The sequence below is a fragment of the Anabrus simplex genome, chromosome 13, assembly GCF_040414725.1.
Source record: "Anabrus simplex isolate iqAnaSimp1 chromosome 13, ASM4041472v1, whole genome shotgun sequence".
Taxonomy (NCBI): Eukaryota; Metazoa; Arthropoda; class Insecta; order Orthoptera; family Tettigoniidae; genus Anabrus; species Anabrus simplex.
This window is the reverse complement of record NC_090277.1, coordinates 69,432,918-69,554,813: the sequence shown is the minus strand read 5'-3', so window position 1 is coordinate 69,554,813 and position 121,896 is coordinate 69,432,918. Positions and strand designations below refer to the sequence as shown.

Sequence of the window (121,896 nt, the reverse complement as noted above, 5' to 3'; positions counted from 1 at the left end):
AAAATCAACTACAATGCACTTTATTAGCTGCCTGTGTGGGACAGTGCTAGTGTGACGGCCTCCAGGTTGATTTTCCAACTCGATTTGAAACACCATGTCGACATGTAGAATCTCTCTGGTGATACGTTTCGCGTTTACCCAACAAAATTCGTAAGAATTCAGCCACAGACGGCCAAAAGATATTGAGTTTACTCTGCCATCTAGCGGGCATGATGTAGAACACAACACCACGGTAGCTGAGGCCACACGAGTATTATTATTCTTAGTCTTTCTTTGTTCGTAATGCCCATTCAAACAGCGATGTCGTTCGTGATATTCATTTCTTGGAGGTCCGCCTTAGCTTCTTCTAGTCAGTTTATCTTGACCTTCTTTGAGTTGATTACTTAAACAATCTTTTGGTGAGTCTGTCGCTATCCATATCGCCATAGGATCTCAGGCGTACGGCATCAGTGAACCTGTCAGAGGTCCGCTGTTGTAATCCACATGCCATTTTCTCTCCTGGGACCATACATGTAGTGAATACACGTTAGTCTGTAGGATTCATAGAGTTTAGTGGCTCTTTCTATGTTGGCCCTAATGTATTATTATTATTATTATTATTATTATTATTATTATTATTATTATTATTATTATTATTATTTAGGACCGCGTAGCATTACGGTCAGCACTATTAGATTCCGTCTTCGGACGCCTAGGTTCGATTCCCGGTACTGAAAGAAATTTAAGAACGTCAAGAGGGCTGGTATGTGGTTAAAATTGCACACTCAGATCATCTCCAATCTGATAAAAGCTGCACCACCTCGGGATGAGGACACGAGAGGCAAGTTCCTCCATAACTAAGTGAACATTGCTAGGAACACAATTTGAATTACACGATTCTTTCTTGAAGTAGCAAGTAGAACGCGACGCAGAGAGATGTTCCACCACCTGGGTGATTGTTGCGTTCCAAAGGGCAGTTTATTTTCATTTTATGGCTAAATGATTACATGCCGAACAAGTTCTCATGACTAACAAAGGAGAATTTTTGGAGTAAAAGAGAATTCGCACGGTGTGGAAGGCCGGGCCCGGGAAATTAAGAGTAAATAATGCCACTAAGAATATTTCGCAGGACGTGGAGGCAGCAATTCAGAAAGGAGTGAGACAAGGCTGCAGTTTGTCCCCTCTCATTTTCAATGTTTATGGAGAAGAGGCGGTAAACGAAATCCAAGGAGAAAAAATCAAAACTCTGAGATTTCCCGATGATATTGATATTCTGAGTCTGCACAAGATCTGGAGAAACTGTTGAATGGTATGGATAGAGTCTTGGGGAAATTGGAATGGCGTATGGCTTTTATTGCCGGGAGTGCGAGGACAAGTTGGGCTCGCCAGATGCAAGTCACGCCCGTAGGTAACCTGCGCGTCGTGATGAGGTTGAAGTGAACGGCACATAGACCCACCCCCCGTGCGAGCGGAATTAAACAATGATGGTTAAAATTCCCGACCCCGCCGGGGATCGAACCAGGGCCCGTGTGAGCGAAGGCCACATGGAGCCGGACAGACCTGGGGAAGCAGTGCGAGTAACGGAATGCAGTCAGGTGATGCAGGACATACTAGGTGTAGAAGTGAAGTAGATGACTATTGTTATAAATAACGATGGCAGAAATAAGGAGGACATGAACGCCTTTCTAGAGAAAATAAGTTTGCTTATTTCGAACACTGATACAGGAATTAGAAAGATGTTGTGACGACTTTCGTCTCGAGTGCGGCATTGTATGGAAGTGAAGCATGGACAATGACCAGCTCAGAAAGAAAGAGAATAGAAGCTTTTGAAATGTGGTGTTACAGAAGAATGCTGAAGGTGAGATTGATAGATCGAATCACGAATGATGAAATACAGATTCAAATAGGTGAGAGGAGATCGATTTGGCGAGCAGAAGAGACACAATGAAATAGGACACATCCTAAGACACACAGGCCTTGTTAACTTTTTCTGAGGAGTAGACCAACGTATGAATATGGCACACAAATTGTAGTAGATGTAGGATGTAGTCCTGTCTAGAAAGCCAAGAATAACGACCGAGAGGATTCGTCGTGCTGACCACACGACACCTCGTAATCTGCAGGCCTCCGGGCTGAGCAGCGGTCGCTTGGTAGGCCAAGGCCCTTCAAGGGCTGTAGTGCCATGGGGTTTGGTTTGGTTTTTGGTAGGATGTAGTAGATATGTGTGGAAATACATAGGTTAGCGCAGGATAGGGTGGCAGGTGACTTGCATCAAACCAATCTATGGACTGATGACTTGTAGAATTCAGTTCTGCAACGAAAGCGAGAACATGCGCAGGATGGAATCTTCCTTTCGCTTTCTGTGAGCCACTCACCAACAGGCTGCTCCGCTAAGCTCAAGCCAAGGTTGCCACCTTCTGCCACGCAAAACAACGGACATTGTTTAAAAGTAACAGACGCTCCTGATTTGAGAACACGATTCTTCCGGAAGCTGACTGTTTACTAGTGGACAACAGAGGGAGCTAAAACTGTAATGAAACGCAAGAACGAGTTGATAGTGGCCACAGAGGATCCAGACCCCCTCACTTTAGTTTTGTTGGGCATTTTATGTACTCCTATTTGAGGATTCTTTACAATGCAAGCTAAGTCACTAGCCTATCAACCTCCCCTATAATTATTGTTGTCTCTAGAATCAAAAATATACTTTATATAAAATAAGAGTGTTGCCTGTTCATTGCTCAGAATGTATAAAGAATGACATTCCTATGTCGGTCGTAGCCATAGAAACAAGGAAATGCACGTTTGAATATTCGGTCATCTCTGTCTGTAGCTGCATCACGAGAAAATGGCTGAGTGAGACGAATACAAATCGGTATGTAAAGTCGGGGAATGAGACACTACAATCTAGGATATACACGCTGAGTGAAATGGTAATTCAGGGCGAATCCTATAATTTAAGCCTCAAATAACTACGTTATTAGAGCTCCTATCGATAAATAATAGTCTACGTAACTAAAGTTATATAGAATTAAGGGGACACTATAGTGAAATTTAATGAATTTCGAGGAAAATATCAAAATTGGATTTAGAACTCTAAAAAATACCCTGATGTGTGTTCTTTCGAAAAATGCTTTTAGTTTTTAAATACCGCCATTTTAAAACCCACAGCGCCTCATTTAAATGACGTTGCGCTAGCATTTAACTGTCCTATGCTCTACTGGACACGCCCCTCCAGTTGCTGCTTTCCCTTTCTTACGTCTCTCTCACTTGGATTTCAAATCCAATCTAAGCATTTAGTAGCAGATGTGGTATTCTGTATGATGTAGTTTTACAAATAATGCCAACATATCAGAGACATGCATCAGATGCACTGCTACAAAGGTGCACAAAAGGAAAGAGCCTTCACAGTGTTCTTTGGAATAAATGTCCAAATGTCCAAAAGAAGTATTTGGTATTGTGAGTTCGATATGGGGTGTAGTCCTTCGGTCCATCAGAGGGAAGCCTGCTGTGGACATCAGTCACCGGCGATACCAAAGGAGCAGGAAAAGGAGCTCAGGTGAAAGTAAAAAGCTAAATAAAAGAGAGGAGAGAAGAAAGAAGTCTGAAGGGCATACTTATTGTGCAGGACAGTTCCAAAGTGAGTGAAATTGCACAGATTTTTATTTTGCCTTTTATGGCTTAGTAAAATCTTCATGATTTCTTTCACGAAAATAATCCCTTATCATGCAATTTTTGTCTGATGTAGGTGAAATTTTACACAGTAGTAGCTAAATAGTTGGTGCATACATGTCAGTGTGCATTTTGCTGTTTAAGGTAATTCAATTTTTTTGTGACCTACAAAATTTTGTGTGTACACATATTTTTTTCAGAAAAATTAAACATTACATTTAAAAAAATTCTACAGGCCAACACATTTCTCAAACAACAAACTGCTGGCATAACTATACAGCACATTTGTGCAAAATTTGGTGCCAAATGGAAAAATATTGTGATGCAAGGGGCTTTTTATAACGATGCTGGTAAAAGGAAAGTAAAAAATTCCTACTCAAAAAGTTGTAGGTATAGATACAATATAGAAATTTTTTTGCATTACTATATCTGAGGAGTTACACCTCAGAACAAAAATATGGAAAAAAAGTCATTGAAAAATATAGAAGTTAGAAATTTCAGTAAGTTTCCAATTATTATTTATATCTTATACATTTTTACCGTACAGGCTGTGATAACAGAACAATTCATGAATTTCCATTGCTGCTGCTATGTCCACAAGCAGATTAGAGCAGATGCAGGATGCAATAGTTACGTAGAAATGAAAAGGTTAGCACATGATAGGGTGGCATGGAGAGTTGCATCAAACCAGTCTATGGACTGATGACTCAAACAACAACAACCATGTCCATATCAACGCCGAACCACGAGAAAATGGGGGAGCAGAATTTAATGAAATTCGGTATGCAAAGTCAGGGAATAAGTCTAGGCTATACATAGTTTTATTGACGCTAGCTGAAATGGTAGCTTAGGGGAAGGCGCCGAATTTTAATTTTAAAATATTTATGTTATGGTCCTATAGGAAAGTAAACTGATACAGAATACAAGTTCCAGTCAGTTATGTCTTATACAGTTTTACCGTACTGACTATTATAACGGAATAATTAATTTAGACTTGTGTCGCTTAGTCCATAAAACGCCGAGCATTGCTAACAAAGAAATATGGTTCAATGGTGTTAACTGGCGATGATTGTAAAGGTCCGTATCGACAAGGAAAAATGTAATGATGATTACAGAAATGAGAAAGGATCGCTTGAAGAATAGGGAGTCATGAAAGAAGGAAGAACTGCCTTTACATTCGATGCCCTCACTAAACTAAATGTGAAGGCGTACAATATGGAAAGCTCATAAAACTGATCAACAATAACATTATATTGACCATCGTTGTGCTGCGATCTCCTATAGATGGGATTACTGTTGCGTCCCAAGAAAAATTGGCGGAAAGAAGCTGGGGGTCTCGTCAACGGCGGGCACTTCAGCTAGTCTATAGAACCTAAAACAAAATATACAGCAAATTACATACAGTTCAGTCAACAGTCTACAGTGAGTTGGATATCGAGCCTTTTTCTTTGTTATTCAGATGATTAAATGGAAATAACGAATAGTAATATCGGATCAACAAATCCTTTACAGCAAGTACGTAATAATAATAATAATAATAATAATAATAATAATAATAATCGAGCTCGATAGCTGCAGTCGCTTAAGTGCAGCCAGTAGGCCTATCCAGTATTCGAGAGATAGTGGGTTCGAACCACACTATCGGCAGCCTTGAAGATGGTTTTCCGTGGTTTCCCATTTTCACACCACGCAAATGCTGGGGATGTACCTTAATTAAGGCCACGGCCGTTTTCTTCCCACTCCTAGCCCTTTCCTGCCTCATCGTCGCCGTAAGACATATCTGTGTCGGTGCGACGTAAAGCAAGTACCAAATAATAATAATAATAATAATAATAATAATAATAATAATAATAATAATAATAATAATAATAATAAACGATTGCTTAGCAGTTTTAACAAATTCGACTCAAAACGCTGACGTCAACAAGTGGACCTACGACAGACGACGGGCACATTTTCGGATCGTCACGTGCAAAGTGGTGGGATGAAGGCCGTGCTCTTCACAGCGAGCTCATGAAACTCGACTGGGTCAATGTAATGAAACTCCCTAGTATACAAATTACCAGATAACAATAATAATCATCACCATCATTTGGTGCTGGGCTCAGTGGCTCAGGCGGTTAAGGCAGGTTCGATCCCGGCTCAATCCGATGATATTTGTTCTCAGATACGTCAGCCCTGTGTCGGTAAAAGAACTCCTGCCGGACAAACTTCCAACACCATCTTGACCACCTCTGAGAAGCACAGGGTATGACATTTGAAACTCAGTCTTATCAACAGCAAGTTATCAATCGGTGTTTTAATTCTGAATCTTTTCGAAAGAGGCTCGGACCTGAAGGCCTATACATTGCCTAAGAAATAACTGTGAAAAGACTTAAAATATCCAAAAAGGACCTAAAATATGGCAAAATGGAAGTAAAAATGCGGTCCAAATTCCTTCATAATTTTAGTTTTAATTGCATACTTAATGAAGGAATATGATGTTTATAAATGCAAAATTCTGCTGCAAAAACATATACGTGAAATAGTTCGTCTTTCAGACATTACATATTTATAGATTAACATAATTAAAAAGGGCAGTTTCGTGTTTGTTAAAAAAATTACTTGCAGTATTTAGAAATAAATATTTTCCAGCTAGAATGAATTCAGTGAACCCGCAATGGACATCCTGGAGAAAGAAAATGAAATAAGTAAAACTGTAATAATCTCTGACTTCACCGCACTAGGGTTAGAGAAACATCACCTCACTTGGCTTTGCAGTGTATCACAAGAGTTATCTCCAGGTTCTTAGGTGTCAAGGATCGTCAGTTTTCAAACAGCACGTTGCGAAACATCGACGGATCTTAAGGGTTCATACTTGTTCCTCTTCAAAAACACTCACATCTATTTTTTTCTTTCGATAATTCACTTCTTGCACATACTTTCACACCCCTGTTGTTTTCAACGACTAGTTTCATTCCTCATTTCATTTCCTCTCTTTTTAGATATGGTTCAAACATATGCACTTACTACAGAAAAGGTGTGCAAGTGGTTCTAATGATGATTCGAATTGGGCAGTAAAATAGAAGGTGAAGTTGAAAAAGACATAAAAACAAGGTTAAAAAGACCAATAAGCCAAAAACGCCCATAAACGAAAAAATACCAATAAAATCTACCCTTTTCTGACCTACAATGACCCAGAATGAACATAAATTATGTTGGGTCTCGTTTTCTGACACTCGAGAAAAAAAAAATGGATTTTCCACAAGTTCCGAGCCCTAGTAATAACCAATCATAAATCGTATGACAGGAATAATACCTCCTCGCTTCAATGACAACATCTATTCTCTCAGCAATCATTGAAATAATTTTACCCTCCCGTGTCATATAATTCGGACCAACAACACGTTTGTATGGAGACTACATCATGTGTCTGCTGTCAATAAGCTACCTCGCTAACAAGCCGCTACTGCATGTCATTTACATTGACCTCGATAAAGCGCTCTTCTCTATAAACCTTAATGCAAACTGTCCCACTGGTATAATAACAAACTATTTTCTTAATTGTCAACAGGGAGACGAACTTCCAGGCGCCATCGTCTGGCGTCCCACAAGGATCAATCCTATCACCTCTGCTATTTTATTTCTTTGTAGTTGACCTCGAAGATGACATACAGATGAACTCCAGTGGTTGTGGTACGATTGGTCAAAAGTCGGGAACTCAACATGAATGTGTTAAAATGTAGATGCGCCTAAATTAACGTGAGCTTACCCACAGCTATGAAATAAACGGCACTCCAGTGAAGGCTGTCACTCAAGTAAACAGAATTTTTCTTTTCATATAGACCAAATAAAATCCCGTGCCATGAGCTCTCTTGTTAGCACTTACTGAAATTCATGAGAAACCCTTTTAAATTGTACTTCTGTTCCTCCTATCATCGACATTTGGTCATTAGTTGTCCTCACGAATAGCAATAGACTAAACATCACCGCGCAGTCTCACTTTCAGTGTAACAGACAAAGTACGAGTCCCCATACTACGAAACAAGTAAAAGTAAGCACTTTCCTCAATTGTGCCGGCAGCTGAAGTGTTAAAGAGCACGGAAAGGCTTCACATTGTGAGTCCTGGATAGCTCTATCAAACTAAAAAAAATATTCGAAAACCACTTCCGGCCAAAATGCAGTTCCGGAAAAACAGCCTAAAACAACCTGTTTCTTTATTCGTTTTCTTTTTGATTCAAATAGTTTCTGCAATGTGTTCCTTGGGTCAATACCCTCGGGAGGTTTTTGATTTTTTGAAAAATATCCCCAACGAATGTAGTTGTAAGGGCTTTGCACTCACATTAGTGACTGTAGAGGTAGAAACAGGCAAACTGCTAATCTAATCGACCGGGTTGTGAAGATAAGAGAGATGAAGGTCGGCTGAGTAGGGGGGTTCGATTTCCACCTCAGCCATCCTCCAAGTGGTTTCTCACTTCTCCTGCAAGCAAATGCCCGCATGGTACCTAACTTAAGGCCACGGCTGCTTCTTTCCTCTTCCTTGTCTATCCCTTCCAATCTTCCCATCCCCCGACAAGACCCCTGTTCAGAATAGCACGTGAGGCCACCTGAACGAGGTACTGGTCCTCCCCGACCCAAAGCCTCACGCTCCAGAACACTGCCCTTGAGGCGGTAGAGGTGGGATGTCTCGCTGACTCCTAGGGGAAAACCAACGCTGGACGGTAAACGGACTAAGAAAGAAAGAAAGTTATTGTGATTTTTAGGAATAAATAAAGAATATATCCTCATACTTTATTATACTTCATTTATCTACAATTCGTAGATCATATTACTAGGATGTTTTCCACATTGAGTTGCTTGCCTGAAGTGCCAGAACTGTGGAAGCACGTCACGGCGATCTGAGACAGTTTAGAACGAGATAAATTCTTTCAAATGTCAGCATCTTGGACCTGAGTAAACATCTAATGTACACACTTCCTAGCCTTAGATGTACACAACCTGCTGCACTGGCCAAGATGCAACATTGCAAGGTCATTCGCTGGAAGGTCTTCCTATTCTTTGTCAGTTCATTATTTCTAAGAGCGTACCGCGGTTTGAAAGTAGAAATTCCTCATATAAAATACAAGTCGAGCCCGGATATTTAGGTATTAATAGGTTCGAATGTAAACTTAATAAAGTGAGTAACAATATACTGCACAACAGTTCTGCTATGAGACTTACATAAACTATAGGGGCACAGACTATAAGAACCCCTGGACATTATGTTAGCTTCTCTGTATTTCTGAAGAGCGGGTTAGCCTACTAAACTGTCGCTGCCTGAACATCCGAGCTCTATTTAATAAGTATGACAAACGTTGAAAATTATATCTCTAAGCGGGAAGGAAAATTCGTAAAATAGAAATATAATTGCTGAATATTATAACACGGCAGTAGAACAGAAGATGCGTACCGGTACGATTAAGGATATTACTTTTTTTTTCTATTTGCTTTACGTCGCACCGACACAGATATGTCTTATGGCGACGATGGGATAGGAAAGACCTAGGAACTGGAAGGAATCGGCCGCGGCCTTAATTAAGGTACAGCCCCGGCATTTGCCTGGTGTGAAAATGGGAAACCACGGAAAACCATCTTCAGGGTTGCCGACAGTGGGGCTCGAACCCACTATCTCCCGATTACTGGATACTGGCCGAAGGATATTACTAAGGCCAGGGAGATATGTATCGCTTATCCGATTTGCGAAGAAGATGAGCTAGGTGCTATAATGGAAACTGTCCCGACATTCGTCTTAGTGCAGAGGAATTGAAAACAAGGGAAAACCATTCATAGGACAGCCGACAGTGGGGACCGTCCGTCTCCTGCGTGTAGAGCTGCAAGGCTTGCTGTTAAGCCGAAACATACCGAGTTCCGTGGGAACAAACACTGTGCATCCGTGTTGACCCTTCTTTCCTTCTACCCTTGACTTCCAATGTTAACACTGGTTCAGTATGAAGGAGAAAGGCTAATGACTTCGTGAATGCGTGAGTTATCTTAGTGAGTAAATTGCTCTCTGTAGTTCGAAGAAGCACGGATAAATCTTTCGGAGTTATCTACACTTGAATTAAATTAATGTGAAGCTACTGACTGACTGAGCAGCTGCTTTACGTCACACCGACACAGACAGGTCTTACGGCGACGATGAAATAGGAAAAGTCTACGAAGGGAAGGAAGCGACCGTGGCCTTAATTAAGGCAACCCCAGCATATGCTTCGTGTGAAAAATGGAAAAACGGAAAACTATCTGCAGGATTACCGATAGTGGGGATCGAACCCACTATCTTCCTAATGCACGTTCACACCTGAGTACCCTTAACCGCACGGCCGACTCGGTCGGTAGGCAGACTTTAATTCCGCAACTTAAAGGAGTGGTGCGGGGCACCTTGAGGGTAACGCCCTCTCTCTGACCGGAAGATATTTCGGGGTTGTGAGAATAAGAGAGATGGGTTGAAAAGAGATTTGAGTTGATTGGTTTGAAAGAATTATCAGTCTATTGGCTGAGGGGGAGAACATATTTTAAAAACTATTTAGAGTTAAGTTGAACGGAGGTGTCGAAATATTGTGCAAGCATTTTGAAGATGTAAGGTGGGAAAGCCTGGGCGTGACTGAGTGGCTGTTATAAGGAAGCAACGAATGGATGTTTATATTTTGGATGGATGAGGGATAACGCGACAGGATACAGTGAGGCCGTCTCTCAGACCATGTATCAGTCATGTAATTTGCGGAGAAGTTGAGGTGAGGGCAGCCGTGGAGTCCCGGCATTCGCCCTAGCGCACAGGAATGGAAAACAACGGAAAACCATTCTTAGCACAGTCGACTGGGGGACCAGCGCTTCTCCGTCTCTCGAATGCAGAGCTGTAAGGGTTAAGCCGAAACATGCCGAACTTGGTGGTATGGATGATTGTGCACGGGTGATGTTATGGCGAATGAATTGGTCAGGACATATTTTTAAATGTATTATTATTATTATTAGGTTCGATTTTTGCCATCTAATGACCACGAAAATTAACCCTGTGGACGCATCCTCACTTCTATAGCTCTTCATCTTTTCAATTTCCTGTTTCCTCCTCTCTTCTGTCCAGATGTTCCCGTCCCCTTCTAACCCGTGAGAGTTGTTCTGTCTTGCATTATATCTTCTGTTATTCCAATCTCTGTCATAGAATGTTTTACTCCTTGCCATTGTTGCTCTTGTACACTCGTTTTGTCAATGCGCTGAGAAAAGATATGTTTGGTAGAAGGCTCTCTCCACAGTTGGTGCCTCTCCGCGACTTGGAATCAGCCATTAATTGATTCATTTAAGAAGACAGTATTTAATTCATAATGGAATGTTCAGTTCACTCATTTATCAGTGAATGCTCTCTCCGCAGTTAGTGACAGCGTGAGAAGAGTGTTATTCATTCACGACCACATGAAATCTTCCATTTAGCAATTGATGTAGTCATCCACTCGTCCAGTTCAGTCATAATGTGTATTGTAATAGTTGTGATACAAACCTAAGCAGGGAAAATACACGCTGTCCTACACCATATGACACTGTTAACGTCTACGACAAAATAAATTATATTTAGTGTAATAACAGTCAGAGGAATGCAATCCAGTTAGTGAACTGCAATAAACGAATGCTCTCTTCCCAGTTTCCGGTGACGTGAACTAGGGGATGGGATTGTGAAAAGGCAGTTGTGGGTTAAGAAAGGTGAAGTTCAATCTAAAGGATGGCAGCAAGATATTTTAGATGCACGACTGTATCGCTATTGACCTATCCGAGGCTTTTGATAGGGTAGATCATGCGAGACTACTGAGGAAAATGAAGCAGACATCGCCCAGAAATGCTAATAATTACCAAAATAAATCATAATTAAATTACCGGTCAATCTGAGTAAAAATTGTGACAGAACTTAAGCAATCAATTGAATCGGTGGCTACATTTCTAAAAACAGTCCTCTCGGTTTAAATTATTGTGTTGATGGGGGTGATAGTGACTCATGGAGAATATATATAATAATATAAGAAATGATCTTCATTACGGTAATCATATTACCGACATTGATAAGAAAAGTTACAGATCGCTTCATATGGTTATGAGGTTGTAGTAGTGATGTAGAGGACAGGGCGTATAGAGTATGGGACCCACACCAGGATTACTTGATACGAGAAGTGGAAAAAATGTCAAAGTAAAGCAGCACGATTTGATCTGCTGATTTCCGACAAAGGAGAGTGTTGCATATTTTGGGCAGGAAAGACTTGCGAATAAAGAGAAGAGATGCTTGACGACGGGGTGTCAGTCGTGAGTTGGCGTGGAATGACGTAAGTAGAAGAATAAGCTTGCCTAGAGCTTTTAAAACCAGGAAATTGTCATAATTATGAATTGGAATTCAAGAGGACAGATTCGGGCAAATATTCATATATCGGAATTAACCGATCAATATTAAAATCCCCGAACGGGCCGGAAATCGAAGCCGGGACCCCTTGAACCAAACCATTTAGCCGGACGAAACTCGTGTCCACATCCCGAGATGGGGCAGCTCTTTTCAGGCAGGTGAGCTGCAACTACATACCACTCTCCTGACAACCTTGAATTTCTGGCAGTACCGGGAATTGAAGGCGGTCCCCCGAGCACGATAGCTGACATCGCTATTGGAACCAAGGGAAATTTTCGATACATACTCTTCTTCCTCAGTTTTCGAAAGTCGACGGATTTTCCTCAATACTGTCCTTTCGTTTTTCTCTACCTCTTCTATTTCTCCCGTTTTCATAGAGAACATGTATTCTGTGGCATACAGACTCACTGGTTTGATTAATGTGTTGCAGTGTTTGATTTTAAATTTTATTATTTTTATTAGTAGTAGCAAATTATCCCAATATTGGAAGACGTTAAGCAAATAACTCAATCAATTCTTCTGTGGGTTCTTCTTCTTGTTCCAATACGCTTTCATTCTTTCCAAGAAGGCTTGTTTACGTCCCGTCCTTCCGACCACTTGGATCTGTACTGTTTTTGTTGTGGTTGCTCCCCAATTGTTTCCTTTGTGTCTAAAGATCTCTTTTTCTAGGATGTGTCTTGAACTTATGTATGCGTTTTTGAGGTCATTTCGAAGTTCGTCAAGCCAGGGTGTTGATTTCTTAAGTGAGGTTACATAATCTATGATCCTTTTTGTTAATTGGTTTTTTGGTAATTAGTGAGATGACCAAAGTATTTCATTCGTCTTTTCCTATTATTATTATTATTATTATTATTATTATTATTATTATTATTATTATTATTATTATTATACGTGAGTAATTGTATGTATGTATGTATGTATGCATGAAGGAGTAAATGGACCTGGATTTTTAGCTACTAACAGATATTCTAGGAGGTAATTCCACAAATCACATAAATACTCCTGCCATCTACCAATCAAACTGTGAACTAGAAGCAACTTGGTTGTGGTAATGCAGGTCGCTGTATTACCTGGGATTGACGAGAGGACCGTCTCATTCGAGTTTCTCTCTTTATCTACCGGAATACGACCACAGTGCCATCTGTTGAGAACCTAAAAAGTACCTATTTAGTTCGTACGACGGCCGACTCGCTCCAGCTTGCTCTGAACCAGACATCAATCAGAAATGCTAATATAGACGAATAGAAATCGTAATGAAGTAAGTTGCCAGTCAAACACTGTGACAGAACTTAAGCAATCAATTGCCTTTCAAATTGCGTCAATAGCCAGTGCGTTTTTCATCATATGTTGGTAGACCTACTAGTGTGTGGCCTCCGAAGAGGAGTTGACACCATGTTGGCGAACTGCGCGTCTATGAGGATGATGACGACACACAGCCCCCGAGGCATGGGAATTAACCGATTAAAGTAAAAATCCCTAACCCGGCCGGAAACCGAACCCGGGACAGCCTGGACCAAAGCCACTCAGCCGGATGAAACTCGTATCCTCAACCCGAGGTGCGGCAGCTCTTTTCAGGCAGGTGAAGTACCGGCAACCAAACCCGGGCCCCCGACGACGGCAGGTATTAACACTAAGCGTGACGCTACGGACGCAGACGAATAATTTATCTATTATAAATGTTGTATCACTTCAATGAAAACAATGTACTAACCAACAAGCCCAGTGTCCTGGGCCTCTGTATTTATTATCTTATTCACTCCTTTACTAATAAGAAAAACGAAATTTTCGAATTACCTTAACTTTTCATCACAATTTTTTTAAATTAAAACATCCATCAAATTCTAAGACTAAAACAATTTTATAAAAAGTAAGTACCTCGTTGACATTCTAAACGATTGCGACTGTTTGAAAGGACGTATAATAAGTCCAGGACCATTTTAAATTGAACAGAACAAATTCCAGAGAAAAGGTAGATCGTATTTGAGAAGAAGTTGACCTGCACAGTAAGAACACTAACGCAAATGATCGAAACAGAATGAAAAAACTATTTTCGTCTCAAATGTGCCTTAAAATCTTCTAAATAAAATAACAGGAAAAAAACAGACATATTTTCCCCATTTTATCCCAATTAATTCTAGTTCACGTCTCGCTCTGTGGTGTAGTGCAACCCCCAGAGACCCGAGTTCTTTTCCCGGCTCTGCGACGAAATTTGAAAACTGATTAAAAAAGAAAGAAAGGAATTGTCGTAGACCGTGTTCATACATTCCGGAATCCAGATCCAATGTCGGATCACAAGCAACTTGTTGCTTTTCCAAATTACACGTGTTGACGGCCAGTGCCGTGTTGTAGAGCGCATGTTCATCCTTCCTTATATTCTGAATGTGTAAAGAAAGCTGTGATGAAAAGCCGGCCGTCAATTTGTAGCATAAGTTACTGTTGAGTATTTTGGTGTTAAGGCCAATACATCTGCATTACGGATTTCTAGGGTTCAGTCTGCAAGCCTCCGTGAGCTAATTAAGCTTTGTGGTACACTGTCAGTTACCATTCATCTGCACTTAGGACTCTCACCCAGGTGACATGCTTCCTAACAGTTCCTTACCTAATTTGTTCTTAAATGGTTTCACGAAGTTGGAAATTTTCCACATCTCCTACTTTCGAATCATTAGAAAAATTGGAACAGGACTGTGTTGGGGTGACGGCCACAAGTTCTCAGTAGAATGCGCAGCGTGTGGTAATATTTTAAGAGCTAGTCCGATTTTATCAAGTCTGTTCCTTGATTACGGTGATAACGCCGAGACATGAAGCAAAATGTTACTGGAACGCCATGACTGCACCCCGGATGTTAATGCAGTAATAAGTTAGAATACAACCTAATTCGGTTATTACGAAGTGTTGACTAACCCGTACTGAGAGTAACGTAATTTGTACGGTTTCTGATGTTTATGCGAATCTCATAGCATAACCGTTAGGCAGGATAGACTACTAACCTATTACTGCCCAAACGTCCTGGCTCTAGTCATGACCAACAATTTGAAACCTGTGTTACTGATCGAGCACACGAGGAAAAGGAAGCATGGTAGTCTATCCCGCACAATCCCCCTGTGGGTGGGGGCGGTAGAATAACACCCACGGTATCCCCTGCCTGTCGTAAGAGGCGACTAAAAGGGGCCTCAGGGGCTCTGAACTTTGGAGCGTGAGTTGGCGACCACGGGGCCCTTAGCTGAGTCCCGGTATTGCTTCCACTTACTTGTGCCAGGCTCCTCACTTTCATCTATCCTATCCGACCTCCCTTGGTCAACTCTTGTTCTTTTCCGACCCCGACGCTATTAGGTTTGCGAGGGCTAGGGTGTCTTTCGTTTTCATGCCCTTCGTGGCCCCTGTCTTCCTTTGGCCGATACCTTCATTTTTCGAAGTGTCGGACCCCTTCCATCTTTCCTCTCTGATTAGTGTTATATAGAGGATGGTTGCCTAGTTGTACTTCCTCAACAATAATCACCACCTCTATCCCGCACAACGGTTATGCTAAACCACGGCCGACTGGATCCCTCGCTGCGCTTCTAGCTAGAGCGACGCATCAAGTCGGCCGTGGCTAAACATTAGGAGTACAGTCGAGTTACGGAAGAACGCGCTAGTAACCAAATTAGTCTGCATTCTAACCCATCACTGCCTGATGAATAAGTTATTTAAAATAGCAGTCTTGGTTGCAAAATATGTGATATTTACAGCCGTCATACTTTCAGCTTCCGAAAACCGTAAAAGTAGTTAGTAAAGCAAATAGCATTGCTGCCCTAAGAGTGGCGCTTCATTTACAAGGCTCAAAAGAGCTTTTACATCTATCGATATCCTTGTATCCTAGAACCTAATGGTACTTGTCATACAGAAGAAGGGCAGGTCTCTCATTTGCCTCACACTTGCAAGTCTGCTGGGGAATTAACCGTACACACGTTTCTTTTGTGCTTCATTTGCAGTACTACATACATTCTTATTTCACTATTAGCTCTGTGCAAATGTGACTTTCATTTAATACGATCAAAATTAACCCAACTTCTCCTTCATGTCTTAACGCCAAACGCTTAAATTTTTGATTTCATAACGCTAGAAGAAAATGCACGTGCTTGTCATAACTCATAATTGTACAACCCTCTACCAAACTGAGTGGCACCGAGTTTGAGACCCGCAAACTTCAGGTGGCAGCAGATGATAGCTCTGGTACTCTACCGACCCCATAAAAAGGTGTGAAGATTTTAAAAACCATTATTATTTCTTCGATATCGGCCATCCATGGACCACGTCAAGTAACTTCATGTCTTTGCCTCCTTTCTTGATTTTCGGTATGATTTGTCAGTTTCCTGAAAAAACATGAAATTCCTATTCTTATTGTGAAATGTAGCTATGTCTAGAATTTCTTCTATCTCAATCCTCATTTCTCGTAAAGCCTTTTTCACTTCGATTAGCCAACTTATTTTTGTTTCGGGAATTTTTCTAGTGGGTAAAACATTCTTTATTCCGTCTTTCTGGATTCATTCGAACTAAGTCACCATTAATAATATCTTCTTTTCCTGAAGGCACCTGATAATTTTTCAGATTATTATTATTATTATTATTATTATTATTATTATTATTATTAGCCTATTATTCAAATTGGTGATGATTTGTTTATTTACTAACTGTATAGTTTTTGAATGATTCCTTAAAGATTTGTATTACCAGTTAGTTATGTGTGAAGTATAGTATACTCCATTCAACGGTAATTTCGCTCATTTTACTTTCAAGCCCTCTCAATGGAGGCTACACGTGGACTTAAGCGGTATCCAGAGCGTCACAATTCATCTCAGTGACACATAAACAATGCATTCGACATTAATATCAGTTATTTTCCATTATTTTTATATGTCAACCCCTCCATAGTATTCTTTTTCAGATGGTAAGTCATATGTGTACCAAGTTTCGTTGAGAGCTATTCTGGAACATCCCACATCCATAATCTCGGTTATTTTTACATCCATTTTCAGCCCTTCTCAACCTCCATTCTGATTGCGGCTGAAGTATGACTTAAACCGCATCCAGTGTCACACTTCAACTCAGCGACCTCGTAAATAAAGGATTGGACATTAATATCGGTCTTTTCCGTTATTTTTATATTTCACTCCCCTCCCCTAGGAGCCTAGGATTGTTTACATTACTTTTTTATATAGTACCAATTTTTTATGAGGGCTATACTGGAAGAAACACACATACGTCCGTAATTCCGGTAATTGTGAACATTTCCTTTTTACCCCTTTTCATTCTCGGAGGCTGAATATGGACTTCAAAGGCAAAGTGAAGTGTCATTATTCCACCTCTAACTCACCCCCGCTCCTTGGGGTATCTTACCCCCATAGTAAGTCATATGTTCGGTTGAGAGGTATCTCGGTCGTTTTTGAAACTTTCTTTACCACCTATTCTCACCCCCTCCCACCACCACCCCCAGGGGTCTTAGATTTGTCGTACCTCGATGCAGTTTGTCTCCTGATAGTGTACCAAGTTTAGCTGAAATCACTCCCGTAGTCCCGAACACTATGGATTTACAGCTTTCAGATATAATTCACCCCCTTCCCTAGGGGTGTGATGCCCCACAGATGACAGCTGTGGTGGGATACACACTTTCTTCACTCCTTCTCAATCCCCTGACGAGTGGGGCTTGTCAGTGACCTCGAGAACTATACATTCGACAATATCTTCGATTATTGTGATATCTCACCCCCTCCAACCCCCACGTGGTTTATGTCCCGATAGCAAGTCAAAAGTGTACGCGTTTGGATGAAATCGCTACAGTGGTTTAGGAGGAGATATGGTACAATCGTATATACTGTACATAGGTACATGCAATATGTATAAAATAAGTTTTATCTGCATATTTCTCAGAATTTAAGGAGAATGGTATTTCCGTATCGTTCGTGTCCAGAGTAACAAAGACATGCACTTTCTATTTTTCCGTCATTTTTGTCTGTTTGTACGGCATCACGACAAAACGGCTGAAGATAATTGAATGAAAATAGGTATTTAAAATCCAGGAATGACGGACAACAATCTAGGCTATAACTAATTGTATTGACGCTGAGTGAAATGGTAGTGTTTTTTTTTTGCTATGGGCTTTACGTCGCACCGACACAGATAGGTCTTATGGCGACGATGGGATAGGAAAGGCCTAGGAGTTGGAAGGAAGCGGCCGTGGCCTTAATTAAGGTACAGCCCCAGCATTTGCCTGGTGTGAAAATGGGAAACCACGGAAAACCATCTTCAGGGCTGCCGATAGTGGAATTCGAACCTACTATCTCCCGGATGCAAGCTCACAGCCGCGCGCCTCTACGCGCACGGCCAACTCGCCCGGTGAAATGGTAGTTTAGGGAAGGTAATTCTCAAATACTTATTAATGGTCTTAGCGATAAATACCACAAAAATAAAGTTATATATAATTAAATTTCCGATCATTTATGTCTGATACATTTTTACCCGCAAAGATAACAGAGATATTTCTGATATCAGCGCCGAGCCACAAGAAAATGGGTGAACAGAATTTAATGAAAATTGGTATGTAAAGTCTGGGAATAAGGAACTAGAGTCTAGGTTATAAATAATTTTTATTCACGCTGGATGAAATGGTAATTTACGGGAAGGCGCCTAAAATGTATTATTTTAAATACCATGTATTACATAACATAACAAATGCTATAGGGAATACAAGTTTTAATTACTGACGGGATAATACATCCACAATAATCGAATAACCTCCATCCGATTATTTAAACAATGGAATTGCAAAAGTCGTAGTGATGGCATAATCGAACACTTTTAATATTCATCGATTATTTCAGCAGAACCACTCGTTCGGTTCGAGCGATTATTTCGAAAGCATTCACTATGCAATCGCCTCATCCATTTGAATGCAGTTTAGAATGAATAATCGAATGGAAAATTCACGAATGGAGTTTCCGACGGATAATCGAAAGATATTCGAAAAATAATGGAACGGAAAAAATATTCACTATCCGATTATATATGTCTTTTGCCGCTTAGTCAATCTAACATGGGAATATTGTTAACTGGCGATGATTGTCTTCAGGTGTAAAGCCACGTGTGAAGACGATTATAAAAACCGTAAAGGAAGGATCGCTTACAAGAGGGACTCCACTGCCTTTAATGTCGCAGAATCGGAAGAAAACTAAATGTTAAGGCCGACAGTATGGAAAACTGATCAACAATAACATTACATTCACCATTGTTGTAATGTGTGCTGCGTCTCGAGTAAAACAGCATCACTGAATATTGGCGGAAAGTAGCTGCCTGTCTTGTCAGCGACGCGTACATAGTTTTGTAAGTTATTTACTTTAACATGAATTTCGATTGTATTTACTTACATTTTTTTTCCGTAGATCGCGCGGAAAGTTTAAGACAAGCAGGATTTGATAAGAGAGCATGATCATCGAAATTACCCATCATCCTTCATCAAGTCCCATTTGTAGGAGTATGGGAAGTAGGCCATGCTCGTCCCACTTAGCATTTCAAAATCAGCGCACTTTAATGAGCCAAGTAAGTAAAATTAGACCTGTGAGCGAGACGACCTCGACTTGCGTGTTGTGTAATGAACTGCGCGATACAGAACAACAAATTAGAGCTTTCAAAAGCCCTTTTCCACCAGCAAGCCGCTAGTGCCGTGGCTAAGGTAGTCGAATTTTGAATTCATGTCATTGTTCTTGGTTTGTAAAGGATCTCCGGTTCACCTGACAAAATTATACAGGGTTCAAGAATAAATAGATATAGATTTAGACTGGCAATGAGCAGCAGAATTCTGAAGCCGGAAGCGTGCGGACGCCGCCATCTTTCGTCACTACACAATACACTACACTGCATTAATGTTAAACAGTAGCCACAACGGGATTATTAAACAGGAGATGATTAAAAGCACACCGAAATATTAACAATAACATTGCTTAATTAGACCTATAAGGTCCTCTTACAAAAAGAATGACCGAATATATCAATTTACCAGTGCTTAAAATAACCAACCTGTTTTAGACCGATCTTTGGTGAAATCTCTTTCCATGATTCACACGTATTTTCAGGTTTGTTTGTTTGTCCACTCCTTGTCCCGTTTCTCTACGGGGTCGGGTATGAGGTGAGATGAATCTGCCGTGGCTATTTTTATAACCGGATGCCCTTCGTGACGCCAACCTCAACAGGGGAGTTAATGAGATGAGATGAAATGAATTACGTGATGTGCCGCTACATAGCCTACGCCTGTCGAATAGCAATGTTCAAGGATTAATGTTTCCATCCGACGGACGAATCACCATCAACACCGTCATATGCCCTCGAGTATTGCGGACATGTTTGGAATTTAATCCTGGCTTTTATCACGCAATGTAGTAATTAGAAATTTATACCACAACCTCTGCTTCCCTGCCGGCCAACATTCCGATGCTGAAATTTTTTCTAACAACGGGACTTGAACCGGCTAACCACGGTGGCAGATCGTTTAGACTTCAACGCCTTAGCGATCGTGGCCACCAGGCGGCCTCTCCAGGTACAGTGATGAAATTACACTAACAAGGCGATAAGCGTGCGTGTCCTTTGACTTTAGGTCTAAGTTTAACTTGAAAAAAAAAAGTTACATACAACTGAGCTGTGACTACATTTGGTGTGCTCCCTTTCATGACCGAGCTTAAACCATTACATGTATTCGCTCCGAAATACATCTCAGTAAGTTTGCACACATGAACATCCTTCGTAGGAACATACAGATTACCTCTATTCTGGAAAGAAATGAATGGATAAGGATTTGCTAATAATAATGTTTAATGTTCTTTATTTTACGGCCCACTAACTACTTTTACGGTTTTCGGAAACGCCCAGGTGCCGGAATTTTCTCCCGCAAGAGATGTAAGTGTCAGTAAATGTACCGACACGAGGCCGACATATTTGAATAGCACGGGACTGAACCAGGATCGAACCTGCAAGATGGGGTCAGAAAGCCAGCGCCTCAACCATCTGAGCCACTCAGTCCGGCTAAGGATTTTTTTTGGTACAACAGCTTTTTTACAAGTATAACATCGTAAAGAATTGGCTAACATCTTTATCACAAATCCTGAAATATATTCAATAATATTCTGTGATAATAAACCTAACACCGTATTTCCATTGATGCGAGCTTACCAATCCTTCCACTCTCATTTTAACAGTAATTTTGAAATCCTTATAATATATCTTTAAAGATTAGAAGAGACCACTGTTATTCAATTACTAACACCAGCAAAACAAAAACTTAACTTGTGACCAAATGTTGTAGTAACATTATTATTATTATTATTATTATTATTATTATTATTATTACGCTCTATGCCGCACTCCATCATAAGGGGGCTAATGCCAACAAATATACACCGGAAGGAAGTGAATTAAGGTATCTTTAATCGTAAATTTAATTGCATTAATAAGTAGGTAACAAGTGCACATGAGCACAAGTACGCCACTTATCGGCGTATTGAAATTCCTATTCCTTCCTTATTCTTTCTTCTTGAATAGGAAAACCCACACCCAAACACTACACGGGTACTCATCACTCTGCCACACAGTAGTTTTGTAGTTTTCCGAAAAATTAGTGTGAAATGTACATACAAACGACATAAAACAAAACTATACGTAACATATTAACACGCATGTTTATAGTAAATCTGTAGTGATGAAAGATGGCGGCAGCCGCAAGTTTCCTGCTTCACTGACACTAATGCTACGAGATACGGTGCTGCCTGTCTAGTTACTATATGTCTGTGAGTAGGCGAAACGTCCGGGACGCATTTCTCACACGTAGAAGAAGAAATGACCTAGCTGTCAGGCTTCTTTAAACAAGAAGAAGAGATGGGTCCACACATTAAAATTCTACATCGTCTCTTACACGACATGTTCCTACAGTACTACAAGTGCTTAAGGGACACTTAATATCTGCAGATATTGACATACCGGAATTATTTACTTCAAATTAAATTGGATCAAAATTAAGTATAGCGAAAGAATATGGTAATAAAAAGTAATTCTCAAATTTTATCACTGTATCTTGAACTGTTCCATAGATATTAATTATTTTCTGATAATTTACAGAAAATTAAACAAATATTGAAAATGTAATTTGCACTAATTACTGAAGGTAGCACAATTCTTAGTTAATTATCCAGCACCTTATTTTGCTATTAACGAACCTAGTTATCATTTTTGAGATTGGGCCATTCACCATTCACAAATGAAACCATTACTACCTATAAACCACAGGAAAGTAACTTGTCAAGTTTTATGTTTGATCTAGAAAATATCCTAAATAGTAGTTCAGGGCATACTTCAATAATATTTGGAGATAAAAATATAGACTTGCTTTCAACCTCCAGAAACAGAACTTTGTATGACAATTTAATAACAACTTACGGCTAATATAACATGTAATAACAAATACCCAACTACAGTAACGAAAACAACCTCCACATTAATTGATCACATACTTGTCACAAACAAATGTCATGTATTCAATATAACAAATAACTTAAGTGATCACTACCTACTGGTATGTGAAATTTCTAGTGAAAAATCAGTTCCAGAAGTACCAATAATCAAAGATAGTGGTAAGCAATTTGTAAATTACAACAAATTAAATCAGTATATCCTTAAAAAAAAAAAAAAGAACTGTGAGGAAATGGACATAAACACTTATTATAACAAATTTAATGAGTATATTAGCATGGGAATTGAAACCAGCTTTATTCCAATAAAAACAAAGAACCCCAAAGACATTCCCCTAAAACCTTGGGTTACCCAAGAATTACTAACACTTATTCACACCAAAGACTCACTATTTTCAAAAACTAAAGTAAAATACCTCTCTACAGAAGTAATTGAAGAATACAAAAGGATCAGTAATAACATAACCAAATTAAAAAGAGAGTTACAAAAACAGTATTATGAACACAGATTACAGAATTGCAAAAACCAAAAAGAAACATGGTATGTAGTCAATGAAGTGTTAAACAGGAAGCTTGCACATAAACATGAAATCAGCCATCTGGTGGTAAATGATGTCAGCATTGCAAACACAGAGGTCATATGCAATAATCTAAATGAACTATACGTTAACATAGCTGAAAATATAAGAAGAGGTCTTCCTGAAGATGGCAGCACAACAGCTGAAAGTCAAACTAATAGTATTTTCATGTCTCCAACTGATGAATGTCAAGTGCTTAAAATTATCACTTCTCTAAAAAATAAAAATAATTTAACAGAAGATAAAATAACCAATGTCATGTTAAAAACCTGTGTTGAAAGTTTAGTGCCATATATTGTGGAAATTATTTACCTTCAATTCTCAGTGGAGAAATAACCCAATTACTCAAATGTGCCAGAATTGTACCTATCTTTAAATCAGGAGATAATACAGATCTATCCAATTACAATATTATCTGCAATTGGAAAACTCATAGAAATGGTAGTAAAAATTAGATTGGTAAATTTTCTGTGTAAAACTAATTACTTTTCCAATATAATCAATATGGGTTTCTCCCAAATAGAGGAACTGATAATGCTGTATTTGATACAGTAATAGATGTTCAAAAGACCTTAGATGAAAATAAATTAGCAGCAGGGCTACTCACAGATCTTAAAAAAAGCATTTGACCTGGTTGACCACAAAATACTTCTGAACAAGTTAAAAATAGCAGGAATAGCGCACAAATGGTTCCAAAATTATTTATCAAACCGAACACAATATGTGATGATTAATGATACTAAAAGTTCTAAGCAGCAAACAAAAACGGGAGTACCGCAGGGCTTAGTACTAGGTCCTATTCTATTTTTGATTTATATTAATGACATACAATCTTTAACACTAAAGGGAAAATGTAAATTATTTGCCGATGATATCTTAATAACTTATAAAGGACTAAGTGAAACGCAAATTATGGAAGATATAAATTGTGACTTGAACAAGTTATCGGACTGGGCTTTATCTAAAAAATTATCATAAATGTGACTAAAACAAAATACTTAATCTTTCATAAAACAGCTCGTAAGATCACAGCGGCTAACACTGTTACCCTGAAGGACCAAGTAATAGAGCGAGTCAACTCAGCTAGGTATCTAGTTATAATATTAGATGCAACACTTTCCTGGAAAGCCATATTGATTATGTAATCAGCAAAATTACCCCTTTGATAGGAATAATGTACAGATTAAGATACAGTAATTTCTCTCATCAACAACTGAAGTGTATATATTATGCAATGATCCACCCACATCTAACATACACAAGCTTTATTTGGGGAAGATGTAGGAAAGATTATATTAATAATTTGGAAATCCTACAAAAACAGAGCCATCAAAATCATGTATGGATTCCCCTTCCTCAAACCATCACATGAAGTTTTTTCAGAGTCAAATATTCTGCTATTCCATAAACAAATTGCGTTTTCATCATCAGTCTTTATGTATAGGCTAAGCTAGACAGGAAATTAACTCACTCTACTGTTAACTTCTCCCATTTTAGTGAAATTCATAGATATGAAACTAGAGGATGGTTAAGGATATATCCCTCTCGCTCTAATTCAGTAAAGTATGGAGTGAAAGGCATAGAATCATCAATATTTAGGGAATATAATGTGTTGCCTCCTGTTATAAAGAACTCTAAATCAGTTATATCTTGATATAATATTATTCTTATACAGATATCTTAATATAATCTCTATATAACCTGCTTTAATTAATACAATAATATATTGTCCATATTTAATATATTACAGCCATGCAGTATCTGAATATACTTCTGAAAAACTATGATGCTAAAAAATGTATATCTTAGTTATCCAAAAATGTACTTGTCACTTTACAGAAAAAGCTATTGTATATGAAATGAAATTATTATGTCACTGTAAGGAAAGTATGTACTGTATTGTCCCTATCACGAGCCAGAGGCTCATGGGATCTTTTGTCACCAATAAATAATAATAATAATAATAATAATAATAATAATAATAATAATAATAATAATAATAATAATAATAATAATAATAATAATAATAATAATAATAATAATAATAATAATAATTTTTGTCCTTTACCAGCTCCAATTTGCAATAAATTGCTTCAAAATTGAGCACATAAAAATTATTTCCAAGCAATTTGACGAAGAAATTTTGAAAGTAATCACTATATATATAGACAGCTCTCTAAAGGACATACAAGCTTATTTTCAGACCACCATCAACAAATTCGATGTGCGTGCTAGGTTTTTGGTACCTGAAAATATGAAACAAAGATAATGGCATTTTTTGTAAGCATGCATAAATTCCTGCAAATATTGTGATACTAACTTGATGTTTTCTTGTATGTATATAAATGAAATGAGCAAAGAAGTGGAATCAGAGATAAGGCTTTTTGTGGATGATGTTATTCTGTATATAGTTACAAGATTGCGAGCAACTGCAAAATGACCTCAATAATGTTGTGAGATGGACAGTATGATGACAAACGGGGTTAAAAAACAGGTTGTGAGTATCACAAATAGGAAAAGTCCACTCAGTTTTTATTACTGCGTTGATGGTGTGATAGTTCCTTTTGGGGATCATTGTAAGTACTCAGGTATTATTAATATAAGGAAACATCTTCATTCGGGTAATCTTATAAATTATGATTGTATATAAAGGGTACAGATCACTGCACATGGTTATGAGGGTATTTAGGGGTTGTAGTCAGGATGTTAAGGAGAGGGTATATAAGTCTCTGGTAAGACCCCAACTAGAGTATGATTCCAGTGTACAGGACCCTCACCAGGATTACTTGATTCGAGAATTGAAAAAAATTCAAAGAAACGCAGCTTGATTTTTTCTGGATGATATCCAACAAAAGAGTAGCATTACAAAAATATTCCAAAGTTTGGGCTGGGAAGAATTGGGAGAAAGCAGACAAGCTGTTCAACTAAGTGGTATGATAAGGATGTTGATTCCCATAGGGAACCTGAAATATTTGTTCCGAAAGAGTAAATTTATAACACCAATAAGTGGTATGTTCCAAGCTGTCAGCAGAGAGAAGGACATTTGGCGTGGAAGGACATTTGTAGATGAATAAGTTTGAGTGGTGTCTTTAAAATTAGGAAAGATCACAATATGAAGATAAAGTTGGGATTCAAGAGGACAAATTGGGGCAAATATTTGTTGATACGAAGATGAGTTAGGGATCAGAATACCAAGGCAGATGTTCAATAAATTTCCAATTTCTTTGCAATCACTGAAGAAAAGGCTAGGAAAAGAACAGATAGGGAACCTGTCACCTGGGCGACTACCCTACATGAAGATCAGTAGTGATCGACTGATTGATATTTTAGGTGGTCAAAGAATGTGGTTATATTAAGCACTTTTCAAATGTTTACCACTGTATCCTGAACTGTTCCATAGATATTAATTATTTTATGGAAATTTATATGAAAATTCATATGCTGAAAATGTAAGTTTTTGAGACTGGGCCATTCGCCATACAGAAATAAATTTTGTCTACTAGTTTCAATTTGAAAAAAAAAAAAAAAACCTTCAAATTTGAAAGTACCGTATAAAAATTATTATTTACATCTATACCAATGAAGAAATTGAAAACTTAATCACTGTCTCTGAAGGACATACAAGCTTATTTTCAGACCCCCATAACAAATGTGATTTGCATGTCTGGTTTCTTGTACCTGAAAGTGTAAAACAGAGATACCGATAATGGCTTTCAGCATGCATAACTTGATATTTGATGTGGTCAAAGAATGTGGTAATATGAAGCACTATATCACTGTATTTTGAACTGTTCCATAGATATTACGGTATTTTCTGATATTTTATATGAAAATTCATCAAATATTGAAAATGTGAGGTTTAATAAATCGATGAAGGTAGCACAATTCTTAGCTGTTTACCCAGCACTTTATTTCCCTATTAATGAACCTAGTTATCATTTTTGAGATTGGGTGATTCACCATACAGAAATAATTTTTGTCTTTTACCAGCTTCAATTTGCAAGAAATCACTTCCATTTTTTAATTTTTAAAATATATTTGCTTTACGTCGCTTTGACACAGATAGGTCCTATGGCGACGATGGGACAGGAAAGGCCTAGGAGTGGGAAGGAAGCGGCCGTTGCCTTGATTATGGTACAGCCCCAGCATTTGCCTGGTGTGAAAATGGGAAACCACGGAAAACCATCTTCAGGGCCGACAGTGGGGCTTGAACCCACTATCTCCCGAATGCTGGCCGCACTTAAGTGATGAGGAAATTGTAAAAGTAATCACTATTAGCTCTCTAAAGGACACACAAGCTTATTTTCAGACCATCAACAAATTCGATGTGCATGCTGGGTTTTTTGTCCCTGAAAACGTGAAACAGAAAAAATGGCATTTTTTTGCAAGCATGCATAAATTCCAGTAAATATTGAGATACTAACTTGAAATTTTACATGGTCAAAGATTTTGGTTATACAAATCATCATCAATGTCCCACTCCAGTCGCCTGGGTGTTGTTAACAAGCCTCCTCCACTCCTTTCTGTCCTTCCACTTTTCCTGCTCCATTACTACTGCCACATCCAACCCAGCTTCTCTAATATCCTTCAAAATCTGATCCATTCACCTTCTTCTTGGTATTCCAACTGGTCTCTTTCCCTTAACTTCTTCTTCCAATTCCCTTCTTGCTACCCGTTCCTTTCCCATTCTTTTTACATGTCCGAACCATCTCAGTCTTGCTTTCTGTACATTCTGTACTAACGGTTCTATATTTAGCTCTTCTCTGATTTTAATATTTTGAATTCTATCTCTTCTTGTCTTTTAAACTGATGTTCTTAAAAGTTTCATTTCTACTGCTTGGATCTTACTATCTTGTCTCTTATTAGTTACCAGCGTTTCTAGTCCGTATGGTATGAAATACTCTTTAAATAATGTTAATTTTGTTCTCCTGGGTACTTTGTCATCCTCTCTGACTTGATGATGAAATGTTGTACCTTTACTTAGTCTGTTACCAATATCAAGGTTGATTTCATTACTTCCATTAATAATGCTACCCAGATATGTAGACTGTTCTACATTCTCTAACCGTTCTCCGTCTATCTTCACTTGGCTTCTCTTTTCTTCTTTTTTCCACAGTGCATGACTACAGTTTTCCTTTTTACTAATTACCATTCCAAACTCCTTCAGATTTTCATTCCAAATGTCCAGTCTCCTTTGTACTTCCTTTTTTTCCTTTTCCCAAATCAGCACATCATCTGGAAGTACCAAAGCATTCACTTCATCACTACTGATACTCTATTTTATACATTTTATGATTTCATTCATCAATATAATACACACACTTCCTTGCTTGAGACCTTTTCTTGTATAAAATGTTTCAGAGTCACCACTCCCCACTTGTACACTGCTTTTACTCTCATGATATAACATTTTTACCTTGTTAATTAATGATTTTGGTACATTCCTTTTCAATAAGCATTCCCATACATGTTTTCTCTTAACTGTATCATAAGCTTTTTCCAAATCCAAAAATACGAATATGATTTCCTTGTTCCTTTCCAGATGTTTTTCCATTTTCGTTCGCACTGTAAATATCAAGTCTATTGTTGGTCTATTCGGTCTAAAGCCATATTGTTCTTCCTCTAACTGTGTTTCTATTATATCCCTCAGTCTTTTGTCTATGACCTCCTCCATTATTTTTAGCCCATGTGATAATGGGGTTATCCTTCTATAATTTTCACATTTCTTCCTATTTCCTTTTTTGAACAATGCTTCCTTGTTGCCAATCTTCAGGTATCCTTTTATCCTTCCATACGGCCAGTAGCGTAGCCAGGATCGGCCAATGGGGGGGGTTACAGTTACAAAATTAAGATATAACATAATGAAAGTGCTTGTGCTTGTGCGTGTGCGTGTCTGGTACGCGCATGCATGACTGTCATAAGGATACTGATACAAGAGTTAATTACTGTATGTGATATTCAGATTGCAATACACTACAAAATTCTTACTTTAAAATACAGAACAAGAACAATATGATCGAGGTCAGCAGTTTTATCTCAAACGGTATGTTCAGTTTACAATCTAAAATCTAATTTTCGAGGCTTCCTAGAAAATAAATTTAACACATCTGTTGGTTTTACAACTATGTCTCTGTGAATGTTCAAGGGAGCCAACCCGTTGAGTCGACTTTCACTTGTGGTATTTCTGAGGTAGGTTTTAAGGCGTCTTAATGTTGAAAATGATCTCTCACTGGCTGCAGTGGTGACAGGTAGGGTGGCAAACACTCTCAACAGGCAGTAGATTGCAGGGAGTTTATCTTGATCACATAAAAGAAGTTTATTGTTTACTGTCAGTTTCTATTTATTTTCTTTTTGTGAAAGTTCAATGGGGGGGGGGTTCTAACCCCCAGTAACCCCCCCCTGGCTACGCCCCTGCATACGGCATTGATGGCTTGGTATACCCACTGAAGCCTAATGCTTCCTGCTGCCTTAATCATATCAGCATTGAATTTGTCTTTTCCACTTGCTTTACCTTTGGTCATTCTTTTCACTGCCCTTTTAAGTTCCAACCATGTTATCAGGTTCTCTTCCTTTTCTCCATCTATTATTATTTTCCAATTTCTTATCTCCTTCTTCCTCCGAGCAGTCATCCATTTTTTTTTTTTTTTTAAATCAAAATACTTTGCTATCACCTTTTGAAGACCCTTTTCTACATGTACTATGATCAATTTTTTCTCTCTAATACCTTGATTTTTTCTTGATTTATTCCTTGCAATTTTATTACTCTATATAATAGTTTCTGATTTCCTCAACTATCTTGCTCAATTTAGTTGGTAAACTCTCCCCAACATTTCTCCTTTTCTTTCTTGATACTTCTCTTCACTTGTAGTTTTAAACTTTCGTTTTCCACATGTAACCTTTCTATCTTATTCTCATCCCTCTGATACTTTTTTTGACTTTCTTTATCCATTTCTTTCTTCACCTTAATCCTTTCTTTAATTTCTTTTTTTATTTTGTCTGTCCACCACCGTGTCTTCTTTCCCTTAACCTTTGCTTTTGTTTTCCTGCATACCTCAATTGCTGCTTCCACAAATGTCTGTCTTAAATTGTCCTACTCTTCTTCTCCACTTCATATTTCCATGTTAGGCAAATTCCTTTTTATCCAATCTTGGAATGCCATTCTTTTATCCTCCTCCTCCAATTCCCAAATTCTGATCTTTGGTTTCTTCTTCAGTACAATTTTAGGGATTTTTACTTGTTTTAATTCCGCAATTAATAATCTATGATCACCTTCCATACTTTCACTGCGGATTATCTTTGTATTCATGATGTATTTTCCCCATTTTCGGTCTGTTGTTATAAAATCGATTAGTGTTCCATACTGTCCATCCCAACTATATCGGCTGATCTTATGGCTATTCCTCTTCATAAACCATGTGTTCTTTATTATTTCTGATACAAAGTCCAACAGTTTCTCTCCAGCTTCATTTCTATTGCCATACCCACGTGGGCCCAAAACATTCTCATATCCCATTCTACCAGTTCCCTCATGGGCATTCAGATCTCCCATTATCATGATCCCATCTCCAACAATATGTGTTTCCAGTTCATTGAGGTAATCTTCTTTTCCTTCCACGCTACATCCTGTCTCCGGAGCATACACCTCTACTATCTTCAGTAGTTCCTTGTTTACATGTATGTCCATTATTATAATTCTTTCATTTACATACTCAACTTCAGCTATTGGTTCAACATTCTGATATACTATAAATTCCACTCCATTTCTTTTCTCTTTACTGTTACCCATCCAGTACAAGGTGTACCCCTTTCTTTGTTTCTTCATTCCTTTCCATTTTACTTCACTTAATCCCAAGATGTCACCGAGCTCGATAGCTGCAGTCACTTAAGTGTGGCCAGTATCCAGTAATAGGGAGATAGTGGGTTCGAACCCCAATGTCGGCAACCCTGAAGATGGTTTTCCGTGGTTTCCCATTTTCACACCAGGAAAATGCTGGGGCTGTTCCTTTACTTAAAGCCACGGCCGCTTCCTTCCCACTCCTAGCTCTCTCGTATCCCAATGTCGCCATAAGACCTATCTGTGTAGTGCAACGTAAAGCAACTTCAAAAAAAAAAATCCTGCAGCTCAACACTCAGCCATTTTCACACCAGGCTGTACCTTATTTAAGGCCACAGCTGCTTCCTTCCCACTCCTAGCCCTTTCCTGTCCAATCATCGCCATATGGCCTATCTATGTCGGTGCAACGTAAAGCAAAAAAAAAGAAAGAAAGAAACTAACTCAGAATGTAGAGTTTTTGTCTCTCAATTAGGTCAATCAATTCATTTTCCTTCCCATTAATTGTTAAAAAAATTTGTTGTTCCAAATTGGGGTTTCTTTTTCTCACTGATCTAACACTTGCACAGACATCAGCATTACCATCATACTGTGCAACTATAACCAGAGGTTGTGGGTGTCTGGTTGGCCGTTTTTGTTCTGTACTTAACATCTCTTCAACACGTACTAAATGTATGTAACACGACCTAATAGGTTGAAAGTCGGTTGTGATTACAATGCGGTTGTGAAATTTCAATATTCATTGACTTGGCCCTCAACACACTCTACAGAGTGATGGCAGTAGTGCCAGACCTTTCCAACAGAACAAAGATGGCCTAGAGCACCATAGCTCAATTGGTAGAGCAACCAACGCAAAATCGGGAGGTTGTGGGTTCGGATACCACTGGTGTCCGGTAGGCCATTTTGTTCTGTGCTTAATATCTCTTCAACACGTACTAAATGTACGTAACACTACCCAATAGGTTGAAAGTCAGTTTCAATTCCATTTCCATTTTTAAACTTCCATCCGTGGCTTGTATTACGGTTGAGAGCAAGTACAAATGTACTCATCTGCTGACCTGCTAAGCCTAATGCATACGAGGATTTTCTTTCGGGGTTTACTCCCTTAGCCTTCACCATTCCGAAGGTCTCCTTCTCTGCCTAAGATGCTGTTAAGGTCTTCACCCGTAACCCTGGGCATGGGTTCCACGTTATACTCCGTGAGACTGGGTCCTCACCTGAACTTAGCTCTCCTTCACACCAGCCTACTGATGTGGAGGATACCCACCCCCGCAACGTGGATGCGCCAGACAAGACAACCACTATATCACTATATCTTGAACTGTTCCATAGAAATATTTTCTAATATTTTTTATATGAAAATTAATCAAATATTGAAAATGTAATTCACACTAAATTGATGAAGCTAGCACAATTCTTATTATCCAGCAACTTATTTCCCTATTAATGAATCTAGTTATCATTTTTGAGACTGGGCCATTCATCATATAGAAACAATTTTCTGCCTTTACCAGTTTCAATTTGCAAGAAACTGATTCAAATTGGAGCATTTAAAAGTTATTTACAATGAAACCAATGAAGAAATTGTAAAATTATAACTAACAGGGCACATGCTAGTTTACAGAGCACCACCAACAAATTTGTTGGGCATGCTAGGTTTTTAGTGCCTGAAAATATAAAACAGCCCTTCTATTTATCTCAAAAGAGTGTCTTTGGGATTTAGTTTCATCTTTCACCTGAGGACTTGAGTATTTCTCATTTGGACAGAACGATCACCACTTATACAGAAGACCTTGTAATATGATTTGTGACGTCACAGTGCTAAGGCCGAGAACAGGCTATGGGCGCACGCCATGCCATTTGTGACTTAAACACTTTGACCAGATTATTTCAGTTCAGATTTACAGTTAGCTATCTCGCATACATTCAATTGGTTAAATCTTTATTTTTAGCGAGAAATTATCATACCAAAACATGTAAGATGTATTACTGATCATTTATAATGTAAGGATTATTCAGCAAAACCAACCAATGTTTAAATAAGGAAATTTTACACATGTAAGTACCCGGCTATCCCTATACTTTGTTTGGTTTTTTTTTTTTTTTGCTATGGGCTTTACGTCGCACCGACACAGATAGGTCTTATGGCGACGATGGGACAGGAAAGGCCTAGGAGTTGGAAGGAAGCGGCCGTGGCCTTAATTAAGGTACAGCCCCAGCATTTGCCTGGTGTGAAAATGGGAAACCACGGAAAACCATCTTCAGGGCTGCCGATAGTGGGATTCGAACCTACTATCTCCCGGATGCAAGCTCACAGCCGCGCGCCTCTACACGCACGGCCAACTCGCCCGGTACTTTGTTTGGTAGTTTACAAAATATTCACACTCATTTCAAGAGAAAAGTGAAATAACTAGTAACCCACAGATACTGATGAATTCATAGGCTAAGATATTTTACAAAGCAATTTCTAAACAAGAACAGCAGCATTGTAAAACACACCAACTATAAGAATGGCATGCACAATCAATGACTCCACATATTTGCCTTAATAACAAAATACAGTACATGACACAAAAGCTTACCACTAAAACAAGAACAACTTAACACACATCAACTAAAAACTGGCATGCACACTCAATCATACTATAATTACCTTTTCAATGAATGAAATCCAGTACATGGCATACTCATCAATGTAGGCCTAGAAGTTTAAAATACCAATTACTGACAGTTACGTAGAGCATTTACAGAAACATATAAGATAATTTAATGTACAAACTAATTGTCTGCTTTTAAGTTTATTCATAGTTCTTACACTAAAAGCAGTCTGTACTCTATTTACACTAAACATTACAATTCAATGCATTAGTATTCTTCCTTTATGCTTGAGAGAGTTTTAGATTTAGCATCATCATTGAAGTCCTTTACAAAATTATTAATCAATATATTGCTAGCTGTATGAACAATGTTCCGTTGAATGAGATCTGTTATGACTCGGGCACTTGTGGCCCATAAAAATGTCAGAGAACAAACATTTCACAGTTACTTGTAACAACACATTCAACTGACTGGAATGATATAAAAACTGTTTTAAAATCCACCTGTAACAATTTATTGATAATTATGAAAGAGTATGATGTACACAGTATCACATCACTGTGCGGATGACACAATCCTCCCCTGTCATTTGCATTTATTAAGCTTGAATGGGCAGCAGCACTATTACCTGTTTCAACTTCACAGTAATCACAGCTGTAACATTTCATTCTATCATAAGAACAGTATCCACTGATACAGGCTAATGTAACAGAGGGCAGTATTCTTCTTCAAACCCATCCACATCATTTTCATCTGCTGTATATTCCACAAATACACCAACATTACACTCCTTGTCTTCTGCACAATCAGCAATAGCAGCATTTAGTTCCATAACAGACTGAAGTCACAATTTATTTTCAACTTCATATATTTGCCGGAGAGATATATTGTGCTGACTACCTGCAAGTTGATATAGATGTTGATTCCCATAGGGAACCTGAAATATTTGTCCCGAATGAGTAACTTTATAATACCAATATAAATGGTCCGTTATTGGACATTATAAATTTTCCAGCTAACTCATTCCTGGTTGCTGGCGTTTCACCCCCTTGTGCTAAGTTGGGCTCATCACTTGGTACTTAGCACACCCACCAAGACGCATGGCTAGTGCATACCGTGGAGACCACTGCGTAGGCTACTTGGAGCAACCGGCAGTGCCAGTGCACTATGAGAAACTTTGTGTCATTACCAAAAATTGATGCCTGCCTGGCCATCAGATGGTACAGATGTTGATTCCCTTAGGGAACCTGAAATATTTGGTAATGAGACAAAGTTTCTCATAGTGCACTGGCACTGCCGGTGGCTCCAAGTAGCCTACGCAGTGGCCTACACAGTATGCACCAGCCATGCGTCTTGGTGGGTTTGCTAAGTACCAACTGATGAGCCCAACTTAGCACACGGGGGGCGAAACGCTGACAACCAGGAATGAGTTCGCTGGAAAATTTATAATGTCCAATAACGGACCATTTATATTAGTATTACCTGCAAGTTGTCGATATTTACCAAACCGAGCTTCTAAGTCTGCACTCTGTCTGCACCTTTCCAGGCAAGAAAAAGCTGTGACCTTTATCAATGAGAAAATAATTTGCCATTTCTGATAAACCGTTCATAGAGAGAGTTAATGCAGTGTGTGTCTCATTACTGAGCCTTCCATAACAATTACTAGACATCCACCTATCTAACCAATGCACTAACTTCTCCAAATACTCAACATGATCCCGATATCCTCCATCGTTACCTTGTTGATGATGATGATGATAATAATAATAATAATAATAATAATAATAATAATAATAATAATAATATGTTTTATTTATCCTGGCAAAGTTAAGGATGTACTCCCTTTCTTACACTTAACCAGTCTTAACCTAGAACACTTAATAATAACTAATGATGACAATAATATGATAAAAAAATGAAATGGCGTATGGCTTTTAGTGCTGGGAGTGTCCGAGGACATGTTCGGCTCGCCAGATGCAGGTCTTTCGATTTGACACCCGTAGGTGACCTGCGCGTCGTGATGAGGATGAAAATGATGATGAAGACGACACATACACCCAGCCCCAGTGCCAGTGAAATTAACCAATGATGGTTAAAATTCCCGACCCTGCCGGGAATCGAACCCGGGACCTCTGTGACCAAAGGCCAGCGCGCTAACCATTTACCCATGGAGCCGGACAATAATATGATAATATGAACAATAATAACAGTAATAGCATTATCAAAAGTAACCACACTTAAAAAAGATCATATCATCTATATAATATAAATCGTACGTAGAGTACATTAAGAATATAATTATGAATAATGAGTACTATAACTACTACTTAAGAAAAAGTTTAGAAAATATATACATTTCTACAGTACACCAAAATATCGCCTTTAATTGTAGTATTGCCAATTTTAACCCACATATGTAACTCATGTCTTTCAGAAGGCTACTTCCCAACTCTTTGGATGGATGCTTTAATTTTTTCCAGTATAAAAAAACTCTCTAGCAAATTCTCGGCGTGTCTGTATACTTTCTTCACTTTCGAAAGTCTTAGAAAAACTCAGGCATGAACAACTGCTCCAGTATTTGACGCACCATTCATTACTTTATCACTTCCAATCTGGATTTAAAAAAGGACATAGTACATCTACTGCTCTTCTAAAAATTATGGATGATGTAAGAAAAGCAATAGATGAATGTAAAGTGACTGTGCTCATTCTCCTAGACTTCAGCAGTGCTTTTAACACTATCAGTACGGACATATTAATAGCGAAATTGCATTCCTTCCATCTTAGCCACGCTGCTCTCAATTTTTTCACTTCCTACCTCCATAACCGACGACAGTGTGTTGTCGTGAATGAAAAGAGAACAGAGTGGAAGTACGAAGTTAATGGTGTGCCACAAGGTTCTATACTCTGCCTCCTGTTATTTATTTTATATTTGAATGACATCTTTTCTAAGTTGGAAAACTGCAACTACCATCTCTATGCGACGACCTTCAAATTTACTGCCACACAAAAGTGAATGACATAAATGGAGCTATTGAAAATGTGAACTGAAACTTAGAGCAGATCAGCTGTTATGCAACTGAGAATTCTCTCTCCATCAACCCAACGAAAACACAAGCTATCATACTAGGGCAGACAAAACTGCTTACCCATTTGCACAGTCGACAACTTCCAGTTATTCAACTAAATGGCATTGCTATCCCATTCTGTAAATCAGTAAAAAGCCTTGGAGTCACTATAAGTGAAACTTTAAACTGGGATGAGCATGTCACTAATGTAAGCAGGAAAGTTCATTCATCACTTCATCCCCTTAAGATTCACCAGACCGTATTACCTCTCAACTTAAAAATAAGACTGTTTCTAACACTGACTAACTATTGTGATGTTGTGTTGCTGGATGCTACCAGTGAACAAAATAAGAAACTGCAGAGAGCTTTAAACTCCTGCATTAGATTTATTGTTTCATTGAATTTTGCCTCGCATGTATCTCCTTTTCATGTACAACTTTCTTGGTTAAAAGTAGAGCAGCAGAGAAATTTGCATGTATCCACCCTTATCTATCGACTCTTGACTGAAAATATACCTGAATGTCTCTCCAGTAATTTCCGTTTTCTATCTTCCTTTCATGACCGTGACACGCGTTCTGGGTCAACAATTGCAATACCTCCACACCATACATCTGCCTTCAGTAATTCTTTCCTTGTGTCGGGGGCTAGAATATGGAAGGCTTTACCCCTGAAATTAGAAATTATTCCTCATTAATTACCTTCAAAAGACAGTCTAAAGATTTCCTCTTCAATACATAGGCTATATTATGTAGTTATGTGTGAGTGAATGTCTTGAGTAAATAGCTGACAAAAGTTTACATAAATTACTGTTATATTATATGAATTCCACATAGACTAGTTAATACTGAATTTATTTTGTCCATTTTAGACTTAGGATGTAGATTTTTAGTTTTAGCCTGTATTAAGTTATATTATATAGGCTACAGTGTATTAAGTTTGAATATTAAAGTTTGTATTCATTATCAAGCCGCATAATGTGGTTAAGTGTAAGAGAGGGCCAAGAGCCCTAACTTTGCCACAAATAAAGACATCAATAAATAAATATGAGACTGTGGTTATAGGCTCCTGAAAAGGATTCCTGAGACATTCACCTTTCCATATGGTTTTGACATTTACTATGTCCCACCACATACTTTCCCTGCATTCCAAGTTTTTCTTAGGTCCTATTTCCTTTAGAGCAATAGCTAGGAGATGATTAAAAATTTTCAATGCCAAAGAAACATTTTGACGTTCCAAATTTGTTGGGCACAAAGCTTTCGGCGTCAGAAAGAACTCATATTTTAGAAGATTCTTCATTTCTAATGAATGTAGATGTTTCAACACACTAAAACATGCAACATGGATCTTCTCTTAGTCAGTTATGCCTGGGAAATAGAGTTGCTGGTCCTTTACATTTAACCAATAATTTTGAACACATTTTAAAATGTGGATGGTGTCTATGATAAAAGAGCTTTCTGTTGTTGTCATTGGGATGGCTGTAAACATGCTTCAATTCAGGCGGATCACTAAGAAGAGACACTGCTTTCCTATTCAGAGCACTGTTATCTGCGATAACTGCTACTACAGTACTTCAGAGCCTATTTCTTCCAAACCAAGGATTATTATTTTCATAGTGTTAAATAATTCCTCACCATGAATATTCGTGCAGAGATGCCAACTACTATGGTTTGTCCGTAATTGTTACAGATTTCGCCTCATGATTACAGCATTGCCGTCAAAGGAGAAATTATTAAGGAAAAGCTACATTATCCCGAAAAAATTCTACGAAAAAAAAGGAAAGAAGAAAAAAAAGTCCAGTCCTTTCGAGCATTACTGATCAAAACTCCTCGTTTCACTGCTTGTGAGATGGCGACGTTATTTATTCGATCGTTACTTCCTTTTGCTACCGGTCCGATGACCTCTAAACAGCAACCATCATCATCAGCCTTTTACTACCCGTGAGCGTTGTGAAATTAATTCTGAATGAAGGAGCTCTACTCTGTTCTTCTTCACTGTAAAATCTTAAGTAACCGGGCGAGTTGGCTGTGCGGTTAGGGGTGCACAGCACGAGAGAGAGTGGGTTCGAACCCCACCGTCGGCGACCTGAAGGTGGTTTTCAGGGGTTTCCCATTTTCACAACTGGCAAATGCTATACCTTAATTAAGCCCACGATCACTTCCTTCCAACTCCTAGGCATTTCCTTTCCCATCGTTGCCATAAGACCAATCTGTGTCAGTACAACGTAAAGCAACTTGTAAAAAAAATCCTTAAGTAATGTTTTATTTCCTGTATTAAGCGTACCTGCAAGTACCAACTCTCGTACAGACGGAGTTTTGATAGGAAAGATCAGACAATTCTTCTTCTTTGAGTAATTCAGTCTACTGACTGGTTTTCCCCTGGGATGAGTCTTCTACAGTTAGGTCGATACTGTGCAGTACAGTATGTTTTGCCTCTGCATAGCTCCTGCATCCTGAGTTCACAAGAAATGCCATCTTGAATGTCTTTCTTGGTCTTCCACGAGGATGTTTCCCTGAAATTTCCATCAACACATCCCTATGTCCCATCCAAGAAAGTTCTCTCTTCCTAATCTGGATCAACAGCTGTCTCTTTTCTTGGACAATGTTCAGCATCTCGGTGTTGGTCTTCTCCAGCCAATGCCAACACCAAATCTCAAAGGCCCCTGTCCTCTTAATATCACTCTTGATTAACATCCAGGTCTCAGCACAATACTACGCAACAGACCAAACATAAGATTTAGTTACTCTTTTAGGTAAGATGAGGGACATTGAATGGACTTTTTCTCTGAATGCTTGCTTTGCTGTTGGTATTCTTGTTTATTTATTTCAGTGTGAGTCTGAGGTTTTTCCGTTATGATCTGGCAAAGATATTCGAACTGTGCTTCTTGTTGTACAGGCTCACTACTGATCATCACATGCAATGGACAATTCATGCCTACATTAAACACAGCTAAATTGAAATCGCTTATTGTTGAGAAAACAAAAATTTCATCACAGAGGGAAGTATGTTTCAGCAAAACCTACACTGAAAAGCACCCGCTGGGTGCAAAACAAGCTACAAAGAATGTTTTATCGCAGAACTGACAACTAATGTGGAAATGGTGTGAATAGACTGATGTCAGGAAGGGCGAAGGAAGTGTCATTATCGAGAAAGGAGAAGTAGGCCTATGCTTTGGATCTGAGTCGAAAATGTTCTGAAGAGAGAGAGATATTACTGATAACCCAATTCAAAGATTGGCACTTCTGTATAGTGTCAGGTAAAATATGAGCAACATCTTTGTAATGTGAACTAACTGGGGTTTGATATGAAGCTCATCCATCGACAACAGTACTAATTTGTCTTCTGGAGAGTAATGGAAATTTACTCTTTATAGAGAGCAGATAATTGCCATTCTTTTCTTGCAGAGGGTTTGTTACAAGCTTTGACCATATTATTTGCAATGTATGTGGAGCAGGAAGAGTTAAATTACCAGATCCTCAAATAAATTTGTAACAATGGGGAGAAATTGAATGAGCTAACGAAGAAAATACTAACTCCCAGGAGTAAATTCTTCACCCTCTTCTTGGGTAGCAAGAATAACTGTTCTTTTAAGAAACTCAAGATATCGTCACTGCTGGGATAAAAACCCCCTATGTGAAATATATTAGCTTAAAACTTTGGCCGATAAGGTTCTGTCATCTAAGTGCAATATTGTGTGAGTATTTAGTACATCTCCCAAAATATTATCACATTGGAGGTTCTGTCCCGGCAATGACGATATGCTTCTTTTCAGGAAACTTATTTTCTAAGTGTTGCAAAAAACCATCAAGAACAGTCGAAGTTTCTTTTATATCCTGGCTGTTAGACATAGTGAAAGATGCATACAGAGATTCTTAACATGCCTGGGCAATGACACCTCTTTACAGCATTTAATTTCTACATTATTGACAAATAATGAAGCATGTAAATTTTAACACAACAAGAAAAATGAGGGTTAGGTTCCTCCTTCATTAAACTGAAATATAAACCTGATTCTTTCTTGAGCAAATCCCTTTCAGTACTAAATGTAATGTCATTCACTTTCAGCTTTAATTCCTCAAAGTCTTCAAATGTTATTGCCTCATCATGTTCACTGTCAGTAATAGAATTTTCTAAACACTGTTTTCCAATCTACGCCGCCTCTTCTCTGGATCTTCACGGGAGGCAGTAGTGGTTCTAGAGATATACTGAGGCCAGTTTGGAAACTGTGATGGAACTGCATCTAAAATGTTTAAAATTAGTTGTCACACTGTTGTATTGAAAGTGGCATTCTATTCAGAAACAAAGAATAGTCCTAAAACATTATTGTGCTTTATCTAGGAATGATGAACTAACCTTTCACCAATCTAGGACTTGACAAAGGAGCAGTGAGTAACCTCCCGTTCTTTTCATCGAACATGCTTGTGGATCTTTCAATCTCATCATTTTGAAAGTGAAGTTCGCATACGTAAAAGACAATGACATTGAAAAGTGAATGCACCTGTTCATAAACTATGCTGATCGTAATCTCTTAACATGATTTCCGTATCGAAATAATTTAGTAAACCAAAACTATACATACCGCAGAGTGTTCCGTAGGAATAAAATCCTCCCAATGAATACCTCTTATCCATTTTAACCTCAGTTCTTCATTAACAGGGAAAGAGAACACATTCACTTTCGGTTAGTTTAAATAATTGCCTTTACAATTTGGCACGCTGCACTTATGAGGCATTATGCCTTTTACAGTAATAGGTAGGCCTACCACCAAGTCAAGAACATAAATTCACACGCACTAGTCAAAAATTATACTTTTTCATACATCCAACAAAATTAACATTCAAAATACGCTATACCAGCTGTTTACAGTTCGGATAGTAGTAGCAGCATGACGTCACACGATGATCGTATTTGTATTGCTAGGCAATGTCAAAAACATATCAGATGTAAGGCCCTTCAGGCATTTGCTCTATTAACCAGCGTTTCGTCTTAGGTCTGACACTAGACTCATCAGAGTGGGATGTGTCAGACCCTACCCACTGACACTGGGGTGCATGCAGGTAAACTTATCAGAAGCCCTAATAAGAGGCACAGTCTGATAACTGCATACGGGAGATAAGTCTTCACAATGGAATTATTGTCCGCCTAGCAACTCCCTCCATGGGAATTTAGAATTTTCCATTTGCTAGGCCATCTCTATAGGTGGTGTTGACAGAACCACACTCAGAACAGTTTACACAAAGTTTATAGGCTAAACCCTGCCTATGTATTGTATATGACGATGCTGCATTTACAGTGTTAAACTACTAGTAGTATTTCTCGTAATATTTTCTTCTTGTTCGGTAATTATATTTTAACTTTATTACACTACTGTCAGTGACCATTGTCACTAGAATATTTCCCAATTGCCATGTATTTGCTAATAATAATAATAATAATAATAATAATAATAATAATAATAATAATAATAATAATAATAATAATAATAATAATAATAACCCGTACCTGAACAGTAAGAGTGGTACATTCTTCATATTTTAGGTGTATAACCAGTTGGTAGGTTGTTGGTAGAGTGAGGCAGAGTGTACCAAAATGAACTCATCTCTTGGTGATTGGGAATCAGGCCTACTTTCAGACGTAATGGCAAATGACGTCAGCTTTTTCACACTTTTACTGCTAACATCTATATCGACATAATCTTCTTCAGTTGTAATTTTAGATGTCCTTGTGCGGTCAATTTCAGGTTGTTTTTGAATGATACACACCATACTTACTTTGTAAACAAAACACAGTCGCACGTGGATACTACAGTAGTAATTCATTGTCACTAATTTGTTGTATATATTAATCACTACCAAAATAAGTTATAAATACCTGTATGAATGTTAAATACTTATATTTGAACGTAAAATTAAGGCAAGAGCATGGATTTCATATTTTATGTGATTTAGATTTATAAACAAATTTAGTTTTTGTATAGAATACGTAGTAATAGTATGAGTTTTATACACCAGATAGAAGCATAATTCAGGCGTGGTGATTTTGAGGCAATTTCAAAATCTTCATCTGTCTATATAAAAATGAATGTTTGGATATATGTCTCGAACGGATTCTAAACTACTGGACCGATTTCGCTGAAAATTTCACAAGTTGTTCTTATTACTCCTGCGAGGGTTTAGGAAGTGGTTTGAAGCAAAGCCGATGGGTAGTTTTTCATGGTGAGTAATTTTATGTAATTAATTTGATTGTAAAGCTGCACCAAGACTAGATCGACTTGATGGACAGATTGTCGTTAGGTGACAGCAGTAAGGCTGTATATAGGGAACACGCCGCCATTTTTATAAAGTGCCTTTCTTGGTAACCGTGCGTGTGATTTCAAATTTGGAAAAAACAATACAACATGCCGTGATCGAGATGTACTTTTATGCCGTAGGAGAAACTTTGATAGGTCTGCCCAGTTTTAAAAATTTCGCTGTGTATTAGATGTGAAAAAATATTTAAGAAATGGTGAAAAATGTAGAATATCAGCGGTGTGAGGACACGAGTTATCACCCATTCGTATCGAAGAGCAACTAAATGTCATTGTTTGCATGTGTCTATATGTTACATGTCCTAAACCACTGGACCGGGCGAGTTGGCCGTGCGGTTAGGGGCGCGCAGTGGTGAACTTGCATCCGGGAGACAGTGGATTCGAACCCCACTATCGGCAGCCCTGATGATGATTTTCCGTGGTTTCCCATTTTCACACAAGGCAAATGCTGGGGCTGTACCTTAAATAAGGCCACGACCGCTTCCTTCCCATTCCTAAGCCCTTTCTGTCCCATCGTCGCCTAAGACCTATCTTTGTCGGTGCGACGTAAAGCAAAAAAAAAACAAACCACACAATAAAACAACACTGGGGCGATTTCAACCAAACTTGGTGCACTGATAACTTAGTATCAGGAGACAAACCGTGCGGGGGTAAGACATCCCAAGCACCCTTAGGAGCGGGGACGAGGGGTGAGATATGAAAATAAACGAAGATAGTGTCGAATCCATACTTTTCGGGGTCGTTGAGATGAATAGTGACACTCCGGATTTTTTTAATCCCTTGGAGGAGGGGCGAGCGGGATGAGTTATAAAAAATCGAAAATAGTGTCGAATTCATAGTTTATGGGGTCGCTGAGATGAATAGTGACACTCCGGAGTTTTTATAAGTCAAAGTTCAGCCCGTTTTGGGGTAGGGGCGAGGGAATAGTGAGATATAAAATATACAATCGAAAATTGTGTCGGATCCATAACTTTGGGGTTGCTGAGATGAATAATGACACTCAAGATTTCTTATCCCTTAGGGGTGAAGGGCGAGGGGGTGAGATATAAAAATAATAGAAAATAGTTTCCGGGGTCGCTGAGATGAATAGTGACACTACGGATTTTTTATAAGTGCAAGTTCAGCTCCCTTTATGGTAAAGGATGAGGGGGGGGGGGGGGGTATGAGATATAAACATAATAGAAAATAGTGTAAAATCCACAGTTTTCGTAGTCTCTGAGATCAATAGTGACAGTTTGGATTTTTTAAAGTGCAAGTTCACCCTTTGGGTGGGGGCGACCGGGGAGTAAGGTATCAATATAATCGAAAATAGTGTCCAGTCCATAGTTTTCGGGGTCGCTCAAATGAATAGCGACACTACGGACGTCGTTTAAGTCCACGTTGAGCCCCAGCGGGAGGCGATAAGGGGCGAAGAAAAGAAAATGTCCAAATGACCGAGATATAGATGTTTGTGTGTATGGTCCGGCAAAGCTGTCAATTAAACTTGATACAAATATTACCTACTATCTGGAAAAAATACTGTGGGGGAAGGACACCCCTAGAAGCCTGAGGGAAGGGGGCGAAATATAATTATAACTAAAACGACTGATAGTAGTGTTTAATCCATTCTTTTCGGGAGTACGGGAGTGATTTCAACCAAACTTGGTACACTTATGACTTACTATCAGGAGACAAATTGCGTGGAGGTATGACAACCCTATCACACCTAGTGGTGGCGGTGGGAGGGGGTGAGATGAACTGTGACACTCTGGATGCTGTTTAATACAAAGTTGGGAGGGGAGAGGGCCGTCTGAGAAAGGGTGAAGAAAAGAAAAGAAAATGTCAAAAGACTCCGAGGTTAAGGACGTATGTTCTACCATTCCTCTCAACCAAACTTGGTACACATAGATTACTATGGGGTAAGATACCCCTAGCACCCCTGGAGGTGGAGGTGGATTATAAAAAGCACAGAAAGAGGAGTTGGATAAAAAAATAATAGACAACGGAAAATATTATTTTACAGCCCATAGTTTACAGGATCCCTGAGGTGAATGATGACACTCCGGATGTCGTTGAAGTCTATGTTCAGCCCCCATCGGCATGGAGATGAGAGGAGGTGAAAAAGAAAATGTCCAAAATGATAGAAATTACGAATATATGCGTGTTTCTTCCAGCATAACTTTCAAAAAATTGGTACACATATGACCTGTTATCTGGAAAAAATACTGTTGGGGTAAAACAGCCTCAAGGGGTACTCTGGATAGTTGTCATACTTCAGCCGCAAACAGAAGTAGTGAAATAATTGTAAAAATAACCGAGATTATAGATGTATTTGGGTATGCTCCAGAATAGCTCTCAACGAAACTTACACATATGACTTATCATCTGAAAAAAAAAAAAAAAATGGAGATGAAACATCCCAAACCCCGTTGGGGGTGGGGTATGTAAACATGATGGAAAATAACCGATATTAATGTCGAATCCATTGTTTATGTGTCGCTGAAATGTATTGTGTGACAGTCTCAATGACAGTTGAAATCCTGTGCATCATATCTATGAATATAGGTACCTATCACATTAATTTGTTTTACAGGATCAAATACTAGCCAGTCAATTCGAGCTTCCACTTGAAATAAAACACATGTTAATAACTCTAAAATATATCGTAAAATATCAATCAATACCTCAATAAGGAAGATTCGCTTCACACGTAACTAACTATCCGGGCAACTACAGCTGGTATCACAATAATGGGGGAACGTCGCAAACCAACACAAAGAATTGTTCGCCAGGCATTTAAAAGTAACGCCGAGCCTTTAAAAATGGCGGAGCACAGAAAATAATACCGCAAAATGATCAGGGGTATATCAATATGGGAAAATTGAAAAATCGATATTTTGGAATTTTAGGTCTAAATCTCAGTCCTAATGCTAATGGAGGATATTTTGAACATCAAATCAATCATCAGTGATCTGCATTTAGGGCACTGGCGTATACTGAGGGCTACCTAGGCTATCGGTGAAGCCCAAACCTCAAATGAAAATGATGGAAATCTAAATTACATTATAATGTAAGCATCTGACACATCGTTCCATTTACAATGAAAAAAACCGTCGCTCGATTTGTGACCGCACTTCACTTCACCTCGTCTGGTGGTTGCGGGGCCGAGGGGAGAGGTAGGCAAGGCTTCTCTCCTTCGGTGCGCTCAATGTCACGTCTTTGCATCTTACTCATTGTTTGTAGTATTACTGTTCTCAAGTTTCTTTGAAGTCACATTGTATAACGTGACTGACGTGTGCGGTTGAACATATAAAACAGGTACTGGATAAATCGTTCTGAAGTATGCATTGACATTTTAAAATGGTAAACCTACCCCAGATCTTCCCCGGAAATCAACCTCCTCGTACTCCTAATTTCCCTGGCTTGAAGACTGAGTGTTTATGTCACCATCAAGCCTTTCCAGAAGACATGAATTATTATTATTATTATTATTATTATTATTATTATTATTATTATTATTATTATTATTGTCCATTTTTGTGGCGCAATGGTTAGTGTGATTTTAGCTGCCAACCCCGTAGGACTGGGTTCCATTTCCGGCTCTGCCACGACATTTGAAAAAGGTGGTACGAAGGCTGGAACGGGGTCCACTAAGCCTCGAGAGGTCAACTGAGTAGGGGGGTTCGATTCCCACCTCAGCCATCCCCGAAATGGTTTTCCGTGGTTTACCACTTCTCCTCCAGGCAAATGACGGGTAGGTACCTTCCTTGTCTATCCCTTTCGATCTTCCCATCCCTCCACAAGGCCCCTGTTCAGGATAGCATGTGAGGCCACCTGGGCGGAAACTGGTTATCCTTCCAGTTGTATCCCCCGACCCAAAGTCTCACGCTCCAGGACACTGCCTTTGAGGCGGTAGAGGTGGCATCCCTCGCTGAGCCCGGGGAAAACCAACCCTGGAGGATAATCGGATTAAGAAATAAAAAAGAATGATTACTATTATTATTATTATTATTATTATTATTATTATTATTATTATTATTATTAAATTAAAATGTAGAATTTTACAGCATTACCTGCCGTCGTACACGTGATACGACCCACAATCACGGGTTCGATTCCATACAACCATGTCCTCCTCATCGTTTATACTTCCTGACACCATACTTCTGGCTTAATTATACAGATAACGGAGTGCTGGTAGAGTATTTCACTCCCGCCTACTTCTACAGCCTTGTAGGAAGACACCAGGGCTGTTGTTATAGGAGTAATATCATTTTCTTTTTATAGGTAGATTACTAAAATGAAATGCAAACTTTTAGGGTTAGTGTCATCTTTTGTTGTTTGGAATCGAACCCGTGATCGTGGGTCCGCAGGTAATGCTGCACAATTCTACATTTTAATTTCATTTTAATTTCTTGACAGGCTGGTGATAACTCTAGTGGCTCAACATGCTTACACGTGCACAGAAATTTAGTAACAAGTAAATTTTAAATTTAATTTTAAATTTTAAATTTAATTTTAAGTGACTTGGAGTGGGAGAACTGCGACCCTAGCAGTAAGTGGAATACAATCCCGTCTATTTTTCCTTGCAAGTAGACCCCCACGAGCTACGTACCACCTGTGAAGAGTGTGCGTGAAGTTAGTTTATCCTCGCTGTTGAGTTCGTTTTTCTTTCGATCGTTCGTTCTAATTGCTGAAATCAATGTTTACATAGAACAGCGAGTAAAAGAAATCAAAAAGGAATGTAGGAAGTGAATCACAATCCAAGGAGAGGAAATCAAAGCCTTGAGATTTGCAGATGATGTTGTTATTTTATCTGAGACTGCGGAAGATCTCGAGAAGTTGCTGAATGGTATGGACGAAGTCTTCGGTAAGGACTGCAAGATGGAAATAAATGCGTCCAAAACAAACGTAATGGAGTGCAGTCGAACGAAGGCAGGTGATGCAGGAAATGTTCGATTAGGAAATGAAGTCTTAAAGGAAGTAGATGAATATTGTTACTTGGGTAGTAAAATAACTATGATGGCAGAAGTAAGGAGGACTAAAACTGCAGACTAGCACAAGCAAGGAAGAGCTTTCTTAAGAAAAGAAATTTGCTCACTTCGACCATTGATATAGGAATGAGAAAGATGTTTCGGAAGACTTTCATCTGGAGCGTGTCATTGTATGGAAGTGAAACATGGACGATAACTAGCTCAGAAAGAAAGAGAATAGAAGCTTTTGAAATGTGGTGTTACAGAAGAATGCTGAAGATGAGATGGACAGATCGAATCGCGAATGAAGAGATACTGAATTGAATTGGTGAGAGGAGATCGATTTAGCTAAATTAGACGAGAAGAATATATTGAATGATAGGACACATCTTAAGACATCCTGGACTTGTTCAGTTGGTTGTTGAAGGAAGTGTAGGGAGTAAAAACGGTAGGGGTAGATCAAGGTATGAATGTGACAAGCAGATTAGAGCAGATGTAGGATGCAGTAGTTACGTAGAAATGAAAAGGTTAGTACAAGATAGGGTGGCATGGAGCGCTGCATCAAACCAGTCTATGGACTGATGACCCAAACACTACACGCACGTTACACACTGGTTCATCATAGAATTCCAGCTATTCGATCGCTACTCTGAGGCGCTGATTGGAATTAGCAGTGTGCAAACTTAACCGGAAAACGACTGTCTGTGGCCTGGTCCATCGAGCTCTGCAACTTTAGACTGTTAGATCGGCAGCGTTGTACTGTTCGTTAAAAGAGATATAATGTGTTGTTTTTCATTTAATCGACTATGTTGGTATGATAACATTGCTTGTAATCGCAACATTCGTACTGAGGTCATTTTAATGACTTATATTGCGTTCAGTTCGGAAAACCACAACGGCAGGTGGAGAGCGAGTGTCTGCCATGATAATGGAAACTGCCTAAGTCGATTCTGATTGGCAGTAGGCAAGTGGGTCTACCATCATAATGAAAACTCTCCAACTTGGTTGTGACTGATAGTGAGCCAGCCAGTGCACTGAAAATTCCCTACTCAAGTGTTCACATGAGAAAAGAGGTCCGGTGACTTCCACGTCGCGTTTGTGTGGTAACGTTAAGGGCTATGCAATTTAATAATATAAACTTCGTGAACAGTACTCAACCTAGATTCTGCATACAGTATAGGATTACGTAGCGAAGCACAGGTACGGCAGGTACTGCCACGAGGAATTATTGTTATACTCCGTATTTTACCAACGATAGATTGGCATGGGTTGTTGTTTTAAAATATTGAAATGAAAACGGTCACGCAAATGTGGTTCAGATGCTACTCAATTGGTGGAGTTGTGGTCTCATAAAACTATGAGCTTATCTCTTGGAAAACGAACAAAGGCTGCAGAAGTTTGGAATTTCTGATCCATTGTTAAAAACCCAATGTATGGTGAATGTACCATTCATGACGTCACTGATTTAGTTCAAACTCCGGTTTGTCAAGGACGGCCGTTGGTAGGTTGATCTACAGCTACGAGTCCCATTCGCCTTTATTTATCTAGATAATGACCCTTTGAATGTACACATTGCTAGCACAGGCTGATGGTTTATTACTGTATGGGAGCGCATCCGCCTTGCAGAGCTTCAGTTGGTAATATAGGAGCAGCCTGGTATAAAATGGGAAACCGCGGAAAACCTTCTTTAGGGCTACCGACGGTGGAGTTCGAACGCACTATCTCCGCAATGCAAGCTGACCCAAACCGAGGGGCCACTCTCTCGGTTTTCCTTACTTTCTTTGCTTTATTTCATGTTATACAAAACTCCTATTTATTCCTGAATCTCTCGCCTGTTTGCCCCAGGTTAAACTTCATTTTAAATGAGAGCTCTGAGTGTCAGCTGAGCTCCGCTCGCGAGTAATAGTGCTACTAATTAAAAGCAACCGAGACTTTCGCCAAATATACCACGAATGTGTAGCTCTCATTTGAAGATCACCTTGGGCGGCAAGTTGAGAAACACCTCGCAAAGGGCACGTAGAGAAATTCTCACTTCTCGCTGCAGATAAACTGTTCCATCTTGTGACAGCAGGAGACACCCGTAAAAGGTCACAGATTTCACGATAACAAGAAAATCTATCAATTTTTAAACTGCGATGGACGTAATTAATACAGCCCGGATTGTTATGCAGTAATAAGTTAGAATGCAAGCTTATCGAGGCGAATAACAACGATAGTTTTGCTTCGAGTTTTGTATAAACATAGGGGTACGGCCGATCAGAACGCCTAAAAATCGTGTTACTCTCCCTACATAATGGAAGAACAGGCTAGACGACGCTTCGCGTTCTTTTCCCATGTTAGAAATAATTCTCTTGAAGAGTGAGTGCTCACACAGAACAATACAGATGATGACAGTGAACTTTCATGACATTAATTATTACTATTTCCCAAGTAAGCACATTTCCTGTCCTTTGCTTTATTGACCAAACCGCCTCAGATAGTCTCTGAGAGTGCAAGTATTCGTTATGCCAACTAACGAGCGCGCTTCAACTTATTAGCACATTTTTGCTTTTCTTCTTCTCTTACCAGTATCTATCCGTGCTCTCGCTGTGTTGGTCAGCCCATCCCCCTATTTAGTCGGGTGAGCTTTACAGAAAACTTGTGATTGTTCTGAATGTTATTCTACCTTGAATGGTTTCTTCATTTCAGTTTGGTCTTCACTGATTTCTTTTAGCCAATTAGTGTGATTTTTCATTGATAAGGCTAAGTTTCTTTGTGAGCCTGGTATTATCCATAAGTGACCATAAAATTGTAATCGCCTTCTCCTGATTGTATCCGTGATATTTTGTGCAACTTGATTGATTTCTTTTTCTCCCAAATCCCATTTTCGCATTTTGGTCCCAAGATATTTTTGAGGATTTTCCTTTCTTGTTTTCGATCGTTTTTGTTCGAGATTTGAAACTAATTATAATGGTTTCAGATGCATACAGCGCTTCTGTTTTAACTACTGTGTTATAATTTAAAGTCAAGAATTTCATGTTTGGTCCGTATTGAATAGAGATTACAAAACAATAAGTTAAGTTGTACAAGATCCACCTTTTCAATACAACATCTTGTACACGGACAGATTTTATGGCGACGATGGGACAGGAAAGGCCTAAGAATGGGAAGGAAGCGGCCGTGGCCTTAATTAAGGTACAGCTCCATCATTTCCATGGTGTGAAAATGGGAAACCACGGAAAACCATTTTCAGGGCTGCCGACAGTGGGGTTCGAACCCACTATCTCCCGGATGCGAGCTTTTAATAATTTCACCTAGATACTTAAACTTTTCTCCTTGAGAGATATTTCCGTACTAAATTTTGTGATTAGGGTTGGCTGTTGACTGTGATTTTTCTGTAACTTCATATATATAATTTAATAGAGCACACAATTTGTGTATATATCGTAAAGCAAGTACATGTCATTTAAGCATAAGTCTACTATAGGCCTATTTCTCTTAGAGCATTCCACAACATGGTAACGAGGACAAGTGCACGCACACAACTATCGTCAGGTTCATGGAAGATCCTGGTTTTGCAGAGTTTATAGTGGTATCCATGAATTGCCATAGAACTGATAAAATGTCGGAGATCCTGGTTTGTATTCGTCCAAGTTCTATTCGTCATTGCTTCAGTCGAATAGAATTCAGGACAAATATCATTCCTTTTGGCCACTCTTTCATCTAAGAGTTTCTTCCATTGGTCTGTATAAGGTAGAGCAAGCTTGAATCTCAAATCTTCAATTAAAAAAGGCTCTTTTGCAAGTTCACAAACCAGTCTTGATCTAGTAAATCTGGACACACAGAGGGTCGTCTTTAAGAATCGGGCTTTGATTTTTTCTAGAGTGTGTAGGTCATTCTTTGTTAGCTTATCCCAAATGATTTCCAGTCCATATGTTAAAATAGAGATTATTTTTGCGTCAAACAAGGTCATGGCCGTCTTAAGAGATAATCTATTTAAATTCTTGATGTCAAATATTGTTTTCATAGCTGCCGCAGCGCGTAGTCTAATATGAAGTCTAAAGGTGTTTACTGTCGTCTGCATCGTCAAGCCCAGATATTTAAAACTGTTTACGTCGTTTAATGTTTCCGCTTTATACGTCACTTTGTCACTTGAGGATGTTCGTCCACCCTTCCTGAAAATCATGTAGACAGTCTTTTCAATGTTCACTTGCAATTCATTTGTATCTGTCCACTTCTCCTGTGCATCCAGTGCTTTTTGTAGCTCTTTAACATCATGTGATCGTAGAACCATATCATCAGCATATAAATGCATGGTTACTTCGTTTGACACCTCTTTTATCGCTTGAACCACATCATAGATAGCTACATTAAACAATAAAGGACTCAGAGGGTCGTCCTCTAGAGCGCCATTTGTCTGCGTGATCTCCCACGATGAACTTAAATTGTCTGAAATGATGACAGTGTTATTTATCAACATGTTATGGATCAGAATAGCGAGAGCCTTGTCCTCAACAAGAGAATCAAGCTTCGACGATATAATGTTTCTTTTAAGATTATCAAAGGCGTGGGAAAAAATTTATGAACACTGTGTGAAATTTACCCCTTGGTTGTCGTAAGATGTTACGTATATCTTCCAGTAGATTTCTTATTGCGTGCAGAGTACTTCTTCCTCTTCTAAATCCAAATTGCTCTTCAGGAAGTTTGGTTTCAATTTCTTCCGTCAGTCGAGTGGTTATTAACTTGGTGAGTATCTTTAACAAATTATTCTCCAGAGCAATCCTTCTATAGGAATTTGGATCAAGCAAGTTACCCTTTCCTTTGTATAAAACCTTGAATGTGGAGGTTTTCCACACTTTTGGGATGTCTGCTAGTAACAAGCATAGGTTCATAAGATTCGTTATGGATGGAAGTAATACGTTTGCCGAAGCTTTAATGTGTTCACTGAAAATGCCGTCAGGACCCGATGCTTTTCCATCTTTTGTAACTTCATATATTTAATTTGATTTATTTTTCATCCAAATTCCATTTTCGCATTTTGGTCCTACGATTTTTCTGAAAAATTTCCTTTCTTGTTTTTGGATCGTTTTTATTCGATATGTGAATTTTGGAGTCATGTTTTATCTGCTAATTCTACAGACTGGATTGCTTCCTGTCTGTTGTTGCATTCCTGTCAGGAAATGCTAGGCAATTAAGGGGAATTTTGTTTTGGAGACACCTACCAATATTTACACCTTTCGTTTCATTTTGCCATATTCTAAACACCTTTTCAGAAATAATAATAATAATAATAATAATAATAATAATAATAATAATAATAATAATAATAACAATAATAATAAATATATATCTCATATAATTATTATAATTTGTATGAAAAAGGAGTCAAATTAAATTTAAGAAGTTACAGAAAAGATTAACAGTAAACCGTTAATCACCAAATTTAATATGGAAATATCGATATAGGAGACAAATTGTATTATTATTATTATTATTATTATTATTATTATTATTATTATTATTATTATTATCAGTGATTATTATTATTCCCTTGATTTGGAGACTGGGTGTTTGTGCTGCCTCCAAAATTCCAGCGTATTCGGGAGATAGTCGGTTCGAACCCCACTGTCGGCAGCCCTGAACATGGTTTTCCGTGGTTTCTCATTTTCACATCAGGAAAATGCTGGGGATGTTCCTTTAATTAAAGCCACGGCCGCTTCCTTCCCACTCCTAGCTCTTTCCTGTGCCATCGTCGCCGTAAGACCTATCTGTGTCGGTGCGACGTACAGCAACTTGCAAAAAGATTCCTGCAGCTCGACACTCAGCACTATCTACCACCACAGTACACGCAATTTCCTATACACGGCAGATGCCTCCCACCCTGGTCGGAGGGTCTGTCTTAGATTTAGCAACTGCCGCGTTATCTTATTGAAGCTTTTCCATTTTTAATCTGTTTTCTGGAGACTTCCATTGAAGTCGGCAATATTCCGCTTTGAAAGAGATTCTCCCAGTCACCAGTGTTTTTCTCCTAAGAAAAATATTGGCGGTATTCTTCACGCACTTAATCTCACACTCTCCTTCTTGTCTTCCTGCTGGTCCTCTCTGAAGAAATTGTCTCGTCTATCTGTTTTTTTCTTCCTAAACTTGTAAAATATCGGCACGCCTTGCAAGCTAGCATTTTATTTTTGGCATAAACCCACTTGTTTCTCAGGAAGCAGTCATTTTTCGGAGTCAAAACCGAGGTCCATCATGGTCAGAAGCGTCTTCGTTTTGAACTGCAGTAGGTCTGTCGATGCTTGCGATATTTTCTTCATAGTCACTTCATTCACTGTTCTAAGGTTCAGGAGATACTTCAAAAGAACCGTCATGCTTTATTTTATAGCGTACCGGTACACAATAATTAATTATTTTATTCATTTCACCTCTTCGACTTGTGAACCACGTGCACTCCTTGCTCCTACTCGCTCGCCTAGGCAACACAGAACAAGTGTTTTATGCAAAAACAATGAAAGCAGTTAAATCTAAAGTCCTGTACGTTGATGTTAACGGCACCAGTTGCACGGTAAAACAGTTTGTTTGCTGAAGAATGAGAAAACCAATCCCCTAATCTATTGTATTGCAGTAGCCAGAAAAGTGAAAAGCTAAGAAAGAGCAAGGCGAAGCTTCTCTCTTCGTTTTTCTTTAACTCCGAACTCACGATAGGAAAGTTATAGAAATTTGAAGCATGGTGCTCGTACGCATTATATCCGTAACAAAAGCGGACATACAAGCCAGCACTTAATATGAAATGTGGTAGGAATATTCCAAATAATACGCAATTCAGTATTTGTTTCTTTCGACATAAAGAAACCGGTACTGGCACAACAAAAACACTGTGCATAAGTAAATAAATAACGAAATAATAAATAAATTGTGGCTGCATATCGAGAACGAAGTGCCTTCTATTCCCTGGCGGAGAGTCGAGAGGTTTTGTGCTTCTGGAGACACACACAGCTATTCATGAGAGTAAACATGGTTAGACCACTCTATCGTACTTAGTATCGAGAGGTTTAGATACAAGACGTAAGACACACACAGCTAAAATGAGTAAAGGTGGTTGGATCACTCTATCGTACTTAGTATCGAGAGGTTTAGATACAAGACGTAAGACACACACAGCTAAAATGAGTAAAGATGGTTGGATCACTCTATCGTACTTAGTATCGAGAGGTTTAGATACAAGACGTAAGACACACACAGCTAAAATGAGTAAAGATGGTTAGATCACTCTATCGTACTTAGTATCGAGAGGTTTAGATACAAGACGTAAGACACACACAGCTAAAATGATTAAAGATGGTTGGATCACTCTATCGTACTTAGTGTCGAGGTGACGGAGAGTGGAAACTTCTCCAAGGGCCTTCATGTTAGTAGGCTTCGGTTTTTGATGGCATGTCATCTTCTAATACGTGCATCATTGACATTGCTTACTTATATGGAAATGCTGTTCATGGCCACCAGATTACAGAAATGCGCATTTCTTAAGTCGTTCTTGTAAGCTTTTTATTTTTAAGTCATTTTTTCGCTTTTTGTATCATTATTGAACTAATGCCTGGGGGCCATCGTGTAGTGACGGCAGAGTCGCCCCGTGGGCCTTGGCCGCCAAACCGTATTATCGGTACTCGAGTTCTATTTATTGAAACACATATTCATGAGAATTACTGTTTTCCGAAACTTTCTTTTTTGCCAGTTTTCTTATTGGTGATCTTCTACGTCATCATCCAACCAGTTTCTCTATCTGCGCACTCAATAGTTGACGTGAATATTTATCGTCGGAAGTTTGGAGCACGGTTTTCTTTACAGGAACGTTATTTCCCTTCATTTATCTTTACAGACTACGTGGTGACAAAAGAATTGCCATCTACACACTACATCTACACCGAGACTTCAAAACAATTAACAAAAATATTGTAATGTAAAAATTAAAAAAATTATAAATTACGAATACTGTTCATGCTCATTTCATTTTTACCAATAAACGCTTTGTGTTTCAGGTAACTTTTTATTAGATTTTAGGACATTATTTGATATTTTCGACGTCATTTTGAAGGTCGTATTCAGAATTTTTAGGACAACAAAATCGGGGCCCTGATTATTAGGCATGAATTAATCTCCTTTTTACAACAAAACTTGAAAATACTATCAAAATATTTCGGTCCTAAACCATCAGCTGTTGAAAGGACGTTAGAGAATATTTCGTAATAATATCATTAATATGATGACTCTTCGTCGTGACTTTATACAATGATAGGAATTAAGTAGATGAATCATCCATACTGCGTGTTTCTCATATAATGAGCTCTTAACATGCACAGGCTGCCGTGAGTACTGCAGTATTAATAATTACTATGTATGTTGCAGAATCTGTTCATCTGAACGACGTATTTGATAAAGAAAAAGAGGGTAATATAAGAAAGTACGGGCAAAAATACTGTACCAGTCATAATATAAAGACTACCGTATAAAATGGAAATTATACAATAATATGATAATTTTCCAACAAATTACGTCTGCCAATAAATAAATAAATAAATAAATAAATAAATAAATAAATAAATAAATAAATAAATAAATAAATAAATAAATAAATAAATAACTCGCGATCTAGTTAAGAAATGACGACAATGACTCAATCTTAGGGGGGAATTTTAGTTCCATCATGGATCTTGTTATTAGCGGCATTTTACTTGGTTTCTCTATAATCCCCCTATCAAACAATTGCACTTAATTACGTTGGCAATAATGACTTCGACAAACTGTTTTTACCCAAAGAACACACAATGAACTGATGAATTTCTTATTGTTCCTACACTGTTGACAACCTTGACGCTAAGTACAATGCTACATAAATAACATTTTTTTGTTATCTTCAGAGTAAAATTAGAACTAGCCGTACAAAATAATGCGTCTCCGATAGCTTGCTGTATAGGCCATCAAGACGAGGGAGAAGTGAAATAAATATATATAGAAGCAGAAAAAGAAATTGGAACAGCATTTATTCTTTCCTATCCGAGAGAGAGAGAGAGAGAGAGAGAGAGAGCTATTGCAATTTCACACATGGCACAGAATATTAGTAATAATTCTTACAACGACTCCATACAAGTAGCGGTATGCTGGAGTGGTTTTATAATATTTAGAAATTCCCAAACCCCCTCTCTATAAGAATGGTTTGGTGTGAAAATAACGTAAGTGCATAACTTGAAATTTTGCGAGACAAAATAACGTTTATTGTTGATATTACAAATATGAAAGGAAACAAGAATATTTTTTTATAAAACATTTTAGAATGTTCTTTAAATATAAGCAGCGCCATTAATAATGATACTAATTGCTGAAGTAACATCTAACAAGTAGAAGAAAGGAAATGTGGACTTACATTAAGTTTTGTTTCTCTCTGCAAAAAATATACGACTTTAAAAACTATCTTTCTCACTCTAACACTGCGAGTTGTAAACAAATCAAAGAGATTTGCATAAGCGATCTTATTACATTGGTATGCAAAAGAATCACCTAATAATCGATCAAAAGTAAGTTCGTTTGTTCGCGCCTCCACTAAAGCTCTCGGACGTTATATGGTCAATAAAACTGGTAGAAGGTTTTGTGTGTTGACGCCAGAGCTCTTAAGGAACAGACTGGACACACGGAACAGGGTCAAAGCTCATACCTCGTTGGTGCTTCCCTAGCTGTTTATTGTCTAGAAAATTAACCTCGTTTCTATAAATGAGTATCAAAGGTGGAGGATGTTACAACATTTTAACATTTCAGGTGGTAGCACTGAACAGCCCCAGTCCTTTCGGAATAAGGCCAGTAGGCCTATTATATAAAATACATATTTTAATTTTATTATCATTGCTTATTAAATATTTAATTCGCTAGATAGTGTTACCACTTACAAATCATGGTTTAATCTTGTTCAAATGAAACCCACTGGTTATAGGAACATTACTCTTTATAATATCTGGCTCCATGGCTAAGTGGTTAGCGTGCTGTCCTTTGGTCACAGGGGTCCCGGGTTCGATTCCGGTTGGGTCGAGAATTTTTACCATATTTGGTTAATTCCGCTGGCACGAGGGCTGGGTGTATGTGTCGTCTTCATCATCATCACGTCCCTCAAGTCAGATATGAAAACCTGCATCTGGCGAGCCGAACTTGCCCTCGGACACTCCCTGCACTAAAAGCCATCCGCCATTTCACTTCATACACTTTATAATTGACGTTGAAATGTATAGTTTCAATTTATTGTCATACTCTGTCAATTGGGAACCTCCGGTGAGAACAATAAATAAGCGCATATTGTTCCTAATAAATCTCAGAGTTTTGTAAACATCTGCTTCAGAACTCACAAAGGCAAAGAACACTAACAAATTAATAATAATGCTAACAATTCTTTACAAAGAGACTCAGTTGGTTCAGAGTGTAACAACAGTGTAGTTGCGTTAGGCTACCCGAGGGTACGAGCTAATTATCACAGCTCGTGACGTGGTGCGGTTCGTTAAATGAAGAGATGTTAGCTAACTGTGCACAGGAGGGGGAAGAAAATCAATCTGGAACACGTTCATCTCATTTGTATATAAGATGAGGAGATTTGGTTCACCTGCATCACACGCTCATCACCAGCTGATTTAGAAACACACAGGTCTGTAAATATCGTAAGTTTGTTAGAAATTTGGTGAGATTCCTTTGCAAGGAATTTGAAGTCGCATCGTTTCCAGGGTTCGACTCCCGGAATTTAAATCGTATATACCAAATTTATTGTTTTCCATGTAACAATATTTGATTGGATGAAACTGAATTAGAGAGGTGTGTTTTTTATGTAGTTTGTTGGGGGGGAGGGGGCTCTTGACACAACTTGATCATCAGCCCAGTGTACTTAGTATGTGTGCACAATTTGTCCTATGTGGTGCCTCTAACGTTGTATGCGGCTAGTATTCGAATATAAGTTGTAACCGGGCAAGAGTGGGCATTTAGAGTTTCGCTGCCTAAGATAATTAATTAATTTACTGTAAGTATATGCCTTTGCTAGCAGGACTTAGTGTTTGCACTGCATTATTTATTCTGGTGTAGGCTAGAGCAATTTTGTTACCTTCATTCTTCTGTCTCTGTCTTGTCCTTGGCTTTGACAATATGAAAGTGAGCGGTGCTAGTAATGCCATTTCTTCCGCAGCCAGTCCCTGCTATGAATGGTATGAAAATGTTGCTCATAGGGCTGGTTGGTGCATACATTTCAGTGGGCTTGGCAGACATATGTAATAGCAACTTGTGGCTCGGTGAGCAAAGCAATGGGAAACTACCTCACTCCTCATTTCCCTAGTACGCCTCGTCAGTGATGCCTAGGCTGATGGCGGAGCTGTTGAGGATCCAACCAGCCTTGGGACTGAAGACTGAAGCCTCCCTGACTCAGGCGGGGTGCCGATCTCTCACCTCCGAATTCCGTGGCTCAAACCCCGGTACCTCCATGTGAGATTTGTGGTGGCGGCGGGACAGATTTTTCTCCGTTTACTCCGGTTTTCCCTATCATTTTTCATTCCAGCAACACTCTTCAGTATCATTTCATTTCGTCTGTCAGTAATTGCCCCGGAGGAGTGCGACAGGCTTTGTATCCTGGCCGCTAGATGGGAGCTGACCCGGTCAAATGACTGGAAACCGACTGTGGATTATAATTGATGTCATTAGTAAAAAATTGCTTGCGTACACCTTGATTATAGAATGTTATGCCTTTCAGCGTTCGGTCTGCAAGCCTCTATTTGTAACTTGTTCTCTGGCTTCGTTTATCTTTAAATCGTTAGAAACTGAGTCTGACCATCGTCTTCTTGGTCTCCCTGTACTTCTCTTACCCTCCACGAGCTAGTCCTAGCTAACCTATCCCCCTCAATTCACCTCACATAATCCCATCACAGAATCCGGTTTATGCGTACATCTTCTTCAATCGAGTTCATTCCTAACTTATCCTTTATCTCCTCATTCCGAGCATCCTCTTGTAGTTGTTCCCACCTGTTTGTATCAGCAATCATTTTCGTTACTTTCATGTCTGTTACTTCTAACTTTTGAATAGGATATGCCGAGTCACTCCCATGTAAAGATAGTTTCGTCCGGGAGCTGACTTCCTTCTTAAAGAATACTGTTTATCACAACTGCTAATTCACTGCATTAGCTTGCTCACTCACGGTACTGCCATCCTGGGAGAAAACACATCCTTAATACTTGAAATTTTCTACCTGTTCAGATTTGTGTTTCCAACCTGACGTTCATTTCACTTAGATTTCTTACTTATTGACATCACTTCATACTCAACGGACTTAGTTTTAAACTGCAGGCTTCCTGCACAATCTGCTATTCAGACGAAGTCAAGCCGAACACATTAATGCTCGTACATTTCCTTCCAACCCTGTCTCTGGATACCTTTCAGTAGATTATCCATCTAAAGTGTGAACAACAGGGGTAAGTATCCTCAACCAAGAACTCATTCTCACTGCAGTCCAATTGCCAACATACATACATCTGATTGCTTTTAATAATCTACTCTTAAGCACCGAATTTTCTCCTACGTATGAAACATATGTACAATGGATTTCGACAAGACAATTTGGAACATTGTATGTTTCGAAAACTTCAACTATTAAATATTTTTCTTTAATTTTCAGAGTTTCAGAATGTTTGTTTTTCTCTGAAGACTGTATCTGATGCATACTAATACATTGTTACAGGAATAACCATGATAATCACGTACTTCTCCCTGGTCTGCATACTTGGAGCAGCACTGGTAAGTGTCCTACTGTACATATTATTATTATTATTATTATTATTATTAATTCTTTTGGCGGAAGATGCGGATTTAATGTTTGTGTAGTAAGTAGACTCCGAATTTTTAAGCACTAATAGGTTAGGTTGGTTACGAGGAACTGTCTTCTAGCTCATTCTTCTATAATCTAGTGAGAGTGACAAAATCTAGGGGTTCTGATAGACCATACCCCTAATGTTTATGCAAATTTCATAGCATAACCGTTGTGCAGGCCACAGTATAGTTGTTACTCACTAGTGCCGGTAACGAAAGTTGTCGGTGGCTTGTTAGTTTGACCAGGTAAGGGTTGATTCTGACCAAGGTTGGTGGGCTTATAGAGTATCTCTCTTACAGGCTCAAGATGGCTACGGTAGAGACAATCCCTCCAGTCAGCTGGGTTACAATCCCTTTGGCCAACGGATTGTAGGTGACGAGTACGATAAAGTGCACGGCGATGAGATACCAGGAGAAGCAGGACGGGATTACCCAGTGTATGCTGAGGTTCCTCCCACCAGATTCAGATGTTCAGCTCAAAGAACGAGAGGGTACTACGCCGATCCTCAAACACAATGTCAGGTAAGTCATTCATTTGACAGCCCTTGAAGATCCCTAGACCTAGCCAACTTGAAGTTCATCAGACGCAGGACTGATATTTGATCTGTGAGACTAACACTAAGCAGGAGGTGGCAGACATTACAGTAGCGAGAATGTGCTGTATTCGTCACCGAGAAAGTACTACATTATCTACAGTCTTGAACTACAGGAGAATTATGTTTCAACTTTCTTGGCTACAGATTCTAGGAAATTTCCGAACAACCACAGTTACAGGTTCTTGTTTTGAATTAGAATGTACTTCGACACATCTCAGTCTTAGATTATTGTCTTGAAATAGGAATTATAGATGCTTGTCTTCAACTACAGATAATTTTTAAACTGTCATAGTTAGAAATTCTTGCTTAGAATGAGAAGTAATGTATGAACGGTTTAGTAACAGATTCTTACAACCACTTAACGTGCATTATAGACATTATGCCTTTTAGCGTTCAGTATGCAATATTCTGTGAATTTATTTCATACCTCCACAAGCTCTCTGACTTCGTTTCGTTCCATACCTGTTACTTTTAAAACATTAGAAACTTAGTCAACGTCTTCGTCTCCCTTGCCCATTATGGACACGTCCATTTGCTCCCTACGTAATATATTCTCCTCCACCTCACTATGTGCACCACTGAAGTCACAGATTCATCCATTTAGTTAGGTCCTAGCTTAGCCTTTATCTCCTCACTCCGACTGCACTCCTGCAATTGTTGTCACCTGTTTGCATCAGCAATCATTCTCGCTATTTTCACGCGTGCTCCTTCTAACATATTAACAAGAACAACAACAACGACGACGATGACCAGCTTTAACTTCCTTACAGAAAACTTGGTCTGAAAACTGACCGGTGTAAACAGAGTTTCGTCCGAGGGTACAATTCTTTCTTACAGATTATCGTTGATCGCAATTGCAAGCACATTGCATTAGCTTGCTGCACAATGATTCTATTTTAATATCCTAAGTACGAATTTAAATATATTTCTGAACTGAATTGGTTATTGATTCTCTCTTTAACCCTAGTTTGTAAATTATTTCCGTTGCAGTTTGATTTCTTACGACCTTCTAACTATTTTTGATTTCTTACGCACTTCTAACTATTTTTACGGTTTTCAGGCTTTACAGTTGATCTATCTTAGTTACAAATTACTACCTTGAACTAGAATAAATATTTATGATCATTTGTTAAAAGAAGAGTCGGACTCAGTGGTTCACACGGTTGAAGCGCTGGCCTTCGAACCCCATCTTGGCAGGGTCGATCCTGGCTCAGTCCGGTGATATTTGTAGGTGCTCAAATACGTCAGCCTAGTGTCGGTAGATTTACTGATACGAAAAATTCACCCGCGGGACTAAATTCTGGTACCTCGGCGTCTCCGAAACCGTAAAAATGTAATTAGTGATACGTAAAGCAAATAATATTATTATTACTAAAAGGGGACTTTATGTACATTTCAGGTCTTCTGGATCTGTCAGGATGACGGACGCTCTGACGCCTTTCTGTGTCCGAACGGTACTATATTCAATCAGCGCTATCTGGTGTGTGATTGGTGGTACAATTTCGACTGCGCCACGGCGCTGTCGTTCTACTCGGTGAACGATGAAGTGGCTGCTGCTCAAGATGAAGTCGACCGGCGCGCTGCCTTGCGGCGATTCTCACAACTAAGATCCTCCGCACTTTCTCCATACTCCAGCACCGGAGGATACGATTACTCATCTTCAAGTGGCGCATTCTCGTCCGGCAATGGATATTACAATCCTACTTCTGGGTACACTGGAAGACCATTTTCAACATTCCGGTCACCCCTCAGGAGATTGGGCACGAATCGCAGGCCTAGTTCTTCTTACGGCGCACCATCTTCTGGTCGCTACAACAACGCTCAGTCTAACAAAGGTAATCTCAATAATGCTGCTTCCTACTACAATGCACCATCTTCTGGTCGCTACAACAACGCTCAGTCTAACAAAGGGAATTTCAATAATGCAGCACCCTATTACAATACACAATCCTCTGGTCGGTACAACAATGCTCAGTCTAACAAAGGGAACCTCAATAATGCTGCACCCTATTACAATGCACAATCCTCTGGTAGCTACAACAACGCTCAGTCTAACAAAGGGAACCTCAATAATGCTGCCTCATATTACAATGCACAATCCTCTGGTCGGTACAACAATGGTCGGTCTAACACTGGGAATCTCAACAATGCAGATTCCTATTACAATGAACCATCCACCTCGGGACGCTTCGCCGCCCCCAGCACTTCGTATGGAGTTCCGTTCACATCAAAACCCTTGAGCAACAATCAACAGCAGAATAACGGATACAGTGGAGGTTCCAGTTCTCCCAGCGGGACACCGTTCAGTGGAGATAACAACAGCTTCGGAAGTGGTGACAACAATCAACAGCAGAATGACGGATACAGTGGAGGTTCCAGTTCTCCCAGCGGGACACCGTTCAGTGGAGATAACAACAGCTTCGGAAGTGATGACAACAATCAACAGCAGAATAACGGATACAGTGGAGGTTCCAGTTCTCCCAGCGGGACACCGTTCAGTGGAGATAACAACAGCTTCGGAAGTGATGACAACAATCAACAGCAGAATAACGGATACAGTGAAGGTTCCAGTTCTCCCAGCGGGACACCGTTCAGTGGAGACAACAACAGCTTCGGAAGTGCTGACAATATAAAATCTGGCCCTTCCCAGTTGGTAGATTCAGGTTACGATTCGGGTATCCCAGCAACTGGAAACAATTTTTCCGATGAGGTGGATTCATTCGATGATGATGCTAATCCTGATCGAAGTTATCTCCCTCCATCTAACGATGCTGCACAAATTTCCGCGCCAGACCGCTCGTACCTTCCACCATCGAAGTGATAAAAGTACAACTAACTCTTAAAATACCTTACGCGATACGCTGATGGACAAAAGATTCGAGACGCCTCTGTTGAATTGTCATACTGTCACATATTCTGAAACAGGATGTCTGTATCCCTCACTTGCTTTAGTGTCAATGTCAGGGGGAATGCATACTTTCAAAATTCAGCACCAGGAGTTCCTGATTTTTCGAGTGTTCATTGAGTCTGGTGCATACCAGAAAATGTGGTTTGTCGTGTAGGTATGCACAATCACACTCAATACCAGTTTCTACAAGAATGAACCCTGACTTCTTGCACCTCTAATCGCCAGTTCTAAGTCAATGAAGGGTTTTCCATATATACTATGTCTGGGATATTCAGCTTATCCCTCCGAATATTAATTCAATTAGTGGGAGAGCTTGAGATGTAGTGGAAGGTGGTCGCGCAGTGAGTGTGTACTCTCACTTTCCTGAGTGAATCAGTGGAACAAGTGTCGTTCTAAGACATTCTGTCATATTGCGGGCCGTTTCATTTATAGCAACATCCGCGTTTGTCCATCAGAATATAATATTTTAATTAATTGAATCAATTATAAGGATAATTTATTAATGTTAATATAGATTAGTAATACTCACGCGTTGAGTAGAAACTGTGGACAATTTGTATTGGTAACGAAAGTTTCAACTTTGGAAGTTCGGAAGTAATATATAAATTATATAAAAATAGTAGGACCGCGCAAGTACAAAGTTTACTCTTAGCGTTTAATAAATGTTCTTAGAAGATATCCTAAGAATTTTGCTCTGAGATTGTGATAAATACCCACTGCTATCGTTTCCAAATTCTTTCATCTTACTTTTATTCGACGTAGTCTCTATCCTCTGGTGTCTCCATTTACCATTTCATCTCTACTATTTCTGAGTACATCTGTCCAGGATATACTAATGAATGCTAGTTAGGTACCAACTTCTGAAAATAAAATGTTAGTTATAAACTGATTTCACCGATCGAGAACGTAAATTGTTCGCGTTCGGACTTCTCCAGTGTTTCACCCCAATTTGAGAACGGTCAAGTCGATATACTGCACTGTCTCTTCATTGTGCTTCACAGGAGGGATCTTTGTTTTCCTTGTGTAATCAACGTTCAGCTGTCATTTCCTCGAAGTATGTCTTCCATTGTACAAGGTGACAAAGCTCGGAGAGATTCATCAAGTGTACTGAATCCGCACTCGCACTGTTTGCTAGGTTGTTCTTCCACTCTCAGGGCCGGTCACTGGACTCTCCATTTCGCTTCTGGAGATCTTTCTATCTTGTGATTCAGAAGCCAGAACGTGTTGTTATTTGCACTGCATATTCTACTTGCCGCAGTACCTCATCACTTGAAATGATATTCAACTTTTATGTCGACGGCAGCGCGTCGGGCTCTCACCGCTGGATACCGTGGTTCAAATCCCGGTTACTCCATATGAGATTTGTGCTAGACAAAGCGGAGGCGGGACAGGTTTTTCTCCGGGTACTCCGGTTTTCCCTGCATCTTTCATTCCAGCAACACTCTCCATTGTCATTTCATAGCATTTATCAGTCATTAATATCACTTTGGGAGTGGCGACCCCATTGTAATAATAGCCTATATCATTCATTCATTACATCTCTGACCCGGTCAAAGACTGGAAAACAGGTTGTAGGTTTTTTAATTTCGAGTAAAATCCCATTTTGATTTGTATTTTAATCGTCATTAAATTTCCTAACTTATTTCAAGAAACTGCCAGGCTCCGCTTCTATACTAACTTATGCTAAGCCATTTACAAATATTTAATTCCATTTTTGAACTATAAAGATCCAATTATTTTGAGAAAGTCTTGATTACATATCTAAATCTATTCATGAAGTCCTACGTGTAGTTTACATACCAAATGAGTGACTTTTACGAGTAACTTATACGTCAGCTATTTCGATCTCAGTTTTTTAAATTAATACTTCAGGATAAAATATTTTTCAGCATAGTACATTTCATTCTTTCTTGATGACTACGTGCATGCCATTCATATATTTTCTAGAATTGTAAATAACCGAGGTCAATAATGTCATAGAGTCTGTGAGTTACGATCGTTTCAAGTTACTATAATTATTTTCGAAAAAATCGATTTGATTTCAAGTTTATTCAAATGATGCATGATATTTATCGTATTGTAATGGGATGGCATTACTTATGTTTCACTCAGTACAATAGTAACTATTCATTAATATCAATCTTAAAATTATTTAGCATTTCTCGTGCATTTCTTTTATACCTAATAGGTTTAGTTAAATCCTATTTCTATTAACTGATGATTAGGTCTTATGAATACAATTGGTTTACAGATTAGAATTTGAATATTTGAATTAGAAACCTTAAGCTGTTTTTTAAATATGTTCCCCAAACTAATTTATTCGTAGCCAGAGTAAGTTTGTAAAATCTGTCCTTCTAAAATGCTGTATATTGCCTTATTATGCATCATTTATGTACGTAAGTAATTTGTTTTAGTAAATTCGAAAGCTTAAGTTATCTCCCAGCAGCACAAACATACGAGTTCTAAATTCCATTCGCAACTTTAAATACATGCTCTAGTGTTGACATGAGATTTTGACTCAATGCCCCCAAGACGACTTCCAAATTGTTACACAATGCCTTTCTATTAATTTCTTTTGTATCGATAAGTTTGACTGTGTTACGGTAGTTTAGTCAAGAACTGTTTGAATAGGCGTTCTGGAATTTGTGAACTATATCTAGCATATTATTATTATTATTATTATTATTATTATTATTATTATTATTATTATTATTATTATTATTGTTATTATTATTATTATTATTATTATTATTATTATTATTATTATTATTATTATTATTATTATTAGCTTTCTTCAATACTGTCCAGTATTTACATAATGTAATAATTCGTTATTTAACACAAAGATTCATTAGAATTATTTAAAAAATATGAACTAAAATTATTTTCGCAATGTTTTTGTGTGTCTTTTGTATATACACAAATTTGTCAAAAATATCTTAGTTAATATTTGTAGGAAACCTGTATTAAATTTTAACGTACAAATTTGCATACGACTTTATTCATAATTTTACTGTACGCCTGTGATACTTTGTACAATTGTAATTTTATTTGAGACTTTCTCAACTTTAAGCTTCCACAAATTTGTGTTTGCGCAGATAAATCTGTACATTTCTGTTCATAATAACGCCAGTAAATAATGGGTTAAGTTTTGAAATGTATGTGTTCAAGTGAAGTACAAGTGTATCCTGTAATCTAGAAAAGTACGATAGTTGAAGTATATTCATAATAACTTATATATTAATATTATTTGTGATACTACGTGATTCAGTTATATATTATATTCTTATTTACATCGAAGCAGTACTATGTAAAATAAAATAAAAGAAAAGTAAAATTTGTCTATAAATGACGTTTTTTTCTATCTGTAACCACACATATTCCTACATTTTACATTATAGATTATTAACGACTCTCAGCGTCCAGTCCGTAAATCTCTAGCATTGAACTAATCGTCACTCTCAGTGCCCGCGCTCCCACGTGCAGCGATCGACGCTATATAAACACTATATCCAACATATAACACCTAAGTAGCTAATTTTATATAGCAGCACATAACTTTTTCCAGGGCAGCTTGCTGCCTGTTTCAAAACTGTCGATATGTATATTTTTCTCGTGTGAAGCTTCCGAATGTTTAAGGGGAAGGTGTATCCATTCATCCTCCATGAAATAAGTGTTGGTTATACTATAATTTACGCGCCACTGTCAGAAAGTACAATTTACCAACATCAGATATCCAAATTAAATTAAGATATAGTAGATATCTTAGATTCAGGAGGTCAAATGGACTGTATTGTATTTGACCTATCTCAGGCATTTGATAGGGTGGATCATGGGAGACTACTAGCAAAAATGAGTGCAATTGGATTAGAAAAAAAAAGAGTGACTGAATGAGTGGCTAGAGTTGGTGAAGCTTCAACTGACCCTGTAATAATTAAGCGGGGAATGCCTCAAGGCAGTATTATTGGACCTTTATGTTTTCTTATATATATCAATGATATGTGAAATGGAATCAGAGTTAAGGTTTTTGCAGATGATGTCAAGGCAGTATTATTGGACCTTTATGTTTTCTTATATATATCAATGATATGTGAAATGGAATCAGAGTTAAGGTTTTTGCAGATGATGTTATTCTGTACAGAGTAATAAATAAGTTACAAGATTGTGAGCAAGTGCAAAATGACCTCGATAATGTTGTGAGATGGACAGTAGGCAATGGTATGTTGATAAACGGGGTTAAAAGTCAGGTTGTGAGTTTCACAAAGAGGAAAAGTCCTCTCAGTTTTAATTACTGAGTTGATGGGGTGAAAGTTCCTTTTGGGGATCACTGTAAGTATCTAGGTGTTAATATAAGGAAAGATCTTCATTGGGGTAATCACATAAATGAGATTGTAAATAAAGGGTACAATTCTCTGTACATGGTTATGAGGTTATTTAGGGGTTGCAGTTAGAATGTAAAGATGAGGACATATGAGTCTCTGGTAAGACCCCAGTGTATGGGACCCTCACCAGGATTACTTGATTCAAGAACTGTCAAAATCCAAAGAAAAGCAGCTCGATTTGTTCTGATGATTTCCGACAAAAGAGTAGCGTTACGAAAATGTTGCAAAGTTTGGCCTGGATAGAATTGGGAGAAAGAAGACGAGCTGCTCGACTAAGTGGTATGTTCCGAATTGTCAGTGGAGAGATGGCGCGGAATGACATGAGTAGACGAATAAGTTTGAGTGGTGCCTTTAAAAGTAGGGAAGATCACAATATGAAGATAAAGTTGGAATTCAAGAGGACAAATTGGGGAAAATATTCGTTTATAGGAAGGGGAGATAGGAATTGGAATAATGTATCAACGAAATGTTCAATAAATTTCCAATTTCTTTGGAATCATTGAAGAAAAAGGCTAGGAAAACAACAGATAGGGAACCTGCCACCTGGGCGACTGCCCTAAATGCAGATCAGTACGAAATTATTTTGATTTTTTACATGTGAAGACACCAGTCAGCGAGGTAGCCTGCGATTACGACCATCGCTGGTTTGATGCAACTTTAAAGGAACAAAAACAGGCAGGAAAGCGGCTTGAGTACCACAGTTACACAGGAATCGCGTCCCAATTGCGTCTCTTCATTTTCACGACAAACAGTATTGTTAAGTAATTTTTATAAAGTGTAAACTAAGGAAGTATTTTAATTGTAGATGAATGAATTCAGGAGATAGTGAACTAACGCTTAAAGGATATGATGAACATCACGGCAAGGCGCTGTGTCCGCACGTCCTTTCGGCACAGAATGACATCATCACCAGCAAGCGGTAGCCCTCCTAGTGGCCAGGATCGTTTAGAAGCCAAGTCTATACGATCTGAGACGGTGGTTATCCGGTTCGGGTCCCGTTCGTGGAAAACGCTTTCACATAAAGAATGTTGGTCGGCAGAGTAGGAGACAATTTACAATCACTAGATTGCGTGCCGAAAGCCTGGATTGCAATCTAAACCACTTCGCTCTGTTCATTGGAGTAGTAATAATAATAATAACGGCGTAGGGAAAACTTTACTATATGCAACGGGATATTGGTACCATGAGTCACCGTTCCCAGCGCGATTTCACTGTCGTCTGTTTTCTCCTCGATGACGACATAATCGCGCGGTATACAAGACTGAATTGTGAACTTAGGAACTCGGTAGAAGAAGGATTAATACTCCCAATATTTGATTATGGTAATATAGTCTACAATAACATAAGTTGTTCAGTTGTCTCTAACAATGGGCGCATAATGCCTGCATTAGATCCATCCTAATTTCCACATCATCCCATTCCGCCATTAAGATTATGTGATAGATGTAAGTACCACGCTGTTTCTCTTCTTCATGAAATACTGCAAACAGGCAAACCAGATTACCTCAGGATAGATTTCGAGAAACTCTCCCCCTCAGATAAAGCATCAATACGATCCTCGTTCATCACAGCAATACGTATAGCAATGCTCTCCCGGCTGAAACTACTAACCTCAAGCTATGCAGAAGAATGTGCTGGAAGTTGTGCCTACATTGAGAGTGATGCCACTAAGAAACACCCTTAAAAACATTATTAAATAAATATTATGTAACATAAAAACATTTTTAGAATTTAGTTTTTCTATCTTCATCCATCCATATACCCTCCGGGGTTGGATTCTTCCTCGGAGTCAGCGGGGGATCCCACGTCTACCGCCTCAAGGGCAGTGTTCTGGATCATGAGACTTTGGGTCGGAGATAAAACTGGGGAGAAGGACCAGTACCTTGTCCACGTGGCCTCACCTGTTATGCTAAACAGGGAGTTTGTGGTGGGATGGGAGGATCGCAAGGCATAGACAAGGACGAGGGAAGGAAGCGGCTGTGGCCTTAAGTTAGGATCCCGTTCCACCTTTCGTACCACTTTTCTAACTTCGTGCTAGAGCCTGGAATCGAACCTGGGCCTCCGAGGGTTGCAGCTAATCACACTAACCACTACACCACAGAGGTGGACAAGATTTAGTTTTTAATCACAGTAAATACTGTACATACATTTAAGAATTAATGTTATTGGCTTTTCGCCCTGGTAACTACTTTTGCAGTTTTCGGAGACGCCGAGGTGCCGGAATGTAGTCCCGCAGGAGTTCTACCAACACGACCCTCACGTATTTGAGCACTTACAAATACGATCGGACTGAGCCAGGATCGAACCTGCCAAGCCTCTAGCGTCTGAGCTACTCAGCCCGGCATAATGGTGAGAGGATATTACATTGACATTGGACTTGGAGAGGGTAGCGAGACTTGAATATGACATTTACAGTGCTGGTAGAAACATTATGGGAGACTTGAATATGACTTTATAAAGATGGCAAAATCTTAAATACCGGGCGAGTTGGCCGTGCGCGTAGAGGCGCGCGGCTATGAGCTTGCATCCGGGAGATAGTAGGTTCGAATCCCACTATCGGCAGCCCTGAAGATGGTTTTCCGTGGTTTTCCGTTTTCACACCAGGCAAATGCTGGGGCTGTACCTTAATTAAGGCCACGGCCGCTTCCTTCCAACTCCTAGGCCTTTCCTATCCCATCGTCGCCATAAGACCTATCTGTGTCGGTGCGACGTAAAGCAACTTGAAAACGAAACAGGGTAGCGAGACATAACAAAAGCGTTGTGCAGGATGGAAGACACTTGAATATAACGTTCAGGAAGGTGGCGAGACTTGAATATGATGTTGATAAAGATCACGAAGACTTGAATATAATATTGGAACCATAGAAGGGACTTGAATATTTTGATGAAGACCGTATATAGATAGCACTTCGTTTAGAATAGTGGAGGAACTTCAAAAAGACGGCAAGGAAGGTGGCGTGTCTTCTTGAATATGAATCGGAAGAGGTTTTTGGTAGAAACTGAGAAAGATGGCGTAACGCTGACGGTAAATTGAATATTGGAGTAGAAGGTTATCTAGAGAGGGAGACTTCTTCAATGAGATCTGCCGGTCGAGCTAAAGAACGCGTTCAAATATTGATGTTCAGAAATTTATTCGGAAAATTTATCTTAAGACAAAAATAAATAGCTTTGTATTTCTGCTTATGCATTAATATCAAAATATAATTATAATGTTATGTTGCATTTCAACGAATAATCACTTCTGAGTGAAGAGAAATGAACTAGATAAACAGTGGATCCTTTAGATGAGGGAAGTGTGTATACTTGCGCTATCTGTGTGCATGGTGCGGAACAACCATCGACCGGTGGCGGCGATGTTAGATATGTCCACCAGAGAGCACACCTGTCTACCAACAGATGGCTCTAAGGAAGATTTAGCTAAAGAATCTCATCATGAGATAATGTTTTCAGTACAATAGAAAGAAACACGTCCTGCGTTTGGAGTAGCCAGTGCAGACAACGTAGAACTTTCAAGGAGATAATCGGGAGACAAAATTGGTCCATCTTAGAAAAGTAATATGAAATACATCCAAAGACTCACGCAAACAAGACAATAATTATGAGTTTACTCAAAAGATGGCAAAACTCAATTCTACTGCTACTACTACCTTACTACTACTTAGTCATTAGCGTCGGTAGATGCAGAGTGGGTTTCGGCCCTCAAGTGGCCACGGCTGGCCCGTGGTCTAACAGCTCTGTACTCTGACCGGCCAACCGAGCAGACGAGGGGTGGCTACGGCTCTACCGTGGCTCCATGCCTCTCCATTCGGGAGACGAGACAGGGCTGGACCTCATGGCTGGCTCCAACTGTCGGCTGTCCTGAGAATGGTTTTCCGTGGTTTTCCATTCTCCTGCACTAAGGCAAATGCCGGGACAGTTCCTAGTATAGGCCACGGCCACCAACCCCCTGACTATCTCCGTGCATCTCCTCCACCGTAATAAATCTCCTGGCCTGAGGGACGACGTCACCGTCTAGGAGGCCCGCATCCCCCGTCAGGGGAGGAATTACTTGTCAGCCTATGTCCTAACTCACTTCCAACGTGCCTTCCTTCGAGCCCTGATCCGAGACCACCCGTCCCTTAACCAATTCTTACGTGATTCGTATTCCCTTCCCCACACTTTATCAAATCTCCTCCCTCCCTCCACCCTAACGTGACGCCTATCTGTGATCGGTGACGGAACGCCCTACACCCTATGTTCCTATGTAGAAAATGTTGATAAAACTTAAAATATAAATATCCCAAACTATATACTTTGAATAACAATTTTAAAAATACAGCTTAAAAGGAAAAAGCGAAGAACAAATACGATTGATCAATATGCCATCTCCTTATTTCCACACATTCCTTACCGAACTCCTAAATCCGTCACCCGGCTAAATCTCCTGGCCAGCGAGAAGGCGTTACCTTGTAGGTGGCCCGCCTCCCCCTTCAGGGAAGCAATTCAAACTTGCTTAAGAAACAAAAAATATCAGCGTAACCTAAACAATTACGTTTGATATCCCTATGCCCAATGTTCTAAATACGACCTACAATATTGCGGAGAATGAATGAATAACCTCTGATAACTGTGATAACCATGGAACGCTAAAAGTACGTACACACATTCAGTTACGGAGGTAAAGGACAATGGAGGTAAAAATCGTTGATTTGTCCATTTTGCCGATTGACTTTCTTGTCACGTATTTATTGCGTTGAATTCAAACAGTTTATCACTTGGTCTGCTTTGCTTCCATTCTCGCACCATACATATTATTCCCATTTTTCTCCCATAATATTCTGCTTATATAACAAAATTTGTATGGTATCGCAACTATATTAGGAAACCTGTAGGTCTATATGGAATTTTTCCAAGTAGTAGGGATCTTTAAATCCAAAATTTAGAACTTAAAAATTACACGAACTTTAGTACGATACACATCCTATGTACAGAATAAACAATAGACAGTGCTTTTTGAGGAAGTATTACGTTCCTAATTCTGAATTTTCATTAACATCAATTAAATTTCATGAAAAATGGAATTAAATATTTCAAAATATATTTTCAACTCTTTTTTTGAAGAACTGTGATTTGTATATGAAATATATTTTCATGATACCTTTATTTATGTGACGTTCCCAGATCCATGCATTAGGTAATAATGTCAGACTGTCCTCTTGAAATTAAAAATAAATAAAATCAGTGCCATTTCCTTTCAATACCAAAGTTAAATGCAGCTAAAGGGGTAATATGAACACACGATCTCTGTTTTCATAACAATGGATTACAGTGTTCTTTTAATCGACGGAGAGTGAATCTTGTGTTCTCTCTGAGGCGAGTGTGTCGACTGACACACAACAGAATTTAGCCCTATTTTACGGCCGGATGCCATTCCTGACGCCAAGCCTCTATCGATGGATATAGCGTGTTTCTGTCGTGGTTGGTAATGCAGTGTGTTGTCTGGGGACAAACACAAACAGACAATCTCCGTGGCTAAAGAATTAATCAGACGCGATTAAGATCGCGATCCGACAAAGAATCGAACCCGGGACACTCTCAACTGAAGGCCTAAACGCTGACCATTCAATCAATGAGTCCTACTCAGTTGTTCTACATTATAATTCACATTTTAAAACTTTACGAAAATGACGCATGGCAGTTTTGGAGCCTTTAGTGTGCATTTGTGATGCTGAAGGTCATTCCTCACACTTGCATCACAGCTTTACTTGAGGCTGCATGGCATGCACAACGTTCTTCATATAGTCGCATGAAGAGAATTAGTGACCAGTGATGTGCATGTAGGGCAGTCGTCCAGGTGCCAGATTCCCTATCTGTTTTTTACCTAAGGTAAGGTAAGGGTTGTTCTGCCCGAAGGCAGGTCCGAACCTCCGCAGAGGTGTTCCTGAGCCGGAGTTTACGTGCGTGTTTTTTACCTACTCTTTTCTTAAATAATTGCAAATAATTTGGAAATTTATTGAACATTCCTTGGTAAGTTATTCCAATCCCTAACTACCCTGCCTAAAAGCGAATATTTGCCCCAGTTCGTACTCTTGAATTCCAACTTTATCTTCGTATTCTGATCTTCCCTACTTTCAAAAATACCACTCAAACTTATTCTTCTACTAATGTCATTCTACGCCAACTCTCCCCTGACAGCTCGGAACATACAGCTTAGTCGAACAGCTCATCTCCTTTCTCCCAAGTCTTCCCAGCCTAAACTTTGCAACATTTTCGTAACGCCACTCTTTTTCCGTAAATCATCCAGAACAAATCGAGCTGCTTTTCTTTCGATTTTTTCAGTTCTCGAACCAAGTAATCCTTGTGAAGTTCCCGTGCACTCGAAGCATGCTCCAGTTGGGGTCTTACCAGAGACTTACGTCTTCTCCTTTACATCCTTACTATAACCTCTAAATACCCTCGTAACCATGAGAAGAGATCTGTAGCCTTCTTTCTAATACTGTTTATGTGAATACTCCAATGGAGATCTCTCCTTATATTAATACGTAGGTACTTACAATGATGCCTTTGCTGGCAGGACCTAGTGTTTACAGTGCACTATGTCTTCTGGTATAGGCTAGAGCAATTTTGTTACTCTCATTGATCTGTCTCAGTCTTATCCTTAGCTTTGACAATATGAAAGTGACTGAGGTATGAGCGACGCTAGTAATGCCATTCCTTATGCAACCAGTCCCTGCTATGAATGGTGAGAAAATGTTGCTCATAGGGTCGGTTGGTCTATGCAATTCAGTGGGCTTGGCAGACTGATATGTAATAACAACTTCTGATTCGGTGAGGAAAGCAATGGGAAACTACCTCACTCCTCATTTCCCTAGACGACTGTTCGGTGATGCCTAGGCAGACCTGATGGCAGAGCTGTTGAGGATCCAACCAGCCTTAGGGCTGAGGACTAAACATACACACATACACTTACAATGATCCCCAAAGGGAACTTCAACCCATCAATGCAGTAATTACACCTGAGAGGACTTTTGTTATTAGTGAAACTCACAACCTGACTTTTAACTCCGTTTATCATCATACCATTACCTGATGTCCATCTCACAAGATTGTCGAGGTCTTCTTGCAGTTGCTTACAGCCTTGCAACTTACAAATTTGTCCGGAAGAGAAATGGGAGATAGTGGGTTCGAACCCCACTGTCGGCAGCCCTGAAGATGGTTTTTCGTGGTTTCCCATTTTCACACGAGGCAAATGGCTGTTCCTTAATTAAGGCCACGGCCGCTTCCTTCCCATTCCTTGGCCTTTCCTATCCCATCGTAGCCATAAGACCTATCTGTGTCGGTGCGACGTAAAACAAATAGCTAGAGAAATGGGAAACCACGGAGTGTTTAGGTGGGAATCGAACCACCTGGACTCAGTTAACTGTGCGAGACTGAGTAAACCCCGTTCCAGCCCTCCTACTACTTTTTAAATTTCGTGGCAGAGCCGGCAATCGAGCCCGGGCCTCAGGGGTGGCAGTTAATCACACTAACCACTACACCGCTGAGGCGGATTAAATTCCTCACCAAAATCATTTGATTCAAGAACGGGGAAAAAAAATGCGAAGAAAAGCATCACGATTTCTTATAGGTAACATCCGCCAAAAAGCAGTGTTAGGAAAACGTTGCGAGGTTTGGGCTGTGAAGACTTGGGAGTACGGAGACCAGTCTGTCAGTAGGGAGATGGTGTCGAATGACTTTAGCGGAGCTTTTATAAATGGGAAGGATCACAATGTGAAGATTAAGTTAGGGCGCCATGAAAAGAAAGCAGTGTCGATTTCGCTAGACTATCAAGACATCAGAGAAGATTAAGTAAGAAAACGGGAGAAATTCAACAAGTGCTTAATCCACTTTCTTAGCTGCGCTGTCAATATTTCGAATGGGCTTTGAATTAGCATTTTCCTGAAACGAAATATATTCGTAGGAATTTACCAATGGTAAAAATAGCCTCGTTTCCGCAAATAATTTAAAGCAACAACTTTCCTCTTTGCGAAAATCAAATAATCATAAACCTGTCTCTCGGTCGTGGCCATCCATCAACGGCTGCTAATTTTAGATGATTACCAGCAATAAGACATAGCCTGCACGGTTGCTAGGTAATATTAACTGACCATTCATCCGTACCATTCATCACAGACTGCACGGTTGCTGTAACATTGACTAATCATTCATCCGTACCATTTATCACAGACTGCACGGTTCCTAGATAACATTGACTGACCATTCATCCGTACCATTCATCACAGACTGCACATGGTTACAGTCCAAAAATGTATCCATATTAAAATGACCTGAGTACAATTAGAATTCGATGAGGGCAGCACGACCCATTTTGTGGGGGTGGTGCGGGAGAGGAATGTAGGGCTTGGTGTATGGCTTCCAGTCTACATTCCTCACGAAGACGAAGAAATATAATAATAATAATAATAATAATAATAATAATAATAATAATAATAATAATAATAATAATAATAATAATAATAATAATAATAGTCCTCTTCTGTGGTGTACTGGTTAGTGTGGTAGCGTGGTTAGCTGCCACTCCCGGAGGCCCGGGTTCGATTTCCGGCTCTGTCACGAATTTTGAAAAGCGGTACGAGGGCTGAAACTGGGTCAACTCAGCCTCGGGAGATAACTTGAGTAGACGGGGTGTTCAATTCCCACCTTAGTCATCCTCGAAGTCGTCTTTCGTGGTTTCCCACTGCTCCTCCAAGCAAATGCCGGGATAGTACCTAACTTAAGGCTATGGCCACTTCCTTCACTCTTCCTTGTCCATTCCTTCCAATCGTCCCATCCTCCCCCACAAGGTCCCTGTTCAACATAGCAGGTGAGGAAGCCTGGGCGAGGTACTGGTCCTCCTCGCCAGTTGTATCCCCGACCCTAAGTATCTAGCTCCAGGACACTGTCGTTGAGGTGGTAGAACTGGGATCCCTCGCTGAGTCTGATTAAGATTAAAATAATAATAATAATAATAATAATAATAATAATAATAATAATAATAATAATAATAATAATAATAATAATAATGGTATATTTAATGTGTGAAAGAGATAGGTACGAGTTTAATTTACTGTAAGTATTAATATAGCATTAATGCTAATCTTCTAATATATGTAAGAGTTAGTTAGGAGATTATTTTCCCGTAGATGTATAAACAACTTAATGAGTGAATAAATACTACTACTTGCGTACACCTAAAGTTATTATATTACATTCTTTATTTCATTTTCAGAAATTTCAGAACAATTTCAATTGTAACTTTGTTGGTGGCTGAGCATTGTTTTGGTCAAGATTATCTGCAAGGAAACACGGCTCTTGTCAAGCTGTGATTTAACCGTCGATGATGTAAAGAGTTTTCTTGGATCATAAGACTCGCGACTGAATATGTGGTAATAACAATTTAGCGACCTTTTTGTTCAACTGCGTCACGTTCGCGAGGCAACGCAGGCGGTGTAGTCTTATAAGGGGTTTTCACTAGCTGCAATTAATCTCAACTCCGTGTAATCATAAGTAGAATGATGAGACGAACCGGTTCTACTTCCAATACCACTCAGCTCTTTAACCTAGCTGTCTGGTGCCCATGATCTCCTGAACTAGAATTTCTAACATCCGGGATTCCTCTTCTGGAAAGTCTTTCCTTCACAGAAAAGAAAAAAAGCCACGTGTTGTTAATGTTGTGATCGTAACCTACAATTTTAGGCTGAATCGGAACTACTAACATTCTGCTTATGAAGATGGTTGTTGATTGGCCTGGCTCAGCCAGCTCCACTGTTTTCATGGGAGGTCAATCCCATCATTTTCGTGGCCCTGGGTTCTTCTTTTGTCCAGTTAGAGGATTATAATTCTGGAATGAGGAGTAGAACAGGGTTCATTTCATAAGAGGTTTACTCAAGCACTTACAAGGAGAGGCCAGACCCTGCGTCCAGGCTCCAATGTACCTGTACGGAGACACTCAACAGTAACTCGTGTATAAGGGTTTAGTTCAATACGCTTTGGTCTTCCAAAAGCATTGAGGTCAGCAGGATCCGCTTCGGACAAAGAAGAGGTGATACAACACTAAAAGGCGAACATATTTAAACGTGCCAGGTCCGCAACCTAATAATTTCCGAAAAAAAGATGATTCACGGATTCCACTGCAAAGCATTACAAAGAATTACAACACAGTCAAGCGGAGCAGTGGCCGAGCTGTCACCGTACTTGTCTACGAACCTCTAAGGTGAGAGTTCGAGTCTCGTCATAGCTATATAATTCTGTACGAAAAAAAAATATATATTTGAGGGAACGTGAAGATAAAAATGCGAATAAAAATGTTAGGTAAACTGCAGTGAACTTTATTTTCTACTTCAAATTGAGAGAGAGCAGTAACTGTGAGAATACCGGGTGAGCTGGCCGCGCGGTTAGCGACGCGCAGCTGTGAGCTTACATCCGGGAGACAGTGGGTTCGAGCCGCACTGTCGGCAGCTCTGAAGTTGGTTTTCCGTCCTTTCTCATTTTCACACCAGGCAAATGCTGGGGTTGTAACTTAAGTAAGGTCACGGCCGCTTTCTTCGAAATACTATACCATCGTCGTCATAAGACCTATCTGTGTCGGTGCGACATACAAAAAAAAAAAAGAAGTGTCTGAGAATGTTTAGGCCTATATTAATTTCCGGTTTTATTTTTTTGTGAATTATTAGGCCCTGGACCTGAAATGTGTATGTAGAATTTGTTCGTCTTTAGTGTTCTATGACCTTCACTTTCTCCGAAGCGTATCCTGCGTCATGACATATGATCTCAATTTTTTCGGAAAGGAAAGTGCATTGACCTAAACGCTTATACACGCGATACTGCTGAGTGTCCCCCCACAGGTACATTGGAGCTTGGACGCAGGGTGTTGCCTCTCCTTGTTAGTTACAGTGAGAAGATGGCGCTACTGATGTCATGGTTACAATAGTATAGAGAAGTTGATGACAGTAATATTCCACATGGACCACCAGCCCAAAAATGTATCCATATTAAAAGGCTAATCACAATTATGAGCGCATCCCGACCCAGTCAGACTTCCGGTAACACAATGGGATGAGAACATGATGATACTAGATCTTTGCATATTTGCATGTTTTGTTTTGTTTGAAGATAAGAAAGAAATGTGATTCATATCATTTGAAATCGAATGGCTATTTTTTACAGTGCATATAAATGCATATGTACGGAATACGAGCATATTCTTGACACACGTGAATATAAATCCATAATTGCAGTTTTGATTGTAATTTTGTGTATAACAACATATAATATTGTGTAGTGATATTCAAGGAAGCAAAGAAATGAACGTATGCATTGCCGGAAGCGTTAGAATCGATTGTTGTTGAGAGACGACAGTATTAACAAGAGCTTGAAGCTTGGTGCGGTAGTGTTTTGGAATTAGGTTCGAATGTTCGAATCATAGAAGAATAGGGCCGACTGTGGAAACGATGACTAGTTTTAAGCCTTAGACAACGAATACCTTGAACAACGTTCCATTGCATAAACAATGTTCATCCGGTGTTACGTTAGACGTCGTTTAAAGCTTCAATATTGGTTCGAAAATGGAGATAGAAGTATCTTCTTCCCTGCAACTCTTTGGTTGTCGCAATTTGTCGTTAGACAGCTGTCGTCTGCCTACATCATGGCCAGGCATGAGCTCGACTTGCGCACGGGTAAGAATATCGTTAAAGCGACCCGCCACCATACGAGGAAGTGTAGCTTTGTTACGGTGATACCTGGAACTGTGTTGTACGTGCCATATAGACGTAGCTTGCATTCTAGAGATCATACGTTCCAGCCCTGAGATTGCTTTCCGTAGTTTCCCCACTTTTACATCAGGGAAAACCCGGAGTTGTTATTATGACCACAGCTCTACCTTCCAAGTCCTTGCTTTCTTCTATCTCATAGTTGTCGAAGACTTACCTGAATTAGCGCTACGATTATCCGCAAAAAACTCACATACAACTAACTTTTTAGTGTCACTATCACAGGTTAAACAATGTCCAAGTATGGCTGCCGCGTTGCGAACACGTTATTTATCACTTAGACGCTGTCTAAGAACGATGTTCAACTGGCCATGTTTAAACACTGCCGAGAACACTGTATAACCTTAAATTTAAGTGATAAATAACGTCTTTGCAACGCGGCAGCCATACTTGGACATTGTTTAACCTTATACACCGTTCTTGCAATCGGCCCTGATGTAGCAGAGATGAGATATCCTTCCTCGACAACCTGCCCACCCCAAAAGAAGAACGAAAGTTTGAAATTGAAAATGCCACACGATTTCCTTTGTTCCTATGAGCAGGACCTGACCAAGCTGTCTTTACCGTTCACCTTTCTTGTTATTAAGTATGTGTGGATATTGGGAAGGCTGTTCAGTGCATTGCGAGCTATCTTCGTTGTATTAAGACCAGTAAACACTATAAATCCTTCTTATTCAGCAGTTGGAGAAACAAATATCTGGTGATCACTCACAGTTCGTGAGCAGCGTAATACAAACAAACAAAAGCAGGCCGCGTCTGTGGGGATGACGCCCAGTCACCGAGCCATCGGAATTAAACCGACCCTGCCGGGAATCAGACCCGGGACTTCGTCGACCAAAGGCCAGGCCGGGCACTCTTAGTGATAATAATTTTCAACTGATCGACTTCGACTAATAATCGCTCTCTCCCGAGCTTGGTGCCTACCATTGGATTTGCGATGCGCTGGGAATCCTTCACTTTCGAGCCTTTCATGTCCTGTCTCTCTGTGTAATCTTCCTTCTTAAAAAATATCACACCTTTGCCTTGGATACATAATCTTACAAAAACTGATTCGTTATTTTGGCGCTTTGAATAACAATCATCACTTCTGCCTTATTCTTATATTTGATGCAACTTGCACTACAAGAGTGTTCGATGTGTCACATACTTCCAGCCTAGGCTGATAACTGAGTTCCACTGCTTCAAGGATCTTTTGAGGCCAACGAGCCCATCAGGACTACGCAGACTAGTTAAGAGGAGTTCATTTGCCTTCCTTCGTGCCCATATTTATTTTATTCTTTTGCTGTGGGCTTCCTTCTCTGTCTTGTTGCAGTCCTCTTCTTCTTCAACTTGCCATTTGTGAATTTTCCTTGTTCTGGACATCTGCTGCCTGCTTCACATCAGCTTAGATTTCGCCATTCCATTTCACTGTGTCTGTTTTGGCTTTACTCCCGTTTTCACAGAGTTCGACTCTTTGTTTGTAAGTTTGTCTGGGTGCATTCTTTTAATATGTCCATGAATCTTCGCCTGCGTTTTCTAATGTCACTGTGGAAATTGGTCTATTGTTTGATTTCCTGTCTGGCTCTGAGTCGGTAAGTTTTAGACATAGAGTTTTTCTTACGATTTTGCGTTATTTTTTTCAATATCTTCAATGTCTGCTTTCCTGTCCAAAATTAGCTTCTCTGATCCGTGAAGACTGTATTGTAATTGCGTGTGCTTGGAGACACTTTGGCTTAGTCGGTATGCAGTTTTCGCATCTAATTTGATTGGCTTTTGTTTCCAGTCCATTTTCCTGATTTTTTTTTTTTTTACCAAGATACTCGTTTAATTTTTCCATATTTTGTCTCAGTGAGTTTTGGTGCTTGTTTGTTGCGAGTCATGTATTCTGTATTTTCAAAAGATATCTGAAGGTCGACATTTTCCACAATTTCTTTTATCGTTCAATCTGATTTTGGGCTGTTGAAATACTGCTAGGTCGTCCGCAATCTGGCGCTACTTTTCCTCTGCCTATTATTATGATTATTATTTTAAGGTCGCACTAACTCGTCGAAGGTTTAGGGCGACGTAAGGATGGGAAAGGGCTAAGATATGGCCCCTAACATTGCCTGGTGTGAAAGTGGGAAACCACGGAAAATCCTATTGAAGCCTGCCGACGTTTAGATTCATACCCACCATCTACCGAATGCAAGCTTACAGCTACGCGATCTTAACCGCACGGCCAACTCGTTCGGTATATTTTATATATTGTAAGTCACAGCCTTGCTTAATTTTGTCACTACTGCGAGCGAGGACGAAGGCGTAGCGTATGTTCGGTGAGCCATGAACAAATCTACGAGAATGATTTATCTGCCCATTGGATGAGGTAAATGGTTTTTTACATTTCTAAGACTGGCATATGGAGGGACAAAGTTCACGAAAGCGAGAAAGCGAAGTATTCCCTACAACGTTGAGGAATGTTTAGATACTTATCATTCCCAGGGTGGTGATAAATGGGTATTTAATGAACATGCTGATATTACGTACATAAATCTCGTAAAAACTCGGTAAGGAAATTATTGTTCTCCTGTCGTTTAACTGGCAACAAAGTATGTATTGAAATTAGAAGAAGTGAAAACGCAAATGAGCAGAAAACTGGGATGAATGCGAACAATGTAAAGATAAATGTAATAGAGATTAGAGACAGAACAGAGAGGAGAGTAAAAAGAAAGGCAAGGAAGCAAGGAGAAGTGTAAAATAATTGGAAGTAAAAGGAGTAAAGGAAGATTAGAAAACGACAGAAGATGATGAATTGGAATAAAGGAGAGAAATGAGACGATGAGGAAACTGAAAAGCAGAAGACAGAAATGATTAGAATAGAGCAAGAAGAATACAAAAAGAAAAGAATGGTATCGTTTGAGATAGGATAACAGAAACTTTCAAGGATTAGGGTGGAAGAAGTTATAGGAAGTGGAAATAAATTTGATAACTGACGAGGATGGTGGTGAGAACTGATTTTAGTCTCAGGAACTACTTCTACGTTTAGAGAGACGACGAAAAGGCGGAATTTTGTCTCGGAGGAGTTTCTTTAAGTGCCCGACACCACCTTCACTGGGGAGAACTTGAGCTCAGAGTTCCACGACCTTCCAAGAAAGAGAGATAGAAAATAACCAGATGCGGGAAAGAAAAGAGATTAGAGAGAGAAAGATGAAGTAGAAGAAGAAATTATGAACATTAAGAAAAGTGAAAAAAGAACAGGAATTGAATAAAAGGAAGAGAGAAGAAGAAAGGAGAAAATGAAAATAAGAAAATGAAAAACGAAAACGGGGAATGGAAACCTGTGAGAAGGGAGAAACAGGTGAGAGAGAGAGAGCGGGCATGAGAGCTGGATACAGGGTGAGGAGAAAGTCCCCTAACAACACTTCTTGGAATATTGGAGGTATTGAAGTAATAATTGACACTCATGATTGGCGTTGCATGGAGGTTTTTGACATGAAAATAAAGTAAAAAAAATTATCAATAGATGGCGCTGGACAGCAACACGTCAGCTCCGAATGGCCACACGTGCTTGACATGACATGGGGTTCTATTGGCATGAACAACGAATGCACAAATAGGCCAACCGATGGCGCGTGAGACCCGTGTATGGTATAAAACGAGCTGCCGTGAGAGAGAGCGACAGATGCGCCTGCAATCGTGACGTATCATGGTTGGCCTCCCCGGTCCCCGGACCTCAATCCGTATGATTACTGGTTGTGGGGTTACGTGAAGTCGCAAGTGTACGGCGATCGCCCGATCTCATTAGGGATGATAAAAGACAACATCCGACGGATACCTACGGATATGCTGTACAGTGCTGTCCCTCGACTACAGGTGTAGATGATGTTGAGCATCGTCTTTGCTAACCCTCGATTGTTAAGCCAATTATTGCTTGAGTGTCGTTTTGTTGGTCAGTCTGTGCACTTTACCTCCTGTATTCCTCGTGAAGTGTTAACGAGTTTTTGGGTCGCCCTCTATACTATTGGTAACAGTTTATCAAAGGAGCGTGAACTAAGAGGAAGGAAGAATGGGAAGAGCGAACTCCGAATAATGAGATAAACGCTAGCTCAGGATGGACGGCTACCTACGAGAACAATGGAGGGCAAGGGACGTACAGGGAACCAAGGCGCGATGATTAGTTTCAGTTTTAGTGATGATGGATGATGTTTGTTGTTTAAACAGTAGGTCATCGGCGCCTAATGGTACGTGGTGAACGAAATGTATGATCGTGAGACAAAAACAATCAGAGGATCCGATGGGATGTTACTCATTATCTGAAGTGGTCACCGGCCGTAGTGGTCCTGGAATAATGGTACTGATCTTATGTAACGTAGACCCATGGTGTTCTGCACATAATGCTACTAATCACAGGTTCTAATGCCGTCATCCCTTGGTCACCTGAATCTCCCACCCACAGGGGTTCACTTGTTACAGGTATGCAATCAAACGAGGCCATAGAGATAGTTACAAATAGAGTAGTTAGTTCACAGAGGCTTGCAGACTGAATGCTAAAAGGCATAACAGTCTACAAGGGAGATGAAAATATGTAAGGAAGAGTAAGAAAAGAGAGGCTGCAATGAGGAAGAAGTGTACGGAGCAAAAGTAGCGTTCAGCGTCCCTGGTTCAAATTCCACTGCTGACATTTAGCTGCAGCAAAGCCTATTGAAATGTAAATCATGTGTTTGACCTCCTTCTGACAGAGGTGCTCTTCATCTGTTCCGCGTTCTAGATCAAGAGGATCGGGGAGGTCGTGGACACGCTCCTCTCTGTCATGTCACGACGTTCTTCTGTGCAATCACAGATCACTTTGTTCACCAATAATATTGTTCAAACTTTGAGAGGTTCAAAGTAAACACACACATCCTCACGGGGCTGCGTCTTTGCTCGTCATTCAACGAGAAAATGTCCCTTTAAATTTCACAGTCTGCGTTGAAAATATGCGTGAGATTATATGCAGCACCGCTAGTCAAGTGTCTCTGACTTGCGAACTCCTGTCAGAAATAGAACGAAGATCATGGCGTAACACTGGACGAAGGCGATACTCAATACCACTGTTCTGATTCGTTCAGGCTGATGGAGTGGAATTACTGTTTAACGAAAACGGCCTTAGTACGTTCCTTGGCTGTGGGAGAACAGCGCACAGTAATTTCATTTGATTCGCGCCTACTCAATGACAAACAAGAAGCTCCATAGCTTACTTCACGGCTCCCTCAACTGTTTCTGATCGATTCGAGATTTCTACTTGTTAGAGCCTCCATGGCTGAGGTGGAAGCGCGCGGCCTCTCACCCTGGGTTCCGAGGTTCAAATCCTGGTCAATCCATGTGAGATTTATAGTGGACAAAGCGGAGGCGGGGCAGGTTTTCCTCCGGGTACTCGGATTTTCTCTGTCGTCTTTCATTCCAGCATCACTCTCCACTATCATTTCATTTCATCTATCAGTCATTAATCATTATCCCAGAGCAGTGCGACAGGCTTCGGCAGCTGGCACAATTTCTATCCTCGCCACTAGATGGGGCTTCATTAACTCCGTTCCTGACCCGGTGGAATGGCTGGAAACAGGCACTTGATTTTCTTTTCTTACTGCTTGTTCCAAGTGAAACTGCCTTGTACTTGTGTGTTCTGATTCTCCTTCTATCTTCTACCACATGTACACCATGGCAATTGGTGACAGTACGTTTTAAGTTCAACTTCCATAAGAACTTGCAAATAAAGTGAGTGGGTAAAAGTGCACTAGATGAAGTTTTAAATCATTTGTGAAATTGGTGGACAAGATTATTGCGGAATAATATCTGATTCACAACCTCGAAAAAGAAGACAACGGCAAGATAGTTCAGCAAAAAATTAGGAAATGACTGAAACGCAAGGTGGAAATATCCATCACTGAACTGACAGCAAAATTTGTAAGGAACCAAGTAATGAATGGTGCGTTAAAAATCAGGATCACATTAATCTGGAGTTGCTTATCAATAACTTGTGAACTCATCGTTTGAATGGAACTCATTGATTGACTAACTTTCAAGAGATCTTTTGATTATTTGATGAGGATGTGCTAACGAGGGAATGGCTTGCTAACGAACGGTTTTATTTTAATAAATTTAAGGAATTTTATTAACACAATTCTCATTCGATTCATAGTTCGTTTTATCTCTTTTTATAGCATTCACGAACGTAGTGTGGTAAAATTCTACCCCATTCCTTTTGCCCTTAGTTAGCCACCAGTGAGCACTTACTCTCACTACATTACTGAAGATAGGGCTACTCTACACTTCTTATTACTGCCGAAGAGGCCGGACTTCATTGATAACTTAGGAAGGAAATAACATAGGAGTGAATATATCCCGAAATATTCAGCCATAATCTACTGAAATTCATCTCCCTTCAGACGTTTCGTTTACCGTATACCAGACATTTTCTGTACAGTCGAAGTTTCGGGAAGGAATTGTGCTCAGTGTTGATGTATGTATGCATCTTAAATTCCTTGGACAATAAACTCATCCACCTACATTATCTCTCCAAAGCAATCTCGTCTCAAATATCGACGATACCAAGAAATGAGTACCACATGTACTGGAGATAAAACCTTCCCCAGACCTCTACATTCAAAGCCACGGCTAATTTTCGTTGAAATTGACGTCATGCTCATACGAATATCACTTGAAGATAATCAAAACCCTCTCGACTATAAAAGCTACCGAAATATTCTAGTCTTCAAAAGTACATTTCTTACAGTGGAAGGTCTGCGACCCGCATAAGAAATTATCGTGTCAAGGTATCGCCGAATGAATGACCCTCTAGTCATTAAATTCTTTATTGAATTATTAACATAGCGAAGAATGATTGTATCACTAAAGTGATGGTTTAAATGAAATTATTTTGGAATTAGGTGTTGATTACTTTTTCAAGGTGAATTTCTTGCTTGTATTTGCTGGAATTGGACAGTGAATCTATCCTTAAAATTAACTCCGTGTGTTAATACAAAGAGAAGCATTTCTTATGTAATTTCCGCGAGGTGATACCCGCGCGCATTTGGAGGATGGAGGTCTTGAGTGTTCACGGCAAGCGGTAATCACAAGGGGGCGCAAACAACACAAACTGCTCTGTGTAGGAAATTCGTTTGGGTTTTTTAATTTATTCCAAGAGAGTTACAGACTGGATACTGAGAGACATTAACTGTCTATAATATGTAGCACTGATACGTTATAAGCAAGTGAACTGCGTTGCTGATAGGTTCTTAAACATGTCCACAAAGAATGAACATGTGAACGCTAGGCAAGTTTTTCTAACTCTTTTGACATAAATTGACCTTATCGGTGGGGGTCATCCGAAAAACTGCGTCACGAAATTAACGATACAAAATGTGTGACGGGATGTTACCCAGCAGGTTGTGATGTGAAGTACTGATGGATGGCCACAACAGAAGGACATATTATCAAAGAGGAGTGTTAGACAACTGATCGTCGATGTGATTGTGCAGGCTGTGATGTGAAGTACTGATGGATGGCCATAACAGAAGGACATATTATCAAAGAGGAGTGTTAGAGAACTGATCGTCGATGTGATTGTGCAGGCTGTGATGTGAAGTACTGATGGATGGCCATGACAGAAGGACATATTATCAAAGAGGAGTGTTAGAGAACTGATAGTCGATGTGATTGTGCAGGCTGTGATGTGAAGTACTGATGGATGGCCACAACAGAAGGACATATTATCAACTGATCGTCCATGTGATTGTGCAGGCTGTGATGTGAAGTACTGATGGATGGCCATAACAGAAGGACATATTATCAAAGAGGAGTGTTAGAGAACTGATCGTCGATGTGATTGTGCAGGCTGTGATGTGAAGTACTGATGGATGGCCATGACAGAAGGACATATTATCAAAGAGGAGTGTTAGAGAACTGATAGTCGATGTGATTGTGCAGGCTGTGATGTGAAGTACTGATGGATGGCCACAACAGAAGGACATATTATCAACTGATCGTCGATGTGATTGTGCAGGCTGTGATGTGAAGTACTGATGGATGGCCATAACAGAAGGACATATTATCAAAGAGGAGTGTTAGAGAACTGATCGTCGATGTGATTGTGCAGGCTGTGATGTGAAGTACTGATGGATGGCCATGACAGAAGGACATATTATCAAAGAGGAGTGTTAGAGAACTGATAGTCGATGTGATTGTGCAGGCTGTGATGTGAAGTACTGATGGATGGCCATGACAGAAGGACACATTATCAAAGAGGAGTGTTAGAGAACTGATCGTCGATGTGATTGTGCAGGCTGTGACTTGAAGTACTGATGGATGGCCACGACTGAGAGGCATTTTAAAGGTTCTGTTATCTAAGAGGCCTCATCTCATCAACTGTAGAGAACTGATTATTACATTGGCCCACCTTTCGATGCACTGAATCCTACACTTGTAGAGTCCAAATGCCACACAGAAATCTCCCGTTAGTTGCAAATAAATTATTCGCTATCAATATTTAAGTTTAATTTATTGAAAGACATTTGATTTCTCCAAAGGGAAATTGGCACGTTGGCTGAATGGGGTTAGCGTCATAGCCTGTGCATCAGAGCGGACAATGAGTTCGATTCACGACCAAGCTAGGAATTTAACCGTGTCTTATTAATTGGTCTGAAAATGTGTATACAAATAGCGAGCGCCCATGTAGACAACATCCCACCACACAGAGATGTTTGCAGTAAAGCCGAGCCAAATCCATACAAAATGTCGACCGCGTGTAATTGGATAAAGACCAGAAAGAGGAAGAAGAAGATTCTTGTTTCAAAATGTTACTCAGCCACGTTGTTATGTATCATCGGACAACCACAACGCTGTACTAGACAATTCGTGAAGATCCGTTTGTGTTTCCGGAGATATTCAACTACTCGTGTAAAGAAATGGAACAGATGGATGCAGACGGAGTTCACGCTTTGATAAGGCTGTCTGGAGTTAGCAGCCTTGCAAGGCTATACATTAACAATAATTACTATGTATTGTTCATGTAGGATCGACGCTAAGGTTATCTAACGCTTCTTCTAATCAGAAATGGAACCGTGTTCTTGGAAGTATCCGGCCGTAATTCGCTCTCTCACTCTTTCACCTCAAGGACGACAAGTAAACTAAGCGAATGATCGGCAGAACTACACTTGTAGGAAATATCCTAATATTCGGACACTGTTCCTTACTATTTGATGTAACTCCTCAAGCTTCAAATTTATTCGTTCTTATCTACAAGCTGAAAATACCAGAGTTATGGAAAATTCTAGCTGTAGAATATTCTGCTATGAAAAATGTATTAGCTGCACCGCTATTTACCATCAGCGTTTCTATTTTCCTCCACACCTAGAATTATAATATTATTAAATATCGAATTTAAGGTTGGTGTTTTCTGAAACTAGTTTCATTATACTTTAGTAAGGGACATTCTTATTAAAGAAAACTTACAAATTCATATCTTTGAAAATAAATCTGTACTTCTCCTCTCCCCTAACTCCATCCTGAGCGTCACGCATCGCAGGTGTTCTTGATCCCCTAACTACTTGATTACTGACTGCTTATGAATAAATAAATAAATAAATAAATAAATAAATAAATAAATAAATAAATAAATAAATAAATAAATAAATAAATAAATAAATAAATAAATAAATAAATAATTACATTATTTGATTTTTCAACCTAGGATATATTGCTACTGCTGCTTAGTCCCGTTTCCTGATACGGGCGGCGAATGCGGTAACATGTAACATGGCAAGTTTTTACGGACGGATGCCCTTCCTGGCATCAACTCCAGTTAAGGAGCTAGGGAATATGAAAATAATGATGGTCAATGACTCTGGGTAATGAGGTGGAAGGAATAGTTGTGTTATTGTTTTTACGTCCCTCTAACTGCATTTTTAGTTTTCGGAGACGCCGAGGTGCCGTAATTATGCCCCTCAGGAGTTCATTTTTGCCCCAATAAATCTACAGACAAGAGCTGACGTATTTCAGCATCTGAGCCAGCATCGAACGTGTCAAGTTGGGGTCAGAAGGGCAGCGCCTCAACCGTGTGAGCCACACAGCCCGGCGTGGAAGAGGAACTGCTTCGCCATTTGCCAGGAAGTGAAAACAGAAATTCCTTCTCAGGACAGGTGACGGCGGGATTCGAACCCACCTCTCTCCGGGATGCGGAGCTCAGCTCCACGCGCGGGTTGGCCCGTTCTACTACTACTCGTTCGAGTATAGCGTACTATCTCTACAAACTAACACGTGCTTGCCTGATCAGGTATTCTAAACTGGAGTTTCCATTTGAAGGGGTGATATATTTTTTAGCCCCTCTTCCAGAAATATCTATTTAATAAAGAATAATTTATATTATTATTATGAAGGCGGAGCTGCATGCTACCGTGAATGGCGAACGTGAGGAAGCAGCTGCTCGCTGAACTTTAACACCGTGCCTGCCCCAGGGTCTGCTCCACAGCATTACACAAGCTCCACTACGTTAGGCAACCCATACTACATGAAATACCACAATCTCTAGCGTCTCATAGTGTTCCTTTAACATGTAATTATATTATATACTGCGTACTGACAGAGCGAGATGTCCACGCGGTGCGGGTAATGCATTCCGGAGATTGCGGGTTTCGTCAGGGAGCGACATTCCATGCGGTAATAGGCATCTTCTAGCGCGCATGTGGGAAAACGTGTATAAATATTAAGGGGACGTGCCGCAAAGTCTTCAGACGGGAGGGTTATGCGGCCTTGAAGGAACTTTCTGCCCGTTGAAATCTAACCTATCACTGGTTACAAATCGGCTTCCTATCATTTTGAGGAAAACTGTCTCAATTTTATTAAAATACCTATATATTAAGTACGGTGTACTTATTTAGTCACCGAGCTCGATAGCTGCAATCACTTAAGTGCGGTCAGTATCCAGTATTCGGCAGATAGTAGGTTCGAATCTCACTGTCGGCAGCCCTGAAAATGGTTTTCCGTGGTTTCCCATTTTCACACCAGGCAAATGCTGGGGCTGTACCTTAATTAAGGCCACGGCCGTTTCCTTCCCACTCCTAGCCCTTCCCTGTCCCATCGTCGCCATAAGACCTATCTGTGTCGGTGCGACGTAAAACAACTAGCTTATTTAGTCAATTTTCTATACATAGTTGTAATCTTCATGGTGGGATCTAACTCTCTCTGGTCCTGACGGTGTTAGAACGTGGAAGCACCTAGTAAGGAGCTGATCATTTGCTAGTGACACTTAGTTTCACGACAATGGTATCTTTACATAAGGGAAGTCATGACTAAATTTTGCAATTTTTGACTGAAAGATCGAATTTTCAATTTTAACTTTATAATCTCCCAATTTTTGCTATGCAAATTACGTTATCGCTTCTTCTTAAAGCTCTAAATTCCCTATTTAAAGGGTAGTGGCACTGCGCCCCTTTCTCTTCTTTCGGACTCCTTGTAGCAGGAGAAAGACGTCTGAGTTTGTTTCTTAAAACTTTCTATTGCCTTTTTCTAGCTAACAAATTTCACCTCATACTCCTTTCATTTTTATTTTTTACAATTTGTTTTACGTCGCGCCGACACAAATACGTTTATGGCGATGATGGGAAAGGAAAGGCCCAGAAGTGGGAAAATGCGAAACCACGGAAAACCATATCGAGGGCTGCCGACGGTGAAGTTCGAATCCACTATCTCTTGGTTGCAAGCTGGCAAGCTGGCCGCGCAACCCTAACCGAATAGTTGTTATCAGATTTAACTGAAAGTTTCTTATAAAGTTTCAATATGTACAGGTTTTATTAGTTCAATATTGTTGTTCCTAAGATAATACTAAACTGGAGTTTAAAACTTATGTCTGTAATAGTTTATGCCTGACTTTAAGTTATGTACATGACTATTTTGAAAACTCTGTCAAGTTAATATAAGCAGTGACTCAAGGAGTATTTTGTATGCAACATATAAAAATAACTATTATTTGTTAATAACTTTCCAGCAAATTAATTAATCAACTTAAAATTGTGTGTGGTGCTCTATCTTACATGCTTGAGTTGGCTATGCTATGTGATAAAGCACAAAAGTTCCAAATTCCAGTGATGACTCCCCTTACTGTACGTCTGCTGTCCACAGCGTGAAGTAAAAGGATAAATTCTGAACAGGAATACAGCAGTTTTCTCAGGTGTGCTAAGAAACCTATCAGCAATTTTAGTACAGCTAAATTTAGGATATGGTAACTGACCACTCATCTAATCTTTACTGGAATATGCAGTTCCATTTTTAGTTTACTCAGCTGCAGTCGTTCGATGAGCTAACTCTAGGCCTCGCATTTCTTTATCAACTTGCTGAGAAGACATTAACAATTGTAGACTGACTGTTCTTCCCGCAGTCAGAAGACTTCTTATCAGAACAGAAACGTTAAGAGCACATTAATCTCCGCCGAGTCACGCACAGAACTAAAAGCGCCACACGCGTTTACTTCATGCGCTCAGAGCGGGAAACTATCTGATATTACGCTCGTTCTTACTTTGTGTGATGTAACGTTTACCTCTTGTTATCGGATTCTCTACTCTCTTTGTTGATATTACATTTTAAGGTTTAATTGCGTGGGAGCGCCTTCTGACCTCTTAATACACTACACAAATACTGGCTTTTATTCTTCCTTTAGTTTCAAACTTTTGCTTTGTCTCTACTGTATTCTGATGAACAATTTTCCATCGGTTATTTTTATGATATTCTGTGTTTGCATTTGATTGAGAAGATGTTTGCTCCAGTGAGAACAGAGAGCTCAATACTGCTTTTTACCTCACAAGATGTTTGTGTACCCACGTGACAATTGGAGTAAGACAAGGCTGCATATTATCACCTCTACTCTACAACGAATACTGACTGATAGAATCTCGACTGGAGGCACAAAATTCAGCGACCTACGCTTTGCAGATGACACTTTCGTCATGTTTTGGAATGCAGAGAACCTTACTGACCTGATTACAACGGCGGGGATTTAACTCGAGTTTGTTACTCTTAAATTGGATTGACAGCTCGTTCCGACTGCAATTTTATCCACGGTTTATTTCATGTTTCAACGGCAAGGAGAACACAGATATGTTTGTTGTTGAGTGCTGAGCCCGAAGGCTGGTGTGATTCTTGACAGTTCCTCCATCACCTGTCATAGATGCCCTAGGTGCCACTCAAGTGGCATTATAGGGAAATGAGGAGCGGTGTAGTATCAACTGCTTTCCTCACCGAGCCAGAAGCTGCTATTGCATATCCAACCGACCCTATGAGTGGGCTGCGTAAGGAGCATCGCTCATACCTCAATCACTTTCATGTTGTGATACACTGTACTAGGTGTCGCTAGCAGAAGCTAAAGCCATTCCATCTCGCAAGCAATTCTGTCTAAGGTGCAGGAATTAGGTATGAAAATGCACGACAGTCACGTCTTCGCTTTAAGATTGATGAATCAGATATGGAAGAAGTAATAAGTTAGCTGATTACAGAGGACGGGATGTGCCGCATTGCTCGGGCGGAAACAGTTTCTGTGCGGAAGAGGAGATTACTAAGAATTCTACACGTATTTCTAAGGAGAGGCTCATTTTGTGCCCGAGAAACGCGGCCACTAAATACAATTTAAGAGAACCGCCTTGAAACCTTCGATAAATGTGACGAGGAGAGAGAGATGTAGAATTCTAGACCCTGTGAAATAACGGAACTCAATCCTCAACCATCCTCTCGCAAGGTGCGGTCACACAATGACCCACTACACTGTGGTAGAAGGCTTCAGTGGAAGAAAATACCAACGAGGAAGACCTTAATCCAATTCTAATTGACACCTAGAGACAGAACTCTGTTTCGACGTAGGAAACGGCAAATGATTGGATGATCTGGATACGTATTATGGCAAGGGATGATGGTATAAGCGCTTAGCATGGCCAAGGACATGGATGTTAACCGCGGCTGCCATGTAGAATACCTCGTGGTTCACGCATAAGAATAACTCGTGAATCTAGTGCTCTCCATATATCGTCATTCTAGGCATGTAGCAACTTTCTACGTAGAAACCGGGTTTGCTGAGATTTTTGGAACTTCTCACCTTTCTACTTCAAAGTATGTATTTGATGTGAGCTCTGTTTCGTCCGTTTCCACGACCTCCGCTAGATATTGTTATTGTACAAAAGACGATGCTGCAATGAAGTGTAAAACAGCTCGTTTGAAATAAATGTGCACCATTCCAGATTTCATATGTTTGAAAATTACGTACGCTTTGGGGTTCAGGACAAATTTTATGTTTGATTTATTAGTACATGTTGCGGCTTACATAACATAAACTTTAGTCTTTCGATGCTTCATTTTATAGGAATGGAGACTGTTCGCGCTAAATGGCAGCCTCTCGTGATTTATGGGCGATCAACTGACGTTGCATGTTTTCCTTCTCCCACGGCCTGGAGGACGAAGAACAATTCCTTGTAAGCTAGTCTCCTTGTATCTAGGGATCTGTCTTACAATATCGAGATTTTAATTCGAGAATGGCGGATTCACACAGAATTTTGAAGTCCCTTCATCTCTTGATATCTAGAGATCTCTGATGAACCATTTGCTGTTTATCATATAAAATAAACTCGCATTTCCCCACTGGTCCCATTTCTGAAACATTAAAAGTATCGTTAATCATTTGTATTTAGGTCGTAAGAATTGCCATTATTGGTTCTCCTGAAGTCAAATAAACATACTCTATTCGAGCTTCCAATTGCTATTTGATATCTCTCATTCAGTGACTCGGAAATGTGATCACAGGTCGTGTGTTACACTTCAATTTTATGCTGGAGATGAATTATTTTATTGAGTCTATCGTGAATGTTGTCAGTGTACACAAGACAGCGCCATCCGAAATTCGTCTTATTGTACAGACCTAAAGCAAATAAGAAACAATATTTAATTTATATCTAGATATTCTTGTTAAATGAAAAGTTTTTAAGACTTCAAAAGAAATATATAAATCATAAATGTACAGAAAACTTCGGAATATTTTCATCACCTTCTCCCTGCATGTCCTCCACAGCCTGCTGAAGGTGGAAAACAGTTTTTAAAATTCGAAATTTCCTACATAAGTTGAGTTTTAAAGAGCCAATCATCATCATGGTTACCACCGAAGGTTCAATGTTTAAGCATTTAAGGTTAGAATGTAAATTTACTAAAGCGAGTGTACTCCAGCCTTGAAATTTACCCGGCCTCTCGAGAGCGGGATAGTCACCAGTCAAATTAGTTTACATTCTCAGCTCAAACATTCAGGCTCTACTCATAACTTGTAAAGGCAGGGCGTTGTCGTTGCACTCGTGTCTCACGGTCGGATCAAATCATGATGATCAAAACCTCAAATTTCAGATATCTTGGAAATATTTCGGTTAATTTAATAATTGGTCCGCCGTTTCCTTTTTGTTGATGTAATGCGGTATTTCATCGTCTGCCTCTTGAGGCACAGACCAGAAGGAAATGTAGCCTCTCCGAAAGTCATGGCTGTGACAGTTTGCTGAAGCAATGACTGGGTAGCAGATTTGTAAACTCCTTCAAGGTCGCACAACCCTCCTGCTTAAAGTGTTGTATAAACATTGGGGGCATTGTCCTTCAAAACTCTTTCTCCTGCAGTTACATGCGGATAAGAAGATTCCTTTCATTCGTTGAAATTAACGTATTATTTCAGGGGAATCCGCTCCCTGGTAATGACATACGGAGGAGGACAAATTCGTCTGGTTGTTGTGAAATGTGCCCCCTGCAGGGCGTTATGCTGCAACAACAATTTCTGGCCCAGCGAGGAAAGCAACAACAAACCACCTCACTCTTTATCATGCCCTGTTCGTTTAATTATGGTACCGCCTTAGATTCATGCGTTTTCCCTATAACTGCTTTATCTTTACTGGGTGTTATTTCAGCATTCAATCAGCCTCCGGATTAAAGCATTGACAGACAGACAGACAGACAGACAGACAGACAGACAGACAGACAGACAGACAGACAGACAGACAGACAGACAGACAGACAGACAGACAGACAGACAGACAGACAGACAGACAGACAGACAGGCAGACAGACAGACAGACAGACAGACAGACAGACAGACAGACAGACAGACAGACAGAGTTCTCGGAGCCAGTACTTGGGCTTTCCAAGGACTGTCGTAGAACAGAAAGGTTGGTGACCGCCCTTACGTGAGCTAACTGATGGCAGAACCTTGATAGTCGTGTTGCTTCTTCTTACCCAACAACTGTTTCGTCCTTCTGACGAGCAGATCTCTGTTTCCAGGCGGAGCAGATCAGCGCCACATAGCAGTCCTTGAATTCTTGTAGCAACCACTTCTGGCAGCTCTGTTATATCCGTCTAGAAATGAGTTTCTTCAAATGGTTAATAATAATAATAATAATAATAATAATAATAATAATAATAATAATAATAATCCTTTATTCTCGGCCACCGCGTGTACACATTTTAACTTGACGCCATTTAGCCTTCAAGGGCATTCCACTTTCCTTTACCAGTTGACAGAGTGAATCAGATCAGTTTTTATTCATTTTTGATGGTAGTTATCAATTTGTCTCCAGAGAACTTTTATATACCGGCACCATGTGACAAAGATCGAGTTGGAATTCGAGAGAGAAAATTGCCGAGAATAGAAAACCATAATCCCTTTGCGAAAATCAAATAATCATAAACAAGTCTCTCGGTCATGGCCATCCAACAACGGCTACTAATTTGAGATGACCACCAGCCGTAAGACATTGTCTGCACGGTTGTTATGTAACATAACCTTACATCACATCCTGCAAGGTTGTTATGTAACATAACCTTACATCACAGCGTGCACGGTTGCTAGGTAACAATACTTTACATCACAGCGTGCACGGTTGCTAGGTAACAATACTTTACATCACAGCGTGCACGGTTGCTAGGTAACAATACTTTATATCGCAGCCTGCAGGGTTGCTAGGTAACAATACTTTACATCACAGCGTGCACGGTTGCTAGGTAACAATACTTTACATCGCAGCCTGCACGGTTGCTAGGTAACAATACTTTATATCACAGCCTGCACGGTTGCTAGGTAACAATACTTTACATCGCAGCCTGCACGGTTGCTAGGTAACAATACTTTATATCACAGCCTGCAGGGTTGCTAGGTAACAATACTTTACATCGCAGCCTGCACGGTTGCTAGGTAACAATACTTTATATCACAGCCTGCACGGTTGCTAGGTAACAATACTTTACATCGCAGCCTGCACGGTTGCTAGGTAACAATACTTTATATCACAGCCTGCAGGGTTGCTAGGTAACAATACTTTACATCGCAGCCTGCACGGTTGCTACGTAACAATACTTTACATCACAGCCTGCAGGGTTGCTAGGTAACAATACTTTACATCACGGCCTGCACGGTTGTAAGGTAACAATACTTTACATCACAGCGTGCATGGTTGCTACGTAACAATACTTTACATCACAGCCTGCAGTGTTGCTAGGTAACAATACTTTTCATCACGGCCTGCACGGTTGTAAGGTAACAATACTTTACATCACAGCGTGCATGGTTGCTACGTAACAGTACTTTACATCACCGATTGCACAATTGCTAGGTAACTACTTTACATCGCAGCCTGCACGGTTGCAATGTAACAATACTTTACATCACAGCGTGCACGGTTGCTATGTAACAATACTTTACATCACAATAATAATAATAATAATAATAATAATAATAATAATAATAATAATACGATGTGGCCGTCTGCTCGTCAATTTCGACGTCCCGTTTTATTCTTGTCGTACTTTCTTTTTGCTATTTGCTGTACGTCGCACCGACACAGCTAGGTCTTATCGCGACGATGGGGTAGGAAAGGTCTAGGAATGGGAAGAAAGCGGGCGTGGCCTTAATTAAGGTACAGCCCCAGCATTTGCCTAGTGTGAAAATGGGAAACCACGGACAATCATTTTCAGGGCTGCCGACAGTGGGGTTCGAACCCACTATCTTCCGGATCCAAGCTCACAGCTGCGCGCCCGTAACCGCAGGACCAACTCGCCCTGTTCTTGTCCTACTAGATGGAGAGCAAAGCTAATATATCTTGGGGGTCTATGGCTGAGTTTTAATGAGTTTTGTCGGGTCAACACCAAATATGTCACCAGACATATTTTACATGTCGAATTCGACTTTTATGCACAGTTTAAAAATCCGACTACCTCTGCGGGGTTTGAACCAGAGTCCGACATTCCACCAGTGAAGCACAGAGGGAGAACGCCTATGTGATTACAACTCAGGAGGTATCTGACGGTGAGATGGCGGCCCAGTCTGGAGTAACGGCCGAGGGGAATCGTCGTGCTGACCACACGATACCTCGCAATCTGCAGGCCTTCGGGCTGAGCAGCGGTTCGCTTGGTAGGCCAAGGCTCTTCACTGCTGTAGTACGATGGAAAGGAGGTATTTAATTTCGTAGTTATTGGCAAATAGCAAAATAAACACAATTCAAGCTCCACATTCTCTGGAAATAAGTTCTGGTTTCTAGTTATGTTCATCATCATCTTCATCTTTTCCCCGTACGCAGCCCCTGCCGGGTCTTCTCCACCTTCCTCTCTCCTTCCACCATTCCTCTTCCAACATTTTGTCTCATTCCAGATTTCGTCTTCTTGCACTCCTCTGTACTGAACCCCTGACCTTGTTCTAGGTTCTCCCTCTCGCTCTCTTTCCCTCGAACTTTATCTCCATCATCTGTCTTGGTATTCTTTTCTCTTCCTCCTCCTTACAGCTCTTTGCATCTTAGTTCATTCCCGTCCTTTAGGTTTTATATTCAGACTTCTTTTCTAAAATTTACCTTTCCTATCATATTCCACTTCTCTTATTGTACTCTCGTCTCTGAGTGCAGATATCATCCTGCTGCCGCTGCACGACCGTGTGAAAGTTCGACTGAGATGAAAGTACTGTTATACTTATTATACGAGCCATTAAACGTCTCAGGGTCGAACATCACATAACAAGCGTCTTATCCTCTGCCTTGCATCGCTCGCAGTTAAGGTCTTGCTTGTGCCAGGGCGTGGCGAACTCCGACCTCTCTCGCTTCTCAAATTGAACGATTTTGGTGAGTGCATACAAAACTATTGCAGTGTTTGGTTTACTAGACCGAACCATGTGATGTATTTTCAGATCAAGCATTCGGTCCCACCGAGGTATCAGGTTATTGACAATGTTTGGCACGTTAAAGATTTCTGGAAGCGTAGTCATTGCCATGCTACAACATTAAAGTAACACTGTCGCAGAATCTGTTTAGCATAATTACACTGTATTTGCTAGATATCAGCACGATCGGAATGTAGGTAAGCTGCCGATATGCCACCAGTTCAGAAAGTCTGCATCTCCGTAGCTGAGACCATGCGATTCTTATTCTTTTTATTGATGCTGATGAACTAAAAAAAATCCAATTATAAGCTCAGAATTCAACAGAGCTTTGAGAGAACTTAACAGGAACAACACACCTGGAATTCACGACACACCCGCAAAATTACTGACTGTCTTAGGAGAATCCAGCATGGTAAGTTTATTTCATTTAGTGTGACAAATATATGAGACAGGAGAAGTGCCATCAGTTTTTAGACAGAGTGTTGGTATACCCGTTCCCAAGACTGCACGTGATGATGTGTGCAAACTACCGCACCATTAGTTTAGTATCCCACGCTTGCAAAATTTAACATCAATTATTTATAGATAAATGGAAACATATGTTGAAGTTGAGTTAGAAGAAGATCAGGTTGGCTCAGAACAACTGTAGGAACAAGTGAAGCTATCCTGACTTTACGTGTGATCTTAGAGGATCATATTAAGCCCACGGCGTTCGTAGGTACAGAAAAAGCATTTGATAATGTGAAGGCATCGGGAGGAGATGCAGAAAGGAGTGAGGAAAGGGTGCACTTTACTCCTTTTCCTTGTCAACGTTTATACAGAACACACTGCAAATTTCTTTTCTTAAGAGATACCTTCCTTTCTTGTGCTAGTGCTCCTTACTTCTGCCATAATTCTATTACGCAAGTAACAATATTCATCTACTTCCCGCAAGACTTCGTTTCTTCATCTAACTTCATTCTCCAAGACTGTGCGCAGTTTCTTCTCATGTTCAGCAGACATCACAGTTTTGTGATTCAATTTCCAAATCATTCTTTACCGCCTGTAAACAGGAGAGCTTATTAAAACACTTTCTGATAAAATATGTACGTCGTATGTCCTTTTTTCCTCTTACAGAGCAAACATATTAAATATTGAGGTGGAGATAGTTAATCTGACTATTCACTTTTAACTTCAAAATCTTAAAAATCTTGGATGATCTTTCGAAAATGTTTACAGTAGATATTTTAAAGATGAAAGTAAGTTAAACATTTTGCTGTAAGTTAAGGAGCAAATGGATTTCACTGCAATACGGCTCCATGATTCCTGATAAAAGAGGATGTTCCGACGAAATCAAGAGAACAACCGCCAAAAAGGCGAGCAGGATGTGGCAGCACCACACTGTTACGAACATAGGCTAACTGTCTCATATTCTCCATTGCCACCTGCGCAGCTGAGACCTGGACCGTCAGAAGAAAACAGAGAGTAAATAGAGTGATAAATAAGTTACAAGACTGTGAGCGACTGCAGCGTGACCTCGATAATGTTACGAGATGGGCAGTAGGCAATGCTATGATGATTAACCAGGTTAAAAGTCAGGTTGTGAGTTTCACAAATAGGAAATGTCCTCTCAGTTTTAATTACTGCGTTGATGAGGTGAATGTTCCGTTTGGGGATCATTGTAAGTACCTATGTGTTAATATAAGAAAAGACCTTCATTGGGGTAATCACAAAAATATGACTGTAAATAAAGGGTACAGATCTCTGCACATGGTTATGAGGGTATTTAGGGGTTGTAGTAAGGATGTAAAGGAGAGGGCATATAAGTCTCTGGTAAGACCCCAACTAGAGTATGGTTCCAGTGTATGGGACCCTCACCAGGATTATCTGATTCAAGAACTGGAAAAAATCCACAGAAAAGCAGCTCGATTTGTTCTGGGTGATTTCTGACAAAAGAGTAGCGTTACAAAAGTGTTGCAAAGTTTGGGCTGGGAAGAATTAGGAGAAAGAAGAAGAGCTGCTCGACTAAGTGGTATGTTCCGAGTTGTCAGCGGAGAGATGGCGTGGAATGACATCAGTAGACGAATAAGTTTGAGTAGCGTTTATAAAAGTAGGAAAGATGACAATATGAAGATAAAGTTGGAATTCAAGAGGAAAAATTGGGGCGAATATTCATTTATAGGAAGGGATTGGAATAACTTAACAAGGGAGATGTTCAATAAATGTCCAATTTCTTTGCGATCATTTAAGAAAAGGCTAGGAAAACAAAAGATAGGGAATCTGCCACCTGGACGACTGCCCTAAATGCAGATCAGGATTGATTGATTGATTGATTGATTGATTGATTGATTGATTGATTGATTGATTGATTGATTGATTGATTGATTGACTGATTGATTGATTGATTGAGAGCTTTGGAATGTGGGTTTCGCAGTCCATCCTCCACATCAGTACGTCCGTGCTGGAAGAACTAGCTCCCAGACAAGACTTCTTGAGCAGAACAGTCAGGCATACGTCGGGCATTTCGGATACATCGCCAGAGGGAGGACCGGCACCCTGGATAAACTTGTGGTGGGCGCAAGCGATCCCCAGGAATACAGCTTGGACCAACAGCAGTACTTGGGCGGAAGATATGTTTTCATCATATGAGACTGCAACACTTAGGAGCAGCCTTAACCTAGCAAGGACAAGGTGTTGAGCTCATAGGATTGCAAAAACAAATATAAAATGTTCAAATTTGGAATATTAGAAGGAGAATTTTTCCCTTAATTGAATTAAAATCAGTCAACTTCAATAGATTGCTGAAATAGCTCTGTTCTAGATTATTAAAATATAATGCCCTAAGAATGTGTCATGATCGCAGCCACCGCATGACATCAGTGGGAAACCTTGATTTACGAATTACCTCTGAGACCTTGGACAGATAAAACACGAAATTCTTCCGATTGTCCTCAATACACCTGCAGCGTCCTTTAATAGCCTCCTCATTACGTTCAGCCTTGTCCGACCGGATCAGATTCTGTCATTTCCGACAAATTGTTTTTGCTCCGCTAGTGTCAAGCTGGATGAGTTGCCAAGAGTGATGTCATTCATGTACTGTACAGTAACCTGGAACAGCTACCGACAAACTGGTGCGAGTCTCTCGTGCCAGAGACATTATACACTAAACCTTCAGTATCTCGCACCTACTGCGGATTGCTAAATGTCGGACTAACATAGTTCAGTGAAACCTACGGTTCTTTAAAAATGTATGCCATGTAGTTGGGTGGGCATTTTAAGACTACACTGACAGTGAAGGGAGGGAGGTAGTGTGTACTGTAATAAAAATGCTTCTTTGAATTTATATTTTCATTTTCATGTCTACTGTGAGTTGAAATGAAATGGCGTATGGCTTTTAGTGCCGGGAGTGTCCGAGGACAAGTTCGGTTCGCCAGGTGCAGGTCTGTAGGCGACCTGCGCGTCGTCATGTGGATGAAATAACACGCAGATCCGGGCCAGCGAAATTATCCAATGGTCGTTAAAATCCCCGACCCTGCCGTGAATGGAGCCCGGGACCCCTTTGACCGAAGGCAGCACGGAACAGGCTATGTACTTAGCAGTTACAGCTTAACGGAAAGACCAGTCAAAATACGGTTTTATTTTTCAACTTTTGTACTTGCTCATTCTGATTCAATTTCCCTACGTAATCCAAAAGTTTCAAACATTTTTGGTTTATTATACAGAAAGGCATAACTTGTCAATTCATTATTACACAACACAGCTGTTTGATATATTCCTTGGGACAGAAACGGTTTCTTCTTCTTCTTCTCCTTCTTCTTATTCTTCTTCTCCTTCTTCTTCTTCTTCTTCTGAAGACAATCACTTTTGTACAATCCGTCGATTGTTCCAAGAATATCATCGTGGACTTCAACACATTATCTAAATCGCTAAAAAGACCAACGACCCACAGTTCAGTGCAGGGAGGCTCAGTCCACAAGTGTTTCTTTAGACACGACCATACGATCACCAGTCGCGGACCGTCACATTATTGCCTATAAATGTTGTTGTACAGGCAGCATTTCCAAGACAATGTTTAACGTTGCTTGCACCGAACCATCACTAAAGACATAATAAACCTGTCCTAACACTTTTAATGGCTGTCCAATGTACAGAGGATTCTTTAGGACTCAGTATATGTCCAATCACCATAGGGTTGTTTAAAATACTGCGTGACAGTGATTATGATCCCACCATGTTCACCAGAACCTGTCTGGAATAAAACGTCCGGGTTTCGACGCATCGCGAAGCAATCTTTTATATTTGGATGAAGTCATGAAGTGAATTTTCATTACGAAACATTTTGTCTTGAAACTTTCCATGAAGTGCCGAAATGTGAGACGCCTATGCCGTCACCCGGTACAATCACGAATAGGTAGAAATAATGATTACTTCAGCTTCTCTTCAGCACAATTGTCAAGTAAAATAAGGACATAGTATGCGAGGTGAACAACTCGAATCTTCGGGACCCCAGATAACTTTGTCACGAGTTTCAAAGGATCACAGTCAAATGAAAATGTAGCCTTCTTCCAGGCATTATTATTATTATTATTATTATTATTATTATTATTATTTACGCTGAGGCCTGCTAGGAATCACAAATTAATTTCAATTCCTCGTTGTTTCCTCTTCCGTTAGTTCCACTATTCCTTCAGCATTACACTTTTCTTTATTCTCCTCTCTTCAGACCACTTTGGACCGGGTTTCCTTTCCATTCCTCTTTGGAATCCTTCCCTTTTTAAAATCTTTTTTTCCGTATTTTCCTCTTTTCTTATGTTAATTCTCTCTAAATCTTTCTTAACTTCTTGTATCCAGCACTTTGTTGACTTTTTCTCCCAAAGGTTCTTGAATATCTCTTTTTTAAATCTGTTTTATCATCCCTTCCATAGATAGCAAACTCCTTTTTCTTACTGTTTCTGTTACGGTATACTTCCTAATTACTTCTTATTTTCCATTGTTCTGTTGTTTTCATTGGTCCTAAGATTTTTCTCATGATTTTTCTTTGTAGCACTTGTAGTTTATCTATACTTCACTTCGAATCTAGACATTCATTGAGTAAAGCATTTCTGCTATTGTGGTGTTTTTAAAGATTTTTGGTTAAACATTTATTGTTGTGAAAATTCTTAGTGATCCCGCACGTCTTTAAATCACATGTAATATTCCTTTTACAGCAGAGTTTTATAAACCATTTTATTAAATGTCTTCTCCAAGGTTTTTGAATTTCTTTACTTTCCGTATTCGACCAATATGTCTTGTCAAAAAGTTCCTGGCGTTTTTCATGTTTGTAACATACATACATACATACATACATACATACATACATACATACATACATACATACATACATACATACATACATACATACATACATACATTATCATTAAAGACTGTTATACCTTTCAGCGTTCAGTCTGCAAGCCTCTGTGAATTTACTAAACGTCGCCACAATCCTCGATTTGCAACTAGTGTTGTGGCCTCATTTAGTTCTATACCTCTTATCTTTAAATCGTTATAAACCGAGTCTAACCATCGTCGTCTTGGTCTACCTCTACTTCTCTTACCCTCCATAACAGAGTCCATTATTCTCCTAGGTAGCCTATCCTCCTCCATTCGCCTCACATGGCCCCACCACCGAAGCCGGTTTATGCGTACAGGTTCATCCATGGAGTTCATTCCTCAATTAGCCTTTATCTCCTCATTCCGAGTACCATCCTGCCATTGTTCCCACCTGTTTGTACCAGCAATCATTCTTGCTACTTTCATGTCTGTTACTTCTAACTTATGAATAAGATATCCTGAGTCCACCCAGCTTACGCTTCCGTAAAGCAAAGTTGGTCTGAAAACAGACCGATGTAAAGATAGTTTCGTCTGAGAGCTCACTTCCTTCTTACAGAATACTGCTGATCGCAACTGCGAGCTTTACTACACCTTGATTCAGTCTCACTTACTATATTACCATCCTGGGAGAACACACAACCTAAATACTTGAAATTATAGACCTGTTCTAGCTTTGTATCATCAATTTGACATTCAATTCTGTTGAATTTCTTACCTACTGACATCAATTTAGTCTTCGAGAGGCTAATTTTCATACCATAGTCATTGCACCTATTTTCAAGTTCCAAGAAGTTAGACTGCAGGCTTTCGGCACACTCTGCCATTAAGACCAAGTCGTCAGCATAGGCCAGACTGCTTACTACATTTCTACCTAACTGAATCCCTCCCTGCCATTTTGTACCTTTCAGCAGATGATCCATGTAAACTACGAACGGCAAAGGTGAAAGATTACAGCCTTGTCTAAACCCTGTAAGTACTCATTCTACCATCAATTTCCACTGAAGTCCAATTGTCAACATAAATACCTTTGATTGATTTTAATAATCTACCTTTAATTCCATAGTCCCCCAGTATGGCGAACATCTTTTTCCTCGGTACCCTGTCATATGCTTTCTCTAGATCTAGGAAACATAAACACAACTGCCTATTCCTCTCGTAGCATTTTTCAGTTACCTTGCGCATACTGAAAATCTTTTTTTTTTTGCTAGGGGCTTTACGTCGCACCGACACAGATAGGTCTAATGGCGACGATGGGATAGGAAAGGCCTAGGAGTTGGAAGGAAGCGGCCGTGGCCTTAATTAAGGTACAGCCCCAGCATTTGCCCGGTGTGAACATGGGAAACCACGGAAAACCATCTTCAGGGCTGCCGATAGTGGGATTCGAACCTACTATCTCCCGGATGCAAGCTCACAGCCGCGCGCCTCTACGCGGTACTGAAAATCTGATCCTGACAGCCTCTCTGTGGTCTGAAACCACACTGGTTTTCATCCAACTTCCTCTCAACGACTGATCGCACCCTCCCTTCCAAGATGCCAGTGAATACTTTGCCTGGTATACTAATCAATGAGATACCTCGATAGTTGTTGCAATCCTTCCTGTTCCCTTGCTTATGGATAGGTGCAATTACTGCTTTTGCCCAATCTGAAGGTACCTTACCAACACTCCATGCTAATTTTACTACTCTATGAAGCCATTTCATCCCTGCCTTCCCACTATGCTTCACCATTTCAGGTCTAATTTCATCTATTCCTGCTGTTTTATGACAATGGAGTTTATCTACCATCCTTTCCACTTCCTCAAGCATAATTTCACCAACATTTTCCTCCTCCCCATGAGCTTGGCTGTTCACAACACCACCAGAATGATTTTCTTTCACAATGAGATGTTCAAAATATTCCCTCCACCTGACCAGTGATTCACTGGAATCTATTATGAGTTCACCTGAATTACTCAAAACATTTCCTTTTTCCCCCCCTTCCTAAGATTCTTTATTGCAGTCCATAAAGGTTTCCCTGCTGCTTGACCTAGCCTTTCCAGGTTATTACCAAAATCTTCCCATGACTTCTGTTTGGATTCAACAACTATTTGTTTTGCTCTGTTTCTTTCATCTACATACAAATCCCTGTCTGCCTCGGCCCTTGTTTGGAGTCATTTCTGATAAGCCTTCTTTTTACGTTTACAGGCTGCTCTCACTTCATCATTCAAACAAGCTGTTCGCCTTTTCCCATCTTTACACACAGTTGTTCCTAGGCATTCCCTTGCTGTATCTACTACAGCATCCCTGTATGCCACCCATTCACTTTCTATATCCTGAACCTGCTTACTGTCTACTGTTCGAAACTTCTCACTAATCATATCCATGTACTTCTGTCTAATTTCATCGTCCTGGAGATTTTCTACCCTTATTCGTTTGCAGACAGATTTTACTTTCTCTACCCTAGGCCTAGAGATACTTAGTTCACTACGAATCAGATAGTGGTCTGTATCATCGAAAAATCCCCGGAAAACTCGTACATTCCTAACAGATTTCCTGAATTCGAAGTCTGTTAAGATATAGTCTATTATGGATCTGGTACCCCTAGCCTCCCACGTGTAGCGGTGAATAGCCTTATGCTTGAAGAATGTATTCGTAACAGCTAAACCCATACTAGCACAGAAGTGCAGCAAACGCTTCCCATTCCCATTAGCTTCCATATCTTTCCCACATTTACCAATCACCCTTTCGTATCCTTCAGTTCTATTCCTAACTCTCGCATTGCAATCGCCCATTAGCACTCTTCTATCCTTGCTGTTGACCCTGACCACAATGTCACTCAATGCTTCATAAAACTTGTCAACTTTATCCTCATCTGCACCCTCACATCGTGAATACACGGACACAATTCTAGTTCTAATTCCTCCAACTGACAAATCTACCCACATCATTCGCTCATTTATGTGCTAACAGAAACTATGTTGCGTGCAATGGTATTCCTGAAAGAGCCCTACACCAGACTCTGCCCTTCCCTTTCTAACACCCGTCAAGTACCCTTTATAATCTCCTATCTCTTCCTCATTATCTCCCCTTACCCGAATATCACTTACTCCTAGCACATTCAGATGCATCCTCTTCATGTTTGTAATAAATTTGTTTTTCCTATAGAAATTCTCAAAGCTGTTTTGTTGGCGATTTCTCCAAGAGACTGATTTGTGTTGTCGCATCATTAATCACGTTGTTTTTTGCGAGCACTGAACTGATTGAAGGTTCATGATATCGTTACGGTCTGGAGATGAATATTAATACTCTCAAGTAAAAATCTCACTGACAAAAAGTTGGACGAACTTCTTCCATTGACGAGAAAATTCCGATTCGGGCAGCTATTATTATATGGTTTGAAAGATACTTACGCCTAGGAAAAGAAGAGTATTTACGAACCATGTGTCGCATATCTCAGTGAGGGTCAGAAATATGGTCCGTGGTAGGTCTTCTGTTCTGAAGTACAGGCACAAGTTTACACGGGAAATCGGAGAAAGCACATGACAATTATAGTAGAACGTTTGAAAAGATTCAGTGAATATCTAAATACTCACCTACACTTCTTCTTTCCTTCATTTTCGATATTTCACAGATTTGCGACTTTTATCCTCTAAATTGTAAAGAAAGAAGAATCCGGAGGTTTGTGGCCTTTTAAGGTTTGTGAAATGATGTCATTTGCACCTGGTGGAATGGTTGTGGTTATCCAGAATAAGGAACTGGTTTTGTTGATCGCTTGAAAGTCGTTGTGGGCACCTGAAATTTGTAGTTGATAATTTACAGAACATGAGGCAAGTACCCTCCAGGCCTTGAAGAAACTGAATACTTACAAATACAGTTACATTTAGCGACGGAAATCTGCTCCTTCTTTTCCTGCTTATCCGAGGCATTCTCGTCCTTGTCCTTGTTTGTGTTTCACACACCTTGCTTTGAATTTAGTTTGATTAGTTTTTCTCTTTGCTCTGGTTTCTGTATGTTTCTTTGTTTCTCGTTCATGTTATTTGTTTTTCTTTGTAAATATTGTTTGTTCCTCTGGTTCTTGTTCCGATACTTATTCCTTCGGAATTTCCCTGTCTTTTGTTCCTATTTTACCTCTTTTTGTTCTTCTCATATTTTTGTTTTATTTCTGTTGTTGTAGCTGTGTTATTTTTCTTCTTTTACTCTTCCTACTTTCGTTTTCCTCTTTTTCCCCGGTTCTCGTCTTCGTTTACTTCCCTTTTCCTTCTTTGTTCCGCGAGAATTCATTTTAAAATTGGTTGTTGAAACAACTCCGCACACTCGGTTAACAATCGGTACTCTAGGACCAAAATAAGATTTATTCGCTTCTTCAAATATTTTAGTATAAATAAAATTGATTGTAGAAAATATTCTGGACAATAGATAGCTTATAAATACTCTGCAAAGAAAGAACATTCTTCTCACCTTTCAATAATTTATGCTTACTGAATATGAATAATGAAAACTCTTATTACTCGGGTTTGTGAGCTTAACCCTGACAGTAACACGTCTATAAATATCGCTTTAGTTACACCACACGTTTCGAAGACGTGTCACTCAAAGCCTATTATTTAAAGTTACCAGATGGATTGAACAAGGAATAGAGGTGGTGGAGGGGATAACTCTCCCCTCCTTAAGAGGAATAGACGGCATTCATTCGCACAACACGTCAGAAAAACGTATGATATTACTGTCAGGGTTAAAAGGAATCTAAACAATATTTAAGACCATTGTAAAGCTACTTATTGTGGAAAAGACTCATTAATAAACTTTGTGGAGGAATTTGGGAACCACTACACGTGAATTAATTCAGCCTTGAACGCCGGAAATCTTCAGTGGCCTTGCGTATTACGTCTGCTATCGATTAAGACATTTGGCTTAATGTTGCCGTTCGTAATTTTAAAATGAATATCACCTCACTCCATTACAAATTAGTAATCACGAACAAAGAATGATTACTGAAGCCTATCGCACTCTCTCTCTTTAATCCGTGTTCTAATTCAAGGCTCTGAAACATAGATTTGACGTCCATTAATAAACAATTTTAAAGAGTGTAAACAGTGAAGATACAACATTGTTTCCCTTCGAATAAAATAATAATAAAAATAACTTGAAAGTGTTACAACTAAGGTATTGAGCCTTAGAGGTTGCTTCAAGAAGTTTTCTGGCTGTTATTTTTCGGCCTAAGCCAACCCTCCTCCTTTCTCCGGGCTTGGGACTGGCAAGAGCAACTACTGAGCTACTCAATCCACTTATCAGGTACTTCAGGTGGAGTTAAAGACACAGAGAAACAGGAAAGGAAAATACCGAGGAAAACTTTGGTGCAGTCTATCAGAGGAAATCTGGATGAAGCGGAAGTGTCGGGAGCTGTATGAAGAGATCACTGACACCATCTGGAAAAGGCGATTAAAGTTCTGTGGCCACATTCTCAGAACGAACAATGACAGGCTCACAAAAGGATTCGAAGCCTTGATCTCTCAATAAAAGTTAAGAAAAACTGGCTTAGTGAAAGGGGAAAAGACCTTCAGGAAATTGGCATCCCACTGTAGATGATGGAAGATGGACTCCAGTTCAAAAGAGCAGGATTTTTCTGAGAAAATGAATAGCAGGAGCAACGGACTGAAGAGAGCATGAGCTCGCTCCAGAGATGGCATAACGCTGCAAAAGAACAGAATGTCTGTCTAGGCGACTGACGATGAAGTGAGATGGATCTTCGTAGCCGAATGCCCTTCCTGACGACAACCTCGTCAGACGAGTTAGTGAAATAAAATGAACGACGCTATATATGGTCGTAGAAAGGGACGGTGTCGGCACGTAGCACCAAGGGCTCTGCTCCAGGCTTAACGTCTCCATCCGACGGACGAATCCCTATCAACAGAATCACATGCCCTCATTCCACAACATTATTACGGAGACTTTTGAACTGATAGGACTGAACCCAGGCTTTCGGCACAAAATCTACTAATGGGTAGAAATTGTATTCCACCAAGTGTCGTATCCTGCCGGCTCAAACTTAAAATTGTTTCTTCCAACGGGACTCGACGGTGTGAGACGCCTGCATTCGACGTTGACTGCTCACTCCATCAGATGGCAGAGCAAAGCGTAAATGTGTGACCAGAGATATACCGACATCGTACGGCACATCTCCGTCCTTCAAAAGTCTCACTTTACCGGGTTTGAAGCCACGATCTTCTAACACAGCTCCCCAGAGGCACATTGTGACTCTCTAACACGTAAATAATTTAAACAGTTGACTCTTCCGTTCTTCTATGTTTCAGGGGCCGCATAATGCAAAGAGATCGTTGTTTGAAACTAAAGTTATTCTAAATCGTGACCTTTCACTATGCATTGCCCAATAATCTGAACAAGAACAGTAATTGAAGAGCCTCACGTATTCCCAATAAGGAAACACTACTCTCATAGAGACACCCTATATGCTAAGTATGTGTCAGTGACCGTTGACTTTTCCATATCGGACATTTACAGACATATGATTTTCACGAGACCTGAAGTATTACAGCGGGGCATTGCACTGTCACGATTCACTTACAGAAACAGACCCGGTGCTGGGGTGTTGAAACATTCCTTCCTTGATACAAATGGAAATGGAATCAAATTAATAATTCGCTTAACGATAGAAAATTGTTACGTTTCATCTTACTCTTCATTTACGTTGTTCAGAGCAGGCCAGCAATTGATGATTCTCGCTTTGTTCTGTTTCTTTTCCTCCTTTATAAAGAGGAAATCTTGTCTCCTTACGGGTAGGTTTGTCCTGGAATTTCTTCTTGTCTCAGAACCCTTCTGGGGGATGAAGTTTCTCTGCTATTAGGTCCTGCTGATTCCGAATCCTGTTTGTACAGTGTAGGAGAGGAGGTGGGGTTTCATCACCCAGATATTCCTCGCCAAGTCTGCCTGCGCCGGTAATCGAAACTGGAGTGCTCTGAATTGAATGCCAGTACGCTGAACATTCAGGCAAGCGCAACCACTTAGGCCTAGTGCAAGGAACTGGGCTAGGAGATACATTGTTCTCATATTCGTAACTTTCGAGGGGGCTCACAACTTATAACTTATGACCTATTATTTTTATCGGCTTAAATTTCGGTAACTTCGACCAAGGGCTGTTAGAAAAGACGGCTGCTATACTCTATTACTGGAGAACTACGTCACGGGCTAGCAGCTTGTAAGTTATGACCTAACTTTCGTGAAGTGAGGCAAGTTCTGCACTACTCTACTCGTATACACACAACTAGAAAACTGGCACAGGGGCTCACAACTTTTAACCTATGACCTAATAGTTTTATCAGCGAACACTGGCAAGGTGGTTGCTATAGTCTATTCGTATACACGTAACTAGGGAGCTACTTCAGGGGTCACAACTTGTAACTTATGAGCTATTAGTATTATCTGCCCAACTTTCGGGAACTGAAGCAAGGCCTGCTATACTATGGACCTAACCACAGAGCTATCTCGGGGTCTCACAACTTGCAACTTACCGCCTGTTAGATTTATCAGCCTAACCTGTGTTGAACTGAAGCAGGGTCTACCAGACACAATGGCCACTATACTTTCACCTTATAGAGCTAACTCTGGGGGGAGGGGAGGGGCTAAGTACTTGCTACACGTAGCTTTTGTAGTACTAATGGTGACAGTTCGGCTGCCTGCTTGCTCTTCTCCTTATTTCGTAAACAGGATCATTTTTGTGCCCCTGCAAGTATATGAAAACTTATCAGCCGAAGAGTATCCAAATGCAGAAATTGAAAATCAGGAAAACCATAAGTTGAAATTCAAAAAGTTAAATATTTTGTCATAGACAATGTTCGCATCCTTAAAATAATTATTTTCAAAATTATAAGTAAAAAATAACAATGAGCCTTAAAAAAGTTAAATGACCTTCAGGTTAAAAATGAGTTGGGGGCTGAAAACACCCTTAAATAAAAAAATCAATATCGCCTAAACTGTTATTAGCAGAAAACTGATTTTCGGGTTAAAATTGTACAATAGTTATCTATAACAGGTGATATAGTTTAACAACTCAACCATAACTGTTTTTTCTAAAATTTGGGATAACAATGTATCTTAACGTTTAAGAAGTCTCAGATGATGCTTTAAATGACTTTTAGAGTAAAAGAGAGAATGGCTTGCCTTTCTCAAAGTTAGAGGTCATTTTTCACCCGAAACTTCGAAAGGAATCTCTAAAGAGTGAGTAGAGTCAGTATCACCTGTTTGAGGATATTATTTTCTATTAGGTCGCACTGACACAGATAGGTCTTATGGCGATGATGAAAGTGCTAAGAGTGGGAAGAAAGTGGCCGTAGCCCCAGCCCCAGCCCCAGCCCCAGCCCCAACATTTGCCTGGTAGAAAATCGGAAACCACGGAAAGTCATCCGACAGTGTGGTTCGAAGCCACTATCTGCCCAATACTGGATACTGGCCGCACTTAAACGACTGCGGCTATCGAACTCGCCATCCGTTGAACAGATAATTACATTTTAAATTAAGGGTTGTTTTTCCTCGAAATTATTTTGAATGTAAATATTAAATTAACTAACGTCAAATTATTTTACGTTAAAAGTCATTTTACTCCCTAATTTTGAAAGGAAAAGAAACGATCAAGGTAAAGCTGTAATAATAATAATAATTTCGTGTGGCTATTTCTAGCCGAGTGCAGCCCTTGTAAGGCAGACCCTCCGATGAGGGTGGGCGGCATCTGCCATGTGTAGGTAACTGTGTGTTATTGTGTTGGAGGATAGTATTATGTGTGAGTTGCAGGGATGTTGGGGACAGCACAAACACCCAGTCCACGGGCCACTGGAATTAACCAATGAAGGTTAAAATCCCCGACCCGGCAGGGAATCGAACCCGGGACCGTCTGAACCGAAGGCCAGTACGCTGCCCATTCAGCCAACGAGTCGAACAGGGTCAAGCTTTTATATTGCACCTTTCGATCAATTTTAATCTACAAATCCGTATTATACGAGTAAGGCTTTAGGAGATACGGAATTGTTAATTAAGAGTTGTTTTGTATCGGTCCTGCGAGTCGGAGCGTGGAATGTTAGAAGTTTGTATCGTTGTAGCAAGTTAGAGAATCTGAAAAGGGAGATGGATAGACTAAAGATAGATGTAGTTGGTATAAGTGAAGTACAGGAAGAACAGTATTTCTGGTCAGACGACTACCGAATTATCAACACAAAATCAAACAGGGGAAATGTAGGAGTTGTTAGTATTAAATAAGAAAATAGGCGGCGCGTAAGGTATTTCGACCAGCGTTGTGAAAGTATTATTGTCGTCAAGATAGACACCAAACCAATGCCCACCAAAATAGTGCAGCGGATGATGAAGAAATCAGAAGAATATATGAAGAGATAGAAGATTCAATACAATATGTAAAAGATGACGAGAATATAATTGTGATGGGAGACTGGAATGCAATGGTAGAACAAGGAAGAGAAGGCAATACAGTAGGAGAATTCGGATTGGGACAAAGGAATGAAAGAGGAAGCCGCCTGGTTGAATTCTGCACCGATCATGATTTCGTCATTGTTAATACTTGGTTAAAACACCACAAATGACAACTATATACATGGACGAGACGGAAGGTTTCAAATTGACTTCATTAGATTAGGCAGAGATTCAGAAACGAGAATTGCAAGACTTTCCCAGGAGCAGGCGTGGACTCTGATCGCAATTTGTTTGTCATGAAATACCATCTGAAGTTGAAGAAATTGAAGAACGGAAGGAATGCAAGGAGATGGGATCTAGGCAAGTTGAAAGAAAAGAGTGTGAGGGACTGTATCAAGGAACATGTAGCACAAGGACTAAATAAAAACGCTGCAGGAAACACAGTAGAGGAAGAATGGACAGTGTTGAGAATGAGGTCAGAAAGGCTGCTGAAGGAATGTTAGGAAGACAGGAAAGATAACTAAGAATCACTGGATAACTCAGGAGATACTAGACCTGATTGACGAACGACGAAAGTACAAGAGTGCAAACGTGAGGAGGGCAGAAATGAATAAAGAATGAAGGTGACAGAAAGTGCAGGACAGCTAAGGAACAATGGCTCAAAGAGAAGTGTAAGTATGCTGATGGTTGTATGCTCATAGGAAAAGTATATGCTGCATACAGGAAAATCAAGGAAACGTTTGGAGGAAGGAAAACTAGGTGTATGTATATTATAAGGTCAGATGGAAACTCACTTCTAGGGAAAGAAGACGAGGCAGGAAGATGGCAGGAACATATCCAACAGTTGTATCAAGGTAAAGAAGTAGATGATAGCGCTCTGGAACAAGAGGAGGTTGTTGATGCTGATAACATGGGGGACCCAACTTTGTTGTCAGAATTCGACAGAACTCTGAGAGACCGAAGTAGGTACAAGGCACCGGGAATGGACACATACGCTCAGAACTACCGACTGCCTTAGGAGAAAGCAGCATGGCTAGGTAGTTTTTAAGAAGTATAATATAGGAGAAGCGCCAACCGATTTTCAGCAGAATTTTGTAATACCCATTCCCAAGAAAGCCGGTGCTGACAAGTGTGAAAACCACCGCACCATTAGTTTAGTATCTCATACCTGCACAATTATAACACGTATTATTTACAGAAGATTGGAAAGACATTTTGAAACCGAGTTGGGAGTAGATCAATTTGGCTTCAGAAGAACTGTAGGAATATGTGAAGCAATGCTCACATTACTGCTGGTCTTAGAGGACCGAAGTAAGTACATGGCGTACGTGGATCTAGTCGCTAATATTTACTGGACCAAACTATAAGGGATTCTGATGGGGATCGGGATCAGATACCGAGAAAGGAGAATCATCTACAATCTGTACAATTATCAGTCTGCAGGGATATGAATGGACGGTTTTGAAAAAGAAGCAGCAATCCAGAAAGTAGTGAGACAAGGCTGCAGTTTGTTCCCAATCCTTTTCAATGTTTACATAGAACAGACGATAAAGGAGATCAAAGAGAAATTTGGACAGGGAATCAAAGTCCAGCGAGACAAAATCAAAACCCCGGGATTTGCCGATCATACTGTTATTTTATCTGACTCTGCAAACGATATGGGGAAATTGCTGAATGGTATGGAGAGAGTCTTAAGTAAGGAATACAAGATGGAAATAAATACGTATAAAACAAAAGTAATGGAGTGCAAAGTCAGGTTAGATTAGGAAATGAAGTCTTAAAGGAAGTGGATGAGTATTGTTACTTGGGTAGTAAATAAATACTGAAGGAGGACATAAAATGCAGACTAGAACAAGCAAGGAAGGTATTTCTTAGGAAAAGAACTTAGTTCACCTCGAACGCTGATCGTCTGGAGCGTGGCATGGACGATAACTAGCTCAGAAAGTATTGAAAATGTGGTGTTACAGAAGAATGCTGAAGGTGAGATGGGTAGATAGAATTACGAAAAAGGGATACTGCATCGAAAACGTGAGAGGGGATCGATTTGGCTAAATTTACCAGAAGGAGAGGTAGAATGATAGGACACATCTTAAGACACCCAGGTTTTGTACAGGTTGTTTTTGAGGGAACTGTATAGGTGGTAAGAACGGTAGGAGTAGAACAACGTACGATTATGACAAGCAGATTGGAGCGGATGTAGTGGTTATGTAGAAATGAAAAGGTTAGCAAAGGAGATCTGCATCAAACTACTCTACGGACTGATAACTCTCAATACCTGGGAGTTACTCTGGACCGCTCTCTGACTTACAGAAAATACCTCGAGAATACTGCAGGAAAACTTAGGACCAGGTATAACACCATTCGCCGGCACGACATGGGTGCTGATGCAAGTATTCTTCGTATGGAAAGCCTTGCACTGGTCTACTCTGTTGCCGAATACTGTGCACCGGTATGGTATAGAAGTGCTCATGTCCACAGAGCGGATACTCTGCTCAATGAGACCTAAAGGATCATAACGGGCACATTAGAATCAACCCCTGTGCCATGGTTGCACGTACTGGCAAGTATACCTCCTCCACAACTGAGAAGACAACAAGCTGCTGCTCAAACTTGGAAAACTTACATCTGTCCTGACTTTAAACACCTTCCGATTCACTCGGTACAGAGTAATCCACCAACCATGCGTCTGAAATCCAGGAAGCCTATTTGGGATGATAACATTATTAAGCAGCCAGGGCCTTTCAACATCAGCAAATTCTGGAAGGAAGGGTGGAGAGATTTCTCATCATCTCGTCAAATACAATTAAATAATCCTTCCCAGCATGTTCCAGGAACTGATCTACCAAGAACTACGTGGTGCCAAGTAAACCGCGTACGAACTGGTCATGGTAGGTGCAAAGCATCGCTGTACAAATGGGGATGGCTAGATTTACCTGCTTGCGACAGCGGAGCTCAAGAACAGACGATGAACCACATCATTCGGGAGTGTCCACAGCGTAGATTGACGGGTGTTTGGGAAGAGTTCATGAAAGCATCAGCTCCAGCGCCTTCCTAGCTGAAGGGTCTTGATATTCATTTCTAATTGATTACATACATATTTTGTGTTTAATAACGTAGATCATTTGTTCCATACGAAATATATACTGAACCTCCTCGAAATTATGTTACTCTCATTACATTACGGAACACCTATCATGCTACTCTCACAACATGATGGTACCTCCTAGAAGTTATGTCACTCTCATTGCATTATGGAACGTCCTAGAAGTTATGCTACTCTGACCACATTATGGAACCTTCTAGAAGTCATATTACATTACGGAACACCAAGAAATTACGCTACTCACACTACATTATGGAACCTTTTAGAAGTTAGTTTACTCCCATTACATTAAAGAACGTCCTAGAAGTTACGTTACTCTTATTACATTACCGAACTCCTAGAGATTATGCTACCGGCACTGCATACCTGAACTTCTAGAAGTTACGTTACTCTCGTTACATTACCGAACTCCTAGAGATTATGCTACCCTCACTACATTAAGGAACCTCCTAGAAGTTACGTTACTCTCATTACATTACCGAACTCTTAGTGATTATGCTACCGGCACTGCATAGCTGAACTTCTAGAAGTTACGTTACTTTCATTACATTACGGAACTCCTAGAGATTATGCTACCCTCACTACATTAAGGAACGTCCTAGAAGTTACGTTACTCTCATTATATTATGGAACCCTAAGCAATTATGCTACCCTCACTACATAATGGAATCCCATAGAAAAAATGTTACTCTCATTACAGTATGGAACCTAATAGAAGTAATGATACTCTCATTACATTCATATAATACTATTTGCTTTACGTGCCACTAACTTCTTTTTACGGTTTTCGGAGGAGCCGAGCTGCCGGAATTTTGTTGCACAGGAGTTCATTTACGTGCCAGTAAATCTACCAACACAACGCTGACGTATTTGAGCACCTTCAAATACCACCGCACTGAGCCATGATTGAACCTGCCATGTTGGGGTCAGAAAGCCAGCGCCTCAACCGTCTGAGCCACTCAGCCCGGTACTCTGATTACATTACGGAACCCCAGGAAATTACGCTACTCTCACTACGTTACTTAACCTCCTAGAAGTTATGTTACTCTCATTACAATGTCGAACCCCTTCAGATTATGCTCCTCAGACTACATTTTGGAACCTCCTACTCTGGCGATATTACGGAAGAGCAGCTCAGACTACATTCCCTACTAGCGAAATTAGTTGGAGTTCTGACCTATTACTGTCTAAACATAGGCTCGAACGTGACTGGCCACTAACACCAGAGCGCTCTCTTGCTGGCAGGATAAAGACTCTGCACGACGACAATCATGACATCCATTTATCATCACTTGAAAAGAAGAAACATGAGGAGAGATTCCTACCTGTCATCCATTTCACAACTTTTGTTCTGTGTTGCCGCACACAAACTAATTGTTTGTCTCACCAGTACAGAAGATACTGAGAACACATACTACGTAACAGACGTCTTCACTTGTTAATGTGCTTGGAACCCTTCCTCATCATCATTTCCCCTTGTCCAGGTCGGTTTGTCGATGATACTCTTACACCATTGTCACCACTCCTCAGTAATTGTATCCCATTCCAGCCTTCTTCGTTGTTGGCAGAGACTATCCATCCTACACCCAACTCCTATTTTGGTATCCTTCACTCCTCTCAGCTGCCATGTTGTTGGACGTACACGATGCTACACATTTCTTCCTATTTATCGGAACTTCCTCTGTTGGTCGAGTTAAAAGCTTTATTATCTCTACCCCCTGTATGTCGTGGGAGGGTTCTAAGGGGGAATAACTCTACCCCCTGTATGTCGTGGGAGGGTACTAAGAGGGGAACAACTAAGGAATCTGAAACCCCTGTATGTCGTGGGAGGGCTCTAAGGGGGAATAACTGTACCCCCTGTATGTCGTGGAGGGTACTAAGAGGAAAAAACTGTACCCCCTGTATATCGTGGAGGGTACTAAGAGGGGAACAACTCGTAAGCCCGAAAACATATTCATGTTCCTTTGCTTTGTCGGGTGGCGGAGAAAATGTACGAATGAGAAGATTTTTTTGTCTGGTCATGTTGATGAACTGTTTTCTTCCTCTGGGAGAGGCAAGCAACTAATGAGACGGTATAAGTTACCTGCTCATAGTACGCGAATGTTTAATGAGTCAGCGATATGATGCTCATATTATAAGAAGCTGTCTAGTGCACTGTCCACCAAAACTCCCAACTATCATGACCACAATACGAGGTCCGGCTCCTTTCTTGCCATACCTGCAATGACCTCTGCATCCCCACCTGCGAACATTAGACACGCTCCGTCTGATCACAAGCCGCGAGTAGATCCCGCTCACTTGATGTATACTTGTTGAAGAATGAATGAGATGAATCAATGAATTCCCGAGCCAGTTGACCGTACGGTATGGGGAACGCAGTTCTGAGCTTGAATTCGGTAGATGATGGGTTAGAAACCTACTGTCGCCAGACCTGAAGATGGTGGCATAAATTAAGGTACAGTCCCAGCATTTGCGTGGTGTGATAATATTAAACCACAGTCTTCAGGTCTTCCGACGGTGCAGCCCACTCCACGTCCGCCTCCTTGGTTCAGCCTTTAGTTGAGAGATTCCCGTCCCTGATATGAGTTTTATTCACGTCTTGTTTCCTCTGGCTTGGGGACTGAATGTTTTTGTTTATACCAACACACACAACATGCTAACAGGAAGGGCATCCACTCGTAAAACAGACCTATATGTGTGCCACTGTTCGCTCTCACGAAAGGTGAAGGAGAACGTTGACGGGCTCGGTAGTAAGTAATGGTAAGGGGAAAAGCATGTTTAACACTAACCACAAACTTCGCAAGTTCGTGATTCACTGTGAGAATGGGGCACCACGGGAAACCTCCTTCAGTGGTGCCGAAGGTGGGATTCAAATACACTCTGTGTAGAACGCGTACTCACAAAATTGACAACGTTGTGATTCACTTGTGATTGCTATTAAACATCCCTTGTCCCTTACCTCTATTTATTCTCGAGTGCTCAGTTTTAATTCATTCAGATTACCTGATCGCAATGAGTTAGATAACATTATTTACATTCACGTAGGAAGGCTTGCATAAACAACAGGGGTATCAACCAGAGTGAATCGTTTGATGAGGACGGCCACGCTTTAATTGCGCGGGAGACGTGCAGCAGTTAAAGAATGACATTGTAGAATAAAATGCAGCATCCGGTTGACAGGTTAGTGCCTCTTAGTCGCCGTGCGCGTGTGGGTGGGCGGCTTACTAAGAGAAGCACCGGAGCATTCCGAGCAGAGTAGTACGGCCTTGCATTGCTGCATGAGTAGGTCAGCCGCGCGATGCTCCGTTAGAAAGTGCGGTGAAGTAACAGCAATCTGCTCTTTGTGTGATGTGTAACATCCTTCAGTATCGTTCCTCATAGGAAATTCCCACCAACCACTCACACAAGTGATGTTCTCCAAATAAACTTCAATCTGAGAGGTTGATATTCCACAAATTATTAACTCTCAGCGATAGATTCTCCCCCTACTCCACTGGCCCAAGAATTTTTCTTCCCTTACCTTCCATTCGTGTACTGCGCCCAGCAGATAATTTCGAGCTTCGCAGGGGTTGGCGTTCATAATTGTGCGCTGGGATGATTAGCTCAGACGGTTGAGGCGCTGGCCTTCTGATCCCAACTGGACAGCTTCGATACTAGCTGAGTTCGATTGTATTTAAAGGTGTTTAAATACATCAGTCTTGTGTCGGTAGATTTAAATTCCCGCGAAGTATTAAAATTAGTATTTCTCGTGACTTCATTGTGCTAGGACGTTGAAAATGATTCGTGACGTTAGTCTTATCATCATAAGTTGTTGTGACTTTCGGCAGGTCCACTCTTGGTTGGGATCCAGTCATGATATCCTGGATAAAGTTAAATAAGGTGGTGTCCTGGCTATTCATCAGCCACCTACACGCGCTGTCTTTAACCCGAGCACTCGGCTGCCGACACCGTACCTCATCTCCGCTGCTGAGATTTTCTCTCGTAACTCTGAGCTAGGACCCTTGCAGACCGGGTCAGTGTGGTCTGGGAGGGTCGCCGCTCCCTGCGTCTACCTGTTTCAGTATTCTAAACAGCTAGCTACTGTCGGTCATCATAATTTGCAGAACGTCATGATGACTTCAGCTGAAAAGTTGAAAATGGTACAAAATTTGAAAAAAAGGTTGAAATATCTTTGGCCTAAATGGATAATAAACACATTCAGGAAGATAAAAGCAAACCTAAAGAATGGACTAAGACGAAGAAGTATGCAGAAATACGTGCCAGTGAGTGACGCCAGGGGAAGAAAGTGGAGATGTCCGCAGCCCAGCACTTCTAGCGCGCTTGTTCTTGTTCTTGTAGTTAATTGGACCCGCTTCATTTTTCTCAGAACAACGTACTCTACGGCATAAGACTTGCGTTATAACTTCAGTGGAGCTCAGTGGAATCAGCTTGATGCACGCTGCTGTGATTGAAATGTACGAACCCGACAATCATCACAAATCGGTCTCAAGACATTAATCTAGAAAATACAGAGGACTCGAAAACT

At 40.0% G+C, this 121,896-nt stretch overlaps 1 long non-coding RNA gene across 1 annotated transcript; it reads right to left on the bottom strand.

The window, feature by feature from the left end:
- Nucleotides 1-4,551: 4,551 nt before the first annotated feature.
- LOC136884862 (uncharacterized) lies at nucleotides 4,552-42,361 on the bottom strand. Its single transcript, XR_010861424.2, has 4 exons — nucleotides 42,099-42,361; nucleotides 37,115-37,266; nucleotides 33,587-33,634; nucleotides 4,552-5,020 (listed from the first exon to the last, which is right to left on the bottom strand). It is a non-coding gene; the product is annotated as an uncharacterized lncRNA (long non-coding RNA).
- Between the last annotated feature and the right edge of the window lie 79,535 nt (nucleotides 42,362-121,896).